This window comes from Argiope bruennichi, chromosome 8 (genome assembly GCF_947563725.1).
Source record: "Argiope bruennichi chromosome 8, qqArgBrue1.1, whole genome shotgun sequence".
NCBI classification, from domain to species: Eukaryota; Metazoa; Arthropoda; class Arachnida; order Araneae; family Araneidae; genus Argiope; species Argiope bruennichi.
The window spans coordinates 103153466-103272445 of NC_079158.1; the positions used below are offsets into that span (position 1 = coordinate 103153466).

Consider the following 118980-nt stretch of genomic DNA (forward strand, 5'->3'; position numbering starts at 1 on the left):
CAAATAATTTTATATTTCAGAAAAACAAAATTAAATAATATATTTAAACTACATTATATATTAATCACGTGAATATTATGCGATTCCAATTAATTAATAAGATTGTTGCAGAATAGCATAGGCATTAGGTAAAACTTTATATAAGAAATATTTCAAAATTGTTAGCATATTACACTTTTCTCTCTTATCCTTTACAGATTTATATTTATATCATTAAAAATATTGGTATTTTGATATTTCAAAGTATTAGAAATTTTACTACTCTAATATTGGAATTCATAATGTAGTGTGTTCAATACATAAAAAATAAAGTTCTCAAATTGATAACAATCAAGGATTTATTGGGCCTTGAAACGGATCATGCATGAATAACTGCAAATAATTTCATGTCTTGGAAGATTGCTCAAACTTATCTCACAACACAAAAAATATTAGTAAAAATATGAAGACATTGATTTTGATACACATTTTTTATGCATTCAGAAACATTTCACAGAATATTCATAGTAACTATAAATAATCCAAATAAAAAAATAAAACCTCTAATAGACAAAATACAAAGATTTTCATGATCTAATCTCGGAAATGGCAACAAAATATCACATAAGGTAACAATTATCTTGAATTTTAAAGAGGAGGAAAACAATATTTATATGTAGAGGCAGGATACAGAAAACTTCAAAAAGTTAAATTAAAACATACCGTATTTGTTTCTATTGGTTTTTAATAAGCATCCAAATTAATGCTGCTTAAAAAAAAAAAGATTATAGACATATAATGCTTAAAATGATAAGACACTCCAAGCACGAATAAACTGACAACGGGTTCTTTAAAAAAGTGTTTACATTTTATGCAGGTGCAATTTTATGTAGTCTTGAAAACAACATTTGAAAATATAACACAGCCTTCTAAACCAACATACAAATTATGATTTCCTGCATAGGAAAATTGGCTAAGATGAAGAAGTAACAAGTTTTCATTATGAAGGACATAGGAAGCACATTATGTAATGTTAAATAAAACAAATCTAGGAGCAAAACACAATAACTCCTCAATAAAGAAAATTAAGACCCATATCATTTGAACACAAGAGTTAATACAATAGAAAAAAAAACTAATTAACATATCAGTCCACATGTAAATGGAAGAAATGAGAGGAATTCTAAACTATTATGATCACTCTGCTCTAACCAGATGATAAGATAAACTTTGTTACCTATCAGTACTTCAGTAAATGAAATGAAAACATTGTAAAATTTTTTAAAGGTGTGAAAGAAAGCATATCATTATCAGTTCCTTTGCCTAGGAAAATATTTGCAAGCTAATTAAAAAAAAAAAAAAACTTTTATATAATGTAAAATAAACATTATCATAAAACTTGACAGTCACACAAAATTTCTTATTACCTACTACAAGATTTTAGATAAACAGATGGAACAAATAGAGAAAAACATTACTAAAAATCTTAGTGTGATAGCTATTCATTTGTTTGAATAAATAATTTTAGACAATTTAATACAAAACTGTTTCAACAGAATTAAAAAAAAAAAAAAAAATTACTTGCAAGTGCCTTTTTTAATTATAGATCACATAAATTTTTTTAAAAAAATCATTGGCTCATATGACTAATTAAAAGAAATTTCGTGCCATCCACAATGAAGATGGACGATACAAATTGAAGCAGTTTTTTAAATGTTACAGTTAAGGCAGAATAATGAATACAGAAATTAAATTATAACAGCTGAAAATTCATGAAGTGTTACTCTTTCCAATGCATTAAGTTTACAGTTAAAGTAAATAAAATTATTAAACAGAAATAATACAAAATTCAGTAAAAATCCCTCCTGCATAATTACTAGATATGGTCAGATACATTAATTTGTACAATATTAAAAAATAAGTCTTATAGATTGTAATTGTACTTTGCATTCAATTCTCTGAACCTGCAGAGTAAATTGGAAGTAAAATAAGATGCATATTAGTATATATAAATATATTTATTCTATTATAAATAATTTAACAAGGAAACGAATCACAGAGAATTTCTATATAAGATAATATATCTAACTAAATATCATATATAACTTAGAGCTAGTAAGTCTTTTCTTCATTCAGATTGAGCTAAAATAAATACTCACTACATTGATTAACAATATGTTGCAAGAATGAAAGTAATAAATCAATAAGCATTCAATGCCTGTTTCTGAGGATCCAGAATTTATGGATGAAGTTCATGGAAAAAAATAAACAATTCTAAAATCATCATTTAAGCTAATGTTAGGTTAATAGAATTTCTATAAATAAAAGCAACTTTTATTTTAATAATAAAAAAAGAACTAAACTATTGCATTTCACCACCAGAAATGACATGCCATTAAAAAAATCCAAAATTTATTATAAAAATGCAAGCTTCAGTTTATAAAAATTTTTTAAGTTTCAAAAAGTGTAAAAATAGCTATGCTGTGCAATAACCAATTAATTGCGAATAAGTACAGCATTTTCTTTTTTGACTATAGAAAAATATTATATATACAGTTAACTAATTGTTGGCAGAATATAGAAGAATTTTTCAGAATTTCAAGAGCTTTCCTCACTGTTTAAAATTTTATGAATATCAGGTTCACTTTCAGCTCGTGTGGAATAAGGCTGATCTTCCACTAAATTTGCTTGTATTTCACTTTCTGAGCTCACACTTAATCTGTGATTCGATGAATCTTTTGTTTCACTCGTGTCAGCTTTGTCTTCATTTTTACTTATAGAGCTGTCAACATCACTTACACTTTCAATTTCAGTCTCATCTATAAAGAATGAGAAAAAAAGTTTTAATATAAAAAATACTTAAATACATAGATTAAAAAAAGTTTTAAAATCGCACAGAAATGCTATTAAGAAAATTAATATCAAATGAAATGAAGACAAGACATAATTCAGTACCAACCAACTCTATTAGTCACAAATATTCTTTACAACTTACTTTATTTAGGCACAAGATTTCACACAAAAACATTTAATGTGCTGGACAAATGTCCAATAGCTTTTATCCTTCATTAATATGTATGAATTTTTCTTTCACATCATAAGATATATATAAATATTCTAAAAGAAATTTTCTGGAAGGGTTAAAAACAGTAATTTTTTCTTAAATCATAGGATCCTTAAACATTTTTTGAATTAAAAACATACAGGAGTTTCAATCAAAACCAAATATAAAGCTTTTTCATAATATACCAACTAACCTTCTGATTAAAATATTTAAAAATTAATTGATAATTAACTGATTTAATGGTGGTAATTAATTGAATTAATTAATTGATAAGGGAATATTGGAAGATAGCAATAGCAAGAAATAAAACACAGCTTCAATAATAACAAAGTTTTATTTAAATTGCGATATTTTAAGCACTCTATTTACTTTTTACAGTAATTTTTAACTCAAATGTAATTGGGATTAGCAAATTCTAATGGATAAGCATGGCAATCAGGACTTAATTTATTTTACCTATAAAAAATAAGTATATCAGACTATAAGATGAAAATTATAAACAGAATAATACACACACACACAAAAAAAAAAGAATAATCTAGAAAAATATTGGGAAAAGCCCCCCCCCCTCCATTTGTGAAGACTCATTATCAAAAAGAAACCAATTTGTTCAAAGACTGATAGGGATTTATTAGTATTGCAAACAATGCCTTAATTATTTCCTCCAAAAATATTTTAAAAAGAAGTTAACCTTGTACTCATGGTTTAAAACACTGAACAAATTGATTTTTGTACAAGTCCTTGTTCTTCACTACTTCGTTTTTTTTTTTTTTTTTTTTTTTTTTTTTTTTTTTCAATTCTCTTTCAATATATTTTAACAAATAAAAATGACATTCAATATATATTCAGACTGATTTATCACATCATCAAAGAATTTTATGTAGAAATTCTTTGATGATGGAATTTTTAATAAGATTAATGTCAATTTTGGAAGACATCTGAAATCTATTTTTGAATTAATTTCATAATATTGAATTAAATTATGGACCTCCTCCTTCCCATTCACGTAAACGTGAGAGCATTTGATTCTGAAGGATTTAACATGTACCAAATCCAGGCAGAAGGCAAGTCTATATTTCAATGAAATGTCGAGCTTGAGAGTTTACATTCCTGAAACCATCAACTTACTTAAATGGAACTAAATTTGGGAAGCTAGAGAAAGATGCAGCAGTAGGTAAAATATGACAAACAAATTATTCAGAACTATATATGCACCAAATAATAAAAGACATATCTTCCTCAAAATCAGAATATGCTTCTAAGTACTTAAGATGAAAGATAATACATAAAGTTAAAGCAATATTGAAAGAAATGAAAACCACAGAAGTATGTACCAATTACATTTGAATTTGAAACATATTTCTTAATTAGAGGAGTGTAATGTACTTTTTACATGCTAGCATAAAAAAACTAAGCAAATTAACGAGAATAAAACTGACAGTTATATTTTTATTCAAATACCTTAGGCATATTATTTTTACAATTAATATTCAATTTCAAGGCTTTTTAATTTTATCATGCATCTTTTTACTTAAGTTTTTAATTGTAAATATTTTAATTTCTATATTTACTAAAATCACATTTTATTATGATTAAAAGTTAAGCTTTTTGATCAGATAAATACAGCAGATTAAATTCATTGCATAAGTTAGATATAATTCTGCTAATATAATTCATTTTAAAATTCTACAAAGTTTATTACATAGCTTTTAAAAGAGTAAAATTATTTGTAATAGAAAAAATTCATGCTTTAAAAAGGCGAAATAAAAAAAAAGAAAAATGCTTTTGAATATCTCCATGCATAGTTTTTATTTTATATATACTCCTAACTATTTTTAAGCATTAGCAAAAAAAAATTTAAGCATCAGATTTATGTGTTAAATAATACATTCAAGAAACAGGCATGGTTATTGTGTATTGGGGGGGGGAGAGAAGTAAATAAGAGAAACAAAAATAAATAAATAAATAAAAGTTTTCAGGGAATATTACAGAGTAAAGTCTAAAGAAAAATCAAATTGATTTAACTGATAACCTCATCAAAAATTTATTTAAATAAACCCAAAGATATCTTGAATAACTACCTCCAAAAATAATCTGAAACTTGGTACAGATATTGAGTACAAAAAAGTAAGCTAGTACTATATACTTAATACAAAATTTAACTGCCCAGAACAAATTATAGAGTTCTTATTATTTTAATCGTTTGAAATGAGATAAATATGCATACATGAGATTGAATAAAATATGCATACTTCACTTTTCAAATTAATATATTATTTTCTGCTATTTTAGTGGTGAAACTTTTTCAGTTTAAATTATTTTCCAATTTTTTTATAGAAATAAAAAATAAAACAGCACCTATAAATTAATTCAACCAATCAGGGTTTTATAGTAGAGTTCATTTGCTAGCACTGTAGGCTCCTATATTACAAGGTTAAAATGTATAGTTTCATATGAATAATCACTATAGGAAATCTAGAGCAGTTTCTTATTTCATAAGATTTTCTGTACATCATATTCATTCAAATGAGGATTTTTTTAATTACACTGCACAAGAGTCCATTGTTTAAAATCTAAGTTTCAATCGGAAAATAATATGAACCAAATGAAAATTTTGTCAATCATATCTAGGCATATTTAAATCTACAGGATGGCAAGTGCCACTTTATACAACTATTATCTTATATAAAGATTAATCTCATCATAAAGAGTTTAATTTCAAAAAAATATTTGATAATTTTATACTTTTAAGTGAAGGTGTCAAACCCATAGACTGCATGCAGCCATCAAAGAATACCTTTGCAGTCCTTCAAGTATAAGAGCATTAGTTTTATTCACTTTTAAGAAAAGTTGAAAAACGAAGATTTAATTCATTTTCCATCATGCTATATAGGAAAAAATCAAGTTTAGGAAAAAGTTACATCATATCAAAAATCGACAGAAAAATTTTAATACCTTAGAACAGAGTTTTAAACACTGAAAAAAAGTCCAAAGACTTTAAATCCTTGGAAAAAATGTTTTCTTCCAAATTTTTCCATGTAGAATTAGCTTTAATTATATGCAAATGGAGAAAAACATGACATAATGTTGTTCAGATATGAAGATAATAGTGCTTTCAATAGGATGCCTGAATTTTATATTATTTTCCATAAAAGTTTGAAAATATTTGAAAACTACCAAATGAAATTATTCCTATGATCAAAAGTATTTATTGAAATGGGAAATTATCTTTATTAACAAAAATTAAATCCCAATTAGATACAGAATTAAAAACATTAATCATGGATCAGTTTTGAAATTAATCTTTGAGGAACAAAACATCCCTTAAAACTGGATAGATAGAAGTAGAGAAAAGATACTAAGTGTCAAGAAGAAAACATTTAAATTTACCATTGTTCTTTTTTTTATACTGTATTTTCAAAATAAATATACATTTCAATAAAACTGTGATTTTACTTTTTTCCTTAGTTTTATATTATGGCATTTGAATTTGACACCCTTGTTTAAAACGAAGCAATATATTGATTCAATAACTGTACCATGTTTCCAACACTGCTTTCATATCAATATATTAAATCATCAAATATGCTCCACGAGACATATCTAAATAAATAAAAGGTATAAGTATTTCCTTAAGCTTTCAGTCTTATGATGACTTTCCTTAACATTTCCAAAGTTGAAAATTTTTTTACTGATTAAAGCATCTAATGGTGTATGGATAGACAGGTTTCATGCACTTTTAAAATAAACTCACGATTTTTTGGAACTAATTAATCATCATCTTTGCTTGCTTTTGGGATTTCGTCAGGACCTAATTACAAACACATCTTCTTTAATGATAAAGTACTATTGCATTAAAGACAAATCTACTAAGTGCAAATTCAATTAACACATTTTTATTGAATGGAATGTACAGGATTGATGAAATTTCTTTGCTAGAAGTACTTATTGTTCACTATATAGAAAGAAAATTAATAAATTACTTAATCTCATTATTTTCTTAAATGCAGATTCAACAAATGGCATAATATGTAATTCAGACAATCTCAGAATATAAGACAACAAAAGATTGCAATAACAGTATTTCAGTCTTCACTTAATGAACTAATTTTATGTCATGCTACAGACTAAATTTCTTTTATTGAAAAGTAAATGTTTAATTCAATATTTTCAATAAAATTAACAGTATAGTCCAAGAACACAAATTTAACAAAGAATAACAGGAAAAAATCAGGAATAAAGTCAACATGAAAGAAGCCTTAAGTTCATTTTATATATATTATCCGAACACATCATAGAAAAACTTTAAATATTATAATAATTAAAAGCATTATCTTCTTAAAGAAAGATATACAAATAATTATATATATATAAGCTTGAAAAAATAAATTACACATTTTAAAATAATGCAATAAAGGAGGATTTTTCAAAATGGGTTTGTTCCAACATCAGAATAAGTAAATTGATCATAGGGCTTTAACAAATAAATAAATTTAAAAAAAAATCTTATATCAAAATCCTAAATCATTTCAATACCAACATGTATAAATAATTTCTTGTAATAATTACTGCACATTTACAAAGGCAAAGTGAAAAATGGGCAAAGAGTCATTAAAGGGCCTTAAGTATCTCTAGAAGAAAAGTATTAGCACACTATTATCACTTTTTAAAGTGCGTTATGATGCCAGAGTGAAAAAAATTTCCACATCCCAGACAGGATTTATCCTTGCTATGCCACTGACATACATTTGAGGATGAAACAAATTATGCACTTGATACCATTCATCCTCGCTATATCACTGCACCCATAAATTAAAATACACAATAAATTCGCTAATGTAAATTTTTAAAAAATTAAAATTTACAAATCAAACTCTCTTTTTTATATAATATTCTAATTACCAGATTTAAGCATTTATTGATAATAAAATTTTCATAATGGTTTCAAGAATCATATTTCCAAACAATATTTTATCAAAGAAGTACAATTTGTGCTAAAAGTATTATTTTTAATTGTATAAAATGTTTCTTTTTTAATTTATTGGTTTTTTTTTTTTTAATCTATGCCTATGAGATGATTCAAACTCAGAAATAAGTTATGCCAACTCACCACTGCTTGAAGATGCTGCTTCAGATGAAGGTCCATCAGTGATAGCAGGAGGAGCACTTGGAGGAGGTGCAGGTAAGGTCAGTCTGGGAGGTGGAGGTTGCTGGCTCCTTGGAGGATTAAAATGGAAGCAATAGCAACACCTAAAAGCTTTGAAACCAATAAATTAATTAATATAGACAAGAGACAAACAGATCAATAAAGAAAATTTCTAATATTAATTCATCCCATTGTTTAGGATTTGTCCTCTCACTTCTCTCAGAATTCAGAATTTAGCAACAATAAAAATTTAATATGTGTTTATTAAATTTTTATTGGTGTTAAATTATTTTTTTTAATTTATATAACAGTAATAGAATTAATTATCCATGAAATTGGATGACATAGCAATCATGATAAATATGTAAATTCCATGGATAATGCATATTGCAAACGAAAAGATATAAAAATAACTTTTTTTATTTATGAATAAAGTGTTTTTTAATAATATTTGGGGATTAGGGACTGCAGGCCATCCAGAGTTCACAGTATTTATAGTTATGTTACGTTACTATCATAAACTGATGTTATAATTCTGCCTGTCAACATAAATTCATTCATACTTGAAATCAGTGTAGTGAACATTTTGTAATAGTGCAAGTTGCAAATTTGATCCATTAATAACTGACTTCTGATCCATTCTGCCAAATTCATCCATTCTCCATGCAGAATTCTCATTCCTGATCCATACATAAATTTGTGTTTTGAACACTTTTCCAAAATAAATTCATCTGACTTCAGGTTTAAAATAATAAGATGACTGCTGTAAAAAGTTATAAACCTGTTACATGCACACTGCTACTAAATACTATCAAATTTGCAAACAGACATGGAACAGTACTGGAATAAAAAAACGCTGAACTTCACAAAATAATGAACAATGTCAAACATAAACACCTAAAATCAAAATATGATTAATCAAAAATAAAATGAATAAATTTATACAAAAAATGCTTTAAATGTTAAAAATGTACAGTTATTACATGAAAGAAAATTAATTGATTTTCAAAAATGTTAAAATTTGATTCCAGAAAATGTGCATGACTGTATAAATTTTGCAGAGAGAAAACATAAATCAGATGTCTAATAAAGGAGCATTAAATAATAGTCCCCATTATTTACATGTATTCAATTAGATATCACTTTTTTTTTCTGGAAACTTAGAACAAGTTTTCTATAACTATTCATGCTTTGTGAAACGACAGATGTATGATGAATTCAAAAGTAATGAAAGTTTTACACTTAAAAAAAGAACATAAAATATATTTCAAAGATGCAAAATAATTTTTTTCTGGAAAATTATAAGCAAAAAAGGTCACAAAATCAGTCATTTAAATTTTCTTAACTGCTTACCAACGTATTCAAATTCTTCTTTAAGAGCCATTCCATTGTGAGATTGACACTGCCTGCATATTAAAGCATATCGATTTGATGGCCCATCTCCAACCAAATAATCAACTAGTCTATCCATAAAAGTTCTTTCTCGAGGCAAAACTGGTCTAGGCATAGGAGGTGCAGGTGGTCGAACTAAAAGACATGAAAATATTTTATTATAAATATCACTATTTATTTATATATATAACTTTTATTTCTACTAAACTGAGGACAAAAAATATTTAAAGACAATGATCAACTCATCATGGTATTTTCTTATTTTCTCATTGGACAAAAGTTAATTTCTCCTTCATTTTCTATTATATATTTGTTTAAAAATTCAAACAAATATATAACAGAATCTTTTATTCACTTTCATGACATTGAGGTCCCAAACAGAATTTCACTTTAAATAAAATTAATATATCTGTCATATAATCATGATATAACATGTTTGGGTTGATGTCTATATGTGAGGAGTATGATAAATTTTATGTATTGAAAAGAATAATAAACTTGGAGAAAAATCAATATTTATTTGCCAATTTCCTCTTCTGTTTAATTTCAAATCAAGGTATTTATAAAATAAATAAAAACTGATAAACTAAAATTGATGAGTAAACTGGTAACATATATTATGCAAAATTTAATGCAGGTAATTGAGATTAATAAAACATCGTCTGTCTCATAGAAGCAGCTACAATAATAAAATAGAATATATCATATACAATGCAGCTAGTGCAATTGATTATAAAAATAAAATATTTATAATTTAATTAATGATATCTAGATATTTTAAACAAAGGAATGAGTATAGGTAAGTAAAACACTGCAAATAAAAAAAATAAATTTTTTTCTTTTTACAACTTAAATAATGCAAAAGTAGCATGAAATGTCTCTAAAAACATATATTTGACCAAAATTTTACAAATTTAGAAACATTTCAGAGAAAATTAGCTTCTTATACTGAAAATTTTTTTAACTTCTAATTACATGGCTCAATTTAATTTTGATTTTATTGTCATTTACTTCTAAAAAAGAGCAGAACTTACAAGTGGGATACATAAGTTAAACCTTTTTAAAATAATTGCTACTTTAACTTGAATGCAGATTTAAAATTTGAACATTTAGTCATTAAGTATATGAATATGATTCATCATTCCAAAATAAGATTAGTCAACCCACATCCAAAGAAATTAATAGAAACTTTGAAAGATATTTAAATATATATCTATGTTAGCATCCAATAACTTCTTTAACAGATGAGACAATTATAAGAATATAGATTTAGATATTATATTTTTAAAGTGTTATAACTGCTTAAAATAATAAAAAATAAATAAGAAAATAGCATTATATATTATTATTTTAAACTGTATGAAAAATATATATACAATTGATATCTAATGTGGTTCTAAAATGAAACTTTAGTATTTTACATAAACTTTAAAAAAAATGATATGGAATAAATTTTTATATTTAATTAGTACAAATATTATATCAAAAGTTATTTAGTGTGGCAAAAAGTTATTTAATATAGCTTAGTACAGTGATTGTTTTTTTTTTCTTCCCATTTTTGATGTCCTTTCTAAATTTCCAAGACATCTCATTAAAAACTAAACAAATACTTTTTGCAAAATAATTAAAATATTTCATGTAAATTATTTAAAACTAAATAAAATCATGCAAATTATATAATATCTTACCCCTAAAGCAAACACACTTTATGAACCATTGGTTTAATGAAAAAAATATTGAGATAAAAATAATAGATAGAAGTCACATTTTCTTTTTAACACTTTTAAACTAGTTTTGGTAGTAACATAAACAAATAGCAACCTTCGTTTGGCATTTTCAAAGAAACCTCTCATACTACCTCATACCATTTTACAGATTTCACCAATTTTATTTCATATGAAAGTTAATGACAACCAGATACATAATTAATGATAACCTGGCTTTACCATTGTCCATTTTTGTAAGAAAAATATTACATTGTTGCACATTTTTTGTGGGAGAAAAACACTGACAATTTTCCAGTCAAGTCACAAAATGAAATATCCAATGCATTGATTTTACCAAATTTTATTTTATTTTAAAAGTCATGAAGAATCGACAGCCCATTCCATCTGCAACTTTGAAAGTTACTGCAATATTATGTAAGTGCCTCACCTCAATAATTTGACCAATTTTGTCAATTTTCATTATCAAATAAATTTCATCACTCTGTATAGCTAGCATTCAAAAATACTCTACCAATATTATGCAATCATAATTAAAAAATAATACTTTTATTTTGAAAATATGCATTCCAATAGGATTGCTTGGAAATGATTTTATTATCAACATTGTGTTGAAGGCTGCTAGAATTAGTAATTTAATCATATCATTCAACTTTTATGAAATACATCTGATCAGAACAAATGCATATTAAAAATATAATTGTATAACTAAAAATAAATACAAACTAAAGTATTATTTTCAAATTGTAATTTTATAATAATAATAGAATATTCTGATAGATTTGCTTTACTTCAAATTGTAGAAACTAATTGAGGAGGAAGTTTGGCTAAATCAGTTTAGTTGTTGAGTTTGATATCTAATTCAATCTTTTATTTTGCAATATCTCTTGAAATAGAGAGGAAGGTAAAAGTTAGCCAATGATAATGTATCTACAACACATAATCACTTATAAGAAGTGGGGGGGGGGATCAAAATTGATGTAATAGTTTTAGTTATAAAATTCTATAATAGGATTTCATTACAGGAAAATAACACAAAGTAGCATTTTTTCAATTTTTCTCGAAAATGGAGGGTAATGATCAGTATTGTTGACGTACCTAAGGATCATGAGCTTTTATAAGATTGGGTTTTCCCATACAGGATGTCCATTGAAGTATGGCTTTTTTTATAACTCTTAAAAGTGGAAGCTAGATGGTACTGAGTCATTGATGTTGCATATAAGATTATGAGCTTTCATTGGAAATAAAAAATTACTGAAATTGGTCAAATGGTGAGGGCTGTGGAAATCTGTAGCATGTTTTTGCCAAAGAAAATGTACAGAGATGTAGCAACCCCCCCCCCCACACCCACCACCACCACCAATTCCTCTCCAAAATGGAGAATGGAGAAGGGGAGATGACTCTTGCAGACAAAAATAAATAAATTGGTGAAACTAAACTAGTTTTGAGGTTGGAATGCATTCATTTTTATATGCAGTCCATTGATTTTTTCCTCTTATTATTTTAAATATATAGATACATCTAAAGTAAATTTTAAAAAGTTATTTCAATGTATATATATATTGTTTAGTATGAAAAAATTGTTTAAAGGTTAAGAAGTATGCTAATTAGAAAGAAAGGAAAATTTATTACAGCAAAACAGATTTTCAATTAATACAACAGAAATTCTACATACTGAATGAATAAGTTTTAGCTGAACTTTTACATTGCGTAGCTAATATCTAGTTATAAAAAAAAAACATTTTGATAACCAATAATAAATAGCATTAATTTAAATTTGATTAGGTTACAAGATACTAAATTTGTCAATTCGAATCAACTTTATGCAGTAAGAAATAAATTCCCCTAAAATAACATAATTACAAGAAATGCTCTGAAAATTCAACAGAAAGAATGAATCTATTAAGAACAAAAATATCAGCTGCAGATAATAAACAAGCCCATTAGGCAAATATTTTCATGCTTTTATTTTCATTACTTTATTCACCATGCAATTTTTAAGCTTATATTTTGAAATTAAAATCAGACTTCTAAAATCATAGCATGCATTGATATCTAAAAGAAATTAATACAAAAATATAAGAGGTGGAAAAAAATTAAGAGTAAATCAACAAGCAATCAAAATCATTCACAAAGAAATTCTCATCAAACTAATATAATTAATATACCAGAAAGATTCAAGATGCATAACAATTAGTAAGCATACACAGAAATCAATTTTAATAGTGTTAATGTTAGATTTCACATACCAAAATGCTGACCACCTCTTGGGAAAAATGCAGTGGGGTAAAGAGGGTTAGTGGGGGATTTTCCCGTAAAAAATTGTAAACTATTCGGAGCACCTGCAGAGGCATTTATAGTCAAGGTTTGGCCAGGAGTTCCCAATGGACTAGGAGAAGTTCCTCTTGGAGAAACATTACGTCGCCTCAATTCTGCAAATAAGAAAGCATTTGTATTAATTTCGGCATCTTCAAATCTTTATACTTTGAAAATATTTTAAATAAACAATTTTAAACAAGAGTTTAGCTAGAGTTTTATACTCTAAAACTTGATCAATAACATTAGCAAATAATGATTTTGAAAAATTTAACTAGTTATATAACCTTGACACTTTACTAAATATACCAAAAATTTTTTTTTATCAAAATAATTTCATATTTTTAATCTAAATAAGATAATATAATTAACTTGTAATGGCATAAAATAAACAAATGGAAATATTAACAACTTTTTACATTAAGAAATTTGATATTATAATTTCTTTTTCCTTGTATGACTTAGTTTTAAAAACAAAAAACCATCAAGAAAAAATTCTTTTAATTCTTTTGATATATTCTAATGCCTGCATATTAAAAATAATAAATAAAAAACAGGAATTTTAAAAATTTAAATTTAATTAATTTATTAAATTAAGAATTTAAAACACTAAATCAATAAGAACAAATTTTATTAGAATTTTAGTTCAAAATTATTTTAAAATAGTCTTTTATGGAAAAACTAAGAAATATAAAAAGAAAAAAAAAACTTGGAATATGAAAGCCCAAAGCAAAAAATTCCAAAGTCAGTTAAATTTTTAGTTAGTAAAAATTCCATAGAAAAAATATTTGCATATTACTGTTTTATCACATATGAAATGAAACATCTAGTCACATAATTTCAGATTATAAAAGACATTTTAGAATAAATATCAAATTCATATCTGAAAATATTATTTATCACAAAGAAGTATTTCAGGAGAAAAAAATAATAAAACTTTCAGAGGAAAGCTTACATAGAAAAAAATGAATATCCTTTATAAAAATGACAAAGAGAAACAAGAAAATTATTAGTAATGCAATAGAAACTTAATAAATTGTCAATGACATGAATTCAAAAATATATCAAAGTTTGTATTGTTTAAATATTCAATTTGCATTGTTTCATATAATTTGAATGGCAGGTTTAACAAGAATAAAGATCAAAATAAAAATAGTGCTTAGTTTTCAGTATAAAATTTAATGAAAAATAAGCAAATAATTATATTGCTTGGTTAAAATTTAGTTGATAGAAATTGAATCAAGAAGTATATATATATATATATATGTTTTCTCAAAAGATTAAGAAATGACTAAGATAAAATGACATTGAAAAGGTAATCCATATTACAATAAGCAGATACTTTAAAGCATCTAGAACAATTCAATGATGCCTTTACAACAATGAAGAAAAGGATGTGATGATTAAATATCCCATACAACATTAGATTATCAAAATTTAAATCATAAGAATAACAACATAACCTATTTCTTCATCAAATAATTGAGGAAAAAATATTTTCATAATAAGACAGTTTCATTTGAGTAAATTATGGGTTTATTTATTTTTTATTGTTCATAAAATCTTTTGATTATTGTTAGGTAAACACTTATCCAAATTTACAGTTTCAACTAAACAATTCCAGTTACAAAGTAAATTCCATCCTTTTTAATGTTAAAAAAGTTTCTAATTACAGACAAAAGAAAAAAAAAAATATGTATCTATTGCTACCAACATGTCTTTTTCTCTTAAGGAATATGAATATTTCAAGCATAAAAAATATTAAGTATGCCCTTTTTAATTCAATGAAGTGTTTAACCAGAATATCAAAAGAATACATTTTATGAATTTTAAAAGAATGGTTTTAAAAATATAGAACATACCCATTTCACCAAACGACCCTTTTAAAGATGGTGTTGGTGGTGCTTCGATAGCAGGTTTGGGTTCAAAAATCTAAAAGACAATTTATCTATTTATATTACAGAAAATTAAAAAATGAAAAGGGACAAATTATTTAAATATAAAAAAATATTAATTCTTAAATTTATTATCATTTTACAAATAATGTAAATATTATTACACAAAAATCACTATTCAAAAAAAAATAGAAAAAAAATATACCTATAAGTATAAAATCTCTAAATACATTTTTATTCCTTACTAATTTCTTAATAAAACTAATTTCAATTTCTATAGAATGAAATCAAATTAGGTAAATAAAATAAAGTCAAGATAAATGGCACAAAGGGCTTAAATTAGATTAAGAGAAATAAATAACATTTTTGTAAGATTTATTGCCTATTTTAAATTTTATTTAATTTTTCATAGTAGCATTAGCTAAATCCCAAAATTAATGCAATTTTATTATGAAAACTAATAATTAACTAAAAGTGATATTCAACAGGAAGATAATTTCAATGCAACCTTTGAATTTTTAAAATGAAATTAAGTTTAAATGAAGATAGATATAAATTTATCTCTGGAGCTATGTCAGATTTACTGCATTATTTATTCTAAGCATAAAAATAAAATGAGAATTCTCTTTTCATAATTTCTTCACTTACAAAAGCTATTATATATTTAATTACTTAAACAATAAGTATTTGGTGCTCTTTCTTCACTGCTACCCAGAACAGAATCAATCAAAAGTTCATTCAATTTTCTTTTTTTTTTTTTTTCTTTTTTTTCTTCTTTTTTTTGTTATTTAACATCCATCTGCATCACTACATATTGAGAAATATTGTTTGAGAGAATTACAGTCTTATTATAAACATGTTACTATGTCTATTTTAATATTTCATTTGAGATTTTAATTCCTTATATCTTCTGGTTTCTACCAATATTACTTTCTTGTACTCCGAACTGGTCAGTCAAATATTCACAAAGGATATATGTATCACAGGTTAGGGATCTATCTGTTCTTTGATAGAGTAAACGAATATTATATTCAAAATATAAAAATCAGTTTTTTCTGATCTGAAACTTTCAGAAATTCATAAATAGGAATACAAAATATAAATATCAAGATGGAAATGATATAAATTTTAGAAAATTAAATTTAAATTATTTAAAAAATATTCACTTTTCTGTGATAAGCTGGATCATATTTTTCAAGCAATTCTTTCACAACTTTGTAAGTTTCAGTTTCCATTGCAAATTCCAATAAAGACTTTTTTCTCTTTTTGAGTTCAAGTAAATTTTCCTCATTATGTCGTATTTTCTGAAGAAAGTACCACTGGAGAAATTTCTTTAAAATATAAAGTCTGGAAAAAAAAAAAAAAAGAGTAAGATAATGGCTTAAATTTTGCAATGGAAAACTATAATTTAAATAAAAATTCAATCATTATTTATAGAGATATTAAAATTCAAAATGAGATAATAGGTTTCAAGCTTATAATCCTAAAAAAAGCATTTTTTGACTTGGTAGTGGGTCATAAGCAATTCAAAATCTAAAGAAAATGAATGGACATACAAATTTGCTTATTAGGAAGATATTTTATAATTTTGAAAAGCCTTCCTTACATTCATGCATACAGAAATATAATATAAAAAGAAATTATCAATATCCATGCTTACAACTTTGTATTGCAGAGTAAATTTTAATTATACATACAAAAAATTAAATTTAAAAAACTTCTTAATGCATGATTTTTATCAGTGTGTGTAAAAAAAAAAAAATTTTTTTTAATCAAAACAAAAAATATATTAGTGCTGAAAGGAAACTACGCCATAATGAATATTCCACAAAAGAAAATTCCATAACAAACATTAAAAATTAAAATATATACAATGAATGTATTTAAAATTCCAATCAACTTAGAATATTTTTATCAATAGTCATTTTCAGTTTGGTATCCAGTGCCTTTATTTTTTAAAAGATATTTATTTCCAACTTTTAAAAATAAGAATAGAAGTATATTTTTAAAAATTAATTCTTATTATATTAAACTTTTTATTTATCGAGATATTTCATTCTTATTTAATTCCTTGTTTTTCTTTTCTTCCCTCTCAGAATCATAAAGCCTACTATCAAATGGCAATTCTTGCATGAAATCCAAATTCATAAAATAACTGATTGTTAAGTTTTGAAACTGAAATACTATATTATCATTGGAACATATAAATGTACAATATTTTAGAACTTTGGAATATCAGGAAGCGAGCATAAAAAAAAAAAAAAAATCAATAACAGAATTCATCCTTATAAGATTATGAATTCAAATTAAATACAAAGGCAGAAAGAAAGGTTTTTAATTGTATATAACAGCTAGTGTTTAAACCAATATAAATCCCAAGATACCATAAATCATATATAATCCAAGATATCATCTCAAGATATTATAAACAAAAAAACATCTTTTGAATAATAAAAATTTATTCAATTAAATTATGTATGCAAATTTTACGCTTTCATAAAATTTCATCAAGAATATTGACTTGCATAACATTGCAGGAAGAAGATATATTAATAAAATGGAAGTAATTATACTTACAAAAATGGAAAAATGACAAAAGGAATAGCATAAATAATGCGCTCTTTAGTTGTTATTGGATAAGAATAGAAGAGAAACACACAGGCTACGATAATGTATAGCAGTACGGAATAAAATACAAGAGATCCAACAATTGCTTTTTGTTGAACTTCAGTGCTTCGTTTATATTCTTCTAAAGCATCAATTTCCTAGAAGAGAAAAACATTACATAGAAATATTACCAAAGGATTTTACTACTATTTATTAGCCTAAACAGCTGTAATTTTAAAGATATAAAATATTCTACACTTTTAGATTGAATTCTGAAATTCAAAAATTCAGAGTAATCATTCATAGAAAAACCTGTTACGTAATATAAAATATCATAGTATTCTTAATCATTATTATATAATTCAAAAGAGCACAACAAAATTAGCATGATGTAGGTAAAGAAAAAAAATTTTTAATTTAAAACAGCCGTATTAAATGGAAGATGGAATTTTAAATTTCCATCATTATCCATAATAAATTAATTTATACATCGATAAATAAATTCAATAAATGATTTCTCGAGAAAATTTTTGTAAATGTTTCATATAGTTAAAAATCAAAATCACCCAATTAGAATAATTTAAATCATAAATAAAAATCAATAATAATTTCTTTTCACAGTGGCATTTTTCTCACAACTATAAAATCTATAATCAAATATAACTTTCCTTCTTAGTTGTCATACTGTCAATTTCTTTAGAAAATTATGTTTGAATAAAATAAAAAATTTTTTAAACCCAGCACATTAAAAATCTCCCCCCCCCCAATAGCTATAAGCCTATATTCATTCATTTTACTCTATTTTTAAATATTAGTAGCATTGTATTTTTTTTCTCACTTCAACAATTTTATATTGTTTTTGTTTAGTTCAAGAATTAATATTTGTAAAATTATTGATTACACACTAACAAAGAAATTAAATATGAAATAAACTAAATACATTTATATCAAAACTTTCATCTAAATTTTAACTCCAAAAGCAATAAAAGTATATTATAAAGAGTAAAGCAGTACAACTTCATAAACTGAAATATTAAAAATATTTATGGGTTTTCCTCATTAAAGCTAAGAAATTAAAAATTTAAATTAAGAAAAATATAAACATGAAAACTTTATGAAAAGTTTTTTAAAAATTCAGTTTTGTAATATACTTTCAAGAAAATTAATATCATCAATTTAAAAACAAGTATTATAAAAAAAATAATTCAATTCCTACTTAGGTCAACAACAAAAAATTATTTTAGTTACTTTTTATTAAAAAATTATTAAGTATCAAAAAATTATTGATTTTTTCAAGAATTGAACTTGCATTCTTCAATTTCACATGAAAGATACTGAAATCTTTGCATTTTACCGATTGAGCTACTGCCTGTTGATTTCAAATTTCATTACAAACTGCTAAAACTCTAAAGTATTAAAAATTAATTAAATTAAATTAATGAATTAATATTTGAAAACTGTATTAACATCAAGTGTCATCCACTACAAGTTTTAAAAAATATATTTGAACTTGAGTGGATGAATAAAAAGTATTTTATTAACGATTGAAAATTTGAACAAGATATATAAATATATATAGGGAGAGTGTGAACTAATAGTAGGAATTGAATAAAAGCATTTTTTAACATTAATATTGTACATTTTTTTCAAACATAAGCAACAAAATAATATAGTTACCTTCTGAAGGTCCTCCAAAAGCTCTTTAGTTGAAGGTTTAGCCTGAAATTTTTTTCAAATTATAAATACAATATTTTTCTGCAAATTAATATATTCATTTTGTTTGAATATAAATTTTTAGTAATTTTTCTCTTAATATGTGCATTAAAAAGCATGTAAACAAAATATCAAAAAAGGAAAAACCATCAAGTTAGCCTTCTTATTTTGAACTTCTAAAAATGATTACTGTGGAAGACATGGTTACATGGAATAGATTTTAATCATATTTACAAGAAAACTGTTTATCCAGTAGTTTTAAAATATTCCTCTCTATTTTCTATCCCCTCTTCATAATTTTGATCATCTTATTAAAAAAAATAATAAAAACTTTACTCCCTAATTTGAACTCATGGCAAATAAATCTATCTACAAATAGATTGGACAAACAGATTAATTACATATGCTAAAAAATAGATGCTGAATCTCCAAATACCTTTACAATTGCTCATATGATTTTTAAATTTATCTAAAAAGAGTTTTCTTATAAAATGAGAAAGAATCTAAATTTTTATCATAATTAATCTCTATAGATATGAGAGAAAAATTATAAAACAGCACATTATCCATTTTTGCCTTCTTACTGAAGTCAAATATCTAGATCAACAAAAGGAGGTCATATCTATAATAAACATGCCTTAATTTGCTACTTTGCTGATAAGGGCCAAAAATAAATACTTAAGTAGAAACTGAAAAGGAAACTTAATTTTTTTAAAAGTTTAATTAGAAATAGATCAAGTTGATAAAAAAAATCTATATCAATTCTTCTATTCAAGTCAATATAATGAATGTTGTAAATATTAAGAAACACTTTTATGGATTATTGATGTTTAGATTTGACTTCAGAAAATAATACTGTCACCATGTAGAATTTTTTTAAAGCAATAAATCACTAAATTTCTAAAACATTAAATTCCATAAAAGAATAGATTATAATGAGTATTAGGTTAAATAATGTTAAAACCTAACAGATGACAAAAGCTTAGAGAACTTGGTGATTCAACATTCCATATTCAATTCATATGTTGTTTAATCTCTTTCATGACATTTAAGAATCAACTGTAACTAATGTAATACTGTAATTTTTAATCTGCTTACAACAGAGAAATTCAAACTACAAAGGTTACATAAAAATATGATGCTCCATATTCTGTTTCAAAAATAAATTAATTCAGGACCAGAATAAAAGAATCACAAAAATAGTTTGTTAATCTTAAATTACTATCATTATTTTTTTTATAATGCAATATTTTTAAACAAATAAAAATAAGCTTATATGTTATTTAAAATGATAATTTTTCCAAAATTTTTAAATAAAAAATTATATTACCAATATCTGTCCAATATTATTAGTATTGTATTTTTCTTAATATTAAAAAAATTTATTTTCAAATTAAATCCTAATTATAATTTTGCACAAACAACTATATTTGTAAGTATGTGTTAAAATATTAATAATATTAAATATACTTATTTATTTAATAATTTAAATATTATTTTCATCAAAAATCAAAATAAGACCTTAATAAATTTTGCATGAATTTTAAATGTAGAGGTGTAAAAAAATAGATGATTTCAACTTCTTGGAAAAATAAATGTTTGCATAGAAAAGACAATTCATTTTGTATGAAATTTGCAAATAAAAAAAAAATTCTCATATAAAATTAGAAGTTATTCAATGATTAATGCAAAAACTTCTCTCAACCAGATTATTCTCTCATAGTGTAAAAAAGTTAGATTTTGATATGTATGTAGTGAGATATTTCATCAAGTTGATGCATATCATAACTTTATGAGGAAGCAAAATATTTTTGCAACAGAAATAATTAATATTTCAAATCTCATTCTGTTAAAAAGAAGCATGAAACTATTTATCATTTATAATCAAGCAATTAATTATGAATTATCAGGTAGTACTAAGTGTAAAACTTTTTTATATTTATATGTAATAATACAAAAACAATTGTGTAAAAATTCACAAAACCATTTTGATGAAAATTCTGCAATATATAATTAAAATGATTCATTAATACCCTTCAGAAACAAGTAAATACTTAAAAATCATATTGTTTAAAATATTTTGTTGAGGAAATAAAAATAACAGTGAAAAAAAAGAAGGAATTAAAAATTCAAATTTATGAGGAATGTAAAGACAATGATAAACAGTAAATAAATTTTTAAAGTGAATTCAATTTAATTTTTATTTAAAATTGCTTTTTTTAGATTAATTTAAATTTAGCTATAAAAAATTAGCTATTTAAAGAGGTATTGGATGTTTTCCAACCTACTTGGATCAAGAACTTTTCTCTTGGCTTACTCCCAGATATTTCAGTAAGGTCATGGAAGTAAGCTTTAGAAAACAAGCATGAAAGCAGTGTCAAATTTAAAGCAGCATTGATGCTTAATAATATTTTGTTTAATGAAATATATAATTTATCATATTGGCTGAAACTATGTCAAGTGTGGATTTAAAAAGCCTACGTAGAAATATATAAAATTATAACGTTTATGAAAATATAGCATTAATTAATCTTAATAAGAATGAACAGAAATTATATATTTCTACTAACATATCTAAAATAAAGTAATTTATAAGAACATTAAAAAACAATCGTCGAATATAATGCAATGCATTATACACGTCACAGAAAAAATTAAAATTCATATTGATTTTTTTTGTAATGAATCACGAAACTCAGACGATTAAATAGTTTGTACAAGGGTATAGTTGCAAACTTTAAATCAGATACCATTACAAATAAAAAAAATAATTCAAATAACAAAAATTAAAGAAATGTTTACATAGGCGAGAATAGTAGCTTATAAAGCGTATTAAATTTCCAAACTAAAAATGAACGCTGTATTCATCTTTCAGTAACTGAATACGTTGGATAAAATATTTTTAAATATTACAAAATCAAAACAGAAAATAACAAACAAATAAAAATCATGCGCTTACCCGGAATCGGGAAAATATAACTCCCATTTTCCCAGTATCTGCTCACATCAAGTAAGAAAATTTCAAAATTTTCACTGAAAACCAATTCATCTGAAATATATCCAATCTCGGAAACTGCAACAAAAACAGCATAATGACGTTAAATAGCAATTAGCCAGCACTGTTTATCAACTTTTCCGCAAGTGAGAATCAAAAATGAAATTTTACGCCGACCACGGGAAAACTGAGAGCCACCTTGGAAAGAAAACTATCTACTAGGGTGAAAAAAATATCAATATTCTGCCGTTTTTACAGCAAACAAATTGAATACGAAATTTCAGTGAATAATTTAGAAATTTTATAAAGAGGTTTGAACTATTTTATGCATGTAAACTATTTTATACACTTTTGGAACGTTTATCAAAATCTTTTCCGTAGCAATAAAATTTACCGTTCCAAAACACAGAGTTTCACGGTATTTGTACCTGATAAAGTTTGTTTACACCGTTTCCAGTCGAATGTTTGAAATGGTATTCTGCAATGATGAAATTAAATTTTACCGATTAAACTAAATATTCAAAACTTTTATTGCATCTTCATTTTGTTTGATAAAGTATAATTCAAAAATTTTCGTTTAATAAAGGAAAAAATTACTAAAGTTATCAGCGATGGATCATATTTATTCGGTTCTCAGACGAATAAATGCTAATGTTTCCCTGAATACTGACTGGTTAGTACACTCATTCTCTTGTAATTCAGAGACAAATTGAATTAATAATTGCATATTTCAGTACCAAGATTTTGCATATAATTCAAATGAATTATATGTGGTTAAACTGAGTATGAAAGATGAACGAACTTATATCTGTATCTGAAATACAAAAGCCGTATGTTGCTTTGCCAATTTATGTATGGCAAATGAAAGCAAAAAATATGTGCAGCCAATATAAAATTTTATATATATATATATATATATATATATAATTAAAATTTCGTAAATATTTCATTTCTTAAAATAAGATTCATTTTTAAAATTTCTGCTTATAGGTTAATATTTTTTTAAAGCATATTACCTTTCGTTAAGCAAGCTTTTTTTTTTTTTTTTTTTTTTTTTTTTTTTTTAAGCAGTGAGTGGAATATTTCCTCTGGAAAATTTTATTCAAGTGATCACTGCTTGCCAGCTAGATAGAAATATTTAACTCATTGAAATAATGTGCAATTGAGCATATTTGTATGTCTTATAGTTAAGTAGTTGGCTAGATAAAAGGAAATAAATCCTTTATAAATCACAAGAATTCTTTTCAGAATTTTAAAAAGGTTTTAAAAAATGGCTTGTTTTAGAAAGAAAAGTGATTATTATTATTATTAATGTCCGTTTTCTTATATTTTCAGATTAAATTAAAACCTCTATAAAAATTTTATTATATTATGTCATAAATCTTTGTTATTTGATTCATGATTTCTTTTTACTTTGATGTGCTTAAATGAAATCAATATCTCTTCATCCAATATGCATACCTATTAATTGCAATACTATTTAATAATCCAATATGCATCTTGCATGAGAAAAAGAGTATAATGTCATAACATAACATGATATGACATTATAGATATTCAGTGACTTTCAAAGTCATATTTTTATATGATGAATACATTTTATATTTTTGATTTTATTTTGTCTTTGTTTTATTTTAAAAATTGCATTGTTTTATTATATATAATAAACCAATGCATTGTCTTACATTGTATTTTTCAGGTTAAATTGAAACCTATATAGAAATTTTATTATATTGAGTTATAAACTGAAATTGATTCATGATATCTTTTTACTTTGATATGCTTAAATGAAAACAATGCCATATCATATAGATAGATATTCAATGTTATACTTGTTATCTGATTGAGACGCTTATACTTTTAATGACCTGCTTTTGTTTTATTTTAAAAATTGTATTGTTTTATTATATTATACAAACAGAGGCATTACTTTACAATAGTTATATTTTCTTTCTTTCTCTCTCTCTCTCTTTCTCTCTCTTGAATTTTGGCAAATGTTGCTTTTTTCATTTCAAATAAGATGAAAAGATGATGATTTTAAATTTTAGAATTCTAATTGCTTGTAAATACATTTCTTCTGCATCACATTTCCAAAATTTATTCAATTTAAATTTCAAAACTCTAATTGTTTGCTATTACATTTCTTCTGCATCACATAGAGATGACTTTCAAAATCAACAAAAAGCATTTCTGTTAATAATTTCAATGCATTTACCATATGCTCCATACTAAAAAATTGATTAAACTCACCCACTTGTATAAATTCAGATAGCTTTGCAAATATATAAAAGTATTATTTATATTCAGTAATTCAAATTCCAATTATGGAATTTTGTTATGTTTTTATACTTGATAATTCATTGTATCACAATAGAAGGAGAGTAAGAAACAATTTTTGAATCTAAATTTTTTATTTGTTAATAATACTTTAGTAAGACAAAAGCATAAAGATTAATTAGTTATATTTTATGTCCTAGAAATAAAAAATTAATTGAATTAAAGAAGAAGAATGTAAGAGGCATATATATTTAACACTACAGATTGCAAAATTTTAAAACTAAGCTTATGATGAATAGGCATTAAATGAATTAATATCCACTTCTTGAATGGACAAGTTGAATTGACTGTAAGTTGTGAAAGGAAGATGAAATAAGTTGTTTGAATAGGCATGAAACATGCGGATCGTTACATAAAATTTTATTTAAAATAGCATTTTATTAACAAATTAATTACAATATTCTCGTCATAAGAATATTGAAATGAAATTATAAGATGAGGATATTATAATAATATTGCTAAACTTTTATTTTTATTTTCTAGTAGTACTTTGGTTTATATCACTTCTAATATTAGGCTATATATTAGTTATTTGATGTATCTATTTGAAATGACATTTTTGGAATTTTGCTATCATTTATTATATAAATATGGTATTGAAGTTACTGATATATTTTTTTAAATTATATATTCTTATTAAGTAAAAGACATGTTATTATATTTGGTAAATGTTATAGTATAAACATTCCACTGCAAAATTTCAAATTACTTTATATTATTGGGTACTTTCCCATTACACCGGCGCAAATCTTGCCAAGCAGACTTTTTGGCTACAGCACACTGTCACCGGAACAAATCACACCAAGCAAAAGGTTACCAGCAGCGATATTCTGTTTGGCGTTGGTTACATCAATATTGCCGACTTTATCGCCTGCATCAATATAATGGAAAAGTGCCTATTATTGATAACTTTAAGTTGTTGATATTTATCAGAAAAAAAATTAATTGAATAAAATTTTTGACATATTTGATGCTTGTTTGAAATTAGTTTAATTAAAAATATTTCAAAGTTCCTCAAGGATGTTGGTTGTAAGATGTACTGATTAATTAATTTGGTATAAATTTAAGTTGAGTTTATTAAATTAGTTCTTTAAATAAAAAGTTTGATATTAGTTTACATAAATTATGAAATTCATGCATATTGCAGATTCTCTAATAACATGTTTCTTATAGGATTACAGAAGGAAAATCAATTCTTTCAGTTTCTAGTCGAAATACAGTTGCATTTACTTCAAACACTGATCTCCATGATGGGACAGCTAAAATATCAAAAGTCCATGTATATGTAGCTGATTTAAATATGCCATGGGAAGCTTATGAGTAAGTATTGAAGCAAGAAAATTAAATATTGTAATTAGAAAAAACAAGTTATAAGTATATAGTTATAAGAAAATAGATATAATTAATGTTGTATTAAATTCACTATTTAAGAGAACCACTGAGAAATGCTGATTAAACAGGCATGCATTAAATGGACTATTAAGAAATTTCATTTGTTCGATGAAATTATTAACAAATTACATGTAAAATCTAGTTTATTTTTACTTTTTTTTTCTCCCGTAATAGAAGTTTAATTAATTGATAAGACAACATGATTGGATCTGTTGTGTTAGTTTGTTATATGATTAAATATTGTTTTATGATAATTATTATTATTATTATTAAAAAAATAAATAGGAAGAAATCTCGTAATGCTTAATGAGTTAACTATTTCATAGTTAAGTATTTTCATTTTTCTAGTGTGACAGATATACAAAATCAAAGCTGGTTTTTCTCTGAAAAACTCCAATGTTATATTGTAAAATCTATTAATTATTATAATTTTTCTATTAATATTATACTTTAAACAAGTGAAGGTGTAATCTGTTATTACATGTAAATGCACCTAACAGCATCTTATGACAACTAAAATTTAAATTATATAAAATTGAGGGTTTTTCTTGGGGGGGGGGCTGCTTAAGAGATTTTGAAATAATTATTTTTTAGGTGTTTTGCATCTAATTTGTATGAAAAAGCAGTTGTCTTGTAAGACATATATTGTGCTAAATTAGTTTTAATAAAATTTAATACCTTCAAACTTACCATCATACTTAAATAACTCTAAACTTCTTCCTTCCCTCCTTCCTCATCAAGAGGTCCATATGTTGCTCTGTCCAATAACATTTAGATGTTTCACCTTAATATTTTCTAAATTATTTTAGGTTAACAAAGTATTTTTAATTAAATTGTCCTTGCATTTCTATAATAGGCTTTATGATTAAATTTATTTTATATAAAATAGCATAGTATTCCAAATCTTTTTATGGATTATGAAGCTTTTATGTAAATAAAACTTGCATTATGATAGTCTCCTTACTTTTACTACCATACAGTGAAAGAAATATAGATTTTATTATAGAAAAGTTGCTATTCAAAAGTAAATTAATATAGAAATTTTTATATAGAAATGTTTGTATGTGTTTTGCTACGTGAGCTCAAATTTTAATTACTTGTGAGGTGATGTTTAAATCATGATTTAACAATATAAACCGTATTAATTAATTTTTATTTATATTTTCCAAGATATAGTTTAAATATACAGTAAAAATTAGGTTATTTTTAATACTAAATGGATCAGAGTAAAAATTCAAATTATATTCTCATTTAAATTATTAATACTGGGTCCAAAGAGGATTTTAGGAAATGAAAAGAAACAGTTTTAAATCAAAAGAAAGATCTATTTTCTGAACCCTCCTGCCGGCGGCTTTCAGATTGCTATCCTTACCGAAAGCGGCACGCCGGAATAACAGGTTCAACCTTAAAAATGTCGCGGTTTGGTCAAAAGGATTGCTTTCCCCTTTTGCGGTCAGTTCAGCGCTGCAGGTGGGAAGTGATTAGCAAATTTCATGCTGTGAGTAACAGGTGTTTCTTATCGTAGTCTTTCGATTTCTAAGAGCATTTTTCTTTCTGTGCTTAGGAAGAGATTGACAATAACATCGATTGAAAATGTGATTGGTTTTTTTAGAGGTTTTTCTATTATTTTATAAAACAATACATAAAATTTATGTTAGGAATAAGTTATTATCATGTTTATTTTGATACTAGTCTAGTTTTTATAAATTGAAAGTCCTCGTCTAATATTTTTTTCATTGCAATATGTTTCGCAAATTATTTTATTCCGTAGTACTGTGAAATTATTTCTCGACATTACGTGCAAGTGATTTAATTTTTTTTTTTTTAAAAAAACCCTTTCAGCGCATTGCCAATTTATTTTAATATTTTAAAATGCGTGTTTAAAACATTAATTGCGATAAGTAACACTACATTATAACTTTGTTTCTTCAGTATTCAAAAAAATAATTGTGTAATTAGGGAATTTCATGCGATGTTTCACTTTCAAATATAACGATTTTCAGTATTTATCTGCATGATTAAAATTTTATATTTAAATATACTTTACAATATTTAATTGGTAAAGCTAATTGGCCAGTTATTCAGTAATGCTGAAATAACTGGTCGATGCGCCTTATGACTGTAACAAATAAAAATAATTGTCAAATTTTTCTTTGTAATATTCATGATACAAATTTGGCCTGGAAAAATGACTCAAATAATACAGATTATTTAGACTCCTTTTGAATACCTTCAAATCAAGTTCCCACAGAATATTAAGTACTGTTTTAAAATAAATTACAATTTTTGAAAAATCTCAGTTTTAAGTTTTTCGGGTTAGAATCAAAGCTCTTACTATTTTGCAATCGGATAACGACAAACCGTGGGGTAAACGAATCATTAAAAAGAAAAATCTGAATTTAAAAGCTTTGCAAATACAATTGCATTAATCTTTTTTACTTATTACTTTTACATTATTTATTGCTTTCGGTGATCAGCATATGTGTAACGTCGAGGTTACTAGCCAATATAAAATTTTTAATTAAATGTTTTCTTCAGCAAAACATCTTGAAATTTCAAATTTTGATAGTCATATAATTCATACCATTGTAGACTCATTGTACCATTCTGTATTGCAGATTTTTTGAATTTTCTGTCAGTTCCTTGACAGTAATTCCTTAATTTAAAACATGAGTGAATAAACTTCAATTAATGCAAAACCTGTTTTGTTGAAACCAATCAGGCTTATTAAATTTCTAAATGCAGGGAATAAAATCATTCAGCAATAAAGTTTTATGTATATACTGAATATTTCTTTTTAATTTTTGAAATGACTCAGATGATTTCTCATATCTCTTATTCAATAAAAATTTCCGAAAATTCCTTCTTATTCTGTAATAATTTTGAAAGTTATGATGGAATACACTTCAAAATCTCATTTTATTTTTAATTCATAATTTTTAAAAAATTTCAGAAGTAAAAAAAAAATAATAAAAAAAAAATTACACATTTTTATTTTCTAAGATGCATATTCCACTAAGATATATATGGAAGCTCTAATAGACGCCACACACAAACATTCGTCTAAGTTAATAATAAAGATGGACGAGTGTGTGTGTCATTATTTGTCTGGTGGTATTGGTACTTTTCAGACCAGACAATTTGAAACAGAATTATCAAAATCTGCACCTACATATTTTGGACAGTGGGAATCATTTCTTTAAAATTTTAATTAACCCTTTCAAGGGACAAGGGAAGTATGCTCATCACCAAATTCAACAATTTTTGAATAAAGTTACGTAAGTTGGCATAAATTCTTACGAATTTTTCAATAAGGTTTCAATTGTAGGTTAGAGGTTTCAATTGTTTATCACAAATAAAATGAAGTGTCTTGATTTATTTCTTAGTTATTAATTGGAAAAATTAATTAATAAATCAGATTAAATTGATCTAATAAGTTGAATGAATTACTTTTCCTAGGCCAATCTTAATTTTAAATACATTTTACTCCAACATGTCTAGGAAAAAAAAGGCCCTTTAAAGGGTTAATAAAAATTATTAAAATTTTAAAGTTCATTCGAAAATATAACAGTAGAAAAATAATTTGTACATTAATTGTGAATTCAAATTTTTTTTATCAATGATGCGAAATTTTGTGTCATGTAATTTTCCCACTTTTAATTAAATTAAAAATATTTTAGCATATTTTAAAAATATATTTTATTTTTGAATTGAAACTAAACGTTTTCATTGTTATCCTTATATTTCATTTCAGCTTTTTACCCATTGATGATGATTTAGTTAAAAGGTTAAAAAGATCTAAGCTAAAAGCAAAGGGGTAAAAATTTCTTTACTTAAATACAAATAAACCATGTGGCTGAAGAGAATGCTCCATAATTAGCATCTCAATAAATAAGACACTAAAAGTTCAAGATCTTAATTTTACCTCAAAGAATGTTCTTGGTGATACATTCAAATGTATAAATGACACATTGTATAAATTATATTAGAATAATTTCGTATTTTATTGCTGATAAATGGTAAAATTTTAAATAATTTTTAATTAACAGAAGTTTTAATTAAAATTTTGAAAATTTCATCTCTAGGTGAACGTTCACAGTTTTCTAATTATTTAATGGCAAAGTGTGTTCGCTCTAAGTCAAACAGTTTGATCTGGAGATCGCCAATAAGAACATTCATATTCATTATAATTAGAGATATTCGTTACTTTAATAGAAATATTCGCAAGCGACCTTCATGTCTGACACCCTTGTTCAAACTAGTTCTGTTTTTAAAAAATGAAAATGTGAGGCTAAAGGTTATTAAGAATAAAGAATTTCAAATTACATGGAAGTGGGAGTTTCCGAATTTTTTTTACTCTCGTGATCAAAAATAAAATAAAACAAAGATCATATCCCGTCTTGTTTGTTAAAAATCACATCCAGTGAACTCGAACTGACTAAACAGGAGAAGAAAATAGTCTAAATGCCAGTTGTACGCATTAAAAATTTTTTTAATGATAACATATGAGATAAAATTAGATCAAGGAGTTAAAATAATGGCAACAATTTTAAAATTATTAATTCTCAAATTTAACTCACACATTCACTCACTTTCAAGTGGATTAAAATTCGTGGATTAAATTACTCAGCATTAAGAGTAAAAATGTCAATATAAACCAGTTTCATATAAACAGAATCGTGCGATGTATATATAAGATTGTACAGTGAAATAAGATTAATATTTCGATACAAAAAATAGAACCTATAAAAACTGCGCTTATATTAACTTTGAGGATATTATTAAAAATCAGAGGAAAAATATAAAAACAATGAAACTTGTATCTCTACAATACTTACATTTTTGTTCGAATTCGTCAAAGAGTGTGAAATTCTATAAGGTTTAAAGAATGAAACAAATATTCAATTTTTATATATAGTTTATTACGGTATAAAAATAAGGATTTAATGTAACGAATACTAATCTTTCCGAAAAATCGCACTTGAATATATTGGTTCTATATATCTCCCCGTTTTGAAATACACTTATTAATGAATACTAAAAAAAAATAATTCATTAAAAGTTAAAAAGTTTCGTTCGTTAAGTAAATTCTGTAAATAAGTTTAGTGTCTTATTTTCAAAAATAAGTTGCATAAGCAATGTCAATTCTAAAATCCTTAAATGAAAGCACGCTATAAAAAAGAAACTTGTCAAATTTTAATTTTATATTTTTTATTTATTTTTTACATTAACTATTTTCTTATGCTAGAAAGCTTTAAAATGTTATAGATCAAATTATTAATAATAATACGTTTATGTATGTATTCATTCCAGGTATATATTTTCATACGTTCAATTTTATTCTCGTTATTTAAATTTCATTTTGGATACGTAATTATTATCAAAATCTCAAAAGTAACGCCTCGGAACGTAAGCGAGATTTTAAAATGCTTAAAAGGGCGCGAGCAGGAAGACATCAATCATATCGTCCACTGATAACGATTCACTTTTCCTTATCTCACATTCCCTTCTCATTATCTCACAGCTTGAGATTGGGGGTAGGGAAAAACTGGAACCCGTAAAAATACGGGCAGTGACAGTTTTAAGGGAGTTTTTGTTTCCGTCTATAGACGGGTCCGCCGTTTTGAAGGGAGAAAAGATTCCGTCTTTTTCCGGGTTTGCCGCTTGGAGGGTTAATGTTTGATAATTTTGACAAATACTATATACTCAGTAAATAAATAATTAATATCTTTAATAAATAAATGATCAATTTCAGTACATAAACAGAATGGACTACTTTGAACCCATTAATTGTACAATTAAACATTTTCGTACTTATCAAAATGTATTTCATGAATGGAACACATTTTTTTTTGTTATGTTTTACCTTATAATAACTAATTAGTGAATTTATCATTCATATTTTTATTTTCGTGAATAGGAAATTCAAAATAAAAGAAAAATTCAAACAATCAACTAATTTGAACTCACTGCATATTTTATAGTCTTTATTTAAGATTCTTTTGTTTTATAACATTTCAGAGTCCTTAGTCATGGCGAAGATATCACATGTTTAGAATGGGATATAAGTGCTACCAAATTATTGATTGCTGATGCTGTAGGAGGTATTCAAGTTTGGGGCATGAAAGTTTGTAATTTTAAATTATCTAACAGATTTATTTATACAGATTATCTATCTATTGCCAGATATTATTTTATGTGACTGTAAGTCAAAAAGTTAATTGTAGTATAAAAGCTTTTCCTTTTATTTTTAATCACATTATTTAATATTTCTTTTTTTTTAATATTAAAAACATTATTCAATATGTAAAATACTTAAATTATTGCTTGATATCTCGTGTATGTTTCATTCCTTCTGTCAATATTTTATCAGTAATTAATAAAATCAGACCTTATGAGATGTACTGGCTAATGAACTTTTTTTGTGTTACTTATGTACATAGTGCTTATATTTATAAAGTTTCATCATAGTCCTAGTTTATTTATAACCATTGCAAAAATGAAGTATTTTTCTTATAAAATGCAACATTAAAATCACAATTGATGAATATGTGAATTGTGATATAAATGCTATTAGTTTGAAATTTTTTACAGTTGATGAAAATTATAAAAGGCAAATTTTCTGGTGTTAAAGTAAGCTATGACATAAGAATGTGAAGACTTTCCTCTAAAAATACAATAGGCTCCTTCAAAAACTTAAAATTTTTATTATTTTACAAAACACTTATTAAATATTTGGAGAATTCCATTTAATTTATAATATTGTATTTAATGCTGCTAAGCAATCAATGTATTAATTGATGATGCATTTAAAAAAAACGCCCACTGTTATATATATATATGAATCATTGTGTAAAATGAGAAATTATGACTAGTAAACAAGATTTTTTGTTATTATGATAAATCTTTGATTCAATTATTATTTTCAACACTGAATAATATTATAAAATAACCTTAAGAAAACTTTAAATTTATTACTTTAAAAATGAATTTGAACTAGTAGCATTAAATTTGTAATAAAAGTTTCAAATGTATGCCTTTTTCTTTATACATCATTTCAAGTCAGTCTGGTAAAATGGGGCCAGGTTATCAAATAGGTCGATTAGATAACTGCCTAGTGGCTCTGTAATTTTTTTTTTTTAAATTGATTTTTTTTTTTGGAGTATTTATTTTTTTAACTTCATTCAATTTATTGTAGTCATATACTTGAACCTATTCAGTTAAGTGCTGTTTAAACTTTAGAACATTAATCCTTATGCTTCCAATGTTGCTTGCTGTTCAATATTTTTTTAATTAGCCAATTAACTCATAAGTCAACACCTTTTTAAAATTTTGTATTTAAGCATTTAGAATGCAAAGTTGCTTTTTCTTTATTCAAAAAAATAAAAATATTCACATTTTTTATATGCAAGATACTGAAGGACAACTGTGTGAAAGTAACCATTATATAAATTTTGGTTATTTCATTTGTGTTGTTAGTTATTTCAGTCATAACTTTACTCAGTGCTAGTTTTAAAATTTACTTGAATAAAGTAGCCTTATAGTACTTCAATACTAAATATCAGTTTGTTTGTTTTTTCTTTGTATTGTGATAGTTATTTTTTTCAAGTGAGCTATGTATTTTATTTAATCTCTGTAATTTAAACAGCATTAAAAAAAAAAGAGTTCAAAATACCTCAGATATTTATTCTTTCTGGCCTTTCTAGCACAAACAAAATACATTTTATAAATTTAAGTTATTGACCAAAATCCATTAAAACATTTATCTAATTCTAGAAAATATACTGAGCTGATTTTTAAAATTGATATTTTAATAATTAAACAAAATCTGATTCAAATTAAAATGAATAAAGAAGATAAATATGACCTTTCAGAATTTAAGATCATTGATTGGTTAAAGTGTAGAATTTGTGAATCCAATTTGCAAAGGAATGTCAAGTTAACCAGTCAACATAAAGAAAGTGCCACTAATGTAATTATATTGGGGTTAATGTGACTTGCTATGCTTTGATGAATCTGATAAGCTAAAGTTGTTGTTTTTTACATTCTTAAAGGGATAAATACAATTCAACAAGCATATAAAAATGTACATCTTCTATTTTTGGCTTTAACTTTGATTAAATTTTTATTTCCTATTAATATATTTTACCTATGAATTTCTCTTCCAATTCTGTTAATTTCCATTAAAAAGGGGAATGAGATCTATCTCAAATATTTTTTGAGGCAAAAAAAAAGAAATGTACAGAACAGGTTTATTAAAGATGGCTTTAAACTTATGAGACTGATTTTTACAAAACTTCCAAGAAATCTGTCACTGTTACTCCACTTTTTTTTCTCTGTTATAATATTTCTTTGGCAAGTTACTTTATAAAATTAGTATTATTTGTATGTATTATCTGTATTTAAATTGTAATTATTGAAATTATAAAAAATTATTCGCATATTTTTCTTATTTGCCACAGGATTTCCTTTTGAATGAGTGGGCACAAATTACAACTACTGCATTTGAAGAATATATCCTTGCTGCTGCCTGGTTTCACAATGGCAAAAAGGTAATTATTTCAATTTTTTTCATTAAACCTGTTATGTTGTGAATTAACTCATTAAAAAGTTGTTATTCAAAGGATATATTTTTAATGTTAAATGGTGTAAAGAATGTATAAATGGAAGGAGCTATTGCAGATATTATTTTGATATTATGAATTTTTGTTTTTCAGATATTTTACTTTTTATACTATTTAATAATTAATTTGCTTTAATTTTTGTTATAAGGTTGTGCAATAGATTTCATTGATTTGAAGCTTGCTTGGTTATTATACATTAGAAAAAAACAAAGTTGTAAAAATAGCGATTTGTCTTTATAATTGAAATTTTGAATAGTCATTGTAAAATTTGACTAATGCATAAAAGAGACATTTCTCAAAAAGTTTTATTTTCAGAATTTAACAGTAAACTTTAGTTTCAATAAATATTTATTAATGCACAAAAGAAATTTCCAATAGAAAATCTAAATTGAATTAATTACATGAATGATCCAAAAAGTTTATATCTGATTATATTTGTATCTTTTAGATTGCTCTTAACATGGAGAAGAAAGATAATCCATTGTATCTGGAAAAATATTCATTCATCCGTTTTAATCCATCATTGAAACAGTTTGGTAGTAAACCCAGTGAAGGGTTGATTGCCATAACAACAACTGGCATGGTGAATATGCTTTTTAATCATTATTTGTTTTAAATTTCATTTTTTTCCCCTTCTAATAATGAAATATTTATAAAATAATTTTGTCAATGTCTCTTTAAAATCTGACATTTTTTTAAAATTAACTTTGCCATTTCTTGTAGCTTATTTTCATCCATTTTGTAAATAAATGTAAATTTTGCTAATTTGTGGTAAATATTTTAGCTTGGAAAGAGAAAAAATATTAACTGCTTACTGTTTTAATTAATGGGAGGAAACTCTTGCCTAATAATCATGACTTAATAAGTTTTATTAAGTCATGATTATTAGGAATGAGATTATTAGGAATATTGTAAAACATGTGTCAATAGTTTTATTAAAAATATGAAATGCATGGAAAACATTTATAGAAAGAAATGTTAGTTAAAAAAATATAAAAAAATTGAAGAATCTACTGAAAAATTATTTATTAGCTTGATTCATCATTATTGTTTGATTGCATTAAAGATAACATTCCATTACAATATATTGCCTGATAAGTGTTAATAGTTATGACATATATTTGTTTTAATGTTATTATTATTTGGAATTTACATATTGAATGTCAAAATAGTGATTTAAATTATTCATGAAATTTGTTAAAAATTATATTAATTGAAGCATTTCAATGTAGGAGTCTTAGCTAGAAGTGATTAGCTGAATTAAATCATGTTTCTTTTTCCATTAGACAAGAAACATTATTATACAGTATTTTTTTGTCATATTCTTAAATATTATTGTTATTGATCTGTTTTCCCTGTGTTTCATACTAAGAATATTAATGTATCGTCTATTTGATAATGTTCTTGTTATTTTTATTTGTTTATTTATTTATTAGTTGAGACTTGAACTTTTTTTGAAGTGTACTAAACATTTTTAATTTATTGTATATTTTTTAGCTATTAAACAAATTTTTGTTTTTAATTAAAAAATTGATTATTAAATGCTCCATTATCAACATCAGAACATTTTTTAATATTTATGTTTTCTTTAAGGTATTTGTCTTAATTCTGCAATCAGATGGAAATATAATAACAGCAGCTGAGCTTTTGGGACAGTTTAGAAGTAAAATAAAAGTTACAGACTTGTGTTATGCTAAAAGTAAGCAACATAAGAATTGTGTAGTCTCAGTAAATAGGTTTAATTATTGTCGAAATCGTACATGAAATTGTATAGTTTTCAAGTATGGTTCTTTTATAATAATATAATAATTTTGTTACCTCTTGATGGAAGAGTATAGTTGGTAAGTTTAATATATACTATAATACTTTCATTTAATATAACTTGTATGTTAAATGAAATAATTTTCAATTAAATTATATTAATCTATTCAAAGTAATTCAGTCATTTTAAAAAGAACTGGATAATCATTTTCATGTTTAAACTTATCTGAAATTGAGAATGAGATCCCGTCCTTCTTTTTATTATTATCTTTTTTTACCCTTATTGGTGTTAATATCTAAATTTTGCTCATTTATAATTTAAAAAACAATAGTTTTAAGTATGTGTTTGCTTTCTTTTCGTTACAGGTGGGGACTTTTTAATTGTCACTACAGATGGGCTTGTTCAATCCTCTGTACATTGTTACAGAGTTGGTTTAAAAGTAATACAAGGTAAGATTCTCTTTCTTGTTTTCAAAAGAATACAAATCTTCTTTATTTTATTATTTAGTACCATTTTTTTTATGCAGATCATTTAAATACTTTAAAGCAAAGTAAGATATCCAAGTATTTAATGTAAATTTTATTATATATTTATTTTCATTTTCCTGCCTTTCAGAAATTTATGAGACATGTTCTATGTTAGAGATTTCTGAAGATTCTTTATTAATACAGAAATGTTTTTTCTTAGCTTGTCATTTATATTTTAATTTTCTCACTGTGCTTTATTATTTCTCTTGGTAATGTCTATACTTTATGCAGTTTCATAATAGCTAATATATGAAATAATATTTAGTTCAAACTGAATTTTTGAGCATTTTGATCTATGAAAATTTGTATTTTTTGTTATAAATACATTTCATTTGCATTTTTTTTTGTCAATACTGCATTTTTTTAAATATAATTTTCTATTTTTATTCCATATAGATGAATGCATCATAACTTGTGAACCATTTTCAAGTTTCTTCCTAAATTCTCACGCTACTTGCTTGGCTGGTGATAAACAGAGTAATATTATTTTTCTATAGCATAATCAATAATTATGTTATGAATGTTTGTAATTTAATTGTGGAAGATGCAATAATAATATAAATAAAAGTATTGCAATGCATTGTGCATAAAATAAATATTAATTTGTGTGATTGATCATTTTGTATACTAAGATTGAATATCAGGGTTGCTTTAGTTATGAGTATCTTTTCAAGTGCCAAGATTCAATATTTTGGTTATTTGGGTAACTATTAAATATAAATTTTATATTATAATGAATCTTTAGAGCTTTTTATGTATATATTCTTTAATTTAGACATTTTTCCTATTAAAAAATTTAATATATTGTATTTTTAGTAATTTTCAGATATTTATTGATTAAAACCTTGCAGGTATTTTACTGTTATGTTCTTATGTTAAAAACATAATAAAAGCCAGTATATCTAAGTGGTTTGATTTGTTGATTCTTCTTATAAAGCATTAGTATTCTGGAACATGAACAGGTAGTTGACTGAAATTCAAGCAATAAATTTCTGTATTAAATGTTTAGAAGTGAACTTTGAACATTAGTAATTAATTGAGTAAATTTACATACTGTTTACTTAGGGTCTATCAAATTTATTTCCTATGTATAATTATACTGATTTAACTTGTATTGTACTAATTCATGCTCTTCTTGCATTCTCTTTTCATAAATTTTTACTTTTCTCTTTTTCACTACTTTTATATATGTCCCAAACTAGTATTTTGCAAATCATACATCCATAGAGGTTTTGTCAAATAGCATCTGTTCTGCGTGATAAACTATTTATCTCTAAAGAAAAAATAAATCTTTTAAAATACATAGATAATTTACCATTTGTTATTCAAAAAAAAAAAAAAAAAAAAAAAAAAGAGGGCACATTGAGAAAACTTCATGCATAAATAGTTCCTCCCCCCCCCTTCTGGTCTTTGTTTATGAACTTTTGAAATCATTTACATTTGCACAAAATATTAATTCAGCTACATTTCTGAATAATTAACACTATTCTAGTAAAACTATGAAAATAGCATTATTTATATTTCTGGTTTGCTTTCTGAGATATTTAGATACCTCTAAAAAGTTCCTTAGTTTAAAAGTTTCCTATGTGAGGTTTGCATTCTGTATTTTTAAAATTTTATGAAAAAGGGAATTGTATATATATATTATAATTTTAGTAACAATCAGTATGTCTACTTCTCATTGAAAAAGAAGCTGAAAAAATTATGTAAAAACTTTTCCATGTGAAGTTGTGATTGATATATGCAATTAATTATTTTTCTTTCTTTTTTTCATGTATTAAGGAATACATTTCTTAAATTTTATGGATAATGTTGTGAAGTGTAATAATATTTCTGTGAAGTGTAATAATAAAAAGTCTTTAAAATGTTTACTAACTAGAGATATTTATCTGAATTGGTTATTTGCTTATCTTTTTAGTTTATTCAAAAGTAACTCATCTAAAATTTCTATTGAGAGAAGCTGCTGATGCTGTTGTTATAACTGCATCTGGTAAGATTTCATTTTCTGTTATTGTTGATAAATTTTAGAATCTTTAAAAATATATATAATTTGTACAATATCATGCATTTTCTAAGAATTCTAAATTTTTGGAATTGTGTGAATGAATTGTGGGGGGCTCCTCTGTCTTTGAACTTCTTAATTTTTTTTAATTAATATATTTGAAATAGGCATTAAATAGCACCTTTAGAATGTTTAAATAAATCTTGTAATGTCTCTATTAGAAAAGCTTAAAAGGTCCTATAATGAAAATTATCTTATTTATTGAAATATGCTTAATAATTTTATATGATTTGGGCAGGCTCTTATTGACCAAAGCATGTCATGCTAACATAATTAATATTAAACTTGCATAATTAGAAAATATTTTTAGTTGCTGTATAAATATTTTGATAATATGAGGTGCTCTTTATAGGTTTTTCCCATTCCTTTCAAAACATAATCATTTATTTTTGTATATTATATGTAATGAATTCTCTCAAAAAATTAGAAGTGAAGATTGTGCTTATTAGTACTGATATGTTTCAGATACGTATAATTAATTTGTTTAATATTAGAATGAGTATTCAGTTGTTAGCACCATTTGATACTTGCATTTGGCAGAGGAAGAAGGGCTTTGTAAATATTGCATATGCTCCAAAAATGCCAAACTTTCATTGAATCTATTGGGGGAATATATTGTGTTATTTTAAAGTACTGATTGCATATTTAAAATTTTGGCTGAACATGGCTAGCCATTTTGTTTCATATAACAGGATTTTGTTCATGTTTTTATTTGTTTGTTTTTTTATTATTATATTTTAGATAACAGTACATCTAAAATCAATAGTATTTATCACCCCCCCCCCCTTCTCCAAATCTTCAAAGCTGAAGGCAGTAGTGTTATACACAGTTTACTATCTTTTGATGTTTCATGCTTAATTAAAAGTTCCTACTAATATCAATATAAAAAAAATTCTTAAAACAATATATTGTGACTGATGGAACATTTATAGGGAGAGCCTGAGAATTATCCTGTAGTCCCCTTTTTGTAGTTGCTGTTTCTATAGCTGCATAACACAATACTTCTAACTTAATAATGTTATGCTTAAAATGAGTGAGAGAAAAAAATAAAGAATAAATAAATTTATCAAAAGTATTAATGTATAAAATGAGAGGGTTTAAAAGAGAGGGTCGAACAAATGTTCCTCTCCAACCTCCCCCCCCCCTTTTTATTTCTTCTCGTTTCTTTAAGTAGTTGATATAAAACATTGTGAAATTCCAAGAGCAAGTGTGTCTCAAAGTTTTACAAAATTTAAATATTGTTATGAAATAAAGAAACAGAGTGTGCCTATTTTTAATAGCTTAATTAATTGACATTTTTGGAATTTTATTACATTTTCTTAGATGTGTTTGACTCAATTTCGCAATATCTGATTTTTATGCTATGAAACATGAAACTTTATTATTTATTCTAGTAAATTATTTATTATTAAAATTTGAAAATCAAATAATAAATTTATCACTTAAAATTTTAAAATATTTATAATTTTCTCTATTTTTTAATTCTAATCATAATTAACCAAACCATTTATTTATTAAAAAAATATTTTTAAAATTAAAGCGTTTTTAATTTGTATATGTATTTCTTTATCTACAAGGTCCAAGTGGTAGTGTAGTGGAATTGTGGGAGCTTAGAGAGAAGCCGGTTACTTTTAATAAAATATTCAGTAATCCTTCGTTAGAGAGACAACCCAAAACTGTGGTAAGATAAATTTAAAAAAATTATTTTTCTTCCTCTCATTAAATATTGTTTGTGCTGTAATGAATTCTTTATCATTCAGATATTTAATAAATGATTTTATTAACTCTAATTTATTTCTTGCTGTCTCTCAAGCCTTTCATATTGAAGCATCTTAATAATTTTTGCATATTAGCATTGCATTCTAGGGAATATAATTGGGAATTGCATTCCAGGTTCAAATTGTTTTCTGTTTTAATTCAAACACATGTGAATAGATGCTTCTGTGTTGGTGTTTTACAACCATAAATATTGACTTAACAACTTAGTGCTGATTACACTTTGTTGCGTAAATATCAAAAAGCAAAATGCAAGTCCCAAAAGTTATAAGTTTTGTTCAATGACAATATTTTCTGAAGATTTAGTTCTTCTTTCTGTGTTACACATGCCATCTAATTCAAATCATGCTGATGGAATTTCAAATGTCCTCTTGTTCTAAAATAAGCTTTCTTTCTATAAAATTCGTATACCCTGTTTTTCATAAACTCAAAATAATTTTTGAAAGTTATGAAATATCTTATAAATGCATATATAAGTCAGTGATAAATAAAAATAATATTTACTTATGTTTAAATTGCTTTCAAAATAGTTTTCATGTTATTATGTAAAATAAAATTATTACTTATAATTTTTATCAGTTTACTATAATTATCAGTTTATCAGTTTACTATTATCATTATACTATTCATTTATCAGTTTATCAGTTCACTATTCATCAGCTACTATCATTTTTAATCAGTTTACTATTCATTTTTTTTTTCCATTTCTAATTGCAATTGTTTCATTATTTAATTTGTATGGTGAAGCTAATTTGGTTTTATTTTCTTTTTTTACTCTAATTATATCTAACAGATAATGTTTCAGTTTTGCTTACAAATATTATTTGCATTATTTAGGTTTGGCAACATCACACATCAGCAACAACAAATTCTGGTGTTGTAGCAATGGCAACACCTCGTTTATCAATTTATGATGCCAATCCTCCACCATCATACATTTTAGTTGCTTATAAAGATAATTCTATAAAATGCTTTTATAGGTGAGTTTTATATTGACTTTTAAGTTCTAAATGAGTATTCATAAATATTGAAGTGAAGATTGTCTTAATCAATTTACAATATATATTTTGAACTCCAAAGAGTAAAAAATTGTTAAAGTGAAGTGCTGTTTATTGCATTTTGATGTTATACATGAATTATAGTGACAATATGAATTACTTGTATCATCTTTATTAAGAAAGTAAAATATTTATTTCTAAAAAGAAATTTGTATTTTTTTAATTCCATTTACTGTAACATTCTGTAAAGATCTATAGTGTTATTCATAAGCATGACAATGAAAAAGAATTTAATTATATTCCGGTCTCTTCTAAAATTTGGAATGTTTTAATATGTAAGAAAATTTTTTGATGTTATCTGGATTGTTATAAATAATAAAGCATATTGGAAAATGTTTTTTTTAAATTTTTTTTATATTTTTAATGTTTTTTATATCAAATAATGTAAGTCTGAAAAAGTACAAGAAGCTATATAGGATTTCTTATTATATTTTTAATATGTTGAAATTGAATTCTTTTTTTCTTTCATTGTGCTCAGTTCTCTAACAAAATGCAATTGTTTCTTTTATTAAATAATATACTGGCAAATAAGAAAGACAATTTTATTCTGATAAAAATAACTAACAACTGCACAAACTTCAATACTACATTGAGAAATATTAAATCAATATGTAACTACTTTTTCCTTTGTTTTATGCTTCTAATATGTTTTTATGGTTGTGTATTTTCATCAGCACCCTCTGTAAACATCTAGCAGTAGTCTATTATCATAATTACATCCCATTTTCTTTATAAAGTATTTCCATGTCCTTTATATATATATAGTATCTCTTTACTTGAGGCTTCTAAATTTTCAGAAAACACTCTATATGAAGGATAGAATATTAATTTTCAAGCTTCTTTTTCAGTTTTGTTCTTTGAACACTACCAAATCCAATTTATGACATTTTAGTAGTCTAAATAATCCTTCACATTTCTAAATTTACATTCTTGAATGAGTTACATGCTACCTTTTTCATTTAATTCATAATGTCTGGAAACTGAACTTTAAATAAAAGTATGTATGTACCAGATTTTATAAATGTTTTTTTTAAAAAAAAAAGGTTTTAGAAATGTGGAAAAAAAGGCTTTTGAAGTATTCTGCACATCTCCTAAGACCTTGCAAACTCTCTCCCCTCACCCCTAAACTTTATTTTAATGCATTATGGGGATAATAGAAACTTTGCACAGGTGAACCAGATTTAAAAAAAAAAAAAAAAAAAAAAAAAAAAATTTAGATTTTAGTGTGTTATGAGTTATTAATCAAATTTTTCAAATGAAGTTGCATTCAACTGTGCTTTAAACAAAGAATGCATAGTTACTCAATTTATACTAATGGTTGGCCAATATCACAGATAAAATTCTGAAATCCCTGCAAACTTTTTAGCAGTGTAGTTTCTTTATTTTCTGCGCATTAAAGCTTTCTTAATTTACCTAAAAATCTCCTGTGCTGAATATCTAACCAGAATTCTGATTAATATAGTTCCATTTTACATCAAGATTGTGTTTAAAAACTTCTCAAAACTGTATTTGACTCTTTTAAATAGCCAGGGATATGAATAATATTCATGTCATTAAAAAAGAAAATGAAGAATGCAATTGAAATTTTTAAACTCTTGACAATGATACATTTCACTGTAAACTATACATAATACTTTGCATTTCAAAAAAAAAAAAAGTGTTGTCTTTTTTAAAGTATTTTTCTGATTTTAGCATAAAAATTCTATAAACAAAAGCCAAAGAATCTTAATTTAATTACAAGACATGAGTTTTGTTTTTTATTCCCATGTCTTGTAATTAACTGTTGCCTTGTTCATTTAATTTTATTTGGATTTTTTTTAATAAAAAGATTAAAGTGGAATTAATTTTAATTTTTAAATTTTAGTAATAGAAGAATTTGGTTACATCAGTCTTAACATTAAGTAATGGTAATTATTTATTGTGATGATTGTAATTTTATATACAGCTGTGCTATTATTTTTTTTTATTTAATGAAAAATGCAAATTCTTAGCAGTAAGCTTTAAATAAAGGCATATTCCATTTAATAATACCGATAACTAATTAATGAATTTAAAGCAAAAAAATGATTTTTAATTAATATTTTCCTTTTTTATACTTATAGAGAGTCATTACAGTTAGCATGCAACATTTCTGTAAATACTAGAACTCATCACCGTGACGAACATACTATGTACAGCCATCAACAAGGTGCGAGACATATTTCTTTTTAATATTGCATAGTATTTTATAAAACTTTCTATCTTTCAAGTGGCAGAGAAGTGTTGAATTGATTTCTCTTAAATAGAATGTTTTTGATCAATATTTGGCATAATATTAATATTGAATATTTAGTTGTTAAAGTATAAATTACTGTATGTATTAATGATTTGTTTATTAGTGTCTCGTTTACACATTATTTTATTGTAGTTTGATCCATTTGTAAACATTACAATGATGAAATACTTCATTTATATGAAGAAAAGGGTATAAATTTTGATTATGTATAATTTTCCACTTTTCTAAAAATCATAAATTTTCTGTCCATGTTTCTCCATATCTGCTAAGTGATGAATTTATAGAAGGCAGTTGTTTGGTGCTAATTTAAGCAAGGATGAAGGAGAATTTGAAAAGTTTATTTCACGTTGCTTTAATGATGCTATGCACTGCATTAAAAAGATTAGAACTTATTTTTTGTAATGAAAAATATTAAAGGAAGTCTTTCAGCTCATAATACCATGTTTTAGACTTAGAGACAATCAGCATATCAGATGGCAGTTGAAGATTTTTTTTAACTAAAATCTGCTTGCATGCAAATAAATTATATTAAATAAGAGATGTATAATTGATATTCAAATTTTGCAATACTTTGTCACACTTTTATAATAAATGTTTAATTTGTTATTTTCAATATATAATAATATACTAGCATTAAGTTTATAATAATCAAATTTCTTTCTTAGAATTTTGATTAAATGTCTTTTCTTTTATATTTCATATTACATTAGTCCTTTGAAAGATATATAAATGATGTTGTATTTTACAATCCCTCTGTATTATTTCACATATTTAATTGAACTGTATCTTCTCATTAATTGAGATATGTAAAATCTCGTTTAGTGCAAAAATTGATTTTAATGATTGAAGAAATATCATCTTCCTTGACATAAACCTAAGTGAAATACCGGTGGGGTGGGGGTTAAGGGAGAGTACAGATGCCTTAGGTGTCAATCTGAAGGAGTATCATGAATACAAAACATTAATATGGTTATGCCTTGTTTTTAGAGTCAAATATGGTAAAACAATTTTTTTAAAAAACTTATAATTTTTGAATGCCATTTACACTTGCTATGCAATTAGTGACAGCAAAGGACAAAAATACTATGTTTTGCCTAGGTGCCACTTTGTCTCACAATGCCACTATCTGCACCTATTAACTGCTATTGATTCTAGCTAATTTGTATTTTTCAATTGATTATGCAAGGTAAGAACCTGGCTTCAAATTAATAAATAATTAAAGAAAACAAACAGAAATGGAACAAAGCACTGTTGAAAATGTGGAATAAATGCATTTATTTTTATTATAGATGCAGTTTGTAACTGTATTCATATAAATTTCCAAATTCATTTTTCATTTATTAATTATTTTGATTTCACTTATAGCAATGTGCTGCTTAGAAATATTTGTTTATTAAGATTTTTTTCCCCTCATTATATCTAATGTTGCTTTTATATCTTTGGCAAAGTTTATCTTTACAATAATTTTATTTAGTAACTTGCTATCCAACTCTTAGATTTCAGTTGATGTTACAATATTACAAGTTTGCTATTATAACTTGTTACAATTCTGAATTATTCTTAATAAAAATGGAGAACGAAATATTGTCCAAATACTGCATTTTCTTTATTAATTTTAAAATGTATTCAAATATAAAATCATACTTGTTTATTTCAGTTACAATAGCAAATGCAAGAAGATTATCTTAAATAAAATTATATTTCTTTGCAGGTAGTAAAAACTATCTTCATGGTGCTGCCATAAGTGACATGCAACTGTCATGGACAGGTTGCACATTAGTTGCTATAGATTCTCTTTCACAACTTTTCTTATATCGCTTATGCCCTGTAACAGATATAGGTAAGATATCATAAAATTTTGCAAAAATCTTATTATATTACAATTGTATAAAATTTAAATTTTTTTCACATTGAAATCTTATTTTTATGCATACTTTTATTTGAATTATTACCATTTTGTATAATGAGATAACAATTTTAAAATATTGGCAATTCTTTAAAAAATGAAATAAGCAGTGATTAAATAATACAGTTTTGAAAAGTAAGCATTATTGGATTCGTTCATATTTCTGTATTTCATTTGTTTTGCATATTCTCCAAATAGTTCGCAAGTTAGTTTTAGTTATTGGTTTCCCTGATGTCCTAAAATTTACATGCACAATTTTTATTTGTTATTGAAAAATTAAATAAATCTTTTATAATATTCATTTTTACTGATTGAAAGAAATATAGGAATATCTGACTGAAAAAAATAATTGTTAATAATAAAGAATATTATCGGATAGAAACTTTTTTGGAAGCATATTCATATCATACATTGTTCTATTGGAGAATCATAAGCTAATGATACATTTCAGCATAATACTTACTTTATTTCAGAAATGCAAGCTGATTTTAAGGTGCATAAGAGAATATTAAATTCAAACATAATTATTTTTTACTGTAAAAATTATTTTAATTTTTGTTTGAATGAAAATTCAGTTGTTGTGTTTTTACTGGTGTTGTATTCTTTTAATACTGTTTGTATGTGGTAAAATATTTCAGATTAATATTTTAATATACTTCATATTATAAATCTGAAAGACATTTCATTAAATTTTTTCCATGATTAATACAAATTCTACATATTATTTTCACTTTCAGGTGGACCAATGACAACTTCTTATGCGTTAACAGTATTAGAATATTGTCTGATGACTGGAACAGATTGGTGGGATGTTGTTTTAAGTTTAAGACCAGGTACACTTACACTTTTATATAATTAAAATAATTAAATTGAAATCTATATTATGCAATTCTTCATTTTCATCTTGACTGGAATATACATTCTATCAGAAAAAGAATTTATCACCAATTAATTTTTATAAGTATTTATGTGTATTCGAATAATAATTTTATAGTGTATCTGTATTAATAATAAAGATAAATGTATATGTGTAGGTCATTTAACCTACAACTACCAAACTATAACATATATGTTTTGAAAAGGGGTAATGTAAAATGTAAAAATGTAAAAAAATTTATGCAATTCAAACTGCCAAAATTTGTGATACAAGTATTATTTTTTATTTTTTAAGTATTTTTAACTAATATATATTGATTTATGATTCTGTGTAGGTTGGATAGAAAGCATATGTGAAAAGTTTACAGAATCATTTAACCGACAACCAGCTGCTGCTCAACAAGGTTGGATTTCCCGTTATCTTTCAATTAAAGGATCTCTGTATAGGTATATATTTTATTATAATCGTCAAAATTTAAAAAGTATGATCGGAATTTCATTAGTTTCAAGTAGTTAGAGAAAATTAATTTCCTTGTTGTTGTTTTTTTCCATCAAAATTTCACTGCAAATTTGAATTGTAAATGCTTGACTTGATAAATTTGTAAGGATTACAATTCATTAACTAATCTTTAAAATGATGTCACAAAAGTTTTTATTTAATTATTTTTATCTGATTACATTGTGAAATAAAAATTTATGTTGCATTACAAAAACTGTTGAAGCATTATTATTTTAAATAAAATATAATATAGTTTCTTTTTAATTCTGTTCGGAAATATATCTTTTCCTTTTTCATTTAAGCATTTATGTTATAATATTTGAATTCCTAAGCTATAAAAAATGATAACATTATTTATTAAGATTTACATATCTCATAATTTTATGTAGAAATTAGGGTTATAAATTTATTAAAAACCTTTTTTTTTATTTATTATTAATTTGTTTGTGCCAATTGATTATCTTTATTTTGCAAGTTCCATTTTAAAGTCACTAATAAGGCTTAAGATTCTGCTTTGTAGAATTTGAAAAAATTCTGTTAATATCATCCTTTGCCTTCCATTGTTCAATAGATGTCTCAGCAATGGACTTGCCAAAGCGGGTGACTGCCATGCTCTGATAATGTTAAATGCTATATCAGCAGCCATGAAGAGTTTACTTAGACCTAGGGATTTATCTAGCCAGGATAAAGGGCCCGCAGAAAATCTTACAGGTATTTATTATATTCTCATTCGTTGTTGCATTATTTTCTTTTTTTTTTCTAGGTATATTTTATATCAATTTATGCATTAAGATCAATAATTTGTTCCTATGTTTTGTTTTTCATCTTTAGGAAGTTAAATTGATTAATAATTCCAAAAATATATTTTGTGTTATTACAGGCTGTATAAATTAATGCTAAAGTCGGTAGAATATATTGCTTCATATATTAGAATTACATTTTCTAAAAGTTTTATCTGAATTTCCATAAAGCATCGGTGCCTTGTGTAATTTTATATCAAAAAACACGTCATTAAATCATTTGTTGAAATAAACTTAAATCAGCTAGTTAAGTTCTGTAATCTAAATATTATTTTTAATTGTGGAAATTGCATAATAGACATTTTTCAATAAATTATTTCCCTTTTTTTAAAAGAGGTATTTGTTTTTTTGGAGGAAGGAGGTTGCAAAGAATTTTTACAATTTCTCATTATACGTTTGATTTTTACTGAAATGTATACAAAATCCAAAAATCAACTGTAATTACTTATAACCATTAAATCAATTTGAATGGCTTCAGATTTCAATTTAGAAAGAAAAACCTTAGTTACTATTTAATCAGTAAACATAAAATTGCATGGGTGTACTGATTTTTATAAAATCAAAGAGTTTTTCTTTCTAAAATGATATCTGTGGTGATTTTTGTAAGAAGTAAAAAAAGGTGGTAATACTTTAAAACTTTTTTATTCTACAAAAAGTAGTTTTGCTAGAAATAAAAAGTATTTGAATATCAGATATTCCAGTTGAAAAATTTGTAATAAGAGGAAGTTAAGGATGCAAATAATTTGCCCTTTTAAAAAATTTTAATTGGCCAACAAAATAAATGTTCAAAAAATTTTCATTATACTCTGCTTTCCTATTTTATTTTTTCTTGAATAGAGAGCAGAATTTATGAGAAATAAATTAAAATGGAATAAATAAATTATTTTTTAAGAAAAATGGCTGCTTTCATGTCTCTTTGACAATAATAAATTGTTTATTTTCACGAAATAATTTTTTGCAGTTTTTGTAAATAAAGTAAGAATCTGCATAACAATCCAGTTTTTTATGAGAGCCATAAATTCTGATTTTCATTTTCTTGCAAAAAGGGGGTGAGAGTAATTAAAAAAAGAAAAAAAAAGGCTCCTTATGTAATAAAGAATTCTATTAGATTAATGTTATACATGAAGAAAGAAGTGTGAAAATTCTTGACCATTTTCATCTTAAAAATTATTATCTTTCTTACTTGAAATACTTGTGTATGTAGTCAAGAAACTACATCTTATATATTTGTTCTCATCTTAAATTTTTTCCCCCTATATATAATCTACAGCTCACATTCATATAAAAAAAAATCTTGGAAGAACTCTGTATTATTATTTATACACTTTTTTATTTTCAGTTTCATGCTTATTTAGCATGTAAGTGCAGTACTTTTTTAATATTTCTGTAAATAAATTGCTGTTATTATTGCTTGTATTAAATTCATGTGTTTTTTTTATTTATTTTATTGAAGCTTTTCCTAAATAGCATTTAAATTAAAATGTTTTCTTGTTTCTGAGGACTTATTTATGTCCACAGATAACTTGTATTTTTTTTAAAAAAACCTTTACGTAATAGTATATGTGTGTTGATTTTAAACTTTAAAGTGTAGTCTGTGGTAAATCATGGTGAAAAATATAAAAAAGTATGTGCATTATTGGTGTAATTAATTTTTTTAAGCAATAAATTTTTTTCAGACTTTTTTGTTAACACTTTTAATACATTTAGTATAAATAACCAATTGCATGTTTATTATCCTCTGAAATACGGATAAATTTTGAATTTTTTTCAGCAATCTTAAATAGCAAAGGTACTGAAGCAGTTTATCAGATGGATAAAGTATTACTACATCTTGAGAGCAAAGAATTCACTGTAGAACCTCCTATTTTACAATCTTTGCAGCATTTGACTCAATGGGTTGCAGACTGTGCCTTGTACTTATTAGCTACATTACCTTACCAATCGCCAAACCATAATAGGTATCCAGGAGTAAGTTCTGCTTCTTACTATTGATCTTTAAAGTAAAAAAAAAAAAAAAAAAAAGTTTATTTTTAAAGAAATTAAAACTTAAAATTTCATGGATTTTTTTTTTTCTCCTTTTTAATGTGTAGCTTCAGAAATAATCTGTATGATAAAAAAAAAAATGTTTTATAGAATATGCTTGTAATACGATAGTCAGTGAAATTTTAATTTAAATTGAAACTCTTTCAAGCAACTTTTATCTTAATTAAATTTCTTTTTATCCTTTTTGGCTAAATTATCTGCTTTAAACAAACCATGTGTATTTACTTTACTTTAATTTATAAAACATAATTTAGTTTTAAAGCATATATTAAACTTTTAAAATGCTTGTCTTTAGAGTTGAGATGGTTTGCATTTAATATTTAATTCAAATATATATCTGAAATTCAGTAAATTTTTTGATAAACTTATGTTGCAATTTGAGCATAAATGTTATAATTAGATTTATTTTTTTTATTTATTGTACATATTATTCATAGGGTGGACTTGTAGCTGACCCAAAAGCTTTAAATACGTTACGAGAATTACTTGTAATAATTAGAATATGGAGCCTTTTGAATGAAAGTTGCCTTCCAGTGTTTACCAAAATGGCAGGTATATATATCTTCAAATAAAAACTTAGAAAATTATAATTCTTAGTTGCATGTATTTATCCTCATTTTTTTAAAATTCTATTGATATAAATGAAAGTCATTTTCATATTTATTCTTTCTAAAATCCTAATTGTTTTCTACATGTTTTCATTAAAAAATTTTTTTTCATATATATATAGCACAGTACAGATCCAAATGTAATCTAAAACATAATTATGTCTACAGTTTAATATTCTTTGAATGTGTTTAAGTAATTATTTAATTAAATTAATTGCTCATTTTATTTTTGTTAGTTGTTGAATGAGCAATAATGTATAATATTTGCAGGGGTGTTTGTGCTCCGGGGAAACCCCGGAATTCCGGGGATTTTGAATTTCGATACCCGGAAATTCCGGGGATCGTCGTTCAAAAGGAAGTATAATAATATAAGTATAGGAATAATAATGAATTATTTATTTTGATCTGGGTAATTTTGTTTGCTTTGAAAGCAGAAAACGCAAGGTCAGTGTTTGTGGTGAAAACTTTTCCTTTCTTTCTCCAAAGGCAGTGATAATGCGTGAAAAGGGGGAAAAAACTTCTTTTTTGTTCTTTCCTTATTGCGAGTTATGACTCATTCCCCCGGTTCTCGGAAATTCTCTTCTGGATTCTTTTCGGCAAGTAGGCGCGACAGAAAAAAAAGGGAGAGACTTCGTTCGACCAGATGTGCGATCACGTGACTCTGGGTTCAAAGGTCTTATCTCTCCTGGCGTGGCGCCAATAAGTAGAGAAGGGGGATTTTTCGCCGTATTAGCTATTTGTCATTGATCGCTTCGCAACTTTTTTTTCTCCGCTGTGTAAAATTTTCGTTTCATTTATTGATGCACGTGTAAATTTTTCGTTTCGTTTATTGAAATATTTTTTATTTATGTACGCAAGAGAATTTCACTATGAAATTTCTCGATATAAATAGTGATATTATACAATTAGAAGAAGGTGTCCGGAATGCATTTAGGTGGAATTGGATTGAACAGAGAGATGGTAATGGGGATACCATCACATGGTGCAAGAAAATAAATGTTGCTGGACAAGCATATTGTGTTTTTTGTAACTCACTGCTGAAGTATGGTGGGGAAAGATTCAAGGCTTTCACAAATCATTCTAAAACTGTGACGCACATAAAATATTCAAAGTGCATTAGACATTCAATGACTTTAAGTAATTATGCTAATTCAAAAAATACTGATGACTTACTGGAGACTGATGCTCGGCCATTGGATATAGTGACAAGAAAAGCACGCCAAGAGGTATTAATAACTTCGTTTATCGCCGAGAATTCTCTTTCTTTCAATGTAGCTCCCAATTTAATTGAACTCTGCAAACAGTTGAGCCGCGATCAGACGGCACTAAACTCGTTGGAAATGCCCAGGACTACTGCATGTTATAAGATGAAATATGGGCTCGCAAAAACTATTAAGGAAAATATCATTAAAACTTTAAAGGAGACTCCATTTTCTCTAAATTTGGATGAAAGTACTAGCAATGCTCAAGAAAGTATACTGGCAATATTGGTGCAGTTTTATGACAACAATCAAAATGAAGTTGTAGTTCATCATTTTGCATCTCTAAAGATGGAATCTTGCAATTCAGAAGCTGTTTTTAAAGCAGTTGTTAATACTATTGAAGATAATAATATTCCATGGGCAAACTTAATTAGTGTATTAATGGACTCATGTAACACCATGCGGGGGAAAAAAAAGGGTGTTGAAACCAGACTACGATCAAACAAAGCACCCCACTTATTAGATATTGATGGTGACACATGTCACACAGCTAATAACTGTGCAAAAAAATTTGCTTCATGTTTTGATAGATACTTAGAAGATTTGTTTGATGACATCTATTTTGATATGAAAAGCTGCAGTAAAAGAGAATTTTTTCAAAATCTGTGAATCCCTTGCCATTAAAAAACTTAAGCCCTTGAAGAGACCAGACCATAGGTGGGTGTACATTTTATGTGTTTTAGAAAGAATCAAAGATCTGTGGAATGCTCTTATTGCATTTTATTTTCACTACTTGGATAAAACTGATAAAGGGGATTATTTTTCTTATGTTGAAACTGTATACAATAAAAGAAATATTTCTGCAGCTCAGAAAAAAATTGTTGAAGGGGTGGATTCTTGCTTGCATTCCCAAAAACTCGCAAAGGATGCTTTAGCTCGGAAAAAAAGAATACTAAATGGGTTATTTGTTATGCAAAACAAAACTTTATTGCATATGGCATTATATTCAGCAGTATTACCAAAGTTCAACACATATATTAACTTATTTGAAACAAAAAAACCAATGCTTCATTTAATACATTCCAGTATTTATAAATTGATGGCAAAATTTTTCTCTTTTTTTATGAAGCCAGAAAATATAGAGTGCACATCTTATAATGATTTATTAAAGGTTGATGTCACAAATCCAGAATTCCATCTACCTAGCAAAGTAATATTTACTGGTGCAGAAGCTTCCACTCTCCTGAAGAAATTATCAAAAAATCATCCAATAGCAAAAGAATTCCAAATTTCTCTGATGAAAGCTTATAGTAATACAGCACAGCATATGAAACAGAAATTACCCCTTAAAAATTCATATCTAATTAGTTTTACAGCATTAGATCCAGAGCTAAGAGGTAAAACCAGTACAATATTAGCCTTTGAAAAATTATCATCTTTTATGTCCCATATTTTTAGTGATAATGAAAAGTCAAAAGTAGAAGCTGAAATAAGGTTATATCAGAGTGATATTGATATCACCAAAGAAATGCTCTACACATCTGATGAAAGTGGAAATCAAGTCAAGTGTACAATTGATAAATATTGGTCTAAAGTTTTTAATTTAAAAGATGATTTCACAAATGATTATAAGTATCCTACATTGGCTAAATTGGTCAAAGCCTGCCTTGGCTGCTTCCATGGCCCATTAGGGGAAAGTGCATTCAACTTAATGGATACACTTGTCACTGACTATAGAACCTCTCTTAAGATTGATTCCCTAGATGCAGTGCAGACTATTAAATATGATTTAATGGCTTCTAAAGAAACCTCATGTGAAAAATATGGCTCAAAAAATCCAATGACTGATCCAATTCACAAAGATCTCTTACTGAATATGAACAGAAGTTGGAAAACATATCAAGAGGACTTAAAAACATGTATTTCAGATGAGTCACCTATAAAAGTCTCTGAAAAACCTTCTACATTAGCAGAAAAGCAAACTGCTTCTACCTCTGCATGTGCAGTTCTCGAGGAAATTTCTTCAACTGTAAATGAGGAAAATAAAAGTCAACCTTCCTGCAATTATGAAGTTCACCACAAAAGAAAGACAAGCCCACAAACATCAGAAAATAAAAAAAAGCAGCAGAAATTAGATAAATTTTTTTTAAAGAATTAATTCAGGTAATTTAAAATATTTACATAAAATGTAGTAGTTTATATGTTTGAAAATTTATGGTTATTAATTTTGCAAAAAAAGTAATTCATTGAACTTTTATAATTAGGTCTTTCAATACGTCATAATTGTAATTTTTCATTTCTCCCCCCCCCCCCTTCTCGAAACTCCAAAATGTCGGTAGTAAGTCCGTAAAAGTTTCAGGGGATTTTTTGGGGTCCCACAAACACCCCTGTATTTGGCAATGATAACTGCCATGATAATTTTGCTTTCCATGTATTTATAATATATATGGAAAGTGTATGGTAAGTATGTATTTATTTACTTTTTGTCATGCATAATTTGAGTTGATCTTTCAATTGCCAGGCATCTTTTAAAACTTTGTGCATATGTGAAAGTTTAATAAAAGTGTTTTTGTCAAAGCATATTGGTAGATTAGAGAGGGAAAATACTTTTTTTTTTCTACTTAAAGTCTTTATTAAAAAATACTTTGTTTATCAAATTATTTGTATTACTTTAAATGCAATATTTATTTTTATCTTAAATCCACATAATCAGGAGCATATCAAAGCATCATGTTATTATTTTCTGATTTTTTTAAAAATCATAAATTAATTTTTAAAAAGTTAATCTAAAACTTTTTTTAAAAAATCATAAATGGTTATTTGTATAATCATGAAAATGGTTATTTGTATAATCATGAAATCACATAATATGGCATTTTGATCATGAGAATATATGACTAATAAAAATAAAGTATATTTCTGCTTATTCAGAATATAAATCCAAGATTTTTATATTCAGAATTTAAAAAAAAAAAAAAAAAATTACATTCCTCTTCATCTGTATATTGAAATTAACATGTATTTGATATGATAAAAGTATCATTAATAGGGCTATATATTTTCAATTATATTAGTGTTTTTCTCTTCATAGAAAATTTAGATGTTCTATCCCTGCTTTTTAAGCTGCTAACAAAAACACTGCTTGCCCACGGTTCTGAACCAGATGATTCTTTGTTAGGTGAGATTTTTTCTTAAGAGAATTAATTTAGTATTATTGTATAAGATTCAAAATCTTCTTAGTGTTTATAAATTTTTTTTTTATTCAGATGAATGCAGCTTGCTTCCAAATCAAGTGCTTATTCCAATCATAGAGCTTGGAACTCAAGCTTTTGGTAAGTTATGTTGGATTTCTGTCATCTAAGAAAATCCATATAGTTTACACCCCCACCCACTCCCTTTATTTATTTTTTTCATAAACAAGGTACTGTAATTTTGAAATTATACTTATTTATTTATATATATGCCATTCTTATAGGTGTTGCAAGTCCAGCCTTATTTATGAACTCACTTCCTCTACAATTTGAATATTATTCGCAACCTGAGTTTTTAAAATATAATAGTAAAGTACCTACTATTGAAGGCACCATTCCACAAAACCATAAAAGCGACATTGTGAGGCATGTTAGCTTAGGCCGAAATCCTACTCATGTACGGCAATGTACACGGTAAGTTTTAGAGTTTTTTTGGGGTTCCTTCATGTGTCCATACCTTTTACATAAGATATTTCTGTAGACAAATTTGATATTTTACAAATTAGGAAATTTATGTTATTGTTGAAGCATGCTTATAAACAATGCACTGGTGGAGTAAAAAAATGAGTTTGAGGATATACTGGAAGATTGTACACTTTTTTCAGTATATTTATATCTTATAATGTCTTCCATTTTTAAATGAGAATGCCAATTTGCATACAGGGATATGATTCTTCCCCGTATTCCACTTTTATAGCATTTTTCATCTTTTCAGAAATCTGCAGTTCAACGGTTTAAAAATGACTATCCTACAGACAAAATGGTCAGAAATCTCTGTAAAACATGAATTCAGTAGCAAAGAACGACAGAGCATTAGTTCTTCAGGGGGAAAAAAAATTGTGACAAGCAATAAAGTTTAAAGAAAAAGTTGGCTGCAAAGGAAAATCTGGCAAAGCTGCCAATTGCAGAGAAATATTAATTTTAAAAAATGAGGTCCAGTTCTCAAAAATTTCTTCCACATCTAAATCTTAAAAATAAAATAAAGCTGCTTGTTGTACGAAAGTGACTATTGCTCTAAAGCAAACTATAAAATGCCTATTGAATCATTCAAAAAAAAAAGGAAAAAGCCAGTAATTGTGTGAGATATGATATAAAGATTCATTGACCATTAAGGAAATGTTTGCTAAAATATACTTGTGAGGTATGTTGGCGATAAAGTGCTGTCTTTCCTTCCATATTTATTGTTCTGTACATATTTAACTTTTTTCTGGACAATATATTTAAAGTGCCTAGGAAAATCATATTCAATTGATTTCTTATTTTAATGAATATTTGGAAATGAAAAAAACCAGTTGGGCTGTAGTTTTGATAATTTTTTCTGTAATTTATGATTCAATTCATTCATTTTGCATTTTTTTTTCTTTGTGTATTGTTTCATATCCTTTTTCAAATTTTTCTTTTTGCCTTTTGATAAGTAACTCTGCAACTAATAAAAGTGACTATGTGTATTAGTAATTTAAAGTCCAGACTGTTTGACATATAAGCTGCAAACAAAATTTGGCACATATATGCTTAGGACAGTAGAAATATGCACTTGGGAGCAGTTTTTTTTATAAACTTAATTTTAATTGAAAACTAAAACTAAATTTTGATATTCTTCCATGATAATTTCCAAAAATATTATTGTACAAATATAAATTTCACTCCATTTTGAAATTTAAAAATTGTTTTTTTAGTGATAACCAATTTTATGGTAGTACAAATTTTAATATATATATTAATTTTCAATAACAGGTTGATCACAGTTATTGTCTTCAAATTCAAACCGTTTTCATTATTTCAGCAAATATTTGATAGCTTGATTTTCTTCCATTCTTGGAAGGGGAGAAAAAAAAAAAGATTCTGTTGATTAAGGATTTTAATCAATGTCTGTAGTTTATAACAAATAAAAGAGTGAAGATATGACAACACAGAATTAAAAGATAGAAATCGCAATTATGTTTCTAATAGTGCTTAATATCTTGGGAGTTACTTTCTTCATAAGAAAAGTTAATATAGACAATTTAATAACATGGCTGACAATTCGATGGAATCATACACATGAAATTATATATAACTAATATTCCCAGTGAATCAGTTGGTCACCAAAGGTTATTAGTCTTATATATAATAGGCTTTATACTTATTCTGAATTTTCTGCTTTTAATTTTACAGTATCTTATTTTTCCACATTTCTGTTCTTTCTGTTTTTTTTTTTTTTTTTTTTTTTTTTTAATTTTGAAACAAAATCAGCATTTGGTTGCATTTTATTTCGATAAGTCTTTTCATGTTGCAAGGAAGATTACTTAACCCTTAATATTCCTGTGATCTTTCAGATATTAAGGATTAATATAAATTTCATTTACAGTCCTTTCAAATTTTCACTTAATTCTTTCAAAGCTTTTATTCAACTTGATTATTAAAATTCTGGACAAATTAACCATTATGTGCTTAGTCAAGTAATAAAAAGTGCATCTTTTTATTACATGCCTAAATCCATCCAAAAATGGATAGTGCATTGCCTTCTCCCCACACATGCACATCTCTCTGTTCTTTAAAATGTATAAGTAGATATAAGTTGGCTATTTTAGCTTTTTATTAAACCTAGTGCTAACATTATCAGATCTATCTTAAATATAGTTTTGAAACTTTATTATTATTTTAACCAGTTGCTACAGTTCTTCAATGCTTAAAGCTGGAGCACGATCAGCTGCAACAAGAGCTTGGGATCAACGTTGGCTTCGATGTTGTCCATGTGGTGGACAATGGAAGTTTGTTGAAGTTTCGAAGTCTTGATCATGTTTGTAATACTCATTTTACTAATCATGAACTTGTACATATCATGGACTTTTTAAATCATTTAATAAATTTTATATTTGTCTTAATCAATTTCCTTTTGTGTTGTTAGAGCCTAATATGTAAAGAATATGAATCATATAAAAATTTTTTGATTGTAATTGTTTTATTTTTTCTTTAATACAGCGTTACATTAGAAACTCCATTATAGGAAGGCTTTGATTTGTTCTATAAAGACTTTTGCTCAGACACATTTCAATAACTCATAACTTGTATTGTAATTTTTTCTTAAATTAATTAAATACTATTATGTTTTGAGTATGAGTATCTATAAAATGACTTAGTAAGTTAGACGAAGAAATATTATTATATAAATATTTATAAGTAGTAATATCAGGTATGAAAAAAAAGAACAATCTAATGTAAATTTCATAGAGTTGTAAAGATTTTTATAATTTTTTTTCTTATTTTAAAGTTAAAAAAATTATTTTTAGAATCAATCTTACCCATGGAAGAGTTTTTAAATATTTTTTATAGATATGCCTTATTTCTTTTTTTTAATATTTGAGCACTATAATTTTTTTGCAAAATTGTAAACTTCTCCTAAAACATAAGCACAATTAAGTATTTATTTTACATGGTAAATCAATTGTAGTTACATCTTATTTGAAAAGCAATATTTCCCAAAAGATAGTTTTATAACAGAAAATTTCAACACAATAATAAAAATAGTGAATAAAATTTTTATTATTTTTCAACCATTAACTTTATATATAATTGTTTCAGAAGTTCACTCTCAGTATTTAACAAAAATGTTATATAATCTTAAGTTTGATTTGCAAATTAAAGACTATATTTCAATTATAAATGAAGATTATCTCTTATTAAACCAGAATAACAATAAGTTCACAATATAAGAAAGATATATATTATGTTATTAAATCTGAGATTTAAAACAATCTAATGGAGAATTGGAATTTCAAATATTAATTTCTTGAGCGTCAGAAGATAGGATGTAAAAATAATTATTGTTACAGAAAGTAAAATGAAATGAAAGAGAATAAAGTTAATTAAAGAAATTTTAGAAGTAAAATATTATTTTTAATTTAACAATAGTTAAGAAATTAAGTTACACCTTTCATTTTCAAATAAAGACATTATAATTGATAATAACTCAATAATTATGAGCAATATATCTTAAAATTACTTAGAGAAATATCTCATAAAACTATAAAATAAGATAAATTAAGAAAAATAATGCACTGGTTGAAAATCAAAAAGATATTAGTTTAGTTAAATAAATATTTTATCTAAATTCTATTTCTCTAAAGTTTCAAACTCACAGTTTAAAACATACTTAAGATGAGCCACTTCAAATGGGAAATGGTGCTGCATTAATAATTTCAAACTTGCAAATATTTATGGAATGTGTCACACAGGTGCTATATGCCACTCTGTATGATGTATCATGCTTGTTATACACGGTCTGTAAAATAAGTATTGGTTTGTGCTGGCTGTAGATTGACGTTAAATTTATTATCCAATATTATCTCATTATTGCTTTATGGCAGAAAGATGTGATCTCTAACCAAGGCAATATGTTGTTACTCAGTAGTGGCAGTAGCAATATGGGAACCAGCATTTTCTCATTAGAAAATGTCTTCTGGAGTAGTGATCAAAAATAGCACAACAATGGTTTCAATCACCAGTTTAATGAACATATTCTCATTTGCAACTTCATCTGAAAATATAACATATCTCCATTCTGCAGTCCAATGAGTACTAGCCAGATACTATTTAAATCACATATGACAGTGATTTGGAGTCAGTAGCATGAATGTTACAGATAATATAGTCCAGATTTGTCTCCCAAATAATGAATTTATTAATGCCCCGACTACAAAAAAGTTGAAATTCCTGCAGCAGAACAATGCATCACAGCCTTACAACAGTTTTCCTCTTAGTAGTGATGTGTGTAGTGGATACCAGTTTTCTACATACATACCTTCCTATAATCCCTCCTGTCAGCAATCATTCATAATAGATATAACCAAGCCAAGTTTTTCCACAATATTGCAAAAAAGAAAATACTTCTTGCAGCGTTATTGCATTGCCTCATTCAAACTCAATAAATTATTGATACTTTCTTCACCTCTTTAAAGACATTCTTGATTTAAATCTAGTTTATACAACTCTAAGAAATAATACTCACAAAGTTTACATCACATATTTGAAGCATATGTAATTTCAAGTTCATAAAAGAGCTACTAGCTTTTCTTCTTCAAGTGTGAAATTTGAATAGATGTCATCTTTGAAATATGCAAACATGCTTCACCATCTTCAAATTTTATTTATTGATAACTCCTTCTTGATGTTTCGAATTTTATTTTCTTTCAGTATATTATGAAGCACGCATAATTGAAATTCAAGTTAATAATAATAAATCGATATCATGTTTGATTCAGTTGCATCTCATCCATTAGGACTGTGGAACTGCAATACTTGAAAAAATTGAATGGCCTGGAATTATTTTGAATTTTTTTTAAAGACCGGTATAGTTATTTTCTCACACTGAGAATTTAATGTATAAGAAAAATGAATAATAATAAATAGGAGATAAGCAATTTGTGGCTGTTGGGAAAATGACACCCAGAAGGCATCAGAATTCTCTTACATAAAAGCTTCCTTCAGTATTTCACATTAGCTATCATTTGGTTTTGATGAACTCATCTGTTTTATACACATGTGTATTCTTTTATTAAAAATCATTCAGAATAAAAAGTATAAATTTTTTAAAAAAAATATCATTCAGATACTTAAAAATAAAAATTTTGGATTATTTAGAGCCAAATTGTTTTTAAAAATTGTATTTTTTTTCTACTACTTATTTCTAAAAGAAAGAAACGCCATTAGTTTAATTTCAAAAGACATAGTTTTAATAATTTTCTGAAGGGTCTGTATTTCAATGGAAATTATTTTTAGTTTGTTAAGTTTGTTTTGAAAAAAGTTTAACAACTTTTTTCAAAAACTTCAAAAAAAAAAAAAGATATTTTCAGGTAACATTTATTGTATAAACAAATACATAACTATTTACATTTTAATATATGTACAGGAGAAAATTTTTGTATGCAATTTATGAAACTTTAAGTAAAAAATGATTTTGTCCCATAAAAAATAGTTATGTCATATATTTAAGAATTCCTGACTTCTCAAGTTCTGCATAAACTATATCTTTCCATCCTTTGTTAGCAGCTGGGTTTATTGGACTAGGGTGCATAATATTAATAATTGTAATATCAGGTATATTATATGTGTTTACTACTTTTTTAGCTCTCACTTCAGCAAATTTTCCTATTCCAACAATAATCTTCACTTGCAGAAGCATAATTATCTTATATAAAGCTTCATCACAAATTTGAAGTAATGCTTTCTTTTCCTGTGCCTTCAGATCTGCAGGAGTGATGTTTTTTGCAGATTCTGTCATCATGGAGAAAGGGCAGTAATTATGAACATAACAGTTCTTAAAAAGATTTTCTGGTGTCCCACAAACATCTTCCATGAAAGACCAAAACCTGCTTCCACTAACCTATTAAAAAAGAGAGAGAGAGAAGTATGAACTTTTTACAAATAGTAAACATTGCAATTAAGTCATTACAAAAAGCTGGTGGCCTATTAAATGTTATTTTTCAAATAGTGATTTCTTTATGTTCCAATAAATAAAATCAATTACACTAATTATCAATTTTAAGGAACAGAAAATATTTTTTCAAATTCATTAAATATATTCTTAAATAGACACTTTTTTAGTGCTGCATTGCTTGTAACTTATTCATATAAATAAATTGTGTATGTTTTATTATCGAAATATATTCAGTTTTCTTACTACTTTCTTAAAACTTATAAGTCAGTTTAAGTGATAACAGATTTCTCTTCTTTCTATCACATAGATTTTCTTAATTACCAGTGATTCACCCTAAAAGAAAGATTGAAAGCCAAAAATAAACAAAATGATAGCACTTGATGAGATATGCATCAATGATTAATGAACTGCTTATTTTTATAACCTTTCTCAATGACATAGTGGTCAAGTAAAGAATAAATAACCAATATTTCGATAAAACTTTTTTCCATTCAGAGATTTTTATTCTTTGAATATATTTATAAATTTAGCTTTTCCTAATACAAATTTAATTAGGTGATATGAAAACTAGAATATAAATTTAAATTTATTTAAAAATAAACTAGTATGTAATAATATCATTTTTAATACTTGGAAAAAAATATTGGCATTTTAAACATTTAATTTTTTTTCTTGGGGGAGGGGAGGGGTGATTTTTTAAAAAAATGTTTCTGCAAAGAGGATTACAAAAATGCATTAAAAAAGTTAAGTAGTAATTCTTTTAATAAATGCCCCTAATAATAATTCCCTGAAGAGAGAACATTTTTAATATCTCATAAATATTTAAAAAATTTATGAGATATTTAAATTTTCCCCCCTCTTCCTAAAAAAAATCCATTTTTTAAGGGTTATTAAAAATTAAAGATAAAGAAATTCTCCAAACTACTATAAGAGGATCTCCACAAATGTCAAATGATGAAAAGTAAAAGAAGCCAGTACATGACAGTATATATTTTTTAATCAACTGCAGATTGTTTGACTGACAGTTATGCATTAAATAATATTATTCAATTCAGACTTTTTCCCCTAAACAAATCATTTCTAAAAAAAATCTCTAAAAGATATTTTATTTCATATATAACAATAATAATAAATGTAAATCAGATAGCATACAGAACATTCAATTTAATCATATCCTTTATTTTTCTTCTGAACAATCAAGAAAAAATTTCCATTCTTGTAATTATTTTGTTTAAACATGATTAGGAACCCATCTGATGAGTCCTTAATATTGACATTAACACTTTCAACGCTACTGACGAGATATCTCGTCTTTCAGATACTTCCAATTACAGGTTTCTGTGGGAAAAAATTTGTTTCTTATGATAGTTTGAAAAAAGTAAAGGTATTCTTCAGATATGTATTAGAAAGTTCAACCTATCTAAATTGGCATAAAAGATAAATTTAAAAAGTGAAAAGAAGCTGTTGGCATCACATTCCGGCCTTTTATGCATTTGAGACAGAAAATTACATGAAAAAAGACGGCATTTCTTTGAAATGTGACAATTTCTATGAAATATAGGAGATCCATAATTAAGGACATCTGAAGTAATCAGACATATTCTAAGGCCTGCACAGCTCATAAGTTAAAAGTATTTTTATGTTTCAATTCATGTAGTTGGATTTTATAAATTTGAAAAAAAGTCTAATTTATCATGCACATGAGTTGAATTATTTTTTAAATAATTATTTTACACTTTTGAACCATACATAAACTAATCTTTAACTTCTTCTGTAAATTTTTTTTTTTTTTTTTCATTCAACTATTTGAAAAAAAAAAAAAAAAAATAATATTTGATTTTCTAGAAAGTCATTAATTTGGCACAAACTTTCTAAACAAGTACTTTTGCAACAATTGGTTTTGTTTCATACAAATTTTTAAAAACATTAAAAATAATAAAGGAAAATTCGTGTGTCTGCATATGTGATGATCTCCCCAGAACAGATTGTTTCCTCTTGTGAAAAGCAGCACAAAAAAAGTCAGATGAAATAAATATAAATCATATTAGTGCTTATTGAGTGTCAGCATGATAGATTTATGACTCTTAGAATATGCAGTCAATATTTAAAACTCTGATTCTAAGAAGTTACTGAATTTACAGTGAGAGAATGGATAAAACACTAATTTATGTTTTATTCAAGAATTTAAACTTCACTATTGAAACATATTATTTAAAGCCTTGACTCTGAGAATTGGATTAATTTATATTGAGAAAATTATAAATATCAATTTATAATTGGATCATGAATGTAAATGCCATTATCATGTTAACTCAAAAAAATTATCACAAATATATTTTTATATAGGAGACAAACCTCAGATCTGCTGCAATTTAAACCTTCTATTTTTCTTTTAGGATGCTCCTCATCAGGTTTAAAAACATTCCCCATAATTTTCAGCCAATTATTTACGTAAGCAGAATCACCAAATGGAACCTAAATAATAGGAAAAAATGGTAATCATACATATAAATGCAAGAAAAAACAATCTAAAACCATCTAATTTATTGAAATTTGGACAAGCTGCATTTGAGCATAAAGCTGCATTTGAATAGCATAGTAATAATTTCTATATATTCCTAAATGGTCAGATAAATCGATATAGTTAAATAAACCAGTTTAGTATGAAAAAAAAAAGGGGGGGGGGAATGTTCTTAGAAACTGTCAGAAATTTATGAATCTAATTCAGTTCAGGGGTTTAAAAATGACAGGGTAATAAAGCAAGTACACATTATTCATACCAAGAGGATTAATTTAAAAAAGTTACATTCTTTATACTTCATGTCAAAGGTTATATTTTATTAAACTAATTTAATTAAAACAATTGCCAGTTAAGTAATTAAAAGATTTTAGCTATATTTACATCAAAGTTTCATATACTTTAAAGCAATAGCTTGCATGAATGCAACCATAATTTTCTAACAAAATAAATATTAGGTTTCCAATAAATGATAAATTTAGTTTTATTTTGAATCCGTATTTTAAATATTAATCAAATTCTACTCCTGAAAGCTTATGTAGAAATTATACAACAGAACATAGGAGCAAAGGAAAACAAATATCCAATTGAAATCTCTTTTCTTTATTAGATTTCAAATTCAATATATAGCTATAATTTTAATACCAAGAATATATAACAAATTTGTTATTTCTGGTTTGTTTTGAATTACAAGATCCACATACATGGAGCAGCATGTAGTCAACATAGATAGATTTAGTATAAAATTTGGCATATACGTACAATTTTAGAGCTAAAAACCATGAGCCAAATTTCATCTGTCAAATTATTTTTCAACAAAAAGCCTAAAACTATTCATTTAGTTATGAATAGCTTTTACTTTCACATCACTTATAAGAAAGTAAAAGCTATTCATAACTAAATGAATAGTGAATTTATTAAATTGGAACTCTAATAAATAAAATAGCTTTCAAATATACAAATTATCCCAGTGTAAGCAATGTTGTCCTGCACAAAAGAAGGGCCAAGTGTAAATATAACTTGGGAGAAGGACATAAAACAATTTTATACAAGATAATAATACCTTAATGAATTTTACTAATAAATGGCATTGTATCTTAAAATTACTACACTATCATAAATTAGTATAATATTTTTATAATATGCATGCAAATGATAAATGATTAATTTTTTATATGCTTAACATTCAATTGCATAAATAATAATTAATAAATCAAATAGCAAAAGTGATTGTTTCAAAAATTTTAGAGAAATTCACATGAATTTTGCCTCTTTTTCTGACAAATTTTTGAGAAAATTATTGATATCTTTAGTTTATGCTAGTTTTCAAATAATTTTTTACTATTTTCAATCTTGAAAAAAGATCTTTCTGAAAATATGGTGATAATTGAGAAGGCTAAAATTATTTTCAGAACAATAGTGAAATTTAAATACAGTTCACATATCTTTATATACATACTAAATAGTTGTTATTATGAATAGCAAGACTTGATATTAATTTCTGATTTTATTAAATGAGTCAATACAATCAATATCACCTTGTCAAGTTATATTTTCAAGATCTTTTCAATATATGAGAAAATTGTGTTTAGATAGTTAGTGAATGCTATTCGAATTAAACGAAAAGGGTCTCATATTTATGATAAATTTTGAAACTTAAAATAAATAAAGGCACATTCAGTTGTGACAAGAACTATGTAGCTATCTAGATATTTGCAAGCACAGTGAGACACAAAATACTCAGCTTTAGTAGTATTAACATAAATGTATGTTAATCTCATCATAATATCAAATGTATGCATATTCAAATTTAAAAAAAAAAAAAGGAAAGAAAGCATTTTCATTTTGCAAACTCAGTCAGGGATGCAAGGCCAATTATTTGTGCATTCCCTTAGTTCAGTTATGTGTTTGAATATGAAATTTTTTTAAAATTTAGCTTAGAGAAAATTAGTTATCAATATCTTAAAACTTAATTTCAATGACTTATTTAATAATTATATCAGATTTTAATTGTGATCTATCAATCTGACAAAAATTCAATTTTTAGTGCTATCGAAGTGATATTTATCCTACAAGTGATATTTATCCTACTCGAAAAGAAAAACCACAATGAGACTTCATATACAAACACAGTATGTAATTGGAATTTCATCTGCATCCCAAATATTAAAAATATATTTAAAAAATAATTTAGAAACAATAGAACAAGTAAATGACTTTGTATCAGTCAATAAAGGGATCTTAGCAACACAAAAAATGATACAGTCAGAGAATGATGATAACAATGTACTTGTAAAAGTCTCTAAATATTGCTTCCTATTTTATTTGAGGTTATTTCTTTAGCACACAAAGCTCTTAAGAAAGATATTGTATTATCATGAAATCACATATGATGCTTGGATGGGTAAATAAAGACAAGCAAAGTTTGAATCTGTTATAACAGAGCAACTTAAAGACTGGAAGGGGAAAATTAAGAATATCCAAAAATGAATATGTGATTTTTTTTTTTTTCTTTACATTTATGTTAAGAATTTTCATCTGCTTTATACAAGTCTCCCTTTAAAATACAGCAGTATGTATTATCCAATTTTTATTAACGTATGGAAAAAAAAAAAAAGGAAGTAATAATCAGCTATTTTATTTTCTTAAAGTGATTACATTAAAAAAATTCAGATTCTGATGGAATCCTCAGTTTTATTCAGTTATAATTCTTAATCATTTTGATAAGCAGAAACAACAGAAAGTCTTAAATGCATTTATTAATTACCTTCCAATTTTTATAACAGAGAAACTTAAAGAATGGAAAGGGAAAATGAAGAAGAATGCCCAAAAATGAATGCCTGAATTTTTTTTACATTCATGTTAAGAGTTTTCATCTACTTTGTACAAGCCTCCTTTTTTAAATACAGCAATATGCATTATGTACACTAATTGAATAAATGAATATTTCTGGACTGATTATAAGATTATATTTATAAGATATATTCTGTTTGGTTTCTGATCACAAATATGGAAAGAGGCAAGATTCAATATAAAGGTTTTCAGAATGTTAAACTCATGTTTTTTTAATCTTTTGAATTGCCATTTGTAATAAAATATGTTAATAAGACTGTAGTTAGCTGCATTTGGAAATGCCATATTACTCTTAGAAATTAAATCATTTTCCTATGTAAAGTGTAACAATAAGTAGGAGGAAAAAAATTGAAAAAAGGAGAAGTAATCTGAAATAGATTTGTTCAATTTTAATATAGCAAGTGTGACAATATGCTCTATTAATAAAATGAAACTGAAAAATATTTTTATGATAATGTTCAATAAAACAAAAAAATATTAAATACATTGTTAGAACTAATGAATCTACAAAAAATATTTTTATTTACATGTTTTTTCTTAAAAAATTAATGCATGCTCTTAATAAAACTTTGATCATGAAATATATATTACTCCATTTTGTGCCATTCCAAATGGTCCAGGATTCATTCCAAGAAAAAGGACAATCTTTTGGCCATTGCAGTAAGTCCTTACATAAAACTCATGTGTTTCTTTAGCGTAATATAAAGGGTTGTATATGTAGCGAACATGTTCACTAAATGTCAAATCTGACAACAATTTACATTGTTCCTGCTCTATTTCCAGAAGTAAGTTTGGTATTGAATAATTATCCATTATTAAAATTTATAGCAAATTAATATTTGTTAAAAATAAAACATTCCAAACACAAAGTAAAAATTTTTTTTCTCCTTCCCTGTGATTCCTAAAATGATTTTTCGCAACCTTCTCAAAAGTAACTGCTATAGTTAATGCATACAGCTGCAATGTAACTATTAATTATACATAATAATCACCACGTGATACTTAAGAGAGGTAAACAAAAATCCACTGAATCAGAAACCAAAACTAGCATTTATTTACAATATGGTTCTGCACCAACTCCCCCTTACGATTACTTAACAGCTGTTTCTAAATCTTTTTTAATCAAATTCCTAACTATACATTCTTTTCTTTATTTCATTATACCGCAAAGAATCTATTTGCTTTTTTCTTTATTCGGTATTTACTTATTCACTTTAAAAAATTAGTTTCCAATTTCATTCAATGTTGCCGATTAAATATCAGATTGCTCTCATATAATAGATGATTCTAGAAGCAAAAAAAAGCAACCCGTGATCTTGCGAAAATAATATGGAGTTTGGTATAGTAAATATTCAAGTATGATTTACGGAAACTTAATTTTTTTAATGTTTAAAATACTATTATGGAATATTTTCATTTGTTAGAAAAATTAACTGCAACCAAAAGATTCCTTATTTGGCATTTTGCCAATGTACGTGTTATGTTTACAAGCAAACCGATACTTCAATTTCGTCGTTGTTTTAAAAGTTAAGGAAACTTAAAACATCGTGAAACTTTTTACTAGCAAGCAACTGAATAGAAAGAATAAGCGTTTATTTAAAATGATTTGTTGTTTGTAACTAACTGTCAAGGATAACTGCACTTTTATCTGGTTTTTTTTCAACTATTTGTTTGAGTGAGTAATGCAAATTACGTACTGTTCTTTACCATAAACAATGATTGTTTACATACATAGACAACTAATAAAATACATAAATTTAGAAAATTTATTTATGTTTTAAAGAATTACTTTAAATGTTTGTTTCCAAACAATTTTTTAATTTGTGTAAATATTGTTCTAGCTGTTATCTCATTGTAAACTACTTGACTGTTATTCTTATTAATGATTTGCAAAGTAAAAAAAAAAAAAAAAAAAAAAAAATGGAAAATATTTTAATAATTTTATGGTTGCAGAAATTATGTTTTAGGTGCAAAGATTTGATGAAAATTCCTTTACAATTACAGGAATGTGTAAATTAAAGTCAAAAGATAAAAAATACAACTGTCCGCTTCATTGGAGACAGATTATCTAGATACATATTTATGCATAAAGCGTAGAAACGTTTCATTAAGTGGTTGAAAATGTTTTGGATGTTATTGTTTGAGTGCACATTTAGTTGAATAGATTATTTAGTTTAGTATTCATATTCTTTCATCAATTTCTGTTCAAGAATATTGAGATTCTCTTTCTGAATCTATTATAAGATTGACTGTGGGAACTCATTTTTATTAAAATTACTATTTATTGCATGTTTTATTTTTTATTCAAGACACATATAATAATTATATGACTCCATAGTAAAAATATCCAACTTTAAGCTTGCCAAAGATTTTTTTCTTTGTATTTATTTTCAAAATATCTAGATTATGCATGTTAAACCTTGAAGATTAAATAGAGCCAAAGTTTATTGCATTGAAAGAAAATTGTTAAAGCATTTTCCTTTTTAGAATTAAAATAAAAATTTTAGGTACTTCTATTTTTTTTATGTAAGCGATTAAGTCACCTAAGGTCATATAATTGATGATACAAATTGAATATCCCTGCTGGTAAACTTTTACTTCCACCGTTTCAGAAAATAAGTGCAAACATTTTCAACTTTCTTCATCAATAAAGTCTGCTTGTTAAGATTTGCAGTATTATTAAAAAATTTTTATGTGTCTACTATGCATTGTTGCCACTAAAGTCTGCTTAGCAAGATTTGTGCTGGTGTAATGGAAAAGTACCAAATTTTGTAATAAAAATTCATTTTTTTTTTCTTTTTCTGTTGACATTATATTAGTACTATCTTCTTTTTTTTTTAACTTATATCATGTTTAAAGTAATGTTTTTAAAAAACTTATTAATATTTAAAATAGTAATTTTATAGTGTCAAATTCTATTGAAAATATAATGGTAGCTTTTTGGGTCAAGCTGTAGATCTGCAATTAATTTCAATAAATCTATAAGTTAGTAACTTTTTCCAAACTTACCTTTGTAGCTAATATTTAGAAATCAAAATATTCCTGTAATTTCGAATTTCTGTTTACAAATTGATATAAACTTTTTTTACTAAGAATTCAGTTGTCTCTACTAGTATTCTATAAGGATTTCTGTATAAATTAAGAAAATACAGTGAGGTCTATTTTACAATATCTTAAAGTCTTTTGAAACTTTTTTTCAAATCCATTTTAATTTGTCTTAATTACTTTTAAAAATATGCTGTTAAACTTAACTTATTTTTGTGTGTATTTCTATTCATGAGCTGAGAATTTTCGAAACTTTTTCTAAAGCTTAATTATGGGAATCAACTTATATACAGGTGTCCTTATCTCTAAAAAAATGGTGTTTTTCTATCAGCTAGGCTAAAGTGATTAATCACTAAATATACTTATTGTATCTCTATATTATATTTCTTAAATTTAAGAAAAAATTAATTTCAAATGAAATTATTCTTACGAAAATTAGTTGTCTTATTTTAAAAATTATTTGTTATCGTTACTTTATTGCAGCATCGAAAAAAATTTGTGAACTTGGCAAAATTTAAGATTTGGTAAATTGAGGTGTTAAATTAAATTAACTATCCTAATTTGAATAGCAATATTAACGTTCTGTAAATCTTCAGTCAATGCAACATTTTTTCCCCCTTCTCTTGAGTATAAAACATAGATCAAAGACCACATGCTGCTAATTAAAGATGTTTACTTGAACAAGATTCACTCTTGAACTTGTTTTTCATTTGCAGAGAAATGCTAAGTAATTATATTATTGTTAAAATCTTTCACGAGATTGATAATTGTAGTTTGAATTTTGCCACATAAGAATTTCTCTTGTCACTCATCTTTGAAGCGAAAAAGAAAACAGCTGGAAATAAGACTGGCACAGATATGGTAGATCGTATACAAGTCACAAATATAAAGCGGGAGAGGATGTGTTAGTTTCAAGAAGAGTTAAAATGATCATTGTTGCCATCTAGTGTTTTGCTTTATGGCAATTACAGTGATAATCGTTTCAATCTCTTGGTAACACGCTTGAGTGTCGCAGGATTTTTTTATAAAAATTCAACTTATATGTGAATTTTAAATAAATTTTTGTGTAAAAAAATATACATTTTTGATTTATACTCAGATTAGTTTATATTTACAAAAATATAGCATTTAAAAATTATGGCCTGTAAGATTTTGAAATTAAATGTTAATTAAACATTTTTATATGCTAGTAGCTGGTACCTGGTGTGTTGCTGCTATGGAAGAAATAATTTTGGAAATATCGTTTGAAATTTAGAATAGCTTTGTTGTTTAATTAGAAGTAATAGAAGAATGATATTTACATTCCTGTCAACAATAAAATAGGCAGCATAGAAATCGAATGATATATCAAGGAGAAGTATAAATAATATTTATTCTATAATTTTTGACTTTATTATTCAATTGCTTTAAGGTAGACAATATTTTATGTTTTTCTATCTTGAGCAAAAACAACTGAAGTTCTTTGCTGTTTGACTCTTGAGTATCTACCATACAATTGGCCATGTGAAAAACATAGATTTTCTAGATTTAATCTGCACACTTGAAATGAGTGACCTTGCGCCTTGTTGATAGTCATTGAGAATGCTAGTTGAATGGGGAAACTGCAGTTGTTTGAAACGAAAGACTTGACAATGGAAGCATTAGAAATGTGTTGAATGAGCTTCTCCATTTGACTTTCTGTTAAGAATAGTTACCTTGATTCTTGCTGTATGTTGGTTTTCTGATTCTGATGTGCATCATCGGTTACAACATAAATGTTGTCTTTCAATTCTTGCCGCTTGTTGTTCTTGAGATTCTGAAACATGTGAATTTGCAATCCATAAGCGATCTGCTTCCTTGCTTACTTATCATTCCTTGTTTGCTTGAGAAGCTTGAATTTGAGACCTTGTGCTAACTGGTAGATCTACTAAGTAATAAATGTTTGAGAGGCATATTTTTTTGACGAATCAATTAACACAATATATGCTTATATAACCGAGATGTTGTTTGTTGATTCCATCAAGAAAAATTTCCATTATTTTTATATTTTACCTTGATTGACATCGATAATAATAATTCTATTTTCTATGTTTGTGAGATAAATTCTGAATAATATGTGCAGTTCACTGCAGCCAAAATATTGTGCATGCTGAATGACATCATCCTGTGTAGATGACTATTCATTAACGAAAAGAAAAAAAAAATCAGTGCTCACCCTAAATATTTTTTATTTCATTTCACTCACATTGACTGGCATCGATAAATAGTCTCACAGGATTCAAACGAATAATTTTATTTTGTTTGAATCTTGTGCAATTAACTCTGGATGACATGTGTGGTTTACTGTTTACCTTTTGTTGATTGTCAATTTTAAAATAATGTTGAATCATAAAAAGACAAGAAATATTTTGTCTGTAAATTTTATTGTGTTCAAAGTAAATGCGAATAATTGTACTGGGCCTATAAACTTCGTCCAAGTGCAAGTAAGAAGTTGGCAAAGTTTAATTGTAATTGGCTGAATAGTATGGCAGCACATAAAATAAAGAAAGAAAAAAAATAAACATTCATTTTGATATAATAATTGCACTATGCCTATAACCTGCACTCAAGTGCAAACATTAAGTTGGCAAAGTTCTGTTTCAATTTGATGAATTTTATGGCTGTGCATATAATACGAACAAACATACAGTCATTTTTATATATTAGTCTCTATTGGCAAGGTTCCTCCAAGCCATGAAATTACTCATCATGGATGGCATACGATTCTAACTGTGAGTGTTATACTTTTGCTGTAACTTATATCTTATTAAGGGATATAAGTAACTTGGGGATTACTTATATCCCTTGAAATAGTCTATTCATACTATTTTTTTTCCTTTAGAGACATACTTCTTTTTATGAAATTTGGAAGATAATTACTCATATCAAATGTATCTTTTTCTTAATGTAGCTAACATTCTATACTATTCATTAGATTTACCATTATCAAAATTATGTGTGATATTACTTTAATATTACTAAAAACTATTTATTATTTTAGGGAATGTGGTATTTATTTTGAACATTAATATATATTTATTTCAGCTTCTAATAAAAGTTTATATGACATGTTCTTTGTTCGTTTTTTAGGCTCAATTTTAGTTTTGCTCAAGATGGGAATACGATGAATTCCTGATTTCTCAGCTATGACAATCTGCTTTGTCCTATCTCTAGTCTTAGTTTGTTCAATTATTATGTGCCTTTCTGTACAAGGTATAATGATTTTTGTTATTATTTCCCATACTGTTGAGCTAAAAAGATTATAGAACTTTTTTAATATCTTCCAACATAAATGAATAATACTATTTTTATTGAAGAAACAGACATGATTAACTAGTCTGAATAAGTTGAACCCATTTGAAATACATGCTGTTCAGCATGTAATTAGTGATTACAGACATTCAAAACTTCTTATTGCATGAAAACCCATAAAGTTCGTAGCATGAAGAATTTACAAAGAAGTAGAATATCACATGAAGCCTATTTTGTGAACTTTCATCACAAATGAAGGTCACTGTTTTGTGAATCTTCATCATTTCTGATGCCAAGTTGCCTAACAAAATATCACGCTCCAATGTTTCCACAATCAACATAATCCTTTGATCTCTTTCCATATGACTTTTCTTCAGATGAAGAATTTACTTAATAGCTAATGATTCTCAAGCTATAAAGAAGTTACAGTGTCAGAGACATTAGATATAATAGTAAAAATGCTTGTTGTACAAAATCGTTACATCAAAGAAAACTTGAAAGAAAGGTTTTTATTTGTCAATATTTTCTGGATCATTTTAAATGTAATATTTTCATATTGCTTCATATGGTATTTTAGATATTAGTTTTGCTTAGGAATACATAAAAAGTTAATCATGATTTAATTGAAATTTGCAATATTTACTCAAAGGCTTAATTATAATATCAGTGCTATAGAACAAAATTAAATAATATCTGGTTTGTAAATGAGTATAGTTGTGACTATTTTTATATTAGCATAAATGAGAAACAATTTCTTTGCACAATTTTAAATTAATTAACTTTGTAGCATCATTATTAAACTGGGTTTATATTAATCATTAAGTAGTTTTGGCTCTAGCTAATAAATTGAATTTGGGAATTATTTATTGGGTAACTCAAATTATAGTTTTTGTTGGGCGTAGTTTTTTATTCTTGTCATTGTTGTTGTTGTTGATGATGATGATAGCTAACATTTGGTTTAAAAAAAAAATCAAATTCTTGTATGCCAAACACATGAGGTAAATTTAGTGTTAATGATTGCTTTATACAGTAATATTATTATAGAATCAATAATTTTTTAGACATATTATAACTTTATTATGATTTTGCTTAAACTCATTAATTAATAAATTCATCTTTCTAAAATGTTACATTATTTTTCAAAGTTGTTTTTAGTTTTATGAAAATTATTACACCTCTTTGTTTACTCCACAATGTAGTTACCATAATTGTGATCTGCTGTATAGTTATCTTTTAATTACTAGTTCATCTCTTGAATTATAACTTATTATGATCTTAAAAAATATGCAATTATTTTGTACTTTGGGTGTTTATTTTGGACCCTGTTCTTTTTTTATATTCTTGTCTTAGATTGCTACATTTATATGAAATGTATGAAGGGATTTTTAAGAGATTTTGGTATCAGCATACAATTTTTATTTTTGTATGCAGTATCATGCATCCTAATTTTTCTCTTTTTATAGAAATGAGTATACTTTTCTTATTTCTTAAATTTATGTGATTTTTTACTTTAGATAATGCTGAAAAACTCCATGGAATCAATTGCAAGGTTGATGAACTGTTCAGTTCTGCATATGTAACACCAGTAGTGGACCAATCCACTTTAGTTACTGGGTGCAATTCTCGTGACACAGCATCAGGAGAACAGGTAAGTTTCATGAACAATTCCTTCACTTAAATATTTCACACTTGCAAATTGATTTCTAATCTTGTAAATGTTTTCATATTTTTTTCCCTCCACATTATTAGGACCACAGTGACCTGATGGTAGGTTGCAGTTTCTAGATTAGAAAGTTCTAAATTAAAAATCTGATGAGCGTGTATATGCATCCATTGCTTGTTATATTTGTCATACAAGACATATGTCTTCCTGCTAGTGTGGTTCAAAAATTTGAAGTGGAAAGGAGGTTGGATTGCCAACTTAAAAGTTGCTTTTTCATTTAATTAGGATTCAGAGTTTTAAGGTTTATCCCAAAATATTCTTCATTTCGGATGAAGATGAAGCATTAATATTAAACTAAGCTAAATACTTATAAAATCACCGTGTATAACCACAAAAAATTTATAGAAAATAAAAGTGAAAAATATAGCTCAAAATTTAGGAAATTAGAATTTGAAAGGCATTTGCTAAATATTAATAGGTATAGTTGTGTATAAAATATAGTAGTTGAAAATTAAACATTTGCTCATATCTCTTGTAGGGAATTAAAATGGTCTTAATTCAATTATTTTTAATGGAAAATATTATCTAGACTGGATGTTTGTAAAATTATTCTATGTAGATATTATAAACTTTTTTTTTTTTTTTAGGAAATTCATGTTCTCAGCCTTTTGAGAGCTAGTATTCATTCTTTTGAAGCAAGGAATGAATACATCCCTAGTGTTTCTCTTGATGTTCGTCCCCGTTGGAAGGAAAAGCCACCTGCATCTGCTGTTATTATACTTCTCTCTGCTACACCTGTAATGTGGCAAATGAACTTGCATCACATGGGAAATAGTACAAGTTTTCATGTTATTGTAAGACTTACTTAAAATTTCTTCCATTTGTCTTGATTTAGTTTATTTAGAATATGATTGATACCAAATCAAATAAATAAGATTGTTTTATACATCTGCTATTTCCTCAATATATGAAAAAAAAAAACAACTTATTTCCTTAAACATTTTTTAAATATAAATCTGCAAAATAAATTAATAAAAAAATTTTTTTTTCAATACATAATTTTTTAAGACCAGTTCTAGTCTTCCTTGAATAAAAAATTTAATATTATTAAAAGTACTTATAATGAATTTTATGTTTACAGTTTTAGGATTATATTTTTCTTAGCTATCACTGTATAGCTCAATGATTTAGAGTACTAATGAAACAAAAATTTTACTTAATTTCAGGAAAATAGGAGTATATTTCTTTATTGTATTTTTACGGAGCATCCTTTTTTATGTTGATAAATGGGTAACAGAATAGGTTTCAAATAAATTGGAACAGTTTTCAGAAATATATTTATTATTTAATTAGAAATTCCTCACAAACATTCACAGCAAAGTGACACTGTGTATAAGATGTGTTTAAAATTGCATTTTGCTGCTATGTATTGCTTTAGTCAAGAGAGATGAGTAAAGGGAAATTAGAAAATTTATTCACTTAATTTAAATCATTAAGTGAATAAACAAGGATAAGTTGACAGAATAAGTATTGTTAGACATTTGAAAATGAGATGTGTCAACTTTTATCTCTTAAACAATTTTTGGAATAAGTTCTGAAAATGATATTCAAAATATTTTGCATGCTACATAATTTTTATTCCTTAAATTTTTACAAATGTTTTATTTTATACAAAAATGTTGTATCAAAGGTTGTGCTTGCCACAAAAACTCTATTATGAGCAATTTTATTATTTTTGTTATTATATGTACATAAACCAAATAAATTATTAAACCTCTTTATTTGTTTGGTCTCCACAATAAATTATTCAAATTTCTATAAATGGCTATGGGTAAATTGTGACTTGGACAGTAATGAACATCATTTTAAAGTAGGTTATCTGCATTAACTACAATATTTATTTAATGCTATCATTAAAGAAAAGAATATATTTACTATCTCAGATCATATCATTCATTTTATTAAACATTCATTTTATTAAAAATAAAATATCTATTTCAGGTTTTCACTTGCGTGTATTCATTCTTACATGTAAAATCCTTAGGAGGAAAAAATCTGCTTAATTAATTTATAGGGTGTGTTGCATCATGAAAAGGGCTTAAATCTGAAAACCATTTTTAAGCACCTTAAAAGTGCTTAATTTTCAGAAAAGATCCTTAAAAAGTGCATAATTTTTTCATGAAGATTAAGAAAGCTTTTTGTTTTATTTTGTTTCCCCACATGATAAAATATGATGATTCAGAATCATGGTTGATTGTAAAAGTTTGTTTACGAGATGTATCAATAAATGAAACCAACAAAGAGAAAGAATTCAAAGAAATATTTCAGGGGTTCTAGCACATATTAAGATAACGCTTAATGATTTTTTTTTTCTTTTCCATTTTTTCCCCTCCCTTTTTTTTCAACAATGTGCATTGCCATAGTTATATGGAAGGGCAGTTCAAAATGCATACTATGTCATACTTATTGTGAATCGAAAAACATTCCAATTTCAATTTTTAATGTTTTAGATGTTGAAGAATTTATATATGTCTGATAAGTATATATTTAAACTTTTATGTGTTGTTAAAGAAGAATATTTGATATGCTCCAATCAAAGAAAAATATGAAAAATCGCAGGATGAATTTGATGCGCCAAAACGATGTATTTGAAAAAGCTGCTTTAAAAACACTTAACATATTCAATCATCATTCTCATTCATATGTTGTTTTGGAGCAATTACTTGAACGACCTACTACAGGTATTCAACTTACTTATATTGAATTGTAATTAATTGTGGTATCAAATTACTTTAATCAATCGCATGAAATTCAGTATGATGAAATTTTAACATGAAGCCTTAAATTTTCAATGATCGTGATAACTTCTCGGTAATTTTTGTGTGTCCCCATCCATTTGAACATTTTTTTTGTTGTTGAATTAATCTTGCTAAATTTGTTTTGGTTAAGGAAAAAAGGCGCTGCTAGATCTGTTATTTAAATACTTAAAAAAAAAATTTTTTTTAAATAACAATTTTTCTTTTCAGCATATAGATTCTATCATTTTATAATGATTTTTTTTTTCATAACTTTTATCGAAATATTTTCCCTAATGAAACCTCTTTTTATATATAAAGACTTGTCCTGAGAAATGCCCAGCATAAAGCCATTAAAGTTCGGAGCATGAAATTTGGGAAATTATTTTTTAGGCATTAGAGACATACTAAGAACGGATTTCTCAAACTTTTAATTAAAAAATAGAATTTTAATGTGTTTTCATCATATAATCAAAGCATATTATCACATGAAAATTATTCTTAAACCATTTTAAAGTTTAAAAATAATATAAATAAAAAAAAGATTAAAATGAATAAATAATGAAAAATAGAAATTTTGTTTGGTTGAATGTAATTTTTTTTTTTTTTTAATAATTTGTGAGAAATTAGTTTTGGACACAGTTTATAACAAAGATTTTTATTATAACGAAATTCAAAATGATGTTGCCTTTTCAAATTGTTGAATCATATTGTTCTGCAGCTGTTAAAATTGTAGTAAAAGAAGAAAAAAAAGTGCTTTCTTTGCTTTTTTTTTAAATTAAAAAAATTTTAAAGCATGTTCATTGAATAAAATTCATCATTTGTTAAATTTTGAAGCAATGCGATATATTGTCTTTTGGGGGTTTCAAGATAGACTTTTTTTTTTTAATGCTTCAATTGGCATATTTACTTTCTAGTATACAAAATTTAGTGAAAATATTGCAATCGTCAAAAAATTCGTACTTATAATTTTTTTGATTCTTCACGTTTTATATTTCCTTGAATTCGAAAACACATTTTCAAAAAATGTCTCTCTGTGACAAAAATAGTACAAAAACACTTTGAGCTAGAAGGATGAAATTTGGCATATGGTCCTCACATCAAACTTGTAGATTTCGATCAAATTTTTAGCAACATCCATTCAGAGGAAATCTGTTTATTTTTCCAGTTATTTGAATATAAGTTATCATGGTAATTATAAAACGAAGACAACTAGATAATTAACATTTGGTATACAAATTTAATATCTATTGTATAAACATTTGCCAAATTTCGAATCAAATCCAACAAGAGGTTCACCGCAATTTGGTCTATATTTTCAGAAATATGGAAACATCATGACTCAAGAATGTATTGATTTAATTATATCAAATTTGGTATGTAATTTTGTGACTTCTAGTGTACTTTGAGTCAAATTTTTGTTTTATTAAACTGGGAAGAATGCGTCTAAAACCCAAATTCGCTTTACCGGATACTTTAAACCGCCTGCCAGAGATTAATCTTAAAACACTTGCCAATGATCACACGATAGATAGAAACAGTAAAAATATTTAATTCACACATAGTGTTAATATTCCGTAACTATTGTAAACCAATGCCACACAAGTTATTTCCTGGCAATATGCAAGTAAGTTTTGGGGAGATGCTCTGGTTGATTTATTTCTGTTTTGGTTCTAACTACAGAGCTGATTTTTTTTAAAAATTATTAATTTGTTTCCATTATTTATAAAAAACTAGAACATGTTAAGGCATTTTCATTTCTTCATAAAATATATATAACTTTTCTTCTGAAATTTTTTTAAGTAAGAATTTTTTTCTTATAGGTTAAAAGGCAGGTTTTCATTAAATTTTAGGAACATTAAACGTTTCAAAAAGACTTTTACTACACTTTAGAAAATAAGAGGCGATAAGACAATTTCTTTTTGGTCTGATCATTTGTGAATGCTGCTAATATTTTCTATTAAAAATTATTTTAGAAACTTGTTAGAACATGGCATTGTTCTATCATCAATTTCAAGGCAGTTTTGCCAGTCGTATGATGATAATCATAGGAATGCTTTAGTTCTTAGCTTAATAAGATTGCAAATAAAATTACTTAATAGAATGAGTCAGTGCAGCGAGAAATTTACCCTTTCCATCCTAGCCATGTTGGATCTTAATTGTTGTTGCCTATATAAAAATCAAATACAAAATTTGTTTTCATGTTGAGCTTCTACATCACTATCGACATTTTTAGAAATGTTATATCTATCTGATATTTTATTTTAATTTTAAGAAAAGTTAAAAAAGCTCGCAGATCTTTATTGTTAATCTTATAAAAGTTGACTAAATTTTTTTGGTATCAATAGGGTTTTTTTTTTTCTCCATTTTATGATTATTTCTGTGCTTTTGTCAAATCCAAAAAAGGCATAATTTTACAATAGAAGATGTTTTGCAAATACAGAAATAAATAGTAAGATTTAAAAAGTAAGCATTTAAAATTAATTTTTAAGTATTTTTTTCAATAAAAGCTATGTATTGTTATAAAATAGAAAAAAAAAAAATACTATGCTTAGAAAATACATAGTTTACATATGCATACTGTATAAAAGTGGTTAATTTTTGGGGCTAAGATGCTTAAAAGTGCTTAATTTTTGCAGTAGTTTCTCTCTATGCACCCTGATTTTGTCTTTTTCAAATATTTTAATTGATTTAAATTAATGAAGTCTGATAATGGTATTGAATGCTAGGAGTAAAAAGGATAAATATTGATTTTAAATGTAATAGTTAAATTTGATCATTTTCTTTCTTTTTATTGTAGCTTACAATTTTCAAATGTATTTTGTTTGCCATGTAATTTTCTAATGTTTTGATGCATTTTCAGGTTAATAAAACATCTCATGTAGTTCCTAGCATTCCAGTACCTGTTACTCGTCGAAAACTTCCTCCCATGAAAAGATTATCGACATGGATTAAAAGTCATCATGGTGCTGTTACTTCTTTTTCATTTATTCCTGTTGCTAATGAGATCACATTATTTATTGGCATCGGTATGAATTATTTGTGTTACAATTTTATATTCAGTGTATTTTGTTAATTGAAACTGATATTTTACAATGAGTAGATAACTGATAAAGATAACAAAGATAACTGATAATCATTCTAGATAGATTAATTTCAAAATTCTCATTATTTAAGTAGTGAAATATTACTTCATGCATTATGTACTGTGATGAGCAAAGGAAACAAAATATTTTATTTAAATAAGGTGAAATGAAGGAGTATTTCCATAAGATATGCAATAAATCTTAAAAGACACATTTTCTTCCACTTGCTCTCTATCAGATATATCATATGGATATGTAAAAATGTTCCAAATTAGATTTAGTTTTGTTTTTACAACATATTTCATATGAATCAGTTTTATTTTAATAAAATAAGACTGTAGTTTGAATTATAAAATTTTATTTAAATCTCCATTGATTATTTGTGCATGTGTGTGTGCACACAAATATTAGTTACAGATACACTAAATAAATATGTATCTCTATATATGAGCTCGTTTGAGGTTATACAATTTTCTATGTACAGATACATCTGATTCTGCTCAAGGTTGCAATTTCAGCAGTCAAGCACAATCAGTTCATGTGAAGGCCAGTTTTGTGCAACTCCAACCTGCTACTGGTTGTTCTGTAAAAAATCCAAATGATAATAGAAAGTAAGTGTTATAATTTTTTTCCCCCCATTTTGAACAGAAAACTTTGCAAATATTTATATATGTAAACACGTAGCTTTTGAGCAGTTTCGTGGCCGAAGAGAGAGAGGAAACACTTTCAAATTTTAACTTCACTTTATTCCATCCCAGGATGCATAATTTATGTACAAGAATTTATGTATAATTATGTACTGATGTCTTTTCACAAGCGATATAAAAGCAAAAGCGAGTGAAAAAAAGGGCAAAAATATTTATCCTGATGATTATATACTGTGAGATTCTGATAGGGATTTCTTTACATGTATCCATTTCGGAAGGGAGAATTTAGATATCTTTTAAAAGAATTTGTTTAGATAGACAAATTTTTATCCCTTCACTCGGAGTATGTGAACTTGTCGATTTCAGCAATTTTAAAGCTTGTTTTGAATTAATTAAATAGAAAGGTTGAATTAGATCAGATAATAAGAGAACAATTTGAAATGAAGTTAATATGGGTTAAATTAAGATAAAAATTAGGAAATTAATTTGAATTTAACTTATATTTAGAGATATTACACACACACACACACACACACACACACACATATATATAATGTAGCCAAAATGTTTTCTGATACTTTTTCCCATTTTTTCTATGAACTGGGATATCTTGGCTGTAGATTTTCATCTGAATTTCTGCAAACTTTCTTTTTTGATTGTATATAATGTAATATATCATGCAGCAAGATCAAGCTTAGACTCTTATGTCAAGCTTTCATAATGCTCATCAAAAGTTAACTTTTAAGTTATTTTTCTTATGTTCTATAATACTATGTTTTGTTTGAGACTCCTGTTCTAGAGTTATGACGATTAATTTTACTTTAGGCATGATCATTTATTTCATCTCTGTAACTGATTTACAAAGAAAGTGAGCATCAACAAGAATATTTCCAGCAAATTCATTACAAGATATTTAGTTGATAAATTGAACATGTCTAACAATTTGTGCTTTATTCATTATCAGTTTTAACCATTAATGAGAAAACTTATATATCAAGGTTTCCATGACACTCAGAGAACAGAGAAACACAGATAATTTAAAAATCATCTATAAAACAGGAATTTTTTAAATTCCTTAAAAATTAGAAAATTACAGGGAATTTTAAATTTATCCTCCCTCTCCATCAAAAGATTGCTGATCCCATTAATAGCAAGAATATAAATTCATTGTTATTGCCTTAAAAACAAAACACCATTCGCAATTTTTAAACTGATCTCATCCCTTTTCTACTTACTCACTTTGTCATCTGCATATATCAATCTCAAACTCCAAGACTGCGGAAAAAATATATATATACTGTTATTGAAATAGCGACTACAGCTATTGGTATACCAATGGAGCTACTGATACTGAAACTGAAACTGAGATATTTTTTAGCAGAAAGTTTTATATTTGTGAAGAATACTACAAAAAATATTTGATTGCATGTCCAAAAGTTTTCCTATTTTAAAGGTTGAATCTTTTTAAAGCATAATTTTTTGAAAAGTTATACAATATCACGTGAGAATCAAATGGTTGATTTGTTTCTTTATTCTAAAGTTCTAAGATTTTTCTAAAGATTCTAAGATTTTTCTAATTTCTTTATTCTAAAGTTTCATTTTATGATTCTATTCTAATGTTTTGAGGTTCAAAAAATTTTCTGATTTTTAGAAAATTGTAAAAATAATTGTATTGTCTCATGGCAATGTGATTGTAGTAAATGAATTTAATTTGAACATGGATATGCTTGTTGAAGCTAAAAGACAATTCTTTAATTAGACTTAAGAACTATGTGTTGAGACTCTACCTGAATTTCATTTCATTCAGTCGTTTCTCCGCTAATAAGATTCAAAGATGTGGGTTCGTAATGTGAAATAATCCACTTGTTGTTAATCTGACTCCATTTTATTCTCTCTCTCTCTCTCTCTAATCTACAATTCTATTTACATGCTATATATATAGTTAGTTGCTTTCTTTGCATAGTTGCCATATACAAAAACATATATTGGTTTCGTGCGCAATTAATTCTGATTTTAGAGTTCTGAAAGCAAGTTATAGCTCTAGTATACTTAAAGTTAAAACCAGTTTTTAGCCAAAGGCGCTCGTAACACTATGTATGATTGCATAAATTTTTATGGAGCTGTCTTAAATATTCCAACCTCCAGATATGCTTCAGTATACAAAATTAATGCATATGAGATTATTATAAAACTTAAGGAAAGTAGAAAAAAAGTTTAAAAAAAAAAGAAATCAACAAATGCAAAACAGCTTTGCAAATTAAATTGTTGCAAAAAAAAAAAAAAAAAAATTAATGATGACTGAAAAATCTGCAGAAGTTGATACTCAAATATAGAAATTGTCCACACAAAAAAAATTCTGTGTAATGTGTTTGTTAAATAATCATTAAATGGTTTGTGCAATGGTAGCAAGAAGTTATTTTATGTTTTATTTCTTATGAGTCCTTACTTTTGCTTACCAATTCATTATCCATTGCTCTCTTTAAATAGAGAACAATGGATAGATAATCAACATATTTTTTTAACCTTAAAATGCAAATTTGTCTTCTGAAATTCTCGTCAATGAATGATAAAGATAAATTATTTTTTCTTTATGTAAATATTCATTCAGTATAGTGTTATTTCAGGTAATGTTGAATTGTTGCTATTTTTCCTTTGATAAAAATTAAAGGAAAGATGCATTGTTATTCTATTATAACTAAGACACAAGTATTATACATGTGTTTCCTCTTATAATGCATATACATACAGGGTAAGTGGGGGAATTTTTTTCCCCATAATTGAGTGGTAACCCTAATGCATCATTACTTAAGTTTCTGTAATCAAAATTTAGAATTAAAAGGGGGATTTGTCAGGACATGTTCTGATGCTGATATTTTCACTCATGATAAGCCTACTTAGTTCCTAACTTTCAAGCTTTTTTTTTATTGTGAAATATTTCATATCACCTATATTTGTTTCTGCAATCATTTAACTGACTGGTCTAATAGCATTTTTGTAACCAAAGATCACTTACTACCTTTTCAGTATGCAACCAAACTTTTCAATCCTAGACATGTATTGATAAATATTTTATTTGAGAATTATTTTGTGCACACTTTATTTGAGTTTATTTATGAATTCACTGTTATAATTTTAAATTTCTATGTTATAATTTAAACTTTCATTTGTTTATTTTGCAATTTGATTAAACATTTTGTGTGGTATAAAACATGATGTAGATACCCAAACAACATAAACATATTTCAGTTTTCACCAAACAAACAGAAAAAAACTTTTATTATTATGTGCCAATTTATTTATATTTTTAGTTTCCTCTAACTTGCTCTATTAATTTTACTTTTTTCATTTCAGAAAGCGCAGTATTTTATATGTTATTGAATTGAACTCAAATGCTCTCAATAGCGATGTGTTAGTACACTTGAAGCATGCAAATTCAGAATTAACTCATAAAAACATTGCTGAATTGAATGTTACTTTAGTTTTGAAGTGCCATCTACCTGTTGAATGGATTGTGGAATCCAGTGGTATCAAGGGATTATTACGTATTGTGGTAAGTTTTCATTGGCTCATCACACTGGTAAGGGAAAGTGCACACATGCATATGTATATGTTCTCTTATTTATTTTTGGGATTTAGTGGTCTTGCTTTTACAATCAAAATATGTGTTGAAAATTTCGGGGGACATATATGTAACATAATGGTGCAATGGTTCTTGGCTTTATGTCATTAAAGAATCCTTTATCATGTTTTTTCAATCTATATATTTGCTTTTCACAAAGATTTCAGAAGAAAGAGTATAGTAATTTATAGATCTAATAGAAGTTTTTGACAGTATGTGTGATACTTTTTTGATAAATCAAAAATATTTGAATTTCTTAATTCTGAAAACCAGGTAATGACAGGAATAATCAGAATTTAATTCATTACCTGCTCAAAAATGCAAATTCTGCTAATGAAAAAGATATTATTTCTGTTTATGATTACAAAAGGGAATGAATATATGTCGATTGAGAAAAAAATAAATCAGTATATCAATTTATGACTAGATCAATATTGTAGTTTCTACTATTTCTAAGTATAATTCACAACTCTGATTTTAAAAAAATGTTATAAATTTATATTGATTGAAGGAATTAAAGCATCAATTTAGGATTTTCTCAGGAATACAAATATTAGTATTATATTAGCTTAAAAAACATATTATTAAATGTATATTTTTGTCGTATCAAAGTTAGATGTAAATGCTTTCATATTTCTAAGATATGATCAGAAAGCATTAAATGAATTTCTAAAACAATTTGTCTAAAGGTCCTTCTTTTGATAAATTACATTAGTTAAAGTTATTTGTTTCCATTTGGCTTCTAATTTATATAATTTAAACATTAAGAAAATTTTAATATTATGCTTTATATAATTTTAACATTATGCTTGCCAGCTATGAGAGCTGAAGTCTTTTAATATCTGAATCTCATATTGAAAAACTTAATTGAAAACTGAGAACTTAAAAATGTAATTGTTAATTTAAAACAATTTGTATTATTAAAATACATATTTGCTACTGATTTACTTTTTCATGTATAAGTTCAAAGTATCAATTCATGTAACATGTATTTCAACTTTTGATATTTTTAAAATGCATGATTGCAAATACAGTTTGCATATTTCCAACTAGATATTATTTTGCATGCATGCAGAATATATGTTAAAATAATAGAATGCAAAACAGTTTATAATGGTATCGGCATAAATAAGTAAACATCCATGCCAACTTGCTTGCAAATTATAATTAAGAATTACAATCATACTTTTTAAACTAATTGCTCATAAGTTATTGGTCAAGCTGATTTAAAAAAATATATTGTATAATTGTATTATATTTTTTGTAATAGCATGTTATTTTAATGACAAAGTAGTTTAGATTATCTTTTATTTTAAAAAAATAACCAACTATAATTATAACATAGGACATTCAGCATAATATTTTAAGGCGATAATACTAAATGTTTTACTCAGTAAAATATGTTATTCAAAGAATGCTTGTTGATATCATTTATTTAGGCTGAGCATCCAGTTCAAATCCGAACAAATCCATTGCTTTTAACAACAATAGTTCAAGAAAAGAATCTTGCATTTACAACGTCAGCACTCCTCTCATCAGTACAAAATTCTTTTGGTCCCATTGACACATATATGAGATCATCTAAAGCAAATCGCATCAATATTATTATCAGAGAAAAAACAAGTAAGAATTTTAATTATAATTTTATCTTCTAATCACATAGCAATTTAAATATATTTTTAAATTGTACGACTAACATTATTATTGATATGTAAATCTCTGTTGCAAAATAATTAAGATTAGCTTGATTGTTTCCTTATGGGAAAATCAACTCAATAATAATTTAATTTTTTGATTTCTGATTTCTTGAATTGCATTATTCTGTTACATAGAGTATACAGTAGAAGACATATCTGGCGAGAGTAATCCATCTGTTGAATCTTCCATGAATGAGGAAAAGTCTTCAGCCAGTTCTGAAATTAATATTGTTTTGGGAAAAGGAAAGCCAGAGAATGGATCAGTGAAAAGTAAGTAATTCAGTTACTATATACAGTTTATTCATTACATGTAGTGTTAACAAAATAAACTATGCAACATTTTTAACCTAATTGTCAGTATATAATTTAATTCTATTGTTTTCTTTTCATTTATACATATCCGTTAGCTTTTTACTAGCAATAATTCTTATCTTTTTAGTGTTCACTGAGCGAACATTAAGCCATCTGCTGGCAAAACAGATGAGCTTGAAGTGTTCTACAAACAAAATAAGCATTGCTTTTCCTCTTCAAGAAACCATGAATATTTTCTCTGCAATTACAGAATCTAACAGCAAATTGACTTTTATCTCTCTTTCCAATACTAACTGCAGAGCTAAGCAGAATGAATCTCATATTATTCTTGAAACAACCTGGAATGACTGTGGTACGAGACGGGTAATGAATGGAGGAATACAGTACTATAATCAGGTAAATTTTCTTTGTGTACGTTAGATAAATTTCCATAATTAAATATACTTCATTTTAATTAGTTTATATAGTTGGTTACAAAATCTTTATAACAAAGTATCAGTCAATATGAATTAAAATCATATCAATTGGGTAATCGCAAGTTGGTTTCTTCTGGCCACCCTGAGGCGCATGGATAAATATGAATGCCTGGACAGCCATGGTAGCATTGATAGCAACCGAGGTTAAGTCCTAAGGCCAAGCATAGTAAAACCCTTCCTATGGGTGGTATGTCCCTTCATCAGTAGGGGGTAGCTAATCATTTCTGTACCCACCCAGGTGGTGAGAACCAACTACCATACTGGAAGCTTCATATCTTACATACCTCACAATGGGATACATCGATTGGATAAATTTGTCAAAGTATCCAATTAATGTATAAAGGTTTATTTTATTCTGCAATTTAAAATTCAATGTGATTTACATAATTTCAAAAGTTATGTGTTTCTTCATTATTTTTTTCCCTCCCACTTTAAATATTTTCCCATTTAGGAATATATTACAAATACAAAATACAGAAATGGAAACAAGTATCAGAATCAAACAGAAAAATTTTACTTTCAGAAATTTCTTTATATTTGTTTTCAAATTATTACTATTGATTTTCAAAATTTAATTAGAATTTTATCAAGTAATCATGCAATGTTAGAAGTTATCCATCTTGTCTGGATATCTTGATGTTAGTGATTCAAATTATTATAGGAAAGTCTGTATATGAGTTTATTAGTGAGTCAGTCTATGAGTTTATGGATATTGAAGAACAAATTTCTGCAATAGGTTTGGTATTTGAAACCTAGATCTGGCAAAAAAGTAAACAATAATTACTAGTCTGAATAAAGACCTAATTTTCAGTCAGGAGTTTCAATTAAAAACAATTATAATTTTGGGGGCAATAGACTCTAATAAAGAACCTATTCAAGCTGAGATACATTTGTATGTCATCAACAACACTGCTTTATGTAACACATTTATAATATTAGTGACCTTAAAACATCAGTAGTTTGCTAAGATTAATTGTTGGCTAAAAATTCCAATTAAATATTTTGTATAACTTGGTCCCAATGATTTTTACTGCAAAATATTTTAAACTTCAAATTTTGATAAACTCTTATTATTTTAGATGGCTATACTGTTCTGTTCATTATCTTATGCATATCCTTGATTTTCTTTCCATATCATCAAATTATATCACTGGAAAGAATAACAGTGCTTAAAAATGGCCTTCTTAAAAACATTTATGTTGCTTGATTCTGAAGTTAAGTCTTGTTTGTAAATGCTAAAAAATTTCAAGAATTTCAAATTACTTACCATAACTGAATATGGACCAGACAATAACCAAAAATGATTTTTCGTACAAGTGCTAGTGCTCATTTGGTGTCTCAAGATCCTGAGGGTCTCAAAAATCTGTTTATTATGTGTTACTTTGCTAGGTTGATGATGAATTTATTACATTATAGCAAGGAGATGTCTCAAAACAAGTTTGCAGCTTTTGTTTCTTATTGTTAAATACCCAACTTGTACGTAATGTAATGTACCTAGTTAGCTCCCTGTTATATAGTACATATTTTTTTGGGATCATATTACATCTGATAAGAAGGGAGTAACATTTCTTTGAATACATTCTTGTGTAATATTCACACACTCATATTGTGTAAGGAAATGCTGATCCAAAAAGTCATCCATGGTGATTTTTGCTGAGAAAGGAAAAATATTCTTTATTATACCCATCCTTTATTACTTGGTCTTATTAAATAAAAAATAGTTGAAATTTAAAATTTCAAATAAATTCTATATTTAATTCTTTATTTTTCATTTTAAAGTTAGCCTCCTTGTTTGCCATTTAGCGATGACCGAAATACCAAAATTGGGTAAAATAGTAAAATTGCTATAAATGCATAAATTTTGTTTTAGTTATTTAAGTTGAAAATAATGCATTCTAAACATATACTGCATATGTAACTCTAATTTTTAAAAAGCTGATTTTTTTTTTGCACCTTGTTAGTAGAGAGAGATTCAAATAATTAATTATCTTTCAAGTAGTTGATTAATTTTATTAGAATTTGATCCTTGAATCTTGAAATAACATCAATTGGCAAAATGTGCATTGATATAAAAATTCACAATATCTCTATTTCAGGTGCAATTTATTACTGCAAAATATGGACCAAACAAAGATTCCTTTGGTGAGCCAAAACATTTACCAACAGATGATGATGATTATATTTCAGAAGATGGTTCAGGCTCTGATGATATATCTTCCAGTCTTGTAAAATGGGGTGGAGATGAACGGTTTATTTATCCAATTCCATTTCATTGTATGCAGAGTGGCAGTAATCAGAACTTTAATGTAAGCATACTAAATTTTATGAAAAACTATTTTCATAATTTTTTTTTTTTTCTGATAAATGAAGTGCACACAGAGAAAGCATTGTATTTGAGATATTTAACTTCATGATTTTAATAATATCTGTATTTTCACACCTCTTAGAGTTTATTAAAAGCATATTTGGAATTATTAACTCTTCTTATGAACATAAAAAGCTAGATGGGTGAAATTTGATATGCCATTTTACTATCAAAATATTTCTTTCAATTATATTAAAAGAAATCCATCTCTGGAAAGTCTGTTTATCTCACCAGACCTTAGCACAAATCCAAAGGGAACAAATTAGAGAGATTATCAATCTAGAATTCTATTCTTGTGTATGTATGAAGATAAAAAGTTTATATGGAAAATTATAGCTTTGATTCTTGTATATTTTTGAAGATAACAAGTTTATATTGAAAATTATAGCATTGACCTCTTTGCAAGAAAATATTTTTTTCATGGGGAAAAAAAAAAAAAAAAAAAAAAAAACAGTTGAATTTACAAGAATGATAATTTTGTCTTATATTTCTGGAAGCATGGCTATCTAATGACTTGATTGGAGTGAACCCATTAGTTTATAACAAAGGGTATATGCTACTTGCCCTCCCCTCCTCCTCCTCCAACAAATGCACTCATTTGTATGAGGTTAAAGGTTAAAATGACCAATATTTCTGTGTGAATTCGTTCTTGTGAATTAGACATGGAATTTAATTGCAGAGATAGGTTAGATTAGTAATAAAGATTTTTAAAGAGTAATAATTTGATTAATAATTTTAATAAACTTTCACAATGCACATTATTAAGTGATTTTTTTTTTTCATTCCTTCTGCTGAAAAAAAAAATCTTGCCTAAAGTATTTTTCTAATGTTATTTGAAGTAAGAGTGAAATAGCGCTTATCAGTATTAATTCTTCTTGCTTATTTTTATTTATTTATTTTTTAGACAACTGCTGAAAAATTTGAACTTAGTTTGTTTACTAAGAAGGACTTTCAACAGCCATTGCCACCCAAAAAATTTCCTTTAAATGTTGTTGTTCATGATCATTTATTTGCTGAGGCCAGCATCAAAGCAGGTGAGTTAAATTAGAACACTTTTTATTTTAAAAAATAAGTATATTTTAAGGTAAATATTACTATAGAATCTTATCTTTATATGCTTTTTTACTACATGATTTTTGGTTGCAGATTTTCGGTTGTGCATTGTTGTAGATGAATGTTGGCTATCAGAAGAAGCAAAACCAACTCTTGCTCTTGGCAGAAAAAGTGTTTTGATAAAGCAGGGGTATGCATTTCTTGGTCATACTCTTATTATTATAGTTAAACTTTTAATCTGTATTTTAATCCTGACTTTTTGCATTTTATTATTGCTTATCTATTTTCTTTTTATTAGAAATATTTCAATTTGTTCATATTCTTTTTAATAATGTTGACTCTAAAGTTCAATATATTTAAAAAAAATTATTAGATGCTGAAAGAAAAAATTGTTATTCATAATTTGAATTCTTTTCTTAAAAATCTCCTTTCAATTCTTTAAAAAAAAATTGAAAAAATGTCAGATTAATATACTCCTAACATATAAAAGTTGTATTTTTTTATTGTTAAAAAAGGCTTATTGAAAAATTCCTGTTAATTTTCTGACCAAGAAAATTAAGACTTTTCGTCTGACTGTTAATCTAATAATAATCTAATAGTCCCAATACTAATCCAATTCCTAAATAATATTTATTTATTTTTTAATTTTAAATTATAACACTTTATATCTACTAGTATTGTAAGTTTTATTCAGTAAAGCTGTATTAATTTTCTTTATCTTCCTTAAAGTTTTGGCAGGGAAATTTTATTATGAATTTTGAGAGAGAATTTTGCTATTAATTAATTTAAATAGTATGTTTGTTGATGTTGATTCTGGTGGTAATTTCACTTGATCCAACCATCCTTGATCAAGACTCATGATAGGATTGAAGTGTTGCATCTTCTTTCAATCTTCTTATAGATTAGGTGTACTAATCTAACCTCCTTCTGCAATTAAATTCCACTTCTAATTCAACAGAACAAATTCACACTGAAATATTGGTCATTTTAATCTTTGACCTCATACAGATGAGTGCATTTGTTGCAGGAGAAGGGGAGGGCATATACCTTTTGTATACCTTTTAATCTTATAGATAATTATTCTTACTCTTCTTGAGAGCTACTAGATAACACTAAAGGCAGAAGTTTCATTTTACTGCAGTATATAGTAGAAAGTATTCACCTCAGGGATTTTGGAGGAAAATTGACTTATATTTCAATTTTTCTTGCAGCCAGTTTAATTGCAGTGAGCAATTGATTATTAATGTTTACATCAATTAACCAGTTTTTAAATACAGCTCATAAAAGCATAGCTTGAAGATAAAATTGCAATCTTCTTTGTCCATTTTATGTCTCCCTGCCATACCATGCATGATCACAAATAGTCAATATTATATTTCAAGGTCATTTATGGGAAATGAATGGAACCCAAGAAATTCTATTTATTTTATTTTTCTTTAAATTTGCTTTCTATAGTTAAATAGCTATTTGAATCAACTGTTTTATCTGAAGTTGGGTAACTTATCTTCCTAATCTGTAATATTGTATTTTATGTGCTGTTTATGTAAGTAGTTAATATATTAGTTTTGAAAAGAACAGTAAAAATAACATTCACTGGGAAATTATATATTTTGAAATAGCAAATTTATTGATGGCATGGCAAAGGTATATGGCTGTGATAAGGAGTAAATTTTACATGAAGTAATTTTATTTCAACATTTTCAGATATAGTCAAATAGGAAGAATCATTCATTAAAGTGATCATAAATATGCAGTTTTTAATTATGCAGAATTTGAAAAGAAAATTTTTTAAGCAAAAAATATTTTTTTAATAATACATTCAGTTTTACTCGATACTGAGAAGAGAAAGCATACTTGTTGAACCAGAAAAATGATATGATTTATTTCTGGTAGTATTAGAAATATCTTAGTAAAGAAATGCATAATTTCTTTGTATGTGACTAAATAAGATGTTTGCTTTAAATTTCTGTTTTTTATTCATCAGTCTTTTAAATTTATCTGTGCTAATAAAGAATTAAATAGCATCTTATATATGATCATGATACTTTATAATATTAAAAGTATTTTATTATTTGTAATTACTTTTGAATTATATATAATTTTATTGTTAACATTCTACAGTTTCTGGTATATTTTTAAAGCAACATTTAAAATAATGTCTTTTTTTAAAATTTTTTTTTAGCTGTCCAACTGATTTGAGTGTTGATATTCTTTCCAAAAGTCATTGTGGAAATCTTAATCCTGATGTTGATCATTATAAAATGCGATTCTCCTTCCAACTTAGTGAAGAGTTCATCAACCAGCAATTGTTCCTGCATTGCCGTCTTGCATCTTGTGCCATGTGGGATAGTAGACAGCTAAATGCTAAGCAGGTGCGTTTAGATATGTTTACTTTTAATTTTTTGAATACTTAAATCATTACAATAATTATATATATTGTATAGGAAGCATGAACAAATCTAAAATAAGTGGTGCTAGGAATTTAGATCTTATCTATATTATCTTTCTTTTAGTGTATTATATCTGAAAATTTTTGTCTGAAACAAAGTCTTCGTCCCTATTTGGATTCATTACGTGGTAAAAAGTACAGTCTATTGGTTCAAGGACCTATTCATGTCATTTCTAAGTCACGCTTAGAAAAAGAAAAAGGTCAGAATTTTTCTCCTTAATATAAATGTTACTTATTCATGATTTCAATACTCTAGTTATGTAATTTTAAGTCACATAAGTTATGTCAAATAAATTACTTTTAATTTCTTTTCTTTACTACTTTTAATAATTTTTCTCTCTCTTATATTTTTTTAATGATGTTTATTTTCTTTTAATTATTTTATTTTTAATTCAATTTTTTTTATTTATTAATGGTTGCTAATAATCTTTTTTCTAGGAATAATTTTTATTTTTAATAATGTTAATGAATGTTGGGAAATATGCACATTCTTTTATGCAGGAAAAATGGGGCATATATAGGGAAGAGACATGAAGCAGGATGAAATGTCATCACTCAGAATTTAATTATGAAGAGATTTATGTATATTTCCTGTCTAATAAAATTTAATCAAGTATAAACTAAAAAAAAGATAGGGTAAGCATAAATTAAAAATGAATCATGATCTTAGATTATAAAATTCCAAAACAAAAGTGCAGAAAATATTACTTATATCATTGTAGAAGTTCTTTACAGAAGAATTCAAGAATTCACAGGTAGCAGAGCAATGCTTTGTGTTAAAACTAAAAACATGAAATCTAGACAAAACATTTTAATAAAAATTTTCAAAAGAATTTGAGCTGGAAAACAGCACAGTCACAATTGAAAATGTGAGAGCAACTATATAATCATGCAGCTTTAAAATAATTAGATATTCACAATTGCAAAGTGCCAAAATGAAACTGCTAAAAGAGAAAAAAATTAGTTAAGATGATTTCAGATGATAGATTATATCATAGAACATTCAATTATAACAAATATATGGCAGATACCTGCTATCAGTGTTTCTTTGCAGTTGGTGAAGCATATGCAACCAGTCTTTTAATTTTTAAAAAAATTTATTTTACTTGGGGTTACTACTAAATATTTTAATTAGAAAGAAACACTGATTACATATAAAAAGTTATAGAAAACAATGAGTAGGAACAGATAGTGTATAGAAAAGCAAAAATGATATTTTGATCTAATATTTATGCTATTACCAATTTACTTACCTTTAGAAATAAAATTTTAGGAAATTCAAAGTGCTTATGAAATGTCGAACATGAATAAAATTTTATAAATTTTTTTGCTAAATGTTTTTGATAGAACATAAATTTTTGAAATTTAAAAATTTATTTCATCATATAGTTTTTATTTTAGTTCACTATAATAGGTATTTTAAAGTTGTCTTTTTTATCTGATTAGAATCATTAATTTAATCAATTATTGGTTTTTGTTCCTTTTTATGCTGTACATTTAATGTACTTTCCATCTTTGAATTTTTATTCAGATATTTAAACTGTTTTTGTGAATGTTTGATTTAATTTCAATTTATTATTATTAATGTAATGGCATGCATTTGAAATACAAATCCTTTCTCCTTTTAGCAATTCTGTCACTTTCTAGTCCGGAAGTATCCAGTACACCAGAAAGTTTTGCAGTAGACTATTCTTTTGACAAGTTGACTGGTAATTCAAAGAAGAATCCCATATCACAAGAGCTTGTTTTTGTTGGACTTTCAACAGAAGCTGTAGTAGGAATAGCTTTTGCTTCCTTTATCATAGGAGCTGGTTTGATGGCCACATTGTGGCTAATTCACATGCATACAGGTAACATTCATTCATTTTATGAAAGCCTGAAAATTTATATTCACAATTGAATTAAGGATATTAACTGAATTAAGCTAAAGCATATTAAATAAGAAATATATACATTCATCCATTATTAAAGTAACTGTGGATCAGTTATATAGAAGTGTTTATGAGCTTGCTAATATTCAAGAATATTCAGTTTTATCGGTATTGCTCTTTAGCTTTTCATTTAAACTAGATTTCTTATTTTTGATTTTAAAAAAGTTTAAAGTGTAGAATTTTCATCAAATTTCTTTTATGGCCAGCATTTAGATTGATTGCTAAATAATTATTCTAATTGTAATAGTTTCAAAAAATGTTTCCTACTAAATGTTTCAAATTCTAATTGTAATAGTTTCAAAAATGTTTCCTTACTAAATGTAAAACATGAATAAATTTTTTGTTTGTTTGTTTAATGTTTCATATTTCTTTTATAGATTCATAAGAAATTCTTTAATGTAGTATAATATAGACATCAGAAAATTGTTATGATAAAAAATTTTATGTTTATAAGCAAAAATTGGAAGTTGTGTGAAAAAATTGTGATATTAAAACCATTTTTAATTTGAATCAGATGTACATGAGTTTAAAAAACAATTTTAATGTTTGTATTTCGTAACAATATAATAAGAAAATATTATTGTTTTAAATCTGAAAGTGGATTGAAATTTGAAGGCTGAAAGATTATAATTAATATATTATTTAAAATTTACATTGCTTTAATACAGAAATTTGATTTTGTTTGTTAATTGATTTATTTATAGAAAAAAAATTGTAATAGAGATTGATGTAATAAGATAAATCAGTATAAGAAAATGAGTTACACCAGAAAAAAAAATTGTTAAAGTCTATTTAGTTACCATTAAGCAACAGCTTTGTCCTCCTTCTTTCCACTGTTTTTCCAATACCTCAAAATGATATTGTAGAAAAGATAAGTTTTAAATCTATTTTGTCTTAAAAAATGCATATGAATCATTATAAAACAGCATTTTTGGACTAAAATAATTACTTATCATGTAATCAACATATTTCTTATAAATAAATAAATGCAAGGGATTAATAAAAAGTGCTTCAAACATATTTTAAAGCCAATCTGACATACAATATTATGAACTTATCTGGAGTATGTTTTCCACGCAAATTGAAAAGTAATTCCTATATTCTTTCCTGATTGAGTGAATGAAAAGCAAGTTTAATTTTGCACTTCTAAAATTGTTTTTTGTTCTACCAAGTCAAATCTAAAAGCAAGAATAAGCAAAATGTCCCAAGTACAAATTAAAAAATGTAATGTGGACAATAAGACATCTGTAATTAAAAATAAATACTTCAGTCAGAATTTATTATATTGATTACTGACTGCACTCTCCAATTATGCTTTGTAATATTTTCCAAAATTTTGTTTCCAACATTTTTGAAAGGGACCAGAATCATTGTTAAGAAATTTCAAGCTTACTTTTAGAGAATTCTCAATTTAATAGGAAAATTCATGTGAAGTAATTATAGAGTTGAATTTTTTCCATTCACGACTCTGTTTTGATATGTAACATAATTTGCCGCTCAATCAGTAAATGAAGAATTTTGAAATTATCTGTGTACATGTAGAAAAACAAAAGATAAATGGAGCATTTGTTAATAATAAGCAGATAAGAAATTAATCACTTGTGCTTATTTATAAACATGTAAAGAAATTATTAAAAAAATATTTTTTTTATTATAATTATTATTTTTTATTGAAAAAAAATAAATAGAAGGACTCAGTTTCTAACTTAATTTTGGATCTAAACCTATAGTTTAAGAATTCCTGTTATATCCATATATGGTGTACAAATCAGATTATAGTATGAATTACTTTCAAAATAGGGTTCTCTAAAATATGCGATCATTCATTTGGGACTAACCAGCTTGTTACAAAAAACTTTTTTAATGCAGATTTAGCTATTTGAATCATATTAAGAAATCAATCAAAATTATTTGTGGTTATTTCCATTCTCAATTATATATATATATATTTGAAAATGGAAATAGCCACAAATGATTATATATATATATATATATATAATATACTGAAAATACATTAAAGGGCTTTTCAACACAGATAGACTAATGGTTACTTGCAAAGTTTATTTTATGAAATTCTGCATCAATACTTCAATTTGATTAAAGTTGTAATCAAAGTGTATTTAAAAAATCTGTTTATTATGTGAAACACCAGAATAAGATTACTATTTGATTAATTTCTTATTTCCAGCAATTGATTCTTGAATTGAATTTCTATTGATTTCATTTGAAAAATTTTGGTCGCTGATTTCTTTATTTTTTTAAAATCTGTACTTGTTGTTATAGAACCTTCTCGGAACTCAAAAGAATCAAGGAAGCAATCAAATAACCAGTCAAATTTTGAGAATCCAGAATGTGCTGATCGATCAGTCCCTGTTTCTCTAAAGCCAATGTCAATGCAAGTTTGCTCGTAAACTCTGCTCAGTAATTAAACTGAGTGCAAAGAGTGGCTGTTATGAAGTTATATCACCTTAAGTACAAGAATTCTCATTATTATGTATATCATATTTTGTTTTTCCATCAGTTATGTAAGAAGTTATTGTCATGACACTATTCCTATTTTATATACCTCATTATTTGCATACCATATTCTTTCATCATTTTTTTTTAATTCATCCTGAGCCCATTTCGCCAATAAGTACAATTTTACACATTTTAATATCACTGTTTTAAAATTGTGTTTTATAGAAAAATATGTCATTAATGATTGTTTTGTGTTTTCGTAGCATTTTTTTGTCATTTCACATCACTGAATTCGCCAATTCATGTACAATATTCATAGTTAGGTACTTAAATGTTCGTTTTCTTGTGAAAATTTTTAAAAAGAGTTGTATGTTTGTATATATTGTGTTAGTTATGAAAAAGAGAAAACTATTTTATTTTTGGTAATATTTGACTTCTTTTTTTCATGAACTGTATAAAGTATCATTTCTTTATCTAATTGCATCATGGAATTTACAGCAATAAATTGTCTAAAAGAGAGACGAGTGTAGCAGCCATTTTAGGACAAAGTGGATTATAATGGCTACTACTTTTATTTCAATAGTTTAATGCAGTTGAAACTTTAATTTTTCTTTAAAAAATTTTTTAGAAAAGTATATTTGGAACTTAGTAAATTTGAATGAAAGAATGAATGACAAGAATATTAAATCAGATAGTCTTCATTTGAAAAGATAATTCTCTAATACTAATGATTTATTTAAATTTAATTTCCCAGTGTTTGTTCATAGAGTTATATTCTAGTGATAATAATTATATTGTTCAATATATTATTCACTTTGGAATATTGTTTGATTTTTTTAAAGGCTCTTATAATTAAAATCAAAATGTGTTTTAATATTAATATAATCATGGATAATTTTGAAAAAAATTTACAATAATCTTAAATATCTATCAAATAAAATGTATATATTCACTTTATTTTATTTTAAATGTATAATACATGTTAATTTTTCTAAAAATTTTAAAAAGATTAAAATGAGATTTGATTTATTAATTTCATTATGTAATAATCCAAAAATTGTCTTTCAAAAAATTCTCTAATTCATATATAGTGTGCATTTTAAGTTTGTACAATTCAATAATATTATCTACAATCATTTAATAACTTTTTTTTTATTTTTCTGTGTGGATTTCTTTTCTGATTATAATTTTTAGTTAAAACATAAGATATTTTAAATGAAGACTATCTATCATTCCGATGTTTAATAGTATTTAGCATAGAGAAAGGAAATTATTTACCTTAAGTACAATAATGACTACTGTGCAAAAGTACAAATATTTCATTATATTTGCACAAAGTTCATTTTATACTTGGTTACTTTGATATGCAGTTACTGTAAATAATATTTGTATTTGTAAAAAAAAGAAAGGAAAAGTTTGCTTCTCTGAATTTTTTTTGCCTTTTTTTTAATGCTCAAGTTGTAAATCTCTTTCTAATATTCAATGCATTTTTTTTTTTAATTTCAAAAGTGTGCTACTCTTCCCTTTTGTGCTTTTACATTTAAATATATTTTTGCGCTTTTTTTTTTTTTTTTTTTTTTTTACATGGACACATGTTATTACAGCCACTTTAATCAACAGTTTTTTAAATGTTTTGGAATGTAAAGGTTACTGTTTGAAAGAAGGTAATCCCCTAACTTTTTTTTAGTTACACAAATAAGATTCACCAATTGTATGCCATTTGATTTCATGTAAAGCAACACTAATTGATGTTTCTAGTAATTTATCTATCTATATATATATACATATATATGTATTTTATTTATATTCTCCTCTGTATGAGAAAGCATTACACAGAATATTTATGTACTTCAGATTTTACTTTCAATTTCTGTTTAATTTATTACATTATTTAGCTTTTACTGCTTTTCTTTGTAGTTCTCTGACACCACTGTTTATAAATATTAATATATATCTCTATATAACCAACTATCATTTAATGTTTATTAACTATCTCAAATTAATTTTATTTTTGTTTTGATAAAAAGTTTTTTACAGTAAATTATGACACTGAGTAAATAATGTAACTTAACTTTGTAATTGTTCTAAAATTCGGTTTTGTATAAAAATAATGTGTTTTTTTTTTTTGTTATATATTACATTTCCGGCATGTTTATTTCAATCTACTATTTGTGAGCAAAATTCAATTTGATTTAAATTCAAGGAAAAAAAATTCAAATTTAATGTATATCATAAATGAGTGTTTGCTGATAAAAATTTTCAGGGATTGGGATTTTTACATATGCTGTAGAATAATTTATTTTAATTTTTAATATTGAATGAATATCATCCTATTTTTTAATTGGTTATTTTTTTATAATTTTCTTTATTAAAACTACTTATAAATCTAAAAATTACATACAGCCATTTTTAAATGAAATTTGTTTTGTTGAAATTCAGCTCTTCTTTTAGTGCAATATTTGTTTCAAATACTGCTTTTGGAGTTAAAATTTCAGTTAAATCCAGGGCATAATAATAGTAGTTATAAATATAGGAAACTTTAATATTATTAATTTCATATATTACTAAGCATCTAATGCACTTGATTTATTCATTCATGAATCTGATTTCTTTCTATCTTCCTTAAATAGAATACAACTTAGATTGAAAGAAAAGGGGAATTGTACTGTCCACATAATATATGCAAAACAAAAATGCATTATTTATTCAATTTATGCTGCTTTTGTAACCACATTAAAATTTGAAATTTTGATTTAATGTATTATATCAAGCTTTTTTTACTTGTATTCTAAATTGCTTCATAGATAATTCATTAAAATGATATGTACTTATATATATATATATATCGTCAAAAAATTATAAACTTTTTTGCCATCGTACTTCCTAAGAGATGTCTTTTAATTATTTTAGTTTTAGTTGCTATTTAAAAAAAAATCCTCTGTTAATTTTTTGTAGATAAAATTATTAAACTGACTTAGCTTGAACATTTGAATTGATTCATAAAAAAAAAAAAGATAAAATAATTTTGGAAAATTTTTGAATATTACAAAACTAAGCATGATCTGTTTTTTCTCATATACACTTTTTATCATGCATATTCTGTTTAGCTTTGGAATTTTCCATTTTCAATATTTTGCATTCATTACTAGTCAGTTTTGCCATGCAATAATGCTGTTATTTTTTGTTTGTTTATATTATATTATTTACCGGTGCTTTTTATTAGTTTACTGCTTTGCAAGCTCAGTTTATTAATAACTAGTCATGCATATGTGCAGTCTATTAGAATATTCTGAATTTCAATTATAAAATAAATTAAGTACTGAAAAGAAAAAGGAACTTATTTGCTGAAATTTTTGTTTCATTTGATGGAATTTTTGGGGTGGAAACACTGTAAAAAAAAGTTGTTAAAGTGATTCCATTCTTAATCAAATGAATTTATAATTTTAAAAGCTTTTTTGGAATGCAAAATCTATTAAAAGTTCAGATCATGATTAAACGAAAAATCTCATGTTTTGAAAATGAAACTTTTCTCCCCTAAGAATATCTTTAGTTGGGAGAGCAAAAATTAGGAAGTAAAAAAAAAGGAGGGGGTCCATTATCTTAATTTTTTTTTTAATATTACCAATGAGTTTTCAGAAATCATTTAAAACTAAAAACCTAAATTTATAATATCACTTCCATCGTAGATACTGGTAAATCAGTATACATTAGAAATATTTCTATTTACAAATCAAACACTTCTAGCAATAAATTTTTGTAGGTCTTCTTACCATTGTATTGACAATCTTAAATGACTATATCCTGCTTTTTTGAATCTCATTAAAGTAAAAAATTTTAATGCTTACAGTATTTTAGGGAAAATAAGTGATAGTATTATACAAACAATGTTTTAAAAATATGGCATACTATTTGAATTAATATGCTTTTATTTGAAGCTTTTTGACTTACAAAATATTATTGAATAATTTTGAATTATTTAATTTAAAGCATTTGGAAATCAATAATTTTATAGTATCATTTTAAAATTATTAAGTTTGTATTTTTTTTCCCTCCTTTAAGTTACAAAAGGCAATATTTGTTGTGAAGTCAAAATTATTGGAGTATACAACTATATTGAATATTTATTTCATATTTTAATGTTTTTAATTCCATATCATCCAAACAAATTATAAGCCTGATAAATTAATGCATCACTTTTGTCTTCATATACTTTTTTTTAAAATTGTTTAAAAGTGAAAAAGATTTTTTTTCTCATTTCTTGGTGTATTAAAAGTTTTCAAATGTAATATGTCCATGCATTTATTTTCTATAATAATACAGTATTTTAATGTTTTTAAAACTTAATGTAAATGAATTTATTCATTGAAATAATTTTTTATTCTTTGTAAGTGCCACCACCTGATTTAGAAATCTGATGTGAAAAAAATTAAAATTTTAGGTAAGGTATGAAATAATGAACTAGACTAATTTTAATTATCAATGAAATACAATTGTATTAATTGTTGTAATGTTTTATATTCTTATACTATAAAGGTTTTGACTCCACAAGAAATTCATGTTATATAAACTACAATAAGTTATTGAATGAAAACAATTATAATTTCCTTAATTTTTTTGTAATATATATTACCTTAATATTTTATATTTATTCAAAATTTCCAGTGTTTTTGTTTGTTTGGGTATTATATCAAAATGGATAGAAGTTTTATCAACTTAAGAAAGTAACATATATAGAAATTGGTTAATTTATCGTTTCTTTCTGTGATTATTGCTGCAACAAAGGCATAACGGTTGTTTCTTTGTAAATCTGGTTAAGAAATTATGAAGTTACTTGAACATTATATTAATTTTTGTTACATAAGTGTATAAGTGAATTTGGTAGAAGGTTATAATGATTTTGTAATGTAAACCATAATGATTCTAAATTATTGTATATTTGAATAATTTTAAATATTTGTAAGAAGTGAAAGCAGTAAATCTTTTCTAATATCTATAACATTTTATTTGGTTTGAATTATTTTATTAGATTAATTCTTTCATTAAAAGTGCATTTAACTTTTTAAAATAATTTCTTTATGATATAAGTATTTGTTAAAATGAATAGTTTAAATGTGTAATTTTTCTTCTCATCTTTTTTTTATTCCATATCTGTTTTATTTGTTGTGTTGAAAATTGTTGTGTGAACTTAGTTATGTTTCTTTTAGCAAATATTTTTTTAAAATTTTTGCCTCCTTTCTGTTTTTTAATTAGAAGATTTGCCCAAATGATATGTTGATATGTCAAACATGAAAGTTATAAGTGGAATTTATTTCTATAAGTATGTTCTTTTTGATTTTTTTAAAAATAACAATTGCAAAATTTTTTGTTGATAAGTTTAAGAAAATAAAAACAATAGCTTGATACCAAAGTAGTTCCAAACCATATGATATTTATTTTTTACCTGTTATTGCCAAAGAACTGCATCATATAAAAGTTAATATTATGGTATTTATCATTAATAAATGCCTTATTCTGTGTATTTTGTTGGAAGTAAATGAATTTATGATAATATTACGTACCAAATTTATATTTATGCTCAACGAAGTTTCTTTGTAATTTACAAATATTCTTTTTTGTGCTTGTATAATTTTTGATTTACAAAGATCCATAATAGATATGTATTTTTTTTCCTGCTTTTATATTTATGCTTGCTTTTCATCTTCTAATCTATTTTAGCTTCTGTAAGTTCCTATTTTAATTATTTATTGAAAAATCAAAGAATTTTGTATTAAAAATTAATAGTTATTAAGATGTGCCATTTTTATATTGGAAAAACTTCAGAAGTTTCAATGCATTTTTTTTTTCTTTTTAACAAGCATATTTAATAGTAGAGCATATTCCTGATTATTAAACCATCAATAAAAATAATATAAGTAAAAATTTAATCTCAAAATTTCAAACTTTTATGTGCATGTAAATCTAAAATTTTGCATAGTTCCAGTTGTTTTAATATTTTAAATGTTCCTAAATTAAGAATTCCATTTTTTTTTAAATATTTGAAGTTTTGAATCACAAATTTCAAATGTAATACAGACATATATTGTTTAAAAATGTTGAGATTGCAATTTTGTACAACAAAACAAACCACTTGTGGTTAATAGCTATTAATTTCTTAAAATTCAATACTATTTTTCAAGAAGTCCTGTAATCATAACATTTAATTTTTCTTAGATTTTTTTTTTTTTTTCTCTCTGAAGGGAATTTAAAAAAATATATTTGCAATGAATTTCTTTCAAAATTTTTAAGGGTGAAAAACATTTTTATAAATTTTTAGTCACTTGTATCTCCTAAAAAAAGGCTCCTATCTAATTCTCTCTCTTCCCATCTAATTATACTTTAATTATAATTCGAAATTTTTTGAGGAATTATTATTTTTTTAATAACTCAATTTAAGGAATGTGTATTTCTTAAATATGAAGTTAAAAAATTTCCCTCTTTTATCATCTTAACAAAATATTGCTTTTGAAATATTTCTAATGATTACATTAATTAGAAATTTTTGAAATACAAATTATCCTTTTGAAATTTAAAAAATAATATATAATTGTATTTTCTATTAAATACTGTAAAATTAATTGCTTGATTCTTTTTTTTTATTATTATTATGTGGGGGGGGTTCACTTTTTGTAAAAATTAAATTGCTTACTAAACAATTTGCATCAAGTCCATGTAATGTAAATCCTGTATTTTTTTATCAAGAATTTTTAATTTTTTTCTTTAATTTTAATTATTTAATATATATGGTATTAAAAAAAAATAGTGGCTGTATCTTAGTTAAGCATTTGAATTAGTTGCTATTACAAAGAGCAGTTATTATTTTTTAATATTAATTTTTAAAACCACTTTTTTTAAAAGAAAGGAGATATTTTAAATAATATGTTTATTTATTGTATGTTTCAATCTTTGTGTAGATCTAGATGTTAACCGTGAAACATGTTATTGTGTTTATATATGTATATTATGTTTCATTACATTTAAGTTCTCAGGGATTCATTATTATTTTTAACTTTATTTATTTGACCAATGATATGTCATATAATTAATCAATAGAAAAATATATTTATTTTACTCAAAACGAGATTTAGTTTATTTAATATAACTACTTTATTTTAATGAAATGAAGGATTTGTTGAAAATAATGACAAATATCAAACATGTTATGTTCATTATTAAATAAAGTTTATTATTGTTGACAATATATTAATTTTTATTATATCAGAAGCATTTAGCTATTATGAGTTTAGAATAACAATAAACCTACCTAACTTGGCTTATATATTCAACATAAATGTTGCAAATTTTTAAATCAGATGGTGTAAAAAAATGATTTTAAAATGTTGCTTTTAAAGCATAAAATAAAAATCGTTTTATAATTCTGTTTTTTAAGGGGAAACCCATGATTTACCAAACGGTTTATTATAAGTGTCATTGTATTTTTACAATAAACCCAATGGAAGTACTGATAGGCAAAAATATCCACATATGTTTTCATATTTTAAAATACTGAAACAATGTATTGATGTGTCATTATTTATACTTTTTTTTATGTAATAAGTTAAATATGTATATCATGTTTTATAATGTGTTAAATATATTATTTAAAATATATTTAGGCATTTTTGTTGCATTTAGTAACTTGTCAAACCTTTTCTCAAAGCCCTTCATTTATCACTTACCTGCATTGCATACCTATTGTTTTAATATTTACATTTTGTTTTTTATGTGCATTATAATAAACTTTATTTATAAAGAAGGAAATATGTAAATGGGTATGCAAAGCTTTATATGTTAAAGCTTTATAAATGTTTTCTATATGGTACATTACGAAGTTTTTCTTATTTCAATTAAGCTGAATTTTCTCCCACTATTATATTACTTCTTTTTGCATTTATAATTCTTCTTACTTTATCATTAAAATAATTTAATTGTTATTGAGCTTTACTTATAATTCTTATTTGAAATTAATTGAACAGTTTATTCATTAATAATATTTCAAAAATTTTGTCCATATACCAGCTGGCCCGTTTCAAAACTGTCATTTCACTATTCTTATTTTATATCACTATTGCTCTTAAGAATCATGGTTATAGCAGATTGAAAGATTACAGCGATCTTGCAAAAAGTACTTATAAAAGTAATGGGCATTCTGATGGTGCATTTAGTGCATTGTTTTCATTCTTGAAGAAGGATCACAGCATTTAAATTTTTTTTCTTAATCAGGCAGATGTAAATCAACAATATTAAATTTTTCAGATTTAAAAAAAAAATTTAGGACTTTAAACTTTTACCTGCAAACAAAAAGATTAATTTTCAATAAATGTATTTTTTCTTCTATTATTTAATTTTTAATGTATGTTTAATTTCATTGCGAAGATATACAATTTCATTGTTATCATCCACATTATCAAATTTAAACAGCAGAAATTGGACAGAGAAAGTAAATATAGCAGGGCAGATTGTACTTTTAAAATAAAACAAGAATTGTTTTAAGTATATGTTATATTTATTTTTAATTAGTAAAATTATTTTCGCCTAAATTTAAGCATTTTTAGTATTTATTAAATTTAAATGTTTAGCATCTAGGCTTGAAGCTTTGTATTTTGGCTACTTTTTTCAAATTTTGAGATGCACTGTTTCGGTAAATCTAAGTGTTATATATAAGAGAATAAAGACTCTATTTAAAATTTGAATATCGTTTATTGGGAGAAATTACAGCTGAATTGAATGGAGTTTTATAGAAAATAGTAAATTTCTTTTTCATTGACTTTTGTACGGTTTTTAGATATTTATTCTTTATGTAGAGTATATTTATTTAACAAATATATATGAGTTCACACTATATAATGTATTTATATTGTACTCTTTATTTTATTTTTGTTATTCAATTTATTTAATATTATATTACAAGTTCTACCTCATTATAAGTTTTGCATGTTTTATATTCTTTTTTTTTTTTTTTTTTTTGAAAGGACTGCATGTGACTAAAAAGAACGGCCAATTATATTATTATTGTTTTTTTTTTTCTTTTTTTTTGTATGGAATGAATTTTGCTGTCAAATCTAGAATCTGTCATGTAATTATTTTAGCACATGCATATTTTGTTATTTTTATTCAAGCTTGTTAAATGTTTTTTATGTAAACGAGCGTGTCCAGTGCAATTTGTCAGTGTTGGTGAAAGTATATTTTTGTAACTGTACTTGTGCTTAGACTGCAAGCAAAGTAAAAGATTTTAGAACCGGCGTGACAAGTTCTCTTTTTGTTTTTGTTTGTAGATTTTAGGGACATTTGCTGTTTCTTTGAATATATGTAGAAGCCCCTTTTTGTGTTGAATAAAACAAAATGTAGTTTGTTTGATTTCATTATAGTTATTTTTTTCTTTTAAATCTGTTTCTTTTCCATACAGCTTGAAAAGAAACTAGCTATTCTTTAAACATTTACGAAGTGGATACTGTCTATTTATAGGAATATTAATTATATAGTTAAAAATAAATGCAGTCCTTGGAAAAAATTTTCGGTATTCTAATCGATCTTTTAGTTTTTAAAAATTATCGAAATGAGAACTAAGAACTTAACTTTGTCTCTAATGGATGAACTCGGAAACAACATTCTTTAAAACAAAACCTGTATGTTCATTCAATCTATATTACAAAAAGTGATAATTTAATATTCTCAAGAAGATGTCAAGAACTAAGCAGTTAGTTTCAACAAACAATTTAATATATTAGAACGAAGCAACTCGCAACAGCACGAGGCAGAATTTGCCCATCACTGATGGGATACAGCTTTTATATACGTATAGAATGTTCGAGAACAATCCAGTTTGAATATTTAAGAAAGGTCTAGAGCCTTCCAGATCTTAGATAACAATTTAAATAAAAGAATTGCAGTCTTTGAATGAAAACCGTGGCTGGGATTCGAACCACGCACCAACCAATCTTAAACGAGATGCTCTGACGATTGACCCTCGGCGATTACTAGTTATTCTGGTTTATGCGGCAATATTAAAAATAAATTGATTTTTTTAATTATTTTTATCGTAGGAATGTAAATTGTTTAAATTTTAAGATCACAAATTTAGTTAGGTTGACGTCCGGTTTTAAAACTAAACAAAATTTATTTTGGTATCGACTCGCAATTTTGAACTAAGGAATCGCACTCCATTTCCAAACTTCCATTTTAAATCAACATTGTGATGTGTATACATAGAGGATATTTTGTGGATTTGGGTTTTGAACTCAAGACTCTGCAATGAGAGCCTTCAAATGCCTAGAAATTGTCAGGGTTAGAGAGGTGGCAAAAACGGAACTACCTGTGAAAGGAAACCCAATCAAACGAAACATAGCATGTAGTACAATGCTGCAATGACTCATGCTTAAAATGCAAATATGAAAAGAAAAATAATATTGGATTATTCTTTAGCAAAGAAATGCATAACGCTGGCATTAACTCTTTTCTTTCGAAAGAATGATTAGATTCAATTGTTCTAAATGTTTAATATGTTTTTCTTCGTACTTACAATATTGTTCTTATATTTTAAAAATTATGCTCACCATATATTGTCTGTTACTAACCAATTCATTCCAATTGAACTGAAGAAGATTTTCTTTGGTGCTTCCAAAGAAAACCCCCAAATCATTGCCATTAATTAGATGCATAGTTATTTACCTATTAATTTCCTGGATCATTTAGCGTTTTGAATTGAAATATATAATTCCTAGTTAGTTTAATTCTTAATAAAATAGTATGCAAATGTATACAACTTTGTGAGTTTTTATAAATTATTGAAGTCCTTCAAAATGATTCAGCATGCAGAACTGCGTGCCTAACTGGTAAAGATGCAACTATGGAAATTTGGACTATTGAATTCACAGTCAAAGAATATAAGCTATAAGAGCACTTGAATTCTAGGAAGTTATTCCAAATATTGTTATTGTTAGAAGAAAGTGACTTGGCGTAGGCGCGTAATAAATTCGGAAATGCATTAAATTAAAGGACAATGTTGTAGCAAGAGTAAAACCAACATTGGCATAATATAATTTTTTTTTTTTTTTTTGCTTTCTACCATCATCAATGATTAATCAAGGATGGATAAATGGGTAGTGGAACAGATCCGTACGGGTCATAAACGTCCAATAAATCATGCGTAGCTCTTTGAAAACAAGGGGATAGGGAGTGATTAGCCTAGGTTTGCTAAAAACATGTTATCTATTGTCAAGCGTATTTGGCGGGGAAATGCATTGCTATTTTAACTAAATTTTGAGGCTTAAACAAAAGGGAAAAGCTTATGTCTGTTTGTTTCAGTGTGCTCTGTACAAACCAGATTGTCTGACTTCTGCCTATCAAATTTGGCAAATATATTCTTTGGAGGGTAGAAAAGTGATTTTCAGAGAGATTTTCAAAAAATTATCCTTTTGATGATACCAGATTTTTCACCGTATAATTTTTCTTTCTATATTTAATAAATTTTTTGAAATATTTTAAACATATTTTGTAACAATATATTTCATTGTTGTAAAGAAACTGAAAACCGATCGCACGAATATTTCATTTTGTCTTATTGTTACAAATACTCCATCTTTTTTTTTTTTTTTTTCTATTGTTGTGACCAGAATAAGAAGATTAGGTATAATTTTCCATGATGAGTAGGTTTCAATATTAGGTATGCTTGAAATAATTTTTTTGATATTCAGTGTTGAAAAGAAATTGAAAACCGATCGCACGAATATTTAATTTTGCCTTATTGTTACAAATACTTTATCTTTTTTTTTCTATTGTTGTGACCAGAATAAGAAGATTATGCATAATTTTCCATGATGAGTAGGTTTCAATATTAGGTATGCTTGAAATAATTTTTTTGATATTCAGTGTTGAAAAGAAATTGAAAACCGATCGCACGAATATTTCATTTTGCCTTATTGTTACAAATACTTTATCTTTTTTTTTCTATTGTTGTGACCAGAATAAGAAGATTATGCATAATTTTCCATGATGAGTAGGTTTCAATATTAGGTATGCTTGAAATAATTTTTTTGATATTCAGTGTTGAAAAGGAATTGTAAACCGATCGCACGAATATTTCATTTTGCCTTATTGTTACAAATACTTTATCTTTTTTTTTCTATTGTTGTGACCAGAATAAGAAGATTATGCATAATTTTCCATGATGAGTAGGTTTCAATATTAGGTATGCTTGAAATAATTTTTTTGATATTCAGTGTTGAAAAGAAATTGAAAACCGATCGCACGAATATTTAATTTTGCCTTATTGTTACAAATACTTTATCTTTTTTTTTCTATTGTTGTGACCAGAATAAGAAGATTATGCATAATTTTCCATGATGAGTAGGTTTCAATATTAGGTATGCTTGAAATAATTTTTTTGATATTCAGTGTTGAAAAGAAATTGAAAACCGATCGCACGAATATTTCATTTTGCCTTATTGTTACAAATACTTTATCTTTTTTTTTTCTATTGTTGTGACCAGAATAAGAAGATTATGCATAATTTTCCATGATGAGTAGGTTTCAATATTAGGTATGCTTGAAATAATTTTTTTGATATTCAGTGTTGAAAAGAAATTGAAAACCGATCGCACGAATATTTCATTTTGCCTTATTGTTACAAATACTTTATCTTTTTTTTTCTATTGTTGTGACCAGAATAAGAAGATTATGCATAATTTTCCATGATGAGTAGGTTTCAATATTAGGTATGCTTGAAATAATTTTTTTGATATTCAGTGTTGAAAAGAAATTGAAAACCGATCGCACGAATATTTCATTTTGCCTTATTGTTACAAATACTTTATCTTTTTTTTTCTATTGTTGTGACCAGAATAAGAAGATTGCATAATTTTCCATAATGAGTAGGTTTCAATATTAGGTATGCTTGAAATAATTTTTTTGATATTCAGTGTTGAAAAGAAATTGAAAACCGATCGCACGAATATTTCATTTTGCCTTATTGTTACAAATACTTTATCTTTTTTTTTCTATTGTTGTGACCAGAATAAGAAGATTATGCATAATTTTCCATGATGAGTAGGTTTCAATATTAGGTATGCTTGAAATAATTTTTTTGATATTCAGTGTTGAAAAGAAATTGAAAACCGATCGCACGAATATTTCATTTTGCCTTATTGTTACAAATACTTTATCTTTTTTTTTCTATTGTTGTGACCAGAATAAGAAGATTATGCATAATTTTCCATGATGAGTAGGTTTCAATATTAGGTATGCTTGAAATAATTTTTTTGATATTCAGTGTTGAAAAGGAATTGTAAACCGATCGCACGAATATTTCATTTTGCCTTATTGTTACAAATACTTTATCTTTTTTTTTCTATTGTTGTGACCAGAATAAGAAGATTATGCATAATTTTCCATGATGAGTAGGTTTCAATATTAGGTATGCTTGAAATAATTTTTTTGATATTCAGTGTTGAAAAGAAATTGAAAACCGATCGCACGAATATTTCATTTTGCCTTATTGTTACAAATACTTTATCTTTTTTTTTTCTATTGTTGTGACCAGAATAAGAAGATTATGCATAATTTTCCATGATGAGTAGGTTTCAATATTAGGTATGCTTGAAATAATTTTTTTGATATTCAGTGTTGAAAAGAAATTGAAAACCGATCGCACGAATATTTCATTTTGCCTTATTGTTACAAATACTTTATCTTTTTTTTTCTATTGTTGTGACCAGAATAAGAAGATTATGCATAATTTTCCATGATGAGTAGGTTTCAATATTAGGTATGCTTGAAATAATTTTTTTGATATTCAGTGTTGAAAAGAAATTGAAAACCGATCGCACGAATATTTCATTTTGCCTTATTGTTACAAATACTTTATCTTTTTTTTTCTATTGTTGTGACCAGAATAAGAAGATTGCATAATTTTCCATAATGAGTAGGTTTCAATATTAGGTATGCTTGAAATAATTTTTTTGATATTCAGTGTTGAAAAGAAATTGAAAACCGATCGCACGAATATTTCATTTTGCCTTATTGTTACAAATACTTTATCTTTTTTTTTCTATTGTTGTGACCAGAATAAGAAGATTATGCATAATTTTCCATGATGAGTAGGTTTCAATATTAGGTATGCTTGAAATAATTTTTTTGATATTCAGTGTTGAAAAGAAATTGAAAACCGATCGCACGAATATTTCATTTTGCCTTATTGTTACAAATACTTTATCTTTTTTTTTCTATTGTTGTGACCAGAATAAGAAGATTATGCATAATTTTCCATGATGAGTAGGTTTCAATATTAGGTATGCTTGAAATAATTTTTTTGATATTCAGTGTTGAAAAGGAATTGTAAACCGATCGCACGAATATTTCATTTTGCCTTATTGTTACAAATACTTTATCTTTTTTTTTCTATTGTTGTGACCAGAATAAGAAGATTATGCATAATTTTCCATGATGAGTAGGTTTCAATATTAGGTATGCTTGAAATAATTTTTTTGATATTCAGTGTTGAAAAGAAATTGAAAACCGATCGCACGAATATTTCATTTTGCCTTATTGTTACAAATACTTTATCTTTTTTTTTCTATTGTTGTGACCAGAATAAGAAGATTATGCATAATTTTCCATGATGAGTAGGTTTCAATATTAGGTATGCTTGAAATAATTTTTTTGATATTCAGTGTTGAAAAGAAATTGAAAACCGATCGCACGAATATTTAATTTTGCCTTATTGTTACAAATACTTTATCTTTTTTTTTCTATTGTTGTGACCAGAATAAGAAGATTATGCATAATTTTCCATGATGAGTAGGTTTCAATATTAGGTATGCTTGAAATAATTTTTTTGATATTCAGTGTTGAAAAGAAATTGAAAACCGATCGCACGAATATTTCATTTTGCCTTATTGTTACAAATACTTTATCTTTTTTTTTCTATTGTTGTGACCAGAATAAGAAGATTATGCATAATTTTCCATAATGAGTAGGTTTCAATATTAGGTATGCTTGAAATAATTTTTTTGATATTCAGTGTTGAAAAGAAATTGAAAACCGATCGCACGAATATTTCATTTTGCCTTATTGTTACAAATACTTTATCTTTTTTTTTCTATTGTTGTGACCAGAATAAGAAGATTATGCATAATTTTCCATGATGAGTAGGTTTCAATATTAGGTATGCTTGAAATAATTTTTTTGATATTCAGTGTTGAAAAGAAATTGAAAACCGATCGCACGAATATTTCATTTTGCCTTATTGTTACAAATACTTTATCTTTTTTTTTCTATTGTTGTGACCAGAATAAGAAGATTATGCATAATTTTCCATGATGAGTAGGTTTCAATATTAGGTATGCTTGAAATAATTTTTTTGATATTCAGTGTTGAAAAGAAACTGAAAACCGATCGCACGAATATTTCATTTTGCCTTATTGTTACAAATACTTTATCTTTTTTTTTCTATTGTTGTGACCAGAATAAGAAGATTATGCATAATTTTACATGATGAGTAGGTTTCAATATTAGGTATGCTTGTAATAATTTTTTTGATATTTTTTTGGTATTTACGAACGAGATTTAACTTCAGAATGAAGCAATGCTGGATATTTTTTTATGCCTCCGTTTTAAAATATTGCTGATTTTATCTGTGATATAATTTTAAAAAAAATAAATATTATATGCATAATATATAGATAGAAATATAGAAAATTGGGCATGTGCAAAGCACAATGAAGATAAAAACAGTGTAAGGCTATTTTTCAATTATATATTATGTAAATTAAAAGTCGCTGATATACCATATGTTTCATGAACTATCAGCATTAAATAAAAGATTATTCTATGTTAAAAGAAATCCATTAAATACTAAATGATCTTGACATATAACTGCTACTACATGTGCTACAAACTGGGTTTATTTTGCTTTACTTTATTTTGTATCCCTTATCTTCAAATTGTTTTGTTGTTGTTGTTGTTATTGTTGTTTGCATTAGGAGAAAATGGGAAGCATTTCTTTACGTAAATGATATTTAATATTAGTAATATATGAATTTCATAATAAATTAATGCTAAACAATGATAGGAATATTTTTATACTTCAAGTATTTTGAACATTCCTTGTGAGAGGCTACTTTAACAGCAGTTTTAAATTATAAATGAGATCTAAGAAATAATTTAAATTATTTTTTGTGAATTATAGAATAAACTGTTAAATATTCCTTCAAATTTAATACAAAATCACCAAAATTTGAGTCTATTTTAAGAAAAAAAATCACAGCTGTTACAACAGTATTATAATGAAATTTTCTTTTATTGAACAATATATTACTATAAAATTATTCATTTCATTTTAATAACACGATTGCAAATTTCTATAACGAAAATGCACTGAAAATTTAATCAAGGTTTCATGTATTATGATTAAAAGTAAATTACAGAAATAAAAGTGAATGTTCACTCATATCATTATGAAGAAATAAAACATCTCTTTAAAAACTTCTTTAATGTTACAGCAAGAGTTTCTCCTGCAATGCAATAACAGAATATATTAATACAAATTACAATTTACAGTTTACAATACAATATTATTCTGATTTTATTTAATTATTTACAATATTATTCTGACTTTACAATAACTAATTTACAATGTTATTCTGACTTTATTTCTTTTAATAAAGAAACTAATGTTCTAAATTCATTTGCTCTTGAAATCTTATATTGATCTCGACTGGACTTCTGCAAACTCTTGTGAAATATTCTGACTTTTTTCATAGCCAAATGTCTGCAACATGCATATTGTTTTCACGGGAAAATAATTGCTCAAAAACGACCGAATCAATGGGCACACCGAAGCGTGCCCTTAAAGCCATTTTTAATAAATATAATTAAATTCCCAAGATATTTAAATTACAATACGGAAGCTGTAATGTCAATTGTCCAAAGAGATTATTTAAACAATTCTAATCAAGGGGCGGGGGGGGGGGTTGAAGAAGGGCACGGTTATTAAATAAGTAAAGTTGACAATTGCCAAGGAGCCCTTAGCTCTTGAAAATTTTTAGCAGTTTTAGAAAGTTTAATTTTGTATTCATTTAATGACATAACCCATGCAATGGAATTTATTCAAGTCAAAATCAAGTATTCATTAAATTAACTTCGAAACTTTATTCTAGTAATATTCTTAATTACAATTTACAAGTTATTCATTGTGCCATTTTATAATTCTAACAGATTTGGAGCTTTTCAGTTTAAAAAAAAAATTTTCCCTCCTTTTACAATATTATTTAGAGTATATTCAAGAAAGTTGTCATTTGTTTTTTAATATTTTGCTTAAACATTATTTGCATGTTGCTTTTACATTTTAACTGTACATCTTTTTATGCTTAAAATATTGGAATGGACTTTTTAAAAAGGGGCTTGTAACTACAATTTTTCAAAATTTGCTACTTAAAACTGCTGAATAAAAATTAAATCAAAATCCATAAAAAATTTGGAGGAAAAAATAGGCTTCAAGATTTGCATTATCTCGGGGCCCCTGGGAAATTTTTAAACGGCCCTGATTTTTTTTTAAATTGGAAATAATTACATTGTTTGAAATGTGAGAGAAAAAAGCTTAGTTAATAAGTAAAAATTTACAATAAAAGTAAAGATGAGTATAAAAGTATGATGTTGAAGAGTGTATTACCAGAACTTCTTTCATCATGATAGTTAATGACTTATTTTACCTATAAGAACGATCTTTAAAAAAAAATCAAAGTTTCTGAAGAATATATACTACGCATAATAATGTAAAAATCATTTTTTAATTCTGTTTTATTTTTCAGCAGTAGATTTGAGTTACGGTTTAATAAATAGTGCAACTAGAAGAAAATTAAATTTGAATTCAGCTAGCATTCCCTACAAATTTTCGCAGATGCAAATGATCAGTTAACAAAATATTAATATACTTCTGTTTTAATAAGCTGTTTATTTTATGCGCTGTATACTTACAATATTTCATATACAAAATGAAAAGTTATATAATGAACAAATAATTTATCTTTATCAGTACAAATTTTTTTTAAAAGGCAACAACAATGAAATTAAATCTACGATGATTAACAGAATAGTTTACATTTGTAATGACGCTTCTACTCTGGAAATTCACTTTTTTTTAAACTGATATAACATGAAAACTTAACATGTTCCATCGGTAGTTGGAAGCTTTTCTTACTACTTACGGCATTGCAAGAATTTCTTTTGCAACTTTTCCCTCCTTGCAAATCATTACAATACCCCCAACCTCATTTAATTGTACTTTAGACTTAAGAAACAACGTTTTTTAAGTGCCTATATTTCAATAACATATATATCAATGTTCGAACTTATTGAACTAAACAAAGGAATCAAGAAGAAATAAAGTAAAAACTAATGAAACCAAAACCCTTTCAATTAATACAAATCGTTATATTTATGTAAAATAATGAATTTACCATCTAAAATCTACAAGAAATGATTAATGTTTCGAAGTGGATGTAGTATTTATATAAGAAGAAATATCATTCGTCATTGATTTTCATCATATATTTTTGAATAAATTCATTGAAAAGTAATTCATCTTTCAGAAAAGGCAAAGAGGAAAGTATTCAGATTGTATTAAAACGCATCAAATTGTATTAAAAACATGCATTAAGTATTCAAAATTGCGTTAAACATCATGTTATTCTTCGCCAAATCTGACACTTTTAGATAACGTTTAAAATGTTGTAGCTAGGGATTGCAATATCGGACCAAAAGTTCAATACCGGTATTCGGTATTTTTTAAATCTTGATACCGGGATACCGGTTTTGATATCGGTAGTAAAAATTTTAGAAAAAGAAAGAAAACACAGGTTTTTCTTTGTTTTATTTGCCAGTTTTATTAGAGAATGTAAATATCACAAAAAATAATTTGTAACGTATAAATTATAACAGTATATAAAGAATCACAAAAAAGTAAAGGAACATTTTATTTATTTAAATCACAAAATGTGTAAATATCACTGTTCTGTCTGTGGTACAAATTTTTGAAATATGATCTTAAAAAACATAATGCATCAATTGTACTGTCATTAAACCTGGAACGTCATTTTGTGCAAAAATTACCAGCTGTCGAAAACGCTCTTTCATCATCTACGCTAGTTGGTGGTACTGTTAGCAATGCGCGATATACCTTTCCCAAGTATTAACCTCTAAATCCCTCATCTTCAAATAAATCTATTTCCCGTCGGATGGTTTTGGATATAGCTGATTTCTGTATTGTATTTTGGTTTGATGAAACATTTTTATTTATCACTAATTCTAACTTTTGTTCAAGAAACAATACCTTTTCACTATCGACATTAGTGTCATCATAATCTTCGATAACTGTACCGAATTCTTCTGAATGTGGATAGGTGTGTGGGTACAAAATGTTAAAATTTACTATAAACTTGATCAGATTTGAATTGGTTAGTCTCTTTTCTTCTTCTTCATTTTCATTTTTAAATTCATTATAATTATGTAAATACCGTAAAACATTTTCTATATCGGTATGTCTTTCTTCTGTGCGATTTTTCGATATAATATATAATTCTTCAGATAATAATGTGTGCTGTTCTTTCAGAGACTGCAACATCAAATTTATTGTTGAATTAGCTGTTAATAAATTAGAATCTTTCCGACATAATGCCTCAACAGCCAGTTTTATTGGAAGTAGAGCTGACACAGTTCTGGATATTAAGTCGAATTCACTATCTAAAAAATTAATTTGCTGGTTTAAGTCGATTATTGCTTCTTGGATTGGATTTCTCAGTTTCAAAAATCGTTCCGTCATTAGGAGTAAACTGTTTCAGAGTGTTTTAGATTCTAATATTAACATATATTCTGTTTTATTTTCAGTTAGTATATATTTTTGTAGGGGAACATTTAAATACCTTAACAATTTTTCGAACTTTGTAAATTATAAGAAGCAATTCTTGATGGGTTGATATTTCATCCTCATTAGCAATATCTTCTTCAAAAATTGCATTGTCATTTTCTCCATTGTCAGTATCTCTCACTCTCACTCTCTTCAAAGTCGCAATCCGAAGTTTCTATATCCATAGTATTTGGATTCTTCTGTTCTTTATTTTTTTGGTATAATACATCTATTACTCCTAATTGAATTCCATGAGCATAGCACAATTGCTGATTTGCACCAATCAACTTTCCAACTTTTTCATAACTGTTGCTGCGTCAGTCGTTATGGTTACAATATCTTCTTTCAGGGATAATCCATGTTTCTCTAATTTATATTTAAGCACTTCCACACATTTTTCGGCTGGCATACTTCCTGAGACATGTGTAAGTCCTATATTCCATTTTTTTTCTTTTTCTGAATGCATATATATATTTAAATAGCGTCTATTTCTTACACTTGTCCATTCATCAAATGTAAGACTAAATTTTTCACCATTTACTTTTAATTGTATTAGCTCGTGTT

The 118980-nt window shown here is 25.7% G+C and overlaps 5 protein-coding genes across 7 annotated transcripts; 3 read left to right on the top strand and 2 right to left on the bottom strand.

Moving 5' to 3' along the window:
* Positions 1-320: 320 nt before the first annotated feature.
* Positions 321-23044, bottom strand: LOC129981610 (endoplasmic reticulum junction formation protein lunapark-A-like). 3 transcript variants are annotated; one of them, XM_056092520.1, is made up of 10 exons: positions 22796-23044; positions 19801-19842; positions 18094-18281; positions 16683-16863; positions 15484-15553; positions 13555-13737; positions 9543-9716; positions 8154-8300; positions 6798-6854; positions 2665-2798 (listed from the first exon to the last, which is right to left on the bottom strand). In XM_056092520.1, exons 1-9 carry the CDS (start codon positions 22820-22822, stop codon positions 6814-6816), a joined length of 1053 nt encoding a protein of 350 aa, XP_055948495.1. In that variant the 5' UTR covers positions 22823-23044; the 3' UTR covers positions 2665-2798; positions 6798-6813. The 3 variants fall into 3 exon arrangements, with proteins under 3 accessions (XP_055948493.1, XP_055948494.1, XP_055948495.1); XM_056092518.1 differs by lacking the exon at positions 6798-6854 and having other exon boundaries at positions 321-2798; positions 22796-23042; XM_056092519.1 differs by lacking the exon at positions 6798-6854 and having other exon boundaries at positions 321-2798; positions 13648-13737; positions 22796-23041.
* Positions 23045-23285: 241 nt separating this feature from the next.
* LOC129981679 (mediator of RNA polymerase II transcription subunit 16-like) lies at positions 23286-58728 on the top strand. Its single transcript, XM_056092618.1, has 22 exons — positions 23286-23504; positions 26342-26488; positions 32582-32687; positions 35023-35112; positions 35633-35767; positions 36778-36883; positions 37312-37395; positions 37870-37950; positions 39392-39463; positions 41113-41216; positions 42149-42291; positions 44472-44557; positions 46356-46484; positions 47288-47383; positions 47762-47873; positions 48497-48636; positions 50497-50693; positions 51206-51320; positions 55670-55756; positions 55845-55910; positions 56054-56243; positions 58478-58728. Exons 1-22 carry the CDS (start codon positions 23443-23445, stop codon positions 58602-58604), a joined length of 2475 nt encoding a protein of 824 aa, XP_055948593.1. The 5' UTR covers positions 23286-23442; the 3' UTR covers positions 58605-58728.
* Positions 58729-59847: 1119 nt separating this feature from the next.
* LOC129981834 (single-strand selective monofunctional uracil DNA glycosylase-like) lies at positions 59848-68838 on the bottom strand. The gene is made up of 3 exons (XM_056092857.1): positions 68207-68838; positions 64600-64719; positions 59848-62190 (listed from the first exon to the last, which is right to left on the bottom strand). Exons 1-3 carry the CDS (start codon positions 68426-68428, stop codon positions 61783-61785), a joined length of 750 nt encoding a protein of 249 aa, XP_055948832.1. The 5' UTR covers positions 68429-68838; the 3' UTR covers positions 59848-61782.
* A 287-nt stretch (positions 68839-69125) lies between these two features.
* LOC129980697 (transforming growth factor beta receptor type 3-like) lies at positions 69126-87715 on the top strand. Its single transcript, XM_056091080.1, has 9 exons — positions 69126-69290; positions 73769-73891; positions 75445-75578; positions 76241-76447; positions 81252-81417; positions 81959-82085; positions 85473-85671; positions 87180-87363; positions 87573-87715. Exons 2-9 carry the CDS (start codon positions 73825-73827, stop codon positions 87713-87715), a joined length of 1227 nt encoding a protein of 408 aa, XP_055947055.1. The 5' UTR covers positions 69126-69290; positions 73769-73824.
* A 228-nt stretch (positions 87716-87943) lies between these two features.
* LOC129981751 (transforming growth factor beta receptor type 3-like) lies at positions 87944-98794 on the top strand. The gene is made up of 8 exons (XM_056092734.1): positions 87944-88145; positions 90322-90531; positions 91495-91624; positions 91737-91833; positions 93826-94015; positions 94157-94292; positions 95721-95942; positions 98307-98794. Exons 1-8 carry the CDS (start codon positions 87975-87977, stop codon positions 98432-98434), a joined length of 1284 nt encoding a protein of 427 aa, XP_055948709.1. The 5' UTR covers positions 87944-87974; the 3' UTR covers positions 98435-98794.
* The last annotated feature ends 20186 nt before the right edge of the window (positions 98795-118980 follow it).

What these genes read in the sequence shown, in the direction of transcription:
- LOC129981610 (XM_056092518.1), bottom strand. Translation starts at nt 22,822, where the DNA reads ATGGGAGTTATATTTTCCCGATTCCGG. An exon ending in AGGGTCGTTTGGTGAAATGG is followed by an intron (nt 13,738 to 15,483) that starts GTATGTTCTATA and finishes TCTTATTTGCAG; the next exon opens with AATTGAGGCGACGTAATGTT. An exon ending in AGAAGAATTTGAATACGTTG is followed by an intron (nt 8,301 to 9,542) that starts GTAAGCAGTTAA and finishes TTGGTTTCAAAG; the next exon opens with CTTTTAGGTGTTGCTATTGC.
- LOC129981679 (XM_056092618.1), top strand. Translation starts at nt 23,443, where the DNA reads ATGGATCATATTTATTCGGTTCTCAGACGAATAAATGCTAATGTTTCC. An exon ending in TTCAAGTTTGGGGCATGAAA is followed by an intron (nt 32,688 to 35,022) that starts GTTTGTAATTTT and finishes TATTTGCCACAG; the next exon opens with GATTTCCTTTTGAATGAGTG. An exon ending in GGTTTCACAATGGCAAAAAG is followed by an intron (nt 35,113 to 35,632) that starts GTAATTATTTCA and finishes TGTATCTTTTAG; the next exon opens with ATTGCTCTTAACATGGAGAA.
- LOC129981834 (XM_056092857.1), bottom strand. Translation starts at nt 68,428, where the DNA reads ATGGATAATTATTCAATACCAAACTTACTTCTGGAAATAGAGCAGGAA. An exon ending in TTGGAATGGCACAAAATGGA is followed by an intron (nt 64,720 to 68,206) that starts GTAATATATATT and finishes CCTATTATTTAG; the next exon opens with GTTCCATTTGGTGATTCTGC. An exon ending in TAAATTGCAGCAGATCTGAG is followed by an intron (nt 62,191 to 64,599) that starts GTTTGTCTCCTA and finishes CTTTTTTAATAG; the next exon opens with GTTAGTGGAAGCAGGTTTTG.
- LOC129980697 (XM_056091080.1), top strand. Translation starts at nt 73,825, where the DNA reads ATGACAATCTGCTTTGTCCTATCTCTAGTCTTAGTTTGTTCAATTATT. An exon ending in TATGTGCCTTTCTGTACAAG is followed by an intron (nt 73,892 to 75,444) that starts GTATAATGATTT and finishes TTTTTACTTTAG; the next exon opens with ATAATGCTGAAAAACTCCAT. An exon ending in AATCCAAATGATAATAGAAA is followed by an intron (nt 82,086 to 85,472) that starts GTAAGTGTTATA and finishes TTTTCATTTCAG; the next exon opens with AAAGCGCAGTATTTTATATG.
- LOC129981751 (XM_056092734.1), top strand. Translation starts at nt 87,975, where the DNA reads ATGAATATTTTCTCTGCAATTACAGAATCTAACAGCAAATTGACTTTT. An exon ending in GCAGTAATCAGAACTTTAAT is followed by an intron (nt 90,532 to 91,494) that starts GTAAGCATACTA and finishes TTTATTTTTTAG; the next exon opens with ACAACTGCTGAAAAATTTGA. An exon ending in GACAGCTAAATGCTAAGCAG is followed by an intron (nt 94,016 to 94,156) that starts GTGCGTTTAGAT and finishes TCTTTCTTTTAG; the next exon opens with TGTATTATATCTGAAAATTT.